The sequence below is a fragment of the Rhipicephalus microplus genome, chromosome 8 (genome assembly GCF_043290135.1).
Source record: "Rhipicephalus microplus isolate Deutch F79 chromosome 8, USDA_Rmic, whole genome shotgun sequence".
NCBI classification, from domain to species: Eukaryota; Metazoa; Arthropoda; class Arachnida; order Ixodida; family Ixodidae; genus Rhipicephalus; species Rhipicephalus microplus.
Window position 1 is genome coordinate 134,305,816 of NC_134707.1, and position 144,179 is coordinate 134,449,994.

Below are 144,179 nucleotides of genomic sequence, written 5' to 3' on the forward strand. Positions count from 1 at the left end.
ATACAGCGACTCGTTCAAACTGTTTGAGCCAGTCCTCGACATCTTCATACTGTTCCCCGCGAAAAACTTCAGAAACGCGAGGATGTTCAAGAGTCATGGGCGGGAGAAGAGTGGTCTGTGATGAAAGGATAACCGTGCATGTGGTAGAAGCTGCCATGCTGGTAAGAAGCGGAACAGGTGCGAACTCCGAACTTAGGCCTAGTAGGCGCTGACTAAATCAGTGCACCGGAGCAGTGACGATGGGCTGAGTCTCTGGACTAGGTGAATGGGTCCGAGCAAGACGGTGCTGCATCAGGTTGTAGGCTACAGGCTGCATCAGGTTGTAGGCACGACGTCAAAACAGCGGTCTTGTTGCAGAGATTGAGACACCAGAAGCAGGCCGGACTTTTAATAGAACGCGCAAGCGAGTTCTTCGTTTTTGTCCATCTCATAGTCCTTCATGGCACGTGGCCATCGTCTTTCTAGAGAGAGCACGTGACAAGATGTAATACGTATCAATGGCATGTTTACTGTTAATAATTCAAACTTCTACATGCTTAGGTATTTCTTGGAGGACAACAACATATACACCTACAATATGTTAGGCTTCAGATCCTCACTATCTACTCAGGATGCTTTGAAGCGGAATAAATACCACATTCTAGACGGGTACTCTAGACATATCAAAGCGATCCTCGGGCTAGACCTGAAGAAAGCCTTCTACAACATCAGGCACAAATACATCCTTCACACAATAGAGGAAATTGGACTTCAATCGAAAATGTATAATTACATAAAATCTTTCTTGGGAGCAGGTACAGCGAGGTTAAGGGTAGGAGACACCAACTCAGATGTGTTTCAATTCGGTGATCATGGAACACCTCAAGGCTCTGTGATCTCTCCCGTCCTAATCAACCTGTGCATGATCGGTTTGTCCGAAAACTGAGCAATATCAGCAACGTTCACCACACCATCAATGCTGAATACTTTACCATATGGCCTGCTAGTGGTAGTGAAGAACAGGTACGATATGCACTTACAGAATCGGAGCTGACAGTGGAGGAATACTTGGGGGCCCCCTGGTATCAGGTGCTCCCCACACAAATCGGAGTTATTACTTTACAGAAAAGAGAAAGGGGGAGACCTAAGGACTGGAAGCCACTATCCCAAAGTGACATACATATATTGACCGAAAACTGGGTTAATATACCCAGAGTCTACACGATGAGGGTACTCGGCTTTTTTATAAATGCAAATGGCACGAATCACATGGCACTCAAGAAAAGTATCCTCAAGACTGAGTACGCACACCGGATGATCAGAAGACTTGCAGGGAGACAAGAAAAGCGTGAAAGAGGACAATCTTATCAGGTGGATCAACTAGGCCGTGCTATATCATATTTCATGTACGGCTTTCATGTTTAACTGGACACAAACCCAACTAAAGAAGCTCGATGAAAAGATCAAAAAGGTCATCATGAGTGCACTGGGTCTCCCGCTTCGCACCAGCACTCAAAAAGTGCTCGAATGAGGGGTACAAAACATGACTAGAGAAATTGGTGAGGCTCAAGAAAGTCAACAAATAACAAGACTCTCTATAACTTGCCCGGGGAGATCGATCTTCGTTAGAACCTTGATCGACCCTGTCATCGACCAGGAGACGTACACCGAGATACCACTGGACTTTGTTGAGAGCATCATCGTTGCCCCATTGCCAAGAAATATGCACCAAACGTTCAACGTCGCCAGAAGGGTAGTCCGGGCTAAGGCTTTATTGAAGAAGTTGGATGAAGGAGGCACGTGGCTAATTACTTTGTCGACTCAGCCTCACATGAAGACTGAAATTAGTTCACCGCGGTATTAGTTGACCTCCAGGGCAGGTGTACCAAGTTCGCCATGGTTTACACTTCCAAACCAGAAAATCAGGTTGCCGCCGCGTTGGGCCTGACGGATGATCGATACACCTAGATATACAGTGACTAAATACCAGCCATCAGAGCATTCAGCAGGGGCAGGATCACAACAAGCAGTTCAAACGATTAACCTCTGGTGATCTGCTGTTTAAAACGAAAGTCAAGCGTAATCCGATTTTAGCGTGCGAAGTTTTTTAGAGTCGTGTTCAATCAGGTGCGTGGCGTGGCCACCCTTACTGCGCATGCGCGTCCTCTCCCAACCTCTCCTACGCTCCCCCTATCACCTCGTAACGCCGACGCAGAGAGCGTGCACTAACCTACGTTCACTCACCCCTCTTTCTGCTCTAGGCATTCCTCCTCGGGGCGTTTACACTCCCCTTACCCATGCGCATCCCCTCCCGCTCTCTCTGCTCTCATACACTGCCTCTCTTTCACCTCGCGTCACCATAGGGGGCAGCATCTGCCAGCGAGTTTTTTTTTATTACTGGAAAAATTGACTGCATACCCTGAAAAGCAGTTTGCTGGCCAACCCATTTATATAAACACCGGATCTAGACCTCCAGTTTAGTGCATGTGGGAGACTTTTCTTGTGCGTTGCTGAACAATAAACATTCGCAGTAAATGAAAACTGTGTGCCTCTTCATCTGATCGCAGTGGTCTGTCTCTCATTGCCCATTAGCAGTGATTGACATGCTCCAGTAGAAAACACGGGTCCGTCAATGCGTGCTTTGCATTTCCCCAGGTTTCTCTCCTGCGCAACGCCGTGATGAATGCCAGCGTCAATGTCGGCTCTGCTTCGCATCTATACATGGTTACCTTTATTAGAAGATGCTGTAGTCTTTGTATTTTATTGCGATAGCAATTATATGGACACCCTCGGCTTGATTTCACCACCGGCGTCGGTGTGGACGTCGGCTTCGATGTCACGACCATATATGTGTATGTATCTATATATGAGAGAACGAAGAAATAAAAAATCCAGAAAAAAATGGCAGCATATCCATGGAGTGAATGATGGAGAGTGGGTCGAAGAATTTGTCCGTCCATTCGTTTTTGCTTCCGTCCGTCCATGCGTCCGTCAGTGTGACCGTCCATGCGGCCATCAGCCCGTCCGTGCGTGCGTCTGTTCGTGCGTCCGTCCCTGCGTTCGTCCATGCAGCCGCCCCTGCGTCCGTTCATGCGTCCATCCATGCATCTGTCTATGTGTCCGTTCGTCCATCTATTCAATACTCCAAGTACCACCATCTTTCATCTTTTCATCATACATTCCCCATATAAAAGCACCGCCATCCAGCGGACATTCTAAGGACTAAACGAGAGGTGGCCCACGCACACTTTCTTACGGCTTGCGCTTCAGGTCCACTTCCCACCTTTAACCAGCTCGAGTTCATGATATTGCCGCATGTTGTTAGGCACCTACCGAAGTCTTGCCCCGCTTCCTGCTCTTATGAATTCTGCCACACCAACTGACAAGCCAAACGCGCCAAGCTAAACGCGCCAACGCGCCATGCAACGCTGGCTGCAGGTGTCTCCACATCACGCGCTGGACAAGGAACGCTGGTGGTTTTTCGAGGAGCTGCCACACCAACTGACAAGCCAAACGCGCCAAGCTAAACGCGCCAAGCTAAACGCGCCAACGCGCCATGCAACGCTGGCTGCAGGTGTCTCCACATCACGCGCTGGACAAGGAACGCTGGTGGTTTTTCGAGGAACAGCTCGAGGCGAGACGCAGGAGAAGTTGACGAGGTTTTGACCAGTGAGCTCACGACCTTTGTGTGTTTAGTTGACGGGCACAAGTTCGCCATTAATAAATAGTTGTTTTAGCTTCCGGCACTGTATTTGTTCGTTACAAACTGGTGGAGGTGCGGGGTAATGATTCCAAGCCCATCTCAGCATAGGGAACATAGCCCAGAACCCCGAAGGTTGGAGCCAGCGCTGTTGACTCCCGTACACCAACGAACGAGTCGTCGGCTACGAGGTGAGCAGCCCGAGTTTGGTGCCCTCTTCGATTCTTCGAGACCAGCGGAGGACGTAAGTTCCGGAGCCCCTGCAATGGCCACCCAAGCGAGTTCACTTCCATCGCATATCGTCATGGACCCACCTCACATACCAGAGGTATTTCATGGTGATATTTTCGAGGATTCCGAGGACTGGCTCGACGGTTTCGAACGCGTTGCCAGACTGAACGGTTGGAACGAAGACAGGAAACTTCGCTACGTCTACGTGGCACTGCAAGATTCTGCACGTACGTGGTTCGAAAACCACGAAGCGTCCTTATTATCGTGGGACGACTTTCGAAGAGAGTTTCTTGCTACGTACCCAAACACGGACCGCAAAGAAAAGGCAGAGGCCGCTCTTCAGACGCGAAACCAACGGAACAACGAGAGCGTCGCCATGTACATTGAAGACATGTCTCGGCTGTTCCGCCGGGCCGACCCGAACATGGCTGAGGAAAAGAAGTTGCGGCACCTGATGCGTGGAGTGAAGGAGGAGCTTTTTGCAGGCCTGGTGCGTAATCCACCGCGCTCTCTTGCTGAGTTCAGATCAGAGGCAACCATGATAGAAAAGACCCTGCAGCAGCGCGCGCGCCAATACAACCGGGACGTAAGCGTCTCATCTGTTAGCGCGGCGTCGACAACCCTCACGAGTAACATTGATCTCTTGCGTGAAATGGTGAGGGCTGTCGTAAGGGAAGAACTTCAGAAAATACAAATGACTCAAGCTCATCCAGCGATGTCCTCACTTGCCGACGTTGTGCGCGAAGAAGTGCGGCAAGTGTTTCTACAACCACAACCTCAGGTTCTACAGCGCGCACAACCGGAGCCTCCGCCTCAGTTGTCGTACGCGCAAGCTGTACGGCAGGACCTCGGACGCATGAATCGGACGGCTGCGACTGCTGTGATGCCTCCGACGTTTTCTCCGAGTACGCCGCTACCAACGCCGGAAGCAAGACCACGTAAGAGCGATGTATGGCGCACTGTAGACCGGCGGCCCCTTTGCTACCACTGCGGAGAAGCAGGTCACCTTTACCGGGCGTGCCAGTATCGTCGAGCGGGACTGCGTGGTTTTCCAGTCAATGCACCATGCCCACGGAACGGTGAACGGCCCTACGAAATCGAAGAATACTTGTCTTCACGCTATTCCCCTCAAGACACGCAACAACGGGAGTCGCGTTCGACAGCACCGATGCGCTATCGGTCGCCGAGTCCTCGTCCGTCATCAAATCTCCGAAGATCACGTTCACCTAGCCCGCGGCGGGAAAACTAGAGCCAGCGACCTCTGGAGGTGAGGCCGCTGATATACTGACAACTGAAGACCCTCCATTGTTAGCCCGACAGGACGGTGGCAGTTACGCAACGACGGTCAAGTGCAGTAGTAGCGACGTTACCTCCGAGATATTAGTCACAATCGACGACGTCGAGGCCGTTGCGCTAATAGACACTGGTGCAGAGTATTCCGTTGTCAGTAATGCTCTCGCAAAGAAGCTTAAGAAGGTGATGACTGAGTGGACCGGACCTCAGATACGTACCGCTGGAGGGCACTTAGTTAGCCCCGTGGGGTTATGCACCGCAAGGATAGGAATAAGAGGATTTGTGTATGTCGGCAGCTTTATTGTGCTTCCTGAGTGCTCCCGGGAACTGATTATAGGCATGGACTTTTTGCAAACAAACAATGCAGTCATTGACTTGCAAGAGTCCCAGGTTTCCTTTTCTACGGAGAATGCCATCGCCTTCTGTCATGCGGAGAAACCAATCGTTCTACCTCTCCGCATTGTGGACGAAGATGTAACCGTGCCGCCACGTTCCAGTGTGACCGTTCTTGTGAGGAGTGAAGTTCTTCGTGACTGTGACGGATTAGCTGACGGAAACATCGGACTGCTACTAGAAAAAGAACTATGCGTGGCAAGAGGCCTGGTGAGCCTTCGTGATGGATGTGCGTATGTCCTATTAACTAACTTTCGAAATGAGCTGCAGCATGTTGCGAAGGGAACATCCGTAGCATCGCTGCATGAGTACGTGCAAGTCTCAGATGTTTGCACTCTTGACAAAGCTTCAGAGACAGTAGATAACGTACTCCAGTCAGTAGACATTGACAGAGAGCTCTCGTCATCTCAGAAGCAACAGATTGCTGACCTCATCACAGAGTTCGCCGAGTGCTTCTCCACCTCGTCGAAAGTCGGACGTACTCCCGCCGCAAAGCACCGTATCGTGGTCGAAGAACACGTGAGACCTGTGCATCAGCGCCCATACCGAGTAGCGCCAAAAGAAAGGGAAGCCATCAAGAACCAAGTGCAGGAAATGCTCAACGATGATGTAATCCAGCCATCCAACAGTCCGTGGGCATCACCGGTAGTGCTAGTCAAAAAGAAGGACAACACTCTGCGGTTTTGCGTTGACTACAGAAAGCTGAACCAAGTCACAAAGCGCGATGTTTACCCCCTTCCACGGATCGATGATGCCTTGGATAAGTTACGCAATGCTCATTTCTTTTCATCATTGGACTTAAAAAGTGGATATTGGCAGATCGAGGTGGACGAACGAGATCGCGAGAAGACAGCGTTTGTGACCCCAGACGGACTATACGAGTTCAAAGTGCTCCCTTTCGGTTTGTGCTCTGCTCCCGCTACCTTCCAGAGGATGATGGACACTGTGCTCTCCGGACTCAAGTGGCAATCGTGTCTCGTCTACCTCGACGATGTAGTGGTTTTTTCTTCAACCTTCGAGCAGCACATCCACCGACTGAGAATGGTACTGGATGCCATTCGCGTGGCAGCACTGACCATCAAACCGCAAAAGTGTCACTTTGGATTTCGTCAGCTTCGGTTCCTCGGGCACATAGTTAGTGCGGAAGGCATCCGCCCAGACCCGGAAAAGATTGCAGCAGTTGAAAAATTTCCGAAACCGCAAGACAAAGAGGCCGTCAGACGATTCCTGGGACTATGTGCCTACTACAGACGCTTTGTTGAAAACTTTGCTAAAATCGCTGAGCCTTTGACACGGCTAACGAAAGAAAGTGTACCATTCTCTTGGCGGCAGGAACAAGAAGCGGCTTTCTCAGAGTTGCGACGCCGTTTGCAGTCTCCTCCAATACTTGCACATTTTGACGAAGAGGCCGATACAGACATACATACCGACGCGAGTAACGTTGGCCTCGGTGCCATCCTCGTTCAGTGGCAGAATGGAGAAGAAAAGGTCATTGCTTACGCGAGCCGCACTCTATCGAATGCTGAGTCTAATTACTCAGCGACAGAGAAAGAGTGTCTCGCAGTTATATGGGCCATCAGCAAGTTTCGCCCATACCTCTACGGCAGACCGTTTCGAGCAATCAGTGATCATCATTCATTGTGTTGGCTGGCAAACATCAAGGACCCTTCAGGAAGACTTGCTAGATGGAGCCTGCGTCTGCAGGAACACGACATCACTGTGGTCTACAAGTCCGGTCTCAAGCACAATGACGCGGATTGCCTGTCTCGCGCACCTGTTGAGTCTCCATCATCTGACCAAGAACAAGACATCCCATTTCTTGGAGTTCTGAATGTGTCGGACATGGCTCGTCTTCAGCGAGAGGACCCGGAACTACGCCCGCTTATCCAATACTTGGAGGGTCACGAAATTGAGGTACCACGAGTTTTCGTCCATGGTTTGACATCCTATGTCCTCCGGAACGACGTCCTATACAAGCGCAACTTCGTAAACACCGGTGAGACGTTTCTGCTTCTTGTACCATCATCACTGCGAGCAGAAATCTTAGAAGCGTGTCATGACGACCCATCGGCTGGCCATATGGGTAGTAGTCGCACTTTGGCCAGAATTCGCCGCAAGTATTATTGGCCGAAATTAAGGGATTCGGTGCACCATTATGTTAAGTCATGCCGCGATTGCCAGAGACGTAAAATACCACCATCGAAACCAGCGGGTCTGTTGCAACCAATAGAGCCACCAAAAGGGCCATTTCAGCAAGTGGGAATGGATTTGCTTGGTCCATTTCCTCTCTCTTCATCGGGAAAGCGCTGGATTGTGGTAGCAACAGACTACATGACTCGATATGCTGAGACATCACCTCTCGCGAAAGGAACGGCGAACGAAGTAGCCCAGTTTTTCGTCACTCAGATTGTACTTCGACATGGCGCACCACAGGTTGTCATTACAGACAAAGGAACAGCATTTACTGCCCGTTTGATGCAGTCTGTTATGAAGCTCACCCACACCGATCATAGAAGGACTACAGCATACCATCCGCAAACAAACGGATTAACCGAAAGGCTCAATAGAACTCTCGCCGACATGATCTCGATGTATGTGGATGTTGAGCACCAGACATGGGACAGTATTTTGCCTTATGCAACATTTGCGTATAATACCGCAGTACAAGAAACGACACACTTCACGCCATTTCAACTTGTTTATGGTCAGACAGTCACAACGACCTTAGACGCGATGTTACCTATCAACGATTCGAATGAGAGTGACCAACACATCAGTGACTACATAGAAAGGGCAGAAGAGGCACGGCAATTGGCAAGACATCGTATCATTTTGCAACAAGGCTCCGATGCAAGTCGCTATAATCTGAAGCGGAAAGACGTACAGTACAACCCCGGAGACAAAGTGTGGGTGTGGACACCTATACGCGCACCTGGCCTATCGGAAAAACTGATGCGGCGCTATTTCGGCCCTTACAAAGTACTTCGCCAGTTAGGCACGCTAAACTACGAAGTAATTCCTGAAGGGCAAGTGTGCTCAACCCGACGCAGGAATCGCCCAGAAGTCGTTCATGTAGTACGAATGAAACCGTACTACGAAAGGCACTGAACGAGACAACTGATATATGTGCTCAAACATCAGATAAATACTCCTTTACAAAACTGTTCGACGTCAGCGTACGCATCGGGACGATGCGTTTCGGGAGGGGGACTAATGCCGCATGTTGTTAGGCACCTACCGAAGTCTTGCCCCGCTTCCTGCTCTTATGAATTCTGCCACACCAACTGACAAGCCAAACGCGCCAAGCTAAACGCGCCATGCAACGCTGGCTGCAGGTGTCTCCACATCACGCGCTGGACAAGGAACGCTGGTGGTTTTTCGAGGAGCTGCCACACCAACTGACAAGCCAAACGCGCCAAGCTAAACGCGCCAAGCTAAACGCGCCAACGCGCCATGCAACGCTGGCTGCAGGTGTCTCCACATCACGCGCTGGACAAGGAACGCTGGTGGTTTTTCGAGGAACAGCTCGAGGCGAGACGCAAGAGAAGTTGACGAGGTTTTGACCAGTGAGCTCACGACCTTGTGTGTTTAGTTGACGGGCACAAGTTCGCCATTAATAAATAGCTGTTTTAGCTTCCGGCAGTGTATTTGTTCGTTACAATATATACTAGTTCACTGTATTCATGGCACTGCGGCCGAACGCTCGCTAATGCTTTCGAAAACCAAGGAGGTTACGCCCAGCGAGTATGACGTAGCAAACTTTTTCAGTCAGATAGTGCTCAATTTACATGCCAATGGCTGCTAATCATCGTCATCATCATCATTTATTTGACCCTTAAGGGCCCCTAAAGGGCATTACATAAGGGGGGGACATTTTTCTAAATACAAAAACGAAGAAAAAAATAGAAAGTTGTACAAACACACGAGCAATACCTTTGCAGTAACCGAGAACAGACGCACAGAAAATGTACTTATACAAGTACAAAAACATGCGCGCACAAACTTTACACATTCAAGAGCGCAAAATACAGTGACAGTGGTAGAGTTTTAATAGGCTTCCAAGTTTAGGTGAGCTGTTAGTAGTTGTTTGAATGCGCACGAGTCACGCTCTGAGACGATGATTTCCGGTAAGTTATTCCATTCCTCGATGGCGACAGGAAGAACTGACCTATTGAATGCAACGGTCATACCGAAAAGACGTTGGAGGCTTCTGGAAATAAATAGCCGGCGAGAATAGCGGGCGGGAGAAAGCAAGAGAGAACCATGCAAGGGATGAAAATAATAGTATCATTTGTGAAATAAACAAAGTCGAGAAAGTATACGTCTGTCAGCTAGATTCTGCAAGTCTAAAGACTCCTTTATAAAAGTGATGCTTGATGAGTGATTGTAATTGGACATAATGAACCGGGCAGCCCTATTCTGAATGGATTCCAACAGATTAATCAGATAGGTTTGGTGAGGGCTCCAAATGGACGACGCGTATTCGAGCTTCGTACGAACGAAGGTTACGTACGCCATTTTAACGATTGTAGGAGGTGATAGGCATAACGTTCTTCGGATGTAACCAAGCTTCTTACATGCGTCAGCAACTAAGTGTGTGATGTGATCCGACCACGTGAGAGTATTAGAAATAAGCACGCCAAGGTATCGGTAACTATAGACATACGCCAAAGTCATTGAGTTTAAATTGTAGACGTGTTCCGAGTTAGACTGTTTGCGAGATACGCGCATGATTTTGCATTTGGAAACATTGGTCTGCATCATCCAGAGTGAACACCAGTTTTCAATTAAGGATACGCCATTTTGTAAAATTTCGTGGTCGTCTGGAGTGGTTATTCGGCGATAAAGGACGCAATCGTCCGCAAATCTTCAAATGAATGATGAAATTCCTGATGGTAGATCGTTCACATATATGAGGAAGAGTAAGAGGCCGAGTACTGGCCGCTGAGGGACACCGGATGTAACGGGAGCAGCAGTGGAGTGAAGACCGGCAATGTCAGTGAACTGAGATTGGTGTGATAGGAAGCATCGGATTCATGACAGGGCTAAAGGGTCCAAGTTCAGACAGCAGAGTTTGTTTATTAGTCGTTGATGAGCGACACAATCGAAGGCTTTAGAGTAGTCTATGTATATGACGTCAGTTTGAAATAGAGAATCTAAATTTAGGTGGAGGTCGGCAGTGAATTCAAAGAACTGAGTTTCGCAGGACAAACCAGGTCGGAAGCCGTGCTGATTTTTTAAGAAAAACCCGTTGTTATCGAGGTGGTGGGCAACGTGCGAATAAATAATGTGCTCGACGTATTTGCAGGCAATGCATGTCAGTGAAATAGGACGATAATTAGATGGGTCAGAACGGTCACCTGATTTGAATACTGGGGTTACCTTGACTACCCTCCAGTCTGCAGGTATGATACCCTCGGAGAGGGACTGAGAGAATATGATTTGCAGAATGTTGCTTGAAATAGCTCCAGTGGATTTTAGTAGCTTTGCCGGTATGTTATCAGGACCAGGGGTACTCCATGTTTTTAGTTGGTTTATAATTTTTATGATACCTTCAGCATTTATGGTGATGCATGACATCTGGGGAAAGTTATACCTGGAGAAAAAGGGGATATTGCCTGAAGGCTCATTAGTAAAGACTGAGGAAAAGCAAGAATTTATCAAGTTAGAGCGCTGCTGAGCTGGAAGCTGTGAGCCATCAGGACTGCACCGTGAAATGTTATGCGCTAAATTGTTGGGGTTGATAATGTTCGGAAATTTTTTAGGTTTGTCGCGGATGATTTTTAGGAGATCTTCCTGGTAATACTTCTTTGTGCCTTTTTTCAGTGCGCTAGTATATTCCCGAAGGCAAGTGAAATATTCGTCCCATTTCGATGGAGAAATGCTACGTGTTGCCTCGCGGAAAAGGCGTTTCTTCTTTTGTGAGACTTTTTTCATAGAAGTTGTATACCAAGGACTGTCATCGTCACAGCGAACAGACACTAGTGGAACGTATTCTTCGATTAGCGTCAAGACCTTTTGTTTATACAGTAGCCAGTTTTGTTCTACGCTTCTGGAGATGCCAGTTTGAGAGAAGAAACTATAAAAGCTTTCCAATTGGGTAATGATTGCGTAAATGTTGGCCTTGTTGTAGTCGCGTATGAGCTTCTTCCGTGAATTATGCCTAGGTACTTGAATAGAGAGGTTGAATAATATGGTACAGTGATCACTCAGGCCTTCTATGCACGTAGGTGAGTGAATAAGGTCGGGGTGGGAAGCGAAGACAAGATCGAGTATGTTGACACCACGAGTCGGAGTATTAATTGTCAGCGTGAGGTTGAATAGGAGGGACAGTTGAATGAAGTCATTTGATAGCCGGGAAGGGGCCTGAAGGTTGGCACAGTCTATATCGGGAAGATTAAAGTCCCCGCACAGAAAGAATTTCGCACGAGGAAATTGGGAGCTCAAATCAACTAACACCGAGTGCAAGTCCTTAATAAAAGCATAGTCACAGTCTGGAGGTCGATAGCAGGTGACCAGTATGTGATTACCCGAGGCAACAAGCAGATGTATGTAGAGGATTTTATAGCTGCTGTTAACATCTTTCTTATAGGAGTGCAAGTGGGATTTGACTAGAACCGGAATTCCCCCTCCCCTTCTCTCAACCCTATCTCGTCTGTAAATTGTGAAGCACCGAAAATCACGTAGAATTTCGTTGCTCTGTACGTTTTCATTTAGCCACGATTTAGTAAAAATTGCTACTTCGGTGTTGTTGTCAAGTAGGATTCCCTCTATAGCTTCTTTTTTTGGCAGGTAACTGCGCACATTCACAAGTAGGACGGATAAAGTATGACGGGAACGGGGCGGAGAAGGCACAGGTGCCGCTTTATTAGATACTGAATTCGTGGCAGCTTGTAGCAATTGTTAATTTACTTCGACAACAGATGCTGTATCAGCAATGTACGTGCACTGTTTATTTTCCACGAAAAGCTTATCAAACCTAATTTTAAATGGGCGTTTCTTTTCTTGAGCAAACAAGTAAAGATTCTTACGGGCTAGACGAACACGAGAAGAATAGTCTTCACGAATTTGGAAATTAGAGCCTTTAAGTCTCGATCCAGCCGCAAGTATTCTAGTTTTATCTTTAAAATGTTCAAGTTTCACGATTATCAGACGGTTCTTAGTGCCTTGAAAATGGCCCAGCCGATGGGCCCTTTCGATTGCATCTCTGTCAAGCGTTACGCTGAGACTTTCCGAGCAAGAGCCATTACTCGCAATTCGGACTCAGCCCATGTTTCACCTTCCGCATCTGGCATTCCAAAGAAAATTAGATTACAGCGACGCTGGCGATTTTCCGAGTCGTCACACTTTGCAGCTAGTTCCCTTACTTCAGAAGCAAGTTCAGTGATTGTGGAGCTAGTGTCCAATACAGGCTCACTGGTCTGAGCCACTCTTTCCAGTGCATCAACTCGAGCGGCGAGGTTGCTAACCATACTTTTTATGTTTGAGTTATCAGCACGAATAAGGGTTAGCTCCGCCAGTACGGCATTTTGACCTTGTTCAAGGCGGTAAATAGCACTGGCTATAGTTCAAGGGACGTGGAGGAGTTTTTGCTAGTAGGACCAGGGTTGAGTTCGACGTCTCCTGACATCAGAAGCAAAAGACTAGCAAGGTGAAAATCGATACATAACAAGTACAACGACCGGCAGAACGATCCACATGGGTAACCACACAGGCCGATTGAAGGGCACGGCACCGCAAAAACATAACGATCATCAAAATGAACGCTCATGGCGTACGGTAAATAACAAACCTGCGCAAACAGGGGAAGTCTCATGACCGTGATCGTTGCGGTGGCGTGCCCCGGATGATTCCAGAGTGACAGAGGCTTTTGTAGGAGGGGCGTATCACCTGCACGCTTGGTAGCAGGATGTTGCCCGCCGAAATCGCAATCAGTCACCAAACATGGAGGGTAGCTTTTGGTTCCAGTATTCAGCTGTGATCCGAGGGTCGCTGCGTCGAAGGTTTCAGGCATTGGAGTCATCGCAGGAAACCCAAGATCGGGCCAGGGTAGATTCCGTGCAGAAGTAGGAACCGTGGTGACGACGAGTGGGCCAGCCATGATCGCAAGGGCAAAAAACGGAACTTCACAGCAGGCAGAAGAACGCTGTACCGAAACCCGCCAGTTTTTTTTCCTGCGCTGCCCTCCGCCATTTTGGAAAATGAGAGGCGGAGAATTCGGCCTTTACTTTCTTACGGCTTGCGCTTCGTATCTACTTCCCATTTTTAACCACCTCGAGTTCATTCATGGTATATACAAGTTCATTGTATTCATGGCACTGCGGCTCAACGCTCGCTAAACCTTTCTATAGCTAAGGAGGTTACACCTATCGAGTATAACGTAGCAACCTTTCTTGTCAGATAGTGCTCGATGTACATGCCAATGGCTGCTAATGGTGATCGCAGCATGCGCGTTAACTAAAAGCCGAATGCTCCTGTCTCTCATTTTCCATTAGCAGGCATTGACATGTACATTGAGCACTATTCTTTATTGTTCAACAACGCACAGAAGAAGTCTCTCACCGGCACAACCTTGGAGGTCAAAATTTTATACTTGTTACATACTACGGGGGACGAACGGGTGCCGCTGTAAGGAGTTTCGCCCCTAAAAACACTCCGGCATGCGGAATCGAACGTCGTGATTGCGGGGCGTTACCACTGAGCCACCATGGAGTACCTCCTTGAACGTTCAAGGGGCAAGCTATTTTTACATATTACTTACCGCTGGTGGCAAGCATCTCGTAAAGGGGAGAACTATGATGTTTTCAGCATTATCAGCAAGATGGTGCAGTGAGCGCGCGCCGGCTCTCATCTCTCACGCGTACTTCGGCCTGCGTAGAGAATATCAGGGTGTACACTCGATCGCGCACCCTTACCTTGCAGTGGGGTGTATCGTATGTCTTGTAAGTATTCTGTTTTAAATACCGGGCGCACAAACGTCACTGCAATCGTTGCACATCGCCCGTTTGCGAAAAGAGCGTGCTTTTCAGACAGGGTGAAGTAACAACTGAGAAGCGTGTTTGCGTTCTTTTATACTTGTGAGTAAGCTTTGTGCGCCATGTGTACGTGAGAAATGCGGGGCACGTTGGGTTTTGCTTGCCATTCGTTGCTATCGCGTTCATTCCTTCACCTTTGCGTCAAAACAGTGATTTGTTTATTGAGCAGGCAGTTGTCTGATTACTAACTGCGAAGCATTTCTTAGCAAATTTTGGCGAATTCGGGCGCATCTATCTATCTATCTATCTATCTATCTATCTATCTATCTATCTATCTATCTATCTATCTATCTATCTATCTATCTATCTATCTATCTATCTATCTAGCCGTCTACGACTTTTAGCTCTCCTGGCCATTTCAATAGTGGTATCCATACCAAACTTGGTATGGCATAACATGACTGTATGAAGAACATACTTTACTAGTCGCAACATGAAAATCATGACATGTATGTCATGAATGTCATGATTTACAATTCAGGATCCTCCAGCACTTGCACTGCTTTCGTTCACATGGCATTTTACAAAACTGTTAAGGTATGACGTGACTGCATGACGAACCCATGCACCATATCCTCACATGAAAATCATGGCAAGCGCGTCATGTAGCAATATTAACTACATGCCATGCTCATGATGCGCTTGCAGCCGTTTAGCTAGCTTCACCTATACTAATCTTTGTATTACGGGACGTGAATGAATGACGAAGGTATGATACTGGTGCAAACATGATAAACATGAGATCCGTGTAATGTAACAACACGACTACGTGCTACGCTCATGATGCCCTCGCGACCGTTTCACTAGCTTCACATATGCCAAATTTGGTATCACGGGATGCCAATGAATGACGAAGGTATGTGAATGGTTCAAACATGATAATTATGAGATGCGTGTCATGTGAGAACATGACTTATTGGTTATGTCAAGGCCCCAATACATGCAATTCTCATGATGTGCTCATGCAGGAGTGGCGCCTGGCATGACGCGGTGGCGTGACGCGGTGTTCCGACGTGACTTGGTGCACGTGCTCGCCGGGTCGACGCGACGAAATGAACGCCGGCGAGCACGCGCACCGCGTCACGCCACCACGTCACGCCAGGCGCGTGTCCTGCCATATACTCGCGGGTGCGCACCGCGCTACGTTCCTTTGACGCATTCACCTTTGAGCGCGTCCGGCGTCCCTCCATCACGGAAAGAGGAAGACGCAGTGTTGTCTGGGTAACGCATCGGTGCGAAATGCAGCATGTCGCATTTCGCGCCGGTTGCCGTCGAGTCGCGCCGACGGACGCTGGTCGCGCCTGGCGTCAGACTATAGAGTGCTCGCGTTTCGCTAACGTAGCGTCACTGTGCCCAGCGTGCGCGCGCGTCAACGCTACATTGGAGTATAATGGGCCCTTCATGATGCACTAGCGGCCGTTTTGCTAGCTGCACATATACCAAATTTGGTGTTACTTGACGTCAATTAATGACGAAATATATGACTGGTGCAAACATGATAATCCTGACACGCGTGTCATGTGAGAACATGACAACATATGATGCCCATAGCGTTCTAGCAGCCGTTTTGCTAGCTCAACATATACTGAATTTTGTATCACTCGACGTGAATAGATGTCGAAGGTAAACGACAAATCCAAACACGATATTCTAGACGCGGAAGTCATGTACACCATCATTTACCCCCACCTCGGAACGTTATGCTGAATTAAAAGAGACATATCCTCATTTCTTATTCTTAAGAGTAGAAGCTCGGGCTAGCTTGTGCGTAGTCATATTTGCGAGATTGTTTCAGCGCGCGAACAAAGGAAAAATATCAGCGTAGACAGCAAGAGAGCTTATTCGTGCTTCGCATATCACCAATTCACACTGTGCATCAGATCTGCCAATTTTTTAGGTTTCGGTGTTGTTTTCTGTACCTTGCTGAGTTTTTTAGCGTTTTGAATGATCTGAGAAAAACAAAGTCAGACACGACGTTTTCTGCTATCACTGTAATTCTTCCTGTATTAAAAATTTCTGCACTTCTGTAACCACCTATGCGTCCTGCTGAAAAATTCAAAGCATAAAACAAACCCATGCTGATTTTAGAAATGTCATTTATTGTGAAATGGCCAAAAAAAGCCATAAAATTTCTTTTTTTCATCACTCTCATGCTTTAATGTCGAAATTTTAAACATGCGCTTGGAAAGCCGCTTCTGCTTCCATCTCAGTGATAACCTTTGTTTTATACGACTTCAAGGGATTTATAATCAATAAAAATGAAGTGAACGGGTATTTGCCGGCAAGTTTCAATTGGAAAATAAAAGCTTTTTGAAGATTCAAAAGTTTGTACTTTATCTAGTGCCGTTCTCAACTTAAACACTAATCGTGCTTGTTTGTGCAAAGTACACTCACATGTTATTTCCCCGACAACCAGCTTTTTTTTAATTCAAGCAGCTTATTTTTCGTTCGTGGCCCATTAGCACTTCATCAATTTTTACCTTCTTGAAACAGCGCGAAATGTTAGGCGTACTATTAAGATACTAAGATTGTTCGGAGTAAATTAAACAGCAAAGACGCTGACGATCGTCGCTATTACTGATTTTTGCTTTCACTGATTTCATTTTTCTCTTAAATATACTTTTCCTATTTCAAGCACTTCCTCAAGATTTTTTCATGCCGCATTTATCTGCCTCCTGATGACGGAAGAGCCCCACGGAACTTCCTTTGTTGGACGACTCTTCAAGCCACTTGACCAGGGGCGACAAATACTCAGGAAGAAGCTGAACACCTTCAAATCACATCCAGCAGCTACAGAACCCAGTACTGCGACATCTTCTGGTAAGTAGAGGATTATTTCCAGAAAGCAAAATTTTGGACCCGTGAACAAACCAGAACAGTTCTTTATAGACTTTTAGCGACACTTCCACTGCCTGACACGCCTAAAATGTCCTACATATGCATCATAAAAAATGAAATGGGATGCGTCGTCTGGAGCTTTTGGAGGGATAACAAGAGCCGAGCGTTGAGTGAGGTAGTCATGGATGGTATTGAAGGAATCTGCTACACACGTGAATTGTAGGAACAGCGTGAAAAGACAAAAGATCGAAAGAAAAGGAGAATAGGGCTGATGCCTTATTGTGGGCACTCTCATGTTTATCACGTGAAGTTCTCCGTAACTGCTTCGCGAAAAAATGAATATTGATCACTCTACCAGAGTTTGCAGAAAAATGGTACACCGAAGAATTAAAATTTCAAAACAACACGACGGTTTTGTTTCCACACGGAAGCTTTGTTTCCAGTCAGCTAGAAGCGTGTCTTAAACACACCTACTCCATGTTTATAAACAGTGGTAGATGCCGTCGGCATACTGAAGCGTGTGTAGCAACCTGGTGGTGCATGAGCTCAGTTCAGCTCAAAGCTCACCATCAGCCTCCGTGATATTGGGACAACCAGCAGAACAACTGCAAAGCCACCTCCTAGCAAAGCGCGGCAGGGAGCTTTCCGTGCAATTACGCGCGATGCATCCCGACGCGCGTGCGCACGCAACATTTACCAGGTCAGTGTACTTTCATGTTTCCTATTGACAAGACAAGTTTGCGCTAAGATCTGTGCTTACGACGATTTCATCTGTCTTTAGCTGCTCCTAGACGACCGTTGTCTGCCGCATGTGGCTTGAAAGGGGGAAGTGTTTTACGAATGCCTGTGCGGTCGAGAGACGGACCACGCAGGTGATGATGTATTGTACTGTCGTATAATTAATTACACATAAAGCTGGTTACACATACGCTTTATACCCGGCACGTTCGTCCAATGGCTGAGGCCGCTGATACGCAGGCCATGGGATCGAATCCCAGCCGCCGCGGCTGCATTTTCGATGGAGGCGAATACGCTAGAGGCTCGTATGCTTAGATTTTGGGGTACGTTAAGGAAGGCCACGTGGTTGAAATTTTCGGAGCCCTCCACCACGGCATCTCTCCTAAACATATTGCGGTTTTGGGACGGCAAACCCCAACAATCAAGAAGCAGAAAATTTTTTCGTTCTTTAGTGCAGGCGTTCAGCTTCGGTCTGGGTTTTGTGGGGCGTGATGGATGCCAACTATACTCCACGACGACTTTTTGTGACAACAAAGCTGAAGGGACGTTGGTGCAGCTTCTGTACATGTGCTACTATGCCAATCAGTCCACTTTTGTGCGATTTCACTTTTGGTTTTGAAATTCTTCCAACTTGTACCTTTTCCCACGAGCACCATACATTAAATGTAACATTTTTTTCGAAAAGAAATTCAATAAAGTATTCAATTTTTGAAGGAAAAGAATAAAAAGCATAATTGACGCGTTCAGGTTTATTTTACAAGGCACGTCCAAGCAAGAACTGTCTGAATGGAAAACCAACGCAGCGCAAATAAACATTTCTTATATTTCAGTGCATACTGGGTCGGCATCATTGCTTTGCTTCTTTTGGAAAGAGAGAGAGAGAAAACAAATTGGCCCAAAATCTGCTTTTAATCTGCAAATGTCGTCGAAAGACGACAGTCTTGCATGTGGAGAGAGTGAACAAAACATTTATTTGATGTTCTGCGCAAACAAATCGGTTATTGGTATTTCAAAGGCACTCGTTGGAGTGACTCGAGCGTGCAGCGTAGGTGAACGAGCGCATCAAGTCACGTCACACGTGAAACATGAGCGCCATCTGGCAGTTTTATTTGAAAAACAAAGCGCGTGGCCCTGAGACGAGCATGCGTGCCGGTCCCAGAGGTGATAAGGTGTAGAACGCAAAGCGACGGGTAGGTGCCACCACCATGTCATCTTAGCAAAGCGTTGGAAACACTCGCTTCTTTGTGCGAGCTTTGCATGGTCAGTGCCACGTGATAAGCGCTACGGTCCTTAGAATTACTTATGTATGCATTTTACAGTAAAAGACGAACATGCAGAATTTATACGAGTTGTTATGGTGCCTCAGATATGCGCAATAATTGCTTTTTGACTGACGATCGCACACGTGTGAACGCTGATCCTTGAGAAACATTGGTAAGCGCTGCGGATGAGGTCGGCCGTACAGGGTATCAGTTGCTGCTGTTTAGAGTACCCGGTTCGCGGTAACGGTGGACAAACAGACAAATGTACTGGCAGGCAGGCAGACAGACAGACAGACAGACAGACAGACAGACAGACAGACAGACAGGCAGACAGACAGACAGACGGACGGACGGACGGACGGACGGACAGACAGACAGACAGACAGACAGACAGACAGACAGACAGACAGACAGACAGACAGACAGACAGACAGACCAAAGTTTTTGCGTCAAAGGTCCGCAAGAAAGACTACCGTCTTTGAAACTTTATTTGCGCATAACGCGGAGCATTCCAAATGGTCGGGCTCCTATTCCAGGGCTCCGCTGGCTTTATCCATCATCTCTACGCGTTGCACCAGCCAACGCTAGTAAGCCATGGCTGAGCTGGACAGCAAAGCCTCTCATCGTTCCTCTATGTTGTTCATGTTGTGGTGTTCTTCATTGCGATGTACATGTACACTCCCACGTAATACCAAACAGAGTTGGTTTGGCCCCGCACCACGGACATATACATCTGTATGCTGTGGGTTAGAGTGCATGTAGCTTGTGTAAGCTAATGTATGTGTTTGCTTGGATTCTGCGTTATGCCACAAATTCCATTGCTGTGAGGTACTTATGCGGGGCTGGATACAGTTTTTATTGTCCCTCTAATACTGAAGAATTGTATCAAAGTTAGGGTTTAGGGGCGTTGGATCCTCTATTGCAGTGTGCAAGGAAGCTCGGTAATTTGTGAAGCCTTGAGCCGCCTCATCCGCAAACTGGTTCCCGGTGACGCCGTCGTGCCCTGGTGCGCAGATAATGATTTGGGCGTCTTTCATTGGAAAGTCTTCTTAAGCTTTGGACAGAATTTAAAATACCTCCATGTATAATCTACCCTTATCGTAGTTCCAAAATGCAGCCTTTACATCCGTGATTATTGTCAGTGAGGCTTTTCACTCACTGCCCTCCTTTATTGCCAGTGCGATCGCTGTCTCATCCACTTCTGTGATGTAGGCTTGGGCTATGGAGGCACAACTTGTAACGTCTCCTTTTCGGTCTGTGACAACGGCCACCATTTTCTTTGAATTTGTACGATATGGTGCAGCGTCTGTGAATCTCGCCATATTAAAATATTTTGTCTTTGTATTTATGTGTGTGGCTTTTGCTTTATGTCTTCCAGCATGTAGAACTGGATCCATGTTCTTCGGTAGGGGACATATCTTGAACCAGGCTGTGACTGAGCACAACAATTCCTTAGCTCTTCTATGTGCCTGTACTCATTCACCGAGGCTGATTCTCTGAAAAAAATTCTTTACCATTGGGCGGCTGTGGGAGGTGGTTAATCTGGGTGGCTACTTGCGCTTTAGCCAACTCATCAAATGTATTGTGAAATACGAGTTCTATTAGCTTCGCAGTTGAACTGCTTTGTGGTAGTCGCAGAGCCGCTTTTTAAGTCACCCTTATTATTTTGTCTTATTTTTCTTTCTCCTCTTTATTCATGTTATGGCAGGGTAGCTAGTATGTTAGTCTCCTGATGATTAAGCTCTTTACCAAACGAAGCGCGTCTTGCTCTTACAGTGCAGCACGAGTGTTCGTTATTCAAACCATCATACGAACAATTTCTTGAGCTTTTCGTACAAGCAAATTCAGCGTGTGGAGACATCTCTGATTGGACTGCAGCCACATCTCTAGGATTAGAACGGCCGTTTTCTCTGAAATGATATTGCCGTTTAGCTAGATCTCAAAGCGGAGGCTCAGGTCTGTCTCTTATTTTTTTATTTTACTTTTGGAGAGCCGAATGAGTTCTGATTTGTCTGCTGAGCACTGAAGTCCCCTTTCTTTATTGTACACTTTGGTTGTTTTAGCTGCTAGTTGGCACCGCTCTTCTGGTCCTGCCAAGCTACCCTTGATTGTCTATACATTGATGTCATCCGCATTGAAGGAGTGTCGGATGTCTGGAATATCTTCTGAGTTTTTGGCTAGACTAATCATGGTTATGTTAAAAAGCGCAGGCGAGTTCACGGTGCCTTGTGGTGTGCCTTTGCTTGGTGAGTGGAAGACTTTGCATTCGTCTTCTCCTACTTAGATGAGAGCGGTTCTTTTAGGTTGTTTTAGTAAGGAAGCTTTGTACATAATGGTACGTCCTTCGACCGCAGTTTGTCGCTGCTAGGCCATCTAGTATGGCCTTATGGCTTACGTCGTCGGAAGCGCCTTTTATGTCGTTGGCCATAACGATGTTTTTTTCTACTTTCGGAACATTTTTTAGTACTTCTTCCTTTAAAAGCACACGGATGTCCTTATGAAGCGTGGAAACTTGGGAAAGTTTGTAGAAAATAATTGAATGTAGGAACAGCGCAACATAGAAGTAGTTACTTCGTAGTTATGTAAGCGAGAAAGCAAGAAAAAAAAGAGTTCTCTTTTCTGTCCTTGTTTGTTCGCTTTCGTAGTTACGAAGTAACTACTTCTAGATTGCGCTGTTGCTACATTCAGTCAAGTATGTCCTGTGTTGAGTGCTTTGAGCGGACACCAAACATGATGTTTGGCATTAAGTTATTTTATTCTATATGCCGTTGAAGTCTGGCATTCATTATTCTCTAAAACACCTTGCCTAAGCGCGAGGTAAGAGAAATCGCCCTGAGGTTTTCTATTCCCGATTTCTTTCCTTATTTGGATATCATAATTATCACTGCATGCTTCCATTGCTGAGGTATAATGCCATTTGCCCAGTGTTCGTTAATGAAGTTTATAAGCACTGTTATAGCTTCATCATTGATGTTGCGAATCACGGCATTGGTGATTTGATGCGCTTCCAGCCGCTGTGTTGCGTTTCATGTGGACACGTTTGCCACTTTGACCTCAGCATGCGTGAAAGGTGCATCGACCTCTGAGTTTGGGAGCCCAGTGTATTAAGCCTTTTCGGGGGCTGTGATGGTATGGGCGCGGAAACACTTGATATAGATGTCTTAAAGGAGGTCATCTCGTGTGCCTAGACATGTGTGCAATAATCTTCCTAATGATTTTTGTCCTTGGCGTTTAGTTTTCAGAGGGTCAATCATGGCTCTGAGAATATTTTAAGTTTTTGCTGCTCCTAGGGTTTCATTGGGGAAATCGCGGAACTGTTCGCAGTTGGCTGTCGCGAGTTGACTAGCATACTTTTCGGCTCGCTGCGTTATTTCTTTAATTTCGTTTTGAGTTTCTTATTTCGCTTTTGCCTTTTCCATCATTTAAGGAGGTTCCTTCTTGTAGTAAGACGGTAAGTTGGGCCAGTTGGTTAGGATTAATCATGAACTTAAAGCGTAACACCAGAAAAATACAGGACAGGGAAGGAGCAAAAGAGAAAGGAAAGACGGCGTTGACTCACAAACTGTTGTTTATTGAAAAAAAAATGGGGTGAAAAGTATTTATATAGGTACTGGCGGCCTACATCACAACATGCGCAGAATACGAGGTGCATCTAGGTAGCGTTACACACTCAAGGCAAAAAACTAGATTGGCCTAAATAACTGAATTCTTTTTCATGCAGTGTGACAGATGCTTCACTAACACACTTGCTACCTCTAATCTTTGTATGATATGCCTCAGCGATTTCTTTTGTTAGCTGGTTAGGATGCTTGGAGATGATGGTGGTTCTCTAAAAAATGGGATGACAACCACATGACCTGCAATATTCGGGCAGATGAAGTCGTTCGATTCCTTGAAGAGATAACTCATGCTCCCTTAAACCAACATTCACACATCGTTTCGTTTGTCCCACGTAGTCCCTACCACAAGATAATGGGGTTAAATACACAGCTTTTGTTTATGTATGCGATGTACTTGTTTTTTTTTTATTCACAGCGCATCTCTCTTTGGCTTGTTTGCTCCTCAGCGCATTATCAACCATCGGGCAAATGCGACCTACCTTATGTTTGGCGGAAAAAAGAACGTTCACACCATATCTTGAGCCTACGTTTTTCAGCCCATGCGCCAATTTGTGTACATTAGGAAAAACTGCTCTTTTTTTTCCATCAGAATTTTCTTGAGCTCCTCTGTTTCACGAGCTTAAGGCTCCGAACCATCGACTCACACGCAGAAGAAATCACCTTGTCAGGATACCCAGCATCTACTAAGCGTTTTACCTGGTTATGAAAAGCAGTATTCGACACTTGCACGCAGAATTCCTTGAGCGACGCATTTAAGATTGTCTAGCAATCACACTCTTCACAATCTTAGAATGGCCAGACTTGTAGTTTAAGATAGGCTTTCCTGATCTTGGGTCATATTTCCAACACAAATGATTTTTACCAAAGGTTAGCTTTAGGCCAAGAAACTGTAGCTCGTAATCTTTACAGACTTCGTGAGTGAAGGTGAGGTCTATACCATGCTGACTTAACAACATGAGAATGTGATCAATGTCCTTATGGTGAATGTCATTGTGGGAAAAAATTACAAAATCATCGACGTAACGAAAAACAGCACTGAAGCACTTACTAAGGTGACCTTCAAGCTGCCTGTCAATGTAGCCTAAACTTATGTCACTAATAATAGGGGCCACGCTCGACCCTATGCAGACACCAGACTTTTGTACATAAAGATCCCCCCGCCACGACACAAAGTTACTTTCAAGGTAAAATGACAAAAGTTCAAGTAATGATTCTAAAGAAATACTGCAACCATCGATGAAAGATTCTTCATTGTTGTCAAGCACAATGCAGGCTTTTACGCATTTCATAACCTGGCAATGCGGAAGGGAATAGTATAAATTTTCCACGTCGACACTGAAGGCGCTACGTAGGCTCATATAGTTATTTTTGAGGTACTCGCACACAGAATCTGAATTCGGTATGCGGAAAGGGTCAGCAATATTCAGGAGTGCTAGATTCGTTTGCAGAAAACGCGAAGCATCTAACTGCCAGCTGCCTTATTCCAAGACTATAGCCCGGAAAGGCAGCTGGCAGTTTGCGTTTTCTGCTGAAGAACTTAGCGCGCCTGTAACTATAATGGATCCCTTTCACCAGTTTTGCCTTCTCTTGAAAGAGCTTGTCGAACGTTGCTGTTTTTTGTCTCGGGGGGCTATAGATATTAAGTAGGAAGGCGCCCTTTTTCATTGGCTCCCTTTGTAGGTGAATTCTGTTATGAGATGTGGGACATCCATCTATGCTATGGGTTGATGACATATTGCTTTAATTGAGGTATCGACTAATGCAGCAACTTTGAATTCTGCGTCCCCGGTACTATAGGTTTCGTAGCCTGGTAGTTTTGGTTGTGTACGGGCTTCCTGCATCGCTATGATAGCAGGTGGCTGTGAGAAACGAAGAAGAGAACTCTAAGCCGGACATCTGGCTGCATTGAAGATCAAGGATTAAACTGAGTGAGCCAGCGCCCAAGGTTCGTGCTCGTGTTCGCCACCCCTTCTCCCTCATTTATTTGTAACACACTCCCACGGCCAGCAAACAAGCGTACGTTTTGCGAAAGCTTTGAGTGAGTCTGCCAGGAGGTGTTACACAGAGGTGATGAACAGCTTTCGCGATGGCAATGAAACTGTAGAGAAAAGGACGAGCCGCCATGCCCATAGCGAATCCCACCCGTCCACCTTTTCTTTACTTGCTTGCTTCTTCCTAATGATGATATCACCACTCCTTGTCTTATATGTAGGGCTGTGTTTTACTTATATGTGGGGCGGTGTTTCACTACCCGAGCATGTAGCTTTCGCGTGCCCGTAGCTTTGGATGTGCTGAACCACTGTGCGTGAAACAGAGTTTTTGTGAGTGGTGTCACTCCTCCGGCCACTTGCAACACACTTCTCTTTCGATTCACCCTCTCCACCACCGCAAAGCTCGACCGCACGTCAAGTGGAAACACTCTTTGGGCTAGTTTATCTGCGATGAAACTTAGACAGAACCCAACCTTCCTAGCATGCCTTTGCGTTTCAAAGAAAAGTTTACTCGAGAAAAGGTCACAACGAGTTTCGCCTCAAACCGATCTTCTAGCAACCACGTCGACGACCGTTTCAGCTTGGCCAATGGCGTATGCACCACTGCCGCTTCGTATTCCATCGTGGTTTCCCTTAGGAGATGGCCCATAATTTTTAGGGTCGAGCTCCTTAGGGTTGAGCCATGTCCCCGGTCGGCGTGACACGCTAGTACTAGAAGCACAGAGCAGAGGGCGGGGTGGTGCCAACGCTCGCTTGTTGGCGTTAGCCAGCACCTGATCTATAGGGTATAGTCATATCAATCCATTCATCCATCTCTCTTGGCGCGTGCTTGGGTTTGAAAGGAGACCGGTAGGGGAGCGGCTCACTCTCTCTCTTTCGACATCGGCGTTAGTGGAGAGCCCAGCGCGGCTGCACGGCAATGCACTTGATTGGGGCTCTTCAAAATTCTGACTCCTGGGTTGGTTCTGGAGACACGCGCGCTGCCCGCGGGCTCCCCGAAAGCTTCCGCGGCATCCTGTTCTGATAGAAAATGGCGTAGGCTGGCTACGTGCACGCCCAGCGACAACCCGAAGATCGCAAAATCCTACGCTGGGACAGCCAGCGTAAACGTAAACAAACTGTAGCGACATGGCAGCAAACAAAATAATGCGCCTCGTGTATGTTGCCTTTTTCTGCATTCTCCGCTTGGAAATACGTAGCTAAGCTCGCCAAAAAGCTGAAATAATATCCTCGAGCGTACACATTTGGGGTACGACTTCGTACACTCGCACGATCACTCGCCGCATCTGCGAACAAAAAAGCCAGCTGGCGCACGCTGTCTTCAGAACGAATTCAAGGTGAGCTGCCGCGACGGTGACGGCGCGACAAGGTCACGTCTCTTTAGTACATGTATCAGCCACTGCACAACATGAGGCGAAGCCCCATGAAAGTGATCGTGTCCCCAAAAGAGCTTGAAAATATATACTTGCTCAGCTATCGCGTATCATACGTCGCAAACACGCGTTGACCAACTTACGTTTTGGTCCAAAGTTTATATGCGCAGGTATCAGTACCACGAGTGCGCGTCGTATATCAAAACAACATTTGCATGAAATGTTCTCGACCTATTTTTTGAACTTGCCTTGGCCTGTTTTTTCAACCCTAAGTGGCACTTAACGAATGTCATGTATATCAGCTTCGATTCGACCTACTAGGCTATAGTACGTACTGCGTGGCATTATTACGCAGAGGTGAAAACACACAAAGCCAACGATGAAATGGGCCACGAAAGGATTATACATTTCTGATTTTATTCTCCCTTTTTTTTCTCGCGCCGTATCGTATAATATCATACCACATATGCTGGCTCATGGATAGAAATGGGTTCGCACGCTGTTCGCGACCAGCGAGCATCACCAACAGTCGCGATCAAGGGCCTTCTATCATCATCGAAGATCAATCGAGTAGTCAGGTCAAAGGTTCTACGAGGTTCACGTACGCAAACATACAACGGAGCGAGCTAGTTCAATCACAATCGTCTTCGCTAAGTGCACAGAAAGCAGGCACAGCTTCTCAAACGACTACTACGTAAAAAGAAATTAACTCCAAAAGTTGTCTCCATGCATGCGTACGAACGTGTACTACGTCAATAACTTTAAAGGCATGTGCACGAAGCAGTCAACAGCCAACAGTCACCACGTTGTTCACAGAAGGAAGCTTCACAGGAAACATAACAAATGCGATGAACATTAGCTTCAAACACTCGCCGCCACTCGTAATAGCCTAAACGCGCAAGGTGGAACAGGCTTTAGAAAATAACGTCACACGTAATGACAAGCGAAGACGCAGTCCTCAAGCGCCCACGTTACAATCATCGAGTCCTCACAAAGATGGCACCGAGCGCGCATCGTACCTTTTCGTCGACTGCTAGCCCGAAACCTGCCCAAAACCTTCCAGAAAGCTTCCACGACTAAATGGTCCTGGAAGCGTCTGGCGACCCTCGGGCTCCCCGCGGGTTGCCAGAACGTCCAACCCGAAAAGAACGAACGCCAACCAGAAGTGCGCCGCGGGGGGAACGGAGCAGCTCGAAAAAAAAAACGAGCGTGTTCTGGCTGACTCTAGCAGCCCGCGGGTAGCCAGAAGATGAAAATCGAAGAGCCCCAGTGTTTGTGGAGCCCAGAGCGGCTGCAGCACGGCAGCGCAGACAAGCAAATCCACACTTGCGGGCTCGCGAACCTGCGGCGAAACGGCAGCGCTGGCAAGCCGACCTGGAGCTGAGGGCTCGCGAAGTTGCAGCGGCATGGAAACGTCGACAAGCTGATCCAGAGGTGGCGAGGGCTTGCGCAGCTGCAGCGATACGGCAGTGCTGGCAATGCACGGGGCAAGTTACGGGTAATGATCCCCTGAAGTTTCATCCACTCGTCATTTATCAGTTCTTGGATATGCTGTTGTTTTTTTGTCCTACACGAGAGCCTTGAAAAGGTGGCACTCGCTTCAGTGATTACTTTTGGCTAGAAAATGATGTAGGCGTCCTTAGAGCCAATGACTTACGATGTACATGATTAGTGGTCTCTGCTTGGCCATCGGATGTTTACTGTGTTGAGGGCTCGCTTTGTCTGGTTCAAAGTGAGAGAGAAAGAACAGCTTCATAATTAAATAATAAATTGTCCTGCGTTGTCATAATTCACTTCGTGGATATGCTGCTATTTTTTTTCTACGCGAGAGCCGTCAAGAGGTGGCGCTCGCTTCAGTATATACTTTTGGCTTGAAAACGATGTAGGCGTCGTTAGAGCCATTGACTTAGAAGGTACATGGTTAGTGGTCTCTGCCTGCCCATCGAATGTGTAATGTGTTGGGGGCTCGCTTTGTGTGGTTCCAAATAAGGGAGAAAAAACAGCTTCATAAATAAATAATAAATTGTCCTGCGGTGTTTGCTGCGTGGTTGTTGCTAAAATACGGACAGCGACTGCCCAGAACACTCGCGCCACTCGGCACCGCTCTGCCGACTGCCTGCTGTGCATGGCTACTCACCCGCCATTCATCACCCCTTGGAATATTTTGGTAGCAAAATTGATTCAAAATGTCCAGCATGTGTGTGCCGTCTTCTCCACTAGCGAACGTGAGCTTGAGCTGGTTTCTTCGTTTATTTGAAATGTCTTGGCTCATTATATATTTTGCATCGACTTTCTGAACGGTGATGCTCTGCGTGTATTGCATAGACCTGCCTATTGATCTCTGAACTTCACATTAGCTTCAAGCCATGTTTCACAGTATACTCCAAGTAGTACGTTAAAACTGGTTCGTGTTCTTGCTAGCATTCAATGCCTCTGTAGCCATATCAACAAAGAGACACGAGGTTTTCCTGATTGTGCACTGCATTCTGTACTCGTGAGGTTAATTCGACGCTTTCTCTTTCAGCTTGCCTTCGAAAGTAAATGGAGATTTTCAAGCACGCTCAAGGAAAATGTCAAAGACCTAAGGGAATGTCTACTTACAGCGGTGACATTGGGATCCTGGGCAGACAAATCAAACATAAACGTCAACGTAAACCTGCGGCCATGGTTTGCAAAAGGACCCCGATTTCAGTGGTGAAGAAATTAATTTGTGAGAGGCAAAGTTTCCGAGACAATTTAGGCCATTCCTATTTCTCTAACAATGTTCAGTTTTTAGTCTGGTATGAGGAGATTCAACAGCACGATCGCATGCAAGCTTTCTCGACAAAATCGTTTTCATGAATTTATATTTCTGTACTTTGGGAATTTTTTAATGATATGTTTCATCGAGTACCACCTAATGTCTCATTTCTATCTTTCACACGTTAAACGCGTACACAGTGTTGGCTCGTGCGTTGCGCGTTGTGATGTGAAGAAGCTGGTATGCAGCTAAGAGACCAGCGAAATCTTGAAGCTGGAACCAGGCACGTCACTGAAAAAATTGATTGATTGATATGTGGGGTTTAACGTCCCAAAACCACTATATGATTATGAGAGACGCCGTAGTGAAGGGCTCCGGAAATTTCGACCACCTGCGGTTCTTTAACGTGCACCCAAATCTGAGCACATGGGCCTACAAGTCACTGAAAAAAGTACCGGTGCTTTGTTTATGTGTGTACTACGTGAAGTACCTCACGTATCCGTCTGCCTTTGGCAGTTGCCTGGCTTAGTTCAAGCAATTAGTAAGTGTGCCGGCATCAATAAAATTTCATAGGTGGAAAAAAGAGTGCACGATTTGTTCATGAAGCTACACATCATTTTGTGTTAAGTGCAGAGCAAAGTTCACGTGCTGCTCAGAGCAACAGCAAGAAGGTTATCTATGGCTCATATTTTTAGTTGCTGTTTGTTTTCATCGATTGCTTTTCTACAAAGAGTGATATTTTGCAAATTATATAAACTAAAATACTTCAGTCATATTTAAAATTCTTGCATTGTTTCTATTGAACTCTTCAAAAAATTCTCGATTTGATAGAAAGTGTAAAGGCTCACAGCACTCCACAATAGGTTCCTTACATAATATAGAATTGCTAATCAGAAATAACATTACAACTAGGTTTTCTTGTCCATGTGTGTTGGACAATGCGTTTACAGCTTCGTCATATGTGCGGTGTCACGTGAAATGAGCTATATAATGTGTTGTAACGGTACGCAATAAACAAGAGTTGGAAATTAGCACTCACAAGGTTGTCTGTTTTCCCCTTATTGACTCTATAGCATTTTTTGTTTCATCATGGTTAAGCTGAGCTGCACCAAAGCAATATCATTTTGTCATACACCAACTCAACAAATCAACAGTCCTTGTTCGCTTTTCGAGCATAGTTCAAACACTCAGTAACCATTCTGGGAACATTTTTTCGATGCGAAGCAGCTCTTTGACTAGCCTGCGTAACTCTGTCCGTCCGTGGCAGCGTGCCAACGCGCCGCACTGCACTCCCTTCGCCACTGCTTTTGGGGCGGTGCCAAGTAGATCACGCCTTCCCTTGCAGTGCGCTATGGCGTCACTCTCTCGCTCGCTTGCTACACGCTCAGCGTGTCACCTCTCTTTTGGTTCACTCTCTGCATCGCTCGCAACGTTCTACCACACACCGAGTGAATACTATTTGGGTCGTTTATCTGCGATGGAGAGGACGCCAGAAAGAGAAGCTCCTTCGTTTACCAAACATGCGCCAAAGTGGTATGACCTAACCCAGCCGTCACCGGCATTGCGATGGTTAGCAGCGCTGAACGCGTTCGCGAATGGCGACGCTGCGCCTGCAACACTGAAGCGTGAGCCAGGCAAGCCGAACTCAACCATTGGCAGTGGAAAGCCAATGACACCGAAGAGGTACAAGTCAAGAACACTGATCGCGTTCGAAAGTCAAGATGGCGCGTGGGTAAGGACTGGTCCACGAAGCCAGCAGCAAAGGCGCAGTGCCGTAGACCAGCGACAGGCACCGCCTGCTGGAGAGCTGCCCCAATCACACGGCAAGCTCCTCCGACAAACATGGCTGCCCTTCGGAATGCAGTTGTCGACCGCATCGAACCTATGAAGCGGCCGCCATGCGCTGTGTAGGTCGTATGCTCCGAACTGATGCTTTGTTATGCTTTAGATTGATGTCCTTTAGCTTAGACAACAACGTACTCGAATCAATTTGGCACCGTTTTTAGCAGCATGCTCAAAGAATTGATGTTCTAGGCTTGAACAAGCCTTCCCAAATCTCGGAGGGCATACAGTACACGTTTGCTTGTTATTCGTAGCGCTGGAAAAGCTGGCGCCACTTGTCCGAACGCCTGCTTTGGAGTTGTGATTTTGAATTGCTGTTCGCTTTTCTGAATACTGGACTCGCGTAAATGCTCTATCCACTGCTGGAACGTAGTCTGGGAACAACATGTACGAAATATCATGAAAACCGCTGTCACACCCGTCCCGTTTATTAGGGAGGCGATCGCCGGGCTAATTCCAAGAGCCGATGTATCGACCCACCGAACCGCACCACGAAAGCGTGGACAATTTAGAAGTGGTCCTTTTTGGCGCACCAGCGGACGCCGGCTGTGGTCCAAAGAACAAGTCAGAGCCGAGAGTTGATAAACAAACAAAATTATATTCTCATTAACGGCAGATCAAAACACAATACACACGTATGCACACTCCACAATAGTTACATACAATACGTCACCAATCAAACAACGTACTACACAGTACAATCAGCCACAATTGAAACAACGGACACAGACAACAATACGCACTACAATGCAGTCGCAAGCATTGAACAACCAAGACACTTAAAGACTAAAGAGATATAAAACCTATTCAGTCCAAAGTCCTTGGAACAAAAGTCTGAATGATACTCTTCCGAGAATCACTCACTCAAAGTCCAGCGTTGTTGTCGTTCCGCAGCTCTCGAAGTTTCTCTTCCAGGAAACCTCCCGTCTTCAATTGGCCACTCTTCAAACTTCAACTTCTTCGCCGGAACACGTCGGCTTCACACTCGCAGCGTTTGCCACGGGTCTTCGCTCGATAGCGGTAAACACACGCTCTTGCCTGTAGCTCGAGTCGTCACCCCTCAGGTGGAAATCCTCTTCACCTCCTGCTTCGTCTCTACGGACGAAACCTTCGCCGACTACACGGCGGTATACCCTACGCGCTCTGGCGTTAACTTCCGTCTCCTCCTGCTCTCTTGTCTCGGCGGCTCGATTAAATACCTTCCGCGCCACCTTCTAGAAAGTTCTCCTCATTTCGTCGGCGCGATGCGCAACGAAGGCTGGAGAAGGGCGCGAGACGGTTCGACTGCTCTCCGCGTCGGATGACTCATCTCGGCGTGGCCCCACCTCTTTCGTTCTAGAAAAATCGCGGGCTTGCTCGGCCGCCGTTGTGGGGTGAGGAGGTTCGTCGATGAAGCCACGCTTCTGCGGGGAGAGCGCGCGCCCGGGGAGCCTTGGCCGTTTGTTTTCTTTTTCTTTCCCTTTTTTTTCTTTTGACTTCGCGGCGTTTCTTCCGCGCGTTACCGCAAGAATTTGCGGCGCGCCTATTTTTAGCGCTCGTTCTGTGACACTGCCCCCCACTTTAAGAATATTATCTCATAATATTCAAAACCACACAAACGAGCGCGAACAGTCACCACACACTCTCACAGACTGTAACATAGTCCGTCGCTCTCGTCACGTCACATTCACAATAGATCACTTAATACAATTGTACATTGTAATTCAACTACACAACACGTGAAAACACAACCACAAGCACATGAGTCCAACACTCCACCACACATTCCCAATATACAATGTACAAAGTTCTCTCATTACAACAATGGTCCAATACTATACATCACATCACAGCACAACACTTCGACACTTGTGACACAGGATACCACAACATTAACACAACATAGGGCACTCAACACTGCCAAACACATTCTGCTTTGACCTCAGCACTTATCCTACGTACTTCGAGCAGCGCTTGCGCCCCTTTTTTCGGTGCTCGCTCGATCTCTTCTTGTGCTTCCACGTTGTTTTTCGGCGAGCCCTTTCCAACGACGATATCTGAGGCGTCGTCTCAGCCATCGTTGTCTCTTCCGACACCGTTAACGCGTCATTACATTTGACGGGTCCTGTCTGTTTATTTACCCGCTTGATCATGCCACTACATTTTGCCCGGCTGGCCAACTCCGTCTCCTTTACACTGTCGGTCGGTTGAGGTCGTGCCGACGTAAGACCGGTTGCTCGGCCCGTGAACTTATTCGACACGATCGTCTTCTCCTTCGCTGTCTCTTGCGCCGCGGCTTCGCCTCGGGCTCTATTGAGATCCGTCACGGGATGCTCCTCCACTGTATCTCGCGGCCGCTGTGTTGGCGAGGGCTCTAACTTCGGGTCTTCTCCTAAACATTCTGGATCACTTGGCCCTCGCGCCCCGTCGATGTTTCCGATGACAAGGTCATACAGGGGGGTCGTCCTGCATAACGCAGTAACCTTCCCGCTGAAGTACGGGGTTTCAACCTGAATTTCTGCTTCGGGAAGCATCCGGACCGTACGGTCAATTAGGCAAACCGGTTTCGTTCTGCCTGTCAACTCTCTTTCCCGTACCAAATTTCTCCGCACGATAACAGTGGAACTGCCGGTATCTCTTAACACCGTAATTTTTTTGCCCGCAACTTTTCCAGGCAGCGTTGGCATTCCTTTCGTAACACCGGTTGGCTGTTTTGACATTACAGCACCCACAATAGGAATTTTCTCCCCATTCTTCAAATCTACGAATCCATCAGTGACGGCATTATTATCAGATTTCGGTGCCGCTTGCACACAGGATACCTGGTGAGTTTGACTCACTCCGTTCCGACATGCGTCTGCTTTGTGCCCAGTCTGACCACACTTGAAACATTTTACAACCGTAGGGCTCGTAAAGATCGTTCGACAGTTTTTCGCGCGATGACCCACTCGGTTGCACAGAAAGCATCGCGGAATGCTCTCTGGTGCACGCTTCTTTTCTTCGGGAGCCAATTTCTTCGAATCGTCGGGGCACTCCTTCTTTACCTTGGCCAAATTAGTGCCACCTTGCGCTTCCAAGAATTGATCAGCCAATTCAAGCATGTCTTCAAGTGAGTCAGCCTTCCTCTCTTTTAAGTACAGTGACAGGCTTGGGTGGCAACTAGTAAGAAATTGTTCTCTAATTAGCAGCTCTCTAAGCTCATCGTACTCCTGCGCTGTCCCTGAAAGTTCAATCCATCTGTCGAAATAATGGCAAAGTCGGGCGGCATACTGCGTAGCCGTCTCACCATCAGCTGGCTTTCCTGTCCGAAATCTGTCCCGGAATCCTTCCACAGTGAATCTAAATCGCTTCAGCAAAGCAGCTTTCACCTTTGCATAGTTGGCTGCATCGGTCGGCGTCAGCCTACCGTACACACTGAGGGCTTCACCACTCAAGCAAGTACTCAAAGCAGTTGCCCATTGATGTTCCGGCCAATTCTGGCTCTTCGCAATCGTCTCAAATCGGTGAAGGTACGCGTCAAGGTCGTCCTTCCTTTCATCAACGCTACGAGCAGCTTGCTTGGGTTCAAGCGGAAGCCGGGATCTTCCCGTTCGCTGCTTTCAACTCTAGCTTAGACGGGAGTTTCGCTTCGCTGTTGCAAACGGAGCCGCTCGAGTTCTATCTCGTGTTGCCGCTGCCGCTCCCTTTCCTCTCTTTCTTCTTTCAGCTGTCGCTCCTTTGCCTCTCTTTCTTCCTTCAGCTGTCGCTCCCTCGCTTCTCTTTCTTCTCTCGCCCTTTCGGCTGCCAACTTCTCTCTCTCCAGCTCCAACTTCAATTGCTGCTCTCTTTCTTTCTTCAGATGTCGCTCCTTTGCCTCTCTTTCTTCTTTCACCCTTTCAGCTGCCAACCTCTCTCGTTCCAACTCAGCTGCTTTTTCTTCCTTGGCCCTCTCTGCTGCCAACCTCTCTCTCTCCAACTCAGCTTCTTTTTCCGCTTTGGCTCTTTCGACCGCCAGCTTTTCCCTTTCCAGCTCAGCTGCCTTTTCCTCTTTGACCCTCTCTTCTTCTTTTTCCCTCTGGGTGACCCACTTCCGTAGTTCGGCGCCGGAAAGACCCATCTTTTCACCAAGCGCAACTAACTTTTCGAGATCCATTGTGCCTCGCAAATAAAACCTTGCCACGTTTAAAAAGTATCTGCCTAAATCAGTCTATCGGAACACTTTCCTGCACTCCTCGTTAACGAGAACACTGAACAACACACCAAATCGTTCCGATAGCACTATCAACAACTCGAGGCTCTTTCTCACTACTTTGGACACACTGTGCACCAAAAGGTCCTGTTTCGCGGACGCCAGATTAATTGTCACACCCGTCCCGTTTATTAGGGAGGCGATCGCCGGACTAATTCCAAGAGCCGATGTATCGGCCCCCCGAACCGCACCACGGAAGCGTGGACAATTTAGAAGTGGTCCTTTTTGGCGCGCCAGCGGACGCCGGCTGTGGTCCAAAGAACAAGTCAGAGCCGAGAGTTGATAAACAAACAAAATTATATTCTCATTAACGGCAGATCAAAACACAATACACACGTATGCACACTCCACAATAGTTACATACAATACGTCACCAATCAAACAACGTACTACACAGTACAATCAGCCACAATTGAAACAACGGACACAGACAACAATACGCACTACAATGCAGTCGCATGCATTGAACAACCAAGACACTTAAAGACTAAAGAGATATAAAACCTATTCAGTCCAAAGTCCTTGGAACAAAAGTCTGAATGATACTCTTCCGAGAATCACTCACTCAAAGTCCAGCGTTGTTGTCGTTCCGCAGCTCTCGAAGTTTCTCTTCCAGGAAACCTCCCGTCTTCAATTGGCCACTCTTCAAACTTCAACTTCTTCGCCGGAACACGTCGGCTTCACACTCGCAGCGGTTGCCACGGGTCTTCGCTCGATAGCGGTAAACACATGCTCTTGCCCGTAGCTCGAGTCGTCACCCCTCAGGTGGAAATCCTCTTCACCTCCTGCTTCGTCTCTACGGACGAAACCTTCTCCGACTACACGGCGGTATACCCTACGCGCTCTGGCGTTAACTTCCGTCTCCTCCTGCTCTCTCGTCTCGGCGGCTCGATTAAATACCTTCCGCGCCACCTTCTAGAAAGTTCTCCTCATTTCGTCGGCGCGATGCGCAACGAAGGCTGGGGAGGGGCGCGAGACGGTTCGACTGCCCTCCGCGTCGGATGACTCATCTCGGCGTGGCCCCACCTCCTTCGTTCTAGAAAAATCGCGGGCTTGCTCGGCCGCCGTTGTGGGGTGAGGAGGTTCGTCGATGAAGCCACGCTTCTGCGGGGAGAGCGCACGCCCGGGGAGCCTTGGCCGTTTGTTTTCTTTTTCTTTCCCTTTTTTTTATTTTGACTTCGCGGCGTTTCTTCCGCGCGTTACCGCAAGAATTTGCGGCGCGCCTATTTTTAGCGCTCGTTCTGTGACAACCGCGGAGCAAGAAGCAAGCAGCTCGAAGTTTACCGTGGCCGACGCAGACAATGCGGAGAGGAGAAAGCAGACGACGCGCCTCAGCCATGTCACTCCTCCGTCTCTGATTGGCTAAACCACTCTGAGGCAAACGGCAAACGGCACAAAATGGATCTCAGACCCATTTTTTTAAACGGCTAAGAACGGCAGACATGCGCGAAGCAATTGGCCACGCACGGCTTCCCGAGAACGTCAAACGGTGATGCATGCTTGCCGCCAGCGTGAACCGGCCGTAACACGAACGAGACGTGAGCCAAGAAAGCCAAGCACAAACGTCTTCAAGGCGTTGGTAACACCGAAAAGATGCGAGTCAAGGAAGCCGAGTGGAGGTGCCGACAGCGGCAGGCCGAAGCGGGCGAATCCTCGACGTCAATGTCGTGAGCAACGTCTCGAAAGCATCGTGCGCCATGCTCCGAAGCGCCTACCCGCAAGCGCAGGGATCCATAGGACGATCCGGAACTGACCTGGAAGAACAATCCGGAGCTTCTCGAAAACGCTCCTGCTGCAAGTGCGTTGCCGTGCGCATCAGCGACGCCTCGAACCTCGCACTGTACCTCGCTCCCAGCCTGCCGAAGGAAAACGTTCAGCGCTGCCTGGAAGACACACTGACTGACTGTGGTGAGGCGTGTCGACGCTTGCTTCTTATAGTCGCAAAAGACTTCAATGCTGACTTCAGCGGAGGAGGGGGAGAATGGCTCGTCGATTACATACGTTACATGCACTCGGTGAAGTGCGTGTTGGTGGAACGGAAACTACCCACCACGATACGGGAAACGTGCATCGATCTGGCCTTTGACAACTTCGACGCCGAATGTCTCCAGGAACCTCTCAGCATGCACTTCAGCGATCACAAAGCTGTGGTAGTCAAGGCGAAACGGATGCCAGCTCTGGTCCAGAACCCATGTTCACTCTGAAGAAACGACAAGACCTATGCAAGCCATCACTTCAAATGAACCCCTGTTGCCACCCACGCGCAACGCTGCTGCTTCGCATCTCATCGGGATTCCCTTTAGGAAGATGTCAATTTCTTTAAGTCTATTAGCTTCCCTCTTACCAAACGGACTTCAAGTGTTCAGCACATGCGACAGTGGCTCCTGCAACACGTTGATAAATAAGATCTGAAATACGCCTAGTCCGTACGTTACCACTGGTGCACCTTCTTTGGTCACACGACTTATTCAGAAAAGGCCTGAGGTATGACATGCCTATGCCACATTTTGCAATGTTACAATGTTCGACTTAAACAGCGGTTGACAAATTAGAAAGTTTTGCTGACAATCAAGTACAGCGATGTCATTCTCGCTGGTTGCGTTGTCAGCGCAAAGAAAACGCGTGTATTTTCTTTTACATTAGGCTATTCGAATTACGATGACAACTTCCATGAGAGTTCTTATTGTTCGAAATCTTTGTCGCGCCTCCGTGCATAGCATTGAGGTAATGTACTACTTTACACACCGCTCTACCGGACATGGTGGAAGTTCTTTCCAGTGCACCGACACAGTAAAATATAAAGTTTTTGTTTATGAAACACGCAGAAAGACGGCAAGTGCAGCTGTGTAATAATATGCAATTTTTGAAATATTTAAGCGCGAAAAGAGCTGGAGTGAGTATAAAATCATATCTTGGGCAAAAAGTGGCCTCCCTACGACTCACATTAAGAAATCAACCACGTGGTAAAATGCAGACTTGCATGGTTTTTCGCGTGACTAAGCATAATAACAAAATACTCATTCGCATTGCGAAGATGAAGGAGCTTTGGGAACATATTAGTGAGCTGAAGCAACTTAAACAACAAAAAAGTGAATAAAGTTATTGTTGTGCCTGGGAAAGTGCACAGCGAAAACAGTACAAGTGCACAATGTTGGAGAAGTGTCTATTGTACGAAATATTTAAAGTAGACTTGTAGTGTTTTCGAAGCGCAGATAGAGCCTTTTTAGGGTGGTTTGCGAACTCCCTGTGTAGCATGTGCGTTACTTTTCGCTGTTCTCTACCCATTTTTCGCACCCCGCCGCGATGGTCTAGTGGCTAAGGTACTCGGCTGCTGACCCGCAGGGCGCGGGTTCAAATCCCGGCTTCAGCGGCTGCATTTCCGATGGAGGCGGAAATATTGTAGGCCCATGTGCTCAGATTTGGGTGCACGTTAAAGAACCCCAGAAGGTCTAAATTTTCGGAGTCCTCCACTACGGCGTCTCTCATAATCATATAGTGGTTTTGGGACGTTAAACTCCACATATCAATCAATCAACCCATTTTGCACTGGTTACGGCTGTTGATATTTGAGTCATCTGCAGCAAATTTCGTCAAGTTGTAGCAGCAACGCCAAGCTGAAGAAGCGTGAAGCATTCGCTCCTTGGACAATGCTGCGGTGCCCTCTCCTGGCGGCCCCGTGTTCTGCCCATTTTATGTGATATTACTAATTGTTCAGATTACTTGATTTTTTAGGGGCGAAGCTCCTTAGGGCGTGGGCTGTGCGTCCCCTGTAGCCTGTATGTAGCCACCTCTAGTTTAGTTCTTGCAGTGTTCACTAGATGGCGGTACCGTCTCCTGTATGCAGCCACCTCTAGTTTAGTTCTTGCAGTGTTCACTAGATAGCGGTACCGTCTCCTGTATGTAGCTACCTCTCGTTTAGTTCTTGTAGTGTTTACTAGATGGTGGTACTTGTAGCTGATGATGAAAAGATGCAAGATGTTATAAACTTGAAAGCGGTACTTGTAGTTGATGAAAGACGCGAGATCTTATAAAAGCGGAATGATGTCACATATAGCGCGTGTCATTGGTTGAAGGCAATCGTTCGATTTAGTGCGGCGACGTACGCTAGGGGGAGCGATGTAATAAAATCGAGTGGGCAAAATGTACAGAGGATTCATGGTTTACCAGGTTTACCTCCGGAGCTTCGCCCACTCATCATCATTCACTTCGTGGATATGGCGGAATTTTTTTATTTATTCTCAGATTTTAGACTTTGTTCGTTCAAGGTAATCGGTTTTGAGCAATGTCACTCTTGTTTCGACCTGTATCGCTTTACTGCGAGCGTGATCATACCACGAGTGATCTGCTATGAATGGACAAGTCATACCACTGAAGTGATCCGCGCTTAAACTGCGACGCAGTGCTGCCGTCTCCAAAAAAGTCCAAGCTTTGCCGCAAAGGCGAAGCAATGAACGTGATAGCAACAATTTCGAAGGTCACGCGCGGAATGTAAATCAGATCAAAACGTACTCCGCGTTTCTCGCGCACAAATTACGCACGAAACGTACTCACAGATACGTGTGGCAGCTTGGGCTAGTTGGTATGGCACGACGATAGTTATAGCGCGAAAACAAAACGACGACACAGAGACAAGAAGGACACGAAAGACACGAGCGCTCGTGTTTTTCGTGTCCTTCTTGTCTCTGTGTCGTCGTTTTGTTCTCGCGCTATAACTATCGTCATCACAGATACGGATGCACGTGAATAAGCATCTCATTTGTTACTTCGCTGAGTCTGAAAAGCGCGCTTTTCGCGAACGGAGACTGAAATTATTGCAATGGCTTTTGTGCGCCCGGTAACTACAGCAGAATCATTCCATATAAAGCCCGGGCCAGCCAAGGCGTACGATCCTCCCCTCCTCGCCACCGCCATATAAGGGTGCGCGAGGGAGCGTCGCTCCCCTTCTCTAAGCCGGGCAAATTACACGTAGAAGATTGGAGCGGGCGCCACTGCGCGATAAGGCGACGTGCGCTCATTGTGCCATCTTTCTGGTAAAGCTGAAAATACAGCATTGGTAAGTGTTAGAAATAAATGGCTTGCCGTTTGAACGGTGAAGAACTTTCTCCTGGGTGGCTCAGTGGTTAACGCCTCGATTTCACGACGCAGAGGTGCCACGTCTGATTACGAGTGCAGGAGTGCTTTTTCCCGCATTTCTTTTTTTTCTTACGTTTTCATATATATAGATACGTATACATATATGGTGCATGACACTGACGCTGACGTCGACGCCAACGCCTGCAGCAATATCCAGCTGAGAGAGTTTATATAATTTCTATCGCAGTAAAACAGCTATACAATACTGTGGGGTGGTGGCCAGGAATAGTGATGTCAGAGCACTTCCATTTCAGTTCTCCGGTCGGTCATTCAAAGTGGTTGCACGACTTTTAATAACATAATCGGGCTTTGCACGTGAACCTTAAAGGGGAGTTTTGTGCCAGCTTGTCGTCCTCCTGCATAAGCTCTCCTTCGTGACAGTGGCCATTGCTTGATTTTGAAGGTAGTTATGCCAGTCAGGGAATACTAAAAATTTATCCTTTGAATATAGTCTTTCGAACAGACTTGGTCGGAGATTCCTCATAATCCAGATAGGTCACATTGTTTTTTGTTAAAATTCGTATTATTAGGAAATTGCATCGGATATATAAGAATCAGGCGACTTCTGACGTGGTATATTAGGCCTAGCTCAACTCATTTTTTGTCACTCCAGAACTTATTTCATGTTATAGGTGAGAACAAGCAATTTCTTTTTCTTAAAACTCCCTGCTCAGGAGGAGGAGTGGACGTCTCGGCGGGTTCGAGGTGTCCGTTCAGCAGCGGAAGCCACTGCAACGCGTCCCTCACGAGCACGTTGCCCGACGAAAAAAGGCGACGGGAGCTGGTCGACTTCTTCGAAAGCACCACGCTAGACATTATCAAGAGGTGAGAAATAGGCCTTCGTAAGAAACGCCGACAATAGGCGAAAGGAAGCTGACTACGGTTGCTGCTAAGTAGGATGTATCATGACGTGAGATCTCGAACCTGAAACTTGCTGTCCACCTCACGATGGGATAGAATAATAACCGAAGAAAAAAATGATAGACTCTTTGTAAACTTTAAGGATTGATCAGCAAAACCGTGCGACCACTGAACTGACTATCCTCACATGACTAGTGGAACGAGACGTCAAGGCAATGATGCCGCGCGTGCCACTTTGCCATCACGTGATTGTTGAGAGAGTGTGAGGGGAAGAGGCAACAGCTGGCACTGTTCCAGGGCACGTACGGACGGACTAACGAGTGCCACGAGTATGATGGATTACCTACTTTCACTTTAAAATAGGACTGCGTGAATGGAGGTCTGACAAAAATACAAAACACTCCTAAACTCCCTGGCTTCCCGTCCTAGTTCACTAAGCGTACTTTTCTCTGACGTACGAGGGTGATTAGTACCGATCTCGGTACTAATCACACTGAACAAATAAATTTTCTGGATTTTGTTTTGTCAATATTGTATCGAGTGTTGTTACTTTTTAAAAAAGCCTTATCGTGTTGCACAACAGAGTGATGTGAAGAATCGCTGGACAGCAAGAACCTGAACAGTCAGCTTAGTCGAGTTGTCTGACGGGGCTCGCCGAGTGGCGGCATCAGCGCGGCTCTGATTCGAACTGTCCTCTGCACAACCTACGCAGCAACACATTAATACGAATAAATAACTTTCGCCGCCATTGCTAAATGCGCCTGCCACTACCGCATGGAGAAAATAAAGCAGTAGCTTCTTTTTGTCGTCCGTGGTGGGCATGCCAGCACCGTCGCCATGAGACGCACAAGCAGAATATCACATCGCACAGTGAATCGACTACATATAGCGGCAAGCTGCATTCCCATTATTACGGGCGAAATGGGCACCGCCATTCAGGTATGTGATTCACATTGAACGACGGAAATAAAACCAACACAGCTGAAACACACCGTATGGGAGTGTTGTCTGTTTGTTCTCGTTGAAAATGTGTTTACCAACAAGAAAAAAAAAGATTCGGTCCTTACGATTTCTAATTCTTACGGAGACAAGAGAAAATTCAAGGACAACACTACACACAGCTGTCGCCCAGTTATTTATACCTCATAGCTGCTAACCTGCCGCAGCTTGAAATTTGGTAGAATCGTAGAGCGAGAGGCGCGGACCGGGCGTTTCGAAAGTAAATTGACATGTGGTCTTATTGCTGAACTAGGCTAAAAATTTTCGCTGTGTCTCTAGATATTGATGACCAATATTGTTTTAGACTCCAGCAACCCCTAACACTTCTTTCATAATTTTAGTTTGCTTTTGTGCAGGATGACTGCGTAATGCAGCAAAGTTGCCCTGAAAAGCGTTCTGTAAGCGATACAAGAATCTAATAGTGTAGTACCACTACACCGATTTTTATTTTTGACGATGTTTTAGGGTTATTATCTGGAAGATATAGCGGGTATGCTCGCACAGCATGCTATGCCACCAAAGTAGAAGAAACGAATGAAGTGTCCCATGCATAGACACTCTTAAATTTTGAGAAATATTCCTAGTTCTGTGGGCATGGCTGCTATATCTCCCGACAAATAACCACAGTATTTCTGCGAAAGAAATAAATTGGGTACAGTGCTCTTTCGTTCATTTTGTTTTAGCTTGCTTTACGCTTCGTAGGGTATGCTTCCCGCAGTACGCGACTGTCATGCGGATGAGGAAACTAAGCTAGTGAAAGGGGCGTTAGAGATAGCGAAAATTAAAAAAAAAATAAGCGCCAGTATCATCGTCGAAGTTTAGAGACACAACGAACATCTTTAGTTTAAACAAAGAATGAGAGCCCATGCCAGTTTTTATTTGACACGCCCGCTCCCCGCTTCCCGCACCGCGTTTCTGCCAACATTCTAGCAGCGGCAGGTTAGCAGGTATGAGATGAATAACGGGGCGAGAGCTGTTTGTAGTGTTGTCAAAGCTTGAATTACCTCTTGTGCCCGTAAGAAGCGAAAATTTCATTGACCGGATTTCTTTGTTATACACAGTATAAATGAGAACAAACAGACCACACTTCCAAGTTTCCTCTGTAAGTTGTGTTGGTTATCATTTTGTCATTCGTGCGGAATCGCATACTTCAAAAGTAGTGGCCATTTAGGCTGCAACCCTGGAGACACAGCTTGGCGCTATATGCAGCCACTTCACTGTGCGATGTTCTACTTGTAAGTGTCATCATGATCACAGAGGCTGGCGCGTCCATCACCTACCATAAATGTAAGTACCGGCTATTTTTCTTCCAGGAGGCAGTGGCTAGACTGGTTTAATGACGGCGTTGAAACTTATTTATTTGTAGTAATGTATTGCTGGGTAGTTTGCGCAGGGGAAAGTTCGAATCCTGGCTGCCGCTCGGTGAATCCCACCAGTCAGCTCGACTGAGTTGATTGTCCAGGTTCTCGCTGTGCGGCGATTCCTCCTATCGGTCTGTTGTCGAAGGCGATTATACAATTAAAAAATGGCAGCATATCCACTGGGCGAATGATGGAGGGTGGGCGAAGCATCCGTCCGTCCATTAGTTCTTGCTTCCGTCCGTCCATGCATCCGTTTGTGCGTGCGTCTGTTCATGCGTCGGCACGTCCATCTCTGTGTTCATCCATGCATCCGCCCCTGCGTCCGTCAGTTACTCAGTTACTCAGTTTCAGCTTATTTCGGACATAGTTACATGACATGAAATTTGTCCACGAGGCAAAGCAAAAGGAGATTCGCATGTCCCCTGACGAGGCTTTCACCCCGGACTTACACGTCAGACAGCCAGGAGCAAAATCAGAGAAATTAAGTACAATGCTCACTGCACAACTTATATAAACAAAAAAACGAACAGTAAAGAACACATTAGGACAAAAATTGTACAAAGTTTACATTGTTCAGGTTTAACAGTTTATAAAGTTACATAAATATACAAAATTACATATTTTCTTGTTCAAAGCAAAATAATTGTAATTTCAAGGAGGCAGAGAGTAGCTTTACTTGTTTTTTTAAAACGAGAAATACTTGAGTTCTGATTAGCCAATTCGATTAGGGATGGGTATGCATTCAGCAATGAAACAATCTGATAATCTATAGCTTTAGTACCATAATTAGTTCTTGGTCTTGATCCCGTGAATGAAATAGTGCCAAGGTCATATGCCACTTGTCTGTTTAGATATTTGCTTGAGAACATGGTGCGATCACGTTTGAATTCGCGGAAAATCATTGCTATCAAAGAAAGCTGATATATCTCTGAGAATGGTGGTACGTTCAGACTTCTATACAGAGAGTCAGTTGATGGGAGAGGATGGGAAGAAATCATTTTTAGGCTCCTTTTTTGTATAGAGGAAACACGTTCAGCATCTGTCTTGTTGCACGTACCCCAGCCTAGGTGACAATATGTTAGGTGGGAATGAATAAAAGGGAAGTACAATTGTTTTATAACACGCAACGGCAATAAATATTTTAGCCTGTACAACATAGCAAGAGATCTAGATAGCTTAGCAGAAACATAATATATGTGCTCAGCCCAGCTGAGGTCAAACCTGAAAACGACTCCCAAGAAGCGGCAAGAGCTGACGGGCGTTATTATATTGTTATTTATACTCAATTCTTCATTATGAAGAAGTGGTTTATTTTTTGGACGAAATATTACGTACTGCGTTTTCTCTACGTTTAAGTTTATTTCGTTCACATTAAGCCAGTTATGAAGTTCTTTTTTGCCAGATATTAGCACGGTGCTCTATTAAATGTAGATCTGGACCAGAAAAGAAAAGGTCAGTGTCGTCGGCCTACATAGCTACGGCGGAAGTAAAATAGATGTTAGCGATATGATTAATATATAAAAAAAGAGCAAAGGACCCAAAATAGATCCCTGTGGTACCCCAAAGTTTATCTTACCTAAGTCTGACTTAAATTCCTGAAGCTGTGTATATTGCATTCTGCCTTCGAGGTAACTCTTGATTAATATAAGGGCCAGTCCACGGATACCACATGTTATTAGCTTATGAAACAAGAGTTCGTGTTCAATCGAATCAAACACTTTTCGAAGGTGAAGCAAAATTCTAACCGTAAAATATCGCTGTTCGAAATTACAAAATATCCTTTCTATTACCTGCAGTAGAGTAGATTACACTGATTTTCCACATTGAAAGCCGTACTGGTGTTTCGAGATAATATTTTTAATTGAATAAAATGATACAATCATTTATATATAATACGCTCTGCGATTTTTAAAAAAAGAGGCAGTACTAAAATTGGTCGATAGTTATTCAGGTCAATTTTACTGCCACCTTTATGAACGACAGTAACGCGCGCAACCTTAATTTTCTCAAGGAAAATGTCAGTCTCCAACGTTCTGTTGCAGATTAAAGTTAGTGGGGCAGAAATGTCACAGATCACAGCTTTAATCGGCGAAACGCTGATTTCATCGTAACCGGGCGAGCACGTGTCTTTCAGTGCGAACACCGCAGATGCTATCTCTACATCTGAGGTAGGTCTTAAAAACACAGAATCCTTGTAGGCTGTAGGAATGTAGGAAATAGCAGATTTCGAAGATTATGCTACCTTTTGGCCAAGAAAAGCACCTGACGTCAAAAAAATGCATACTAAACTGATTTGCAAGCGTCGTGCCAGAGATGGCTGTTCCATTTATGTGTAGATCAGTAGGTATACGTGGTCGTTCAATTCCTATGATTTTGCCCCGCCGCAGTGGTCTAGTGGCTAAGGTACTCGGCTGCTGACCCGCAGGTCGCGGGTTGGAATCCCGGCTGCGGCGGCTGCATTTCCGATGGAGGCGGAAATGTTGTAGGCCCGTGTGCTCAGATTTGGGCACACGTTAAAGAACCCCAGATGGTCGAAATTTCCGGAGCCCTCCACTACGGCGTATCTCATAATCATATGGTGGTTTTGGGACGTTCAACCCCACATATCAATCATCAATTCCTATGATTTTGTTAACAGCACCCCAAAGTCGCTCAGCGTTAATAATTAGTGGCGAAATCTTATTTTGATAATATGAATTTTTTTGCCTTCTTTAGGTCCAAGCTTAACTTATTCTTATATTTTTTAAACTAGACTAAATCTGCCTTATTCTTTGTTTTCAGGAAACGAGCAAACATGAAGTCTTTTTCTTTAATGCGTTTAAATATTGACGGTGTCCACTCCTTTCCACTCTTTTCTACTTTTTTGTGCTTCTTAACCATAACGCGTGGAAAAGCGTAATTGTAGTTCTCACTGATTTTTTGAATGAAGATATCATAAGCTTTTGATGTATCAGATTCGCGGTACAATTCATTTCAGCTAGTTTCACTCATTAAAGAACAGAAGTTCGTAATGCTAGTGGGGTTTATTATCCGACACGTGTAATTAGATTTTGATACTTGTTTTTTTAGGGCGAACAGAGCCAAATTGGCAAATGGTCACTCACTCCCGACGAAAACACACCAGACACTGTTTTCCTGATGAAAACGCCTGCGTCCATTCGTCCGTGTAGCCATCCGTGCGTCCGTCCATGCATCTGTCTGTGTGTCGGTTCGTCTATCTCGTGAACACTCCAAGTACCACCATCTCGCATGTTTTCATCTTATATTCCCCATATAGAAGCTCCGACATCCAGCGGACATTCCAAGGAATAAACGAGAGGTGGCACACGCACACTTGCTGACGGCTTGCGCTTTGCGTCTACTTCCCACCTTTAACCACCTCAAGTCCATCGTATATACTAGTTCACTGTATTCATGGCACTGTGGCCCAACGCTCGCAAAACCTTTCTAAAGCTTAGGAGGTTACGCCAAGTGAGTATACCAAAGCAACCCTTTCTTATCAGATTGTGCTCAATGTACATGCCAATGGCTGCTAATGGGGAATGAAAGACACGACAATTCGGCTTTTAGTTAACGCGCACGCTGCGATTTTTTTATTGTTAACAACGCACAGGAGAAATCTCCCACCGGCGCCACTTTGCAGGTTAAAGCGTAAGACATGTCACGTACTACTATGAGGGACAAACAGGTGCTGCTTTAAGGAGCTTCGCCCCTAAAAGTAACATTTCACGCAACCATACTGAAAAAGAAACACCGTAAAGATTACTTGTTGAGCGCGCCTAGAATCGAGATCGCAGAGCAACAATTATCGCATCATGCATTGCCCACTGCGGCAGGAAATTCGAGTGGTAGGGCTTTCGCACAGCCGCCATAGAGGGCGACATGACTGTTGAAAAAAAAAACACAAAAATCACCAGAAATCCACGGAGTGAATGATGAGTGGTGTGAAGCGTGCATTCGTTCATTATACCATCCGCGCATGCGTTCCTCTGTCCATCCATGCATGCGTCCATCTGTCCGTCCGTTTGTGCGTACGTAGGTACGTCTGCTCATCCGTCCGTGCATGCGCCTGTCCGCTGGTAGGTCCGTTCGTTCGTCTATTCGTGTGTATGTGCCTGCGTCTGCCCGTCTGCCCATGCATACGTCCTTCTTCCCGCCCGTTCATGCATGCGTCCAGCCGTCCTCGCCTGTGTCCATCTTTCCGTGCTTGCATCTGTTCGTCTGACCGTCCGGGGATGTGTCCGTCTATCTGTCCTTTCAACCATTTCTCCGTCTGTGCATGCGTTCACCCCTCGGACCGTGCATGCTGATGAATGATGGATTATTATTTTTTATTCAAAATACTTTACAGGCCCACTGAAGGGCAATGAGTAAGAAGGGCATTAGTATACAAACGAAATAACAATAAAGGAGAAAAGCAGACGAGAAAATATATACATATATAAAAGATTACAAAAATCAAGGTGTAACAGCGTTATACAATACTAGAGTGCAACGAAATCAGGTTGTCACAAAAAATTGCACGGTTACAAATAGATACAACATAATCCGGAAGGCCATTCCAATATGCAATGGCTCGAAACAGTGATGATAAGTTCAATGCCTGCGTGTGACCATGAATGCGCATAAAACTACGCACATTGTGAATGCGCTGGGAAGTGCGCGCAGGAGAATAAAGTGGCAAACAGTGAATTTCGTTACTATAAATGTACCTATGAAACAGACATAAAAGAGCAATGTTGCGGCGTATTTCTAGTGACTGAAATGCAGGGTCTTGTTTTATTAGGGTAACACTTGAATGATAGTCGTAGTTTCCGGAGATGAATCTCGCTGCCCTATTCATGACAGCTTCCAACATACGTACCAAGTAATCTTGATATGGTGACCATGTGGGTGATGCATACTCTATATGTAGGGTTTAACGTCCCAAAACCACTAAATGATTATGATAGACGCTGTAGTGAAGGGCTCCGGAAATTTCGACCACCTGGGTTTCTTTACCGTGCGCCCAAATCTGAGCACACGGGCCTACAACATGCATGCTGATGATGATATGATGATAATATGTGGGGTTTAACGTCCGAAAACCAACATATTGTCACGGAAGTGAGAATAGCCGAAATAAAGAAAGAAGCAAAGAAATCTACGGTGTGTACGCGGAGTCATTCAGCCTAGGTGGTGGCACACGAACAACAACAACGCGAGAGCTATTACAGTCTTCATCTTCGTCGCCTCAATGGAGCATTCCCTCTTGTTCGTCAGAGCTTTAAACATATAGCCTCCGCCGCGGGGAGCACCTTCGCGGCGCTTATGAAAGAGAACGATTGTGGCTGGTGAAGTACGGCTTTAGACGCGACACGTGCAAAATGTCTCTCGAGGGGGCTGACGATGAAGATGCAGTGTCCCATGCGGCAATTTCAGACGTACCCTCCGTGAGCTGGCGCAAGACTTTATAGGGCCCGGGATATCGAAGAAGCAGCTCGAATGACAGGCCAACTTGGCGGCAAGGTGTCCAGAGCAGGACCAATAATCCTGGGGAGTATAAGACAGTCAGGTGATGGCTGTCGTATCGTGACATCTGAGAGAGCTGTGATGCACAAAGACGATCCCGGTCTATCTTGCGAGCTGCTGAAACTCGAGCAGTTGCATCGTGGGCGTACTCTGTAGGAGTGTAGATATCTGACAATAGAAGAGTTTCAAAAGGTAAGCTGGGGTTGTGGCCTTAAAAAGATAGAAGGGGAAAAACCTGCGTTGTCGTTGCGGGAAAATTTGTAGGCGAACGTCACATAAGGAAGAGTGTGATCCCAATCCAGGTGGTCCACGGCAACATAAAGTGGTCGACGTGTGATTGAGGCGCTCAGTGGTGGGTGTTACGCAGTAGTGAGCTTATGATGCGTAGAACACGAGCGATGCGTGATGCGTAGAACACCATCATTGGTTAGCAGTTGACGCGGAGCTCCATGGTGAATATGACGTCGTTCAGCAGAAAGTCTGCGACGCCAGTAGCGCAACTTATCGGTAGTGCTCGCGTGATAGCATATCGTGTGGCGTAATCAGTAATGCCTGTAATCCACTCATTTCCCCTTAAAGACGCAGGAAATGATCCGATGAGATCGAGGCCTACGCGGTAAAAAGGGTCGACAGGATTGTATATAAGTTGCAGTGGACCGGGAGGTGACAACGAAAAATGCTCATGGCGTTGGCAGAGTTTGCAAGGTGCAACATATTGGCGCATGACTTTTAGAGCCCTGGCCAGAAGAATCGACGCCGTACACGATCATACGCGTTAGTTGCTCCGAGGTGTCCGGTGGTTGGGACGCCGTGAAGCTGTTCAAGAATAGTGGAGTGAGGCGCTGAGGAAACAACTAGTCTAGGAGCTCTTGGCCTTCGGAGCTCGTGTTACGCCGGTAGAGAATGCTGTCACAACGAACAAACAAGTGGAAGGACAGGTTGGGGTCGTGTGGACATAGACCATGGATAATGGACTGCAGTTTGGCCTTCTTGAGCTGTTCACTGCGTTTGTCGGTGATGTCAGATATGGCAAAAACGCAGCCGTCAGGATCATACGCTGAGCGCTCAGGGGGATCTAAAGGGGGCGAGATAAACACTCAGCATCCTGGTGCATTTGGCCAGATGTGTATGTTGCGTCAAACGTGTGCCCCGCCATGGTGGTCTAGTGGTTAAGGTACTCGGCTGCTGACCCGCAGGTGGCGGGTTCCGATGCCGCCTGCAGCGGCTACATTTCCGATGCAAACGGAAATGTTGTAGGCCCGTGCGCTCAGATTTGGGTGCACGGTAAAGAACCCCAGGTGGTCGAAATTTCCGGAGCCCTTCACTATGGCGTCTCTCATAGTCATATGGTAGTTTTGGGACGTTAGACACTACAAATCATTACGTCAAACGTGTATTCTTGAAGCTTCACAGCCCAACGACCAAGTTTTCCAATAGCTTTTTTGAGGAATGATAACGAGCAGAGAGCGCTGTGATCTGTGATTACTGAAAATGAGTGGCTAAATAAGTATGGTCAGAAAGTTCCGACTGACCAAACAAGTTCGAGGCACTCGTGCTCAGTGATCGAAAACTTGCATTCGGACTGGGAAAGGAGTCCACAGGAGCAGGCATTGGTGCGATTTTGTCCTTGTTGCCAGTGAGCGAGAACTGCACCAATGGCACATTCGCTGGCATCGGTGTGAACTTCAGGGGGGGGGGGGGGCTGACAGGTCTAAATGAGCTAAAATGGGAGGGCAGGTGAGCAAAGCAGTATTTTTGCGAAATGCATCAGCTTGCTGGGGACCCTTAGAAAACGGCATATCCTTCCTCAGATCTTCTGTCTATGGTCGGGCAAAAGTTCCTGACAAAACGTCGAAAGTAAGAACATAGGCCGACAAAGCTGCGTACATCTTTCGTGGAACGTGGTACGAGAAAATCTTTGACAACCAGAATTTCGTCAGGATCAGGTTGGATGCCTAGAGCACTGACAAAGTGGCCGAGCACAGTTATTGCTCGGTGACGAAAATGGCACTTGGAAGAGTTGAGCTGGAGGTTTACGTTTCTGCAAGAACCGCTGACAGGCGGCTAAAATGGTTTTCCAACGTCGTTGAGAGTACAATGACGTCATCGACGCAACAAAGGCATGTGAACCGTTTGTATTCACAATGGAGAGAGGCCATCACCCTTTAAAACGTATCTAAAACGTTGCATAAACGAAATGACATTACTTTAAACTGAAAAAGTTTGTGCGGCGTCCCAAAAGCTGTTTGTTCTTGGTCTTGGTCATCGATAGAGGAGAAGCATGCAGACCCGTGTAAGTAGTCGAGAGCATCTTCAATCCTTGACCAAGGGTAGACGTTCTTTCGCATGTCCTTGTTCAGGTGACGGGAGTATACGCAGAAGCGCCAGCTGCCGTCCTTTTTTTATGAACATGCCTGACGACGCCCATGGACTACAGGTCGGCTCGATGACGTTTTTCATGAGCCTTTTGTAAACTTCATGCTGTATTACCAGCATCACAGCGAGAGACACGTGATAAGGGTGGAGGGGGATCTGATTTTAAAAGAAAAGAAGAGAAAAGTGTAACTGTCTCTCAGGGGGAAGACACCTCAACTTTAGCTCACGAGGGATGGGGGTAGAGAAGGGAATAAAAGGATAGAATTAAAGGTAGCGAGATAGAGAGAGAGAAAGAAAGGAGAGAGTGAGGCGGTGGGTAAGGGAGCGACGGAAGCAGGGAGAAGACAGGAAAGAAGGACACGATTGCAGGAGTCTGAGGACGGGGCACCACTGGCGAGAGCTCTTTTCGGCGACAGGAGATGGCGTAAGGCTAACCCAGTCGGCCAGAGCTACGCTAACGTCGTCGAAGGGGACTGGCGGCAGGAGTTGGCGTAAGACCCACCCAGACGGCCAGAGCTGCACTGTAGTCGGAGATCGCGAGGGCACAACTGGTCGGCACGGAATCCAGCGAGCGTGGGCGTCATCGTATAGGTATGGCGTCACCGGTGTTCATCTTGTGAGTGACAGCTGACGCCTGACCTAAAGAGTGGTCATTAAAGTCGTAGATGTCGTGGACAGATTCCAAAATATGATGTATATCGGCTCTATGTGCTGGAAGGACGTCAGGAGCAATCATCTTGTTAGTGTCGTCATCAGCTGAGGTTTTTGAAGAAGATGGCACTGAGCAAAATGAAGCGTCTGCAGCGAACGCAGAAACAGAATGTTTGGCGAGAGATGAAACGTCGGCTAGAGCCATACAATTGGGGAGAGCTTGCGCACAGCAGCTCGAGTTCAAAATAGGTAGAGAAATTCGATTATTCGTGACCATTAGAACCATTTGAGGAACAGCAACATTTCAGCCCAACAAAACGTCAATGCTATGAGCAAGCACGTAGTCGTCGTCGGGAATAGGAGGGCAAGAGCCAAAGGCCACATAAGCAACGGCTTGAGGCACTAGGCGAATGTACTGAACCGACCACAAATGTGGTTGAAGTGCTATTGAAGCGTCATAGTAACATGGCAGGTCGAGCTGAAGTAATCCGCTTGTACAGTCAGTAAGAGCAGAGTGCGTCAATAAAAATGTCAGCATATCCACGGAGTGAATGATGGAGAGTGGGGCGAAGCATTCGTCCGTCCAAGCGTCCGTCTGTGTGGCCGTCCATGCGTCTGTTCGTTCACCCGTCCCTGCGTTTGTTCACGCATCCGCCCCTGCGTCCATTCATGCGTCCATCCATGCATCTGTCTGTGTGTCCGTTCGTCCATCTATTCAACACTCCAAGTCCCACCATCTCGCATCTTTTTATCATATATTCCCCATATAGAAGCACCGCCATTCAGTGGACATTCCAAGGACTAAACGAGAGGTGGCACACGCACACTTTCTTACGGCTTGCGCTTCGGGTCTACTTCCCACCTTCAACCACCTTGAGTTCATGGTATGTACTAGTTCACAGTATTCATGGCACTGCGGCCCAATGCTCGCTGAACCTTTCTAAAACCAAGGAGGTTACGCCCAGCGAGTATAACGTAGCAACCTTTTCCTGTCAGATAGTGCTCAATGTACATGCCAGTGGCTACTAATGTGAAATGAGAGACAAGAGGATTTAACTTTTAATTTGTTACGGCTTGCGCTTCGTATCTGCTTCCCCCCTTTAACCACATCGAATTCATTCATGGTATTTACTAGTTCATTGTATTCATGGCCCTGCGGCTTAACGCTCGCTAAACCTTTCTAAAACTAAGGAGGTTACACCAAGCGAGTATAATGTAGCAACCCTTTCTTGTCCGATAGTGCTCAATGTACATGTCAATGGTTGATAATGTGGATCGCAGCATGCGCGTTGACTAAAAGCCGAATGCTCCTGGCTCTCATTCTCCATTAGCAGCCATTGGGATGTACATTGAGCACTATGTTTATTGTTAAACAACGCACAGAAGAAATCTCTCACCGGCACCACCTTGGAGGTCAAATGTTATACCTATTTCGGGTATGTGCTACTGGTGGTTACGTAATACGAGGGACGCACAAGCCACCAAGCCACCCCATAAGGAGCTTCGCCACTAAAAGTCGATGCTTAGAGGTTTGCGTCGCGTTCCTCGACAAGTTGCTGATTCTCTGCACGTTCCTCCATCAGTTGAAGAGGTAAAGGCAGCACTACAATCTATGAAACGGGGGACAGCTCTGGGCCAGACGGTTTTCCAGTTGAATTTTACTTATCATTTTGGAATGAGCTTGGTACTGCATTAACCGCGGTTATCCGGCGATGTTTTGAGGATGGTCTTTCCATCAAGTTTTCGAGATGGACGCATTGTGCTTATTCCAAAAGGTGATGCTTCTTCTGTTAATCCTGAAGATTGGAGACCTATCACGCTTCTTAACGTTGACTATAAGATATTTGCGACGGTGATCGTTCAACGTTTGAAGGCTCTGTTGAAAACCCTGGTGGGTCATCACCAGGATTCATCTATGCCAGGACGGGAAATACACAGTTTGTCCTTTACCGCCAGCGATAGCATAGCCTATACTCTGTCGCGATCTGCGCGTGGTCTCCTTGTGTCTTTAGACCAAGAAAAAGCATTTGACCGACTAGAGCACACGTATATCTTTAAAGTGCTCACAGCTCTTGGTTTTCCCGGTACTTTTGTTGAATTAATTAGACATGCCTACACTGGTATAAAAAGCACACTAGTTCCAGATGGTTGGGAAAGTGCTGCCTTTTCTATTACACGTGGGGTCCGTCAAGGATGCCCATTGTCTCCTGTTCTATTTGTCCTCAACCTTGAGCCATTTTTGTGCGCTCTAGAAGCAGATTCGCATGTCCGGGGTCTTGCACTTCCCGGCAGCAGTACCGTAAAAGTCGCAGCTTTCGCTGACGACATAACCCTGTACCTTTCAGATGAAGATGGTCTTTCTCATAGCCGGCGTTTATTCTCTCAGTATGGGGACTTTTCAGGTGCCGCGCTAAACCTCTCTAAATCCCGGTAGTTGTTCATCGGCAATCCCAACTCCACACTTAGGTCCACATCTCTTCTTCAGCCGGCTGCGTCTCTTCGCATTTTAGGAATTCTATACAACCAATACGGCATTTGTAACTCCGTTTGGTCAAACGCCCTCGATGAAGTAAAATAAGAAATTGAGAACGCCCGAGAATTTGACTTCCCGCTTCTTGAGCGGAGGTATCTTGCGCAGACTGTGTTCTGCAGTCGCATTTGGTACCTTTCTCACGGTGAGCAGCCGCCTTTACGCATCGTGAGGTCATTGCAGTCTGCCTTGTGTTCCTTCTTTTGGTCTGGCGGCGCTGAGTTGGTTTCTCGTGCGGCGTTAGGACAGCAGCGTTCCCAGGGAGGTTTTGCTTTCCCTTCGGTATCAATACGCTGCCGGCTATTTGCCCTGCGCTTCCTGTTGCGCCTCGTACAAGGAGAGGAATCCCCCGCGCGAACTCTGGCATATTATTTTCTAGGCACTCACCTTCGGTATTTATTGCCTAATGTGCGCCTTAATCAGGGCCCACAATCATTAGTACTTCCTTCGTTTTATGCAATAGCTGTCGCGTTTTTTCGTCATATCCAGTCAACTTGCCCTGATTTAGATGTGTTAGACAATTCTATCGTTGACACAACAGCCACGTTGTTGCTCCCGTTAGTTCCTCCAGCACGCCGCACCCGCTCTAGTCGTGTGTATTGGAGCACGCTGACGGCATCATTCCTACCTGGCCACCTCTGGGACTTCATGTGGCGGCTTGGGTGGGGCATTCTTCCTACCCTTGACCGCCTAGAAAGGTGGAGAATGGTCCAGTCATCAACATGTCCGAACTGCTCCCTACGGGAAACAAATCAGCATGTGTTAAGGCAATGTGTCATTGCTCGTGTTTTCTGAAGGGCTGTGCATGCAGGATTTCATAGCCTCGGAGTAAACCGCTTTGTTTCTTCTGGACGTTGTTCTCGAGGCTGCTTTGCCTGCCTTCTTATTGTTGCTGGTGCCTACTGTCTTTAGCGTAACCGTTGTGAAGCTGTTGCAGCAGGTCGTCGCCGCCGTGCTCTCTTCCCGATTTTGGAGCGACTGTACAAAGAAATAATATCTGTGTTGTCGGAGGAACTCTTCTTTCTGGGTGAGGAGGAATTCCGTCGACACTGGTCCTGCCGTTTTGTGTTCATCTGCGAGAGACGTGTAAGGCTTGTTTTCAGGCATGCCTGGTATTGGTAGGTTAATCTTTGTTTAGTACTCATACAAATACCTTGTAAATACTATGTAAATATCTGACATATTGATCTCTACATTTCATTTGTGTGTTCTTCGTTTACCATGTATTGTGCAAATGTAGACATTGTTTTTGTAACAATTCTTGTTTAGTTGGGTAAGTTGTGTATGTTGTGTTCCGTTTACATATGTACACATATCTTTTTGTAACAACTTTTGGTGTGTCTGTGAATGTTGTGTTCTGTCGCAATGTTCTGTTGGATTGTAATTGATGTTCACTGTCTGTGAGAATAAATTTCTCTAAACAAAAGTCGATGCTGAGGATGAGCTCATGACAGCACTTTGGAACACAGCAAATAGTACAGTAACAGGTCAGAAACATTAACACGCGCAGAGCACATTCCAAACACGGGAGACATTTCACCGTTGGCGACCTGGATTGGTGGCACTACGGGCGGCGCTAAAAGTTTCTCTAGGTGGCGACGAAGCTTCGATTTCATCATTGATATGTGGGCCCCTGTGTCCACAAGAGCAACAACAAGAGTGTCATCCACTTTATTGTCGATAAGTTTGCGTCGAGGTTGCAGTGTGGTCTGAGAATTTATCGGGCTGATCGTCGACGCAACATCGCCTCCGGGGGCTGCATCGTCAATTTTTTACGAGGATGGCGAGAAGTGGGCGATGCAGAACGGCGGAGCTGAGGCGAGCGAGATGATGCGTGACGAGATAGGTGCGAGCGCGGCTGGTGACCATACGGTGATGGTGACTGACGATAAGGCGTGGGAGAAGCGTCATTAGTGATGGTCTTAGGCGACTCACTGCGAGGTAGGAATTGACTATTCCTTGTCTATGGGCGACGGTTGAACTCAGTAGATGTCTGACGTAAATAACATGTGCTATTGCAATATCGGGCCACGTGACTGATACGACGATAGTTGAAACAAATGGGCCCTTCATCAGCAGCCTTCCACTCAGCAGGAATGGCAGAAAACGACAGGAACCTCTGGCCTTGGGTGGACGAAAGTGGCGGCCCATTGTCCATTGATCTTGAGGGAACAGGGGTGCAGACAGAGTCTACACTTAAAAAAAAAACCAAAAACAAAGCATAGGGCTCCGTTTCTTTTTCAGCGCAGTACTTTCTGCTTTTCGGGCTCTATTTCCGTCGCGCCCTCTCGCGACAGGCGCCAGAGGAGTAAAAATTCTCCTTCATTTTTCCAGTTTCTCCTGAATCTGTGGTCATGCGCATGCCGAGACACACTGCGTCCGCGCTGTAGAGACCTCCCTCTGAACTATGGCTACCCTATTTATAATCGGAATAGTGCAGAGGGCCATTCTTACTTGATCTCTTATCGCCCCATCACGCTTACCAGCTGTTTCGGGAAAGTGATGGAGAGGATGATTTTGACTCGCCTAGAGTGGTACCTGGAGCACCACGAGGTATACCCTCATGCTATGACGGGCTTTCGGCATGGGCGGTCCGCAATTGATAACGTTATAGATCTGGTCTCATCTGTTCAGCCTCAAAAAAGACTGAAACGTTTATCTGCGGCGTTGTTCTTGGACGTGAAAGGTGCATGCGATAACGTATCACATGAAGCCTTTCTGAATTTCATAAGGATTAGGGGGTCGGGTTTACCAATGGATCCACAGCTATCTGAAAGGCAGAACTTTCTTTGTACAAACGGAGAATGACACATCAACGCACCATTGCAACCGTCGAGGTGTGCCTCAAGGCGGCGTTCTTAGCCCCACACTTTTCAATCTAGCGCTACTCGGCCTGGTTGATGCACTTCCAGAATCTGTCCATCTATCAATATATGCAGATGACATCTGCATCTGGGCGTCAGGCGTAACAGGCCTTCATTTGCGTGCCCGGCTTCAGAGAGCGGCTAAAATAGCGACAAAATACCTGGAAGAACGGGGACTAGAGCTGTCATCAGAGAAATGCTCGCTTATAGCATTCACGCATAAGGCTATGAGCCCATATGTTATTAAAATCAACAGACACACGATCAACTACGTGAAGACCTACCGATTCCTCGGAGTCATAGTTGATCGCGACCTCTCCTGGAGCCCTCACATCGCCCACATGAAAACTAAACTCACCATGATCACCCACGTACTGAGGTTTCTTGCAGGAAAAACGTGGCGTGCATCGGTACAAGCAAAGCTCCAACTCTACACTGTTTTGTTCCTCGGTTATATGCGATACAGCTTACCCGTGCTTTGCGGGATCCGAAGAACAAACTTGCGCGTCCTCCAGTCGTTCCAAGCCCAAGCCCTGAGAATATGCCTTCGTCTCCCGAGATGCGTGTCTACAGCAGCGACAGTCATGATTGCGCGTGATTATCCAGTCAATCATACATCCGAGTACATGCTTTGAGAATGCACATAAGACATTTCGCTCAGCGTCCATCTCATCACCTAGCCTCACTTCGAAATTCCAGGCCCCACTCAGCGTTCAGCGCAACTGAAGCTCAGCATTGCGCAGTGCTTCCTTTGCACTTCACGCATGCAGCACAGCCGCCGATACCATTATGGTGCCTACACCCACTCAAACCCTTCTCACAATTTCTGGCATCCAAAATAAGAAAAAATCGTTGAATCTAGCCCTTAAACAGGCCACATTACTTTTCCTGCAAGAGACGCACAACGGACGCCTTCACATTTACACGGATGGCTCGGTGTCTTCAGTAAGCTCTGCAGGGGCGGTGGTTATTCCTGCGAGACGTATCACAATTAAATTCATGCCATCGCATAAGACGTCGTCGACAGCTGCAGAACTTGCAGCCATTCGTGCAGCTCTGGAGTATATAGTGAAAGAACCTTCGGGAATTTGGTCGATCTTCTCGGACTCGAAGGCATCTCTTCAATGTCTTATATCACCCTTTCGCCATGGACCTAATGAACAGTTAGTAGCTGAAATAAGGCTTCTTCATCACCAAGCAACCGAAAAATAGCACAGCATAAAGTATCAGTGGATACCAAGTCATAGCGGTATATATGGCAATGACCGCGCAGATGAGGCCGCTAGATCTGCACACGATGGTACCCAATACACAGCCATCCCGTTTTCAAGAAGCGACGCCGCTACAAGACTTCCTTCGCTGCACGTGACCTCACACTGGTACAGTGGAACTCGACAGACTTCACAAACGCGCGCCTGCATGACTTGGATCCCGATCTGCAGCTTCGTCTTCCCCCAAGGATATCTCGAGCTGAGGAGACTCTTCTATGCCGCCTGTGGCTTGGAGTGGCCTTCACGAACGCACACTCTTCTCTCATCGGGACGGCCAGCTCTCCTACATGCACTTACTGCAGTTGCGATGAAACCGTCGCGCACCTTCTGTGTGAGTGCACCTATTTCAACGTGCAAAGACAAGAACTCACTGCAGCTCTGGATAGACTAGACAATCGGCCTTTGTCGGAACAAAGGATTCTGGGTCATTGGCTGAGCCCATCCTCAGCTCAGAAGTTTTTGAAAGCTTTGCTGCGCTTTTTGCGGACAACTGGCCTCAGAGACAGACTTTAGTGTCTTATACTCTTTGATGTTGCCTTTCCTCTGTCACAGCTTTTTTTGTAATTTCTCCCTCTCTTCGCAACATTTCTTTTTAACATCTTTCATTCCCCTCACCCCTGTCCCCAGCACAGGGTAGCCAGCCGATCGAAGAACTGGCTGACCTCCCTGTCTTTCCACTTTAACTTTCTTCCTCCTCCTCCTATTTATAATCACTTGGCAGTCATCCGGCAGTCTCAGGCTATCATTCCAGCTTTACCAAGCTAGTCGCGTGCGATCACTTGTATATACGATTGATGCAAGGAATGCAGGAGTGACACTTATTCTTTTATTTTATCGGTATAGAGTTACATCAGTGGTGATATTTTTCTTTTATATTTCAAGGCACTCGCACGATGAGCTGTACACTTCCGTGTGGCTTCTGTTGTTTGTAAACTACGAGTTTCACACGAATACAACAAGTTGTGCTTTCCTGACAGACTTGCTTTATTGATTACTTTACTCTGAACCCAAATAAAGATTTTTTTAGCATTGACGTACTGGGTAAACATACGCGCTTTTGGTTTCGCACAGCACTAACAGCACTCATTAATTAAACAAGGCATATATTCCCCTCACCCCTGTCCCCAGCACAGAGTAGCCAGCCGATCGAAGAACTGGCTGACCTCCCTGTCTTTCCACTTTAACTTTCTTCCTCCTCCTCCTATCCTGCCTGACAGACTGCAGTTACTTTTTTGAACAATCTAGGAAACGTGGTACCCACTGCACAATGTATATGCGTGAAAGCACGATAATATATACTTGCTCAAGTTTCACGTGCTGCAATCAACATGTAATTATCGGACACGCAATAGTGAGGGTCTGACAATAAATTTCGACATACTGAAGTTGTTTACCGTGAATCCAAACTTGAGAACTCGGATGCTTTTTGCATTTTCCTGCCATTTAAATGCTGTCATCATGGCCCGAAGTCGAACCCACGCTCTTGAGCATAGTCACGCGACACCCAATGGCGAAGTTACCACGGCAAGTGAAAGTAAAAAAGGAAATGGGAGACAAAGTGTCACCGACCGTTTATTTGCGATATTGGCCTGCAATCACCAGAGACGTTACACTGCATCATAATTGCGCATTTCTGAAAAATGAACCGATGACTTATGTCAAATAGGCCCAAATTTTCAATTGCATGCATTTTGAGGTATGCGCATACCAGCACTGAGAGATAGGACGGAATTATGCACGCCCGCAGTATCTCTGTCTTGTCCACATGATTCTGATTTGCCGTGCGAAACTCAACACAATACGTATTTGTAGTGATGGCTGAGCACCGCAGCTGAGTACCATTACCCGCACTTTTCTTTGTGAAAACAGCATTACAAATTCAAATTATTAGTAACCACTACCGCCACAGTGCCAACCACACAATTGTGGCTGAATAATCGCATCTTGACACGCCAGATAAATAGCAAGACATATCCGTAGCAGAGATGTATGTCGGCACACCATGCTAAAATATGGTAGCACTTGTAGTATGAGTAGCATACATTTCCATAATTCGTTCAAAAAAGATTCGCTGATGTCGGTCACGAAAGAACGCCGTCTGGCACAAGGCCATCTTTGATGTCTTCGTGCAATGACTGCGCTGTTAGCTATTACGTATACGCAACTAAGACGGCCGTTACCACATCAAAAACATTGTCATTTAAAGGCTGGCATTGTACTGCATTCATTGCTCATCGTCATACTTGTGGTTAGCCCGTAATAGAATGTCAACAACCGTTAACTCCAAACAACTTCATCGTAACGCCAAACAACCATCTGGCCCGCATGCTGCCAGAGCAAGAATAAAAAATGGAATCGAAGTATGGCCGTCGAGATGGCAAACTCACAAGCAAACATTGAAGAGAATTTTTTTCTGTGGCAGCGGTCGAGAAATGTGGCAACCTCCAAAAAGTTAGAGATGTATACTAGGTGTGAGGTCATCGTTTTGTGCGGAACCTAGTAATCTCTAGTACTTATCCTAATCGTTATTCTGAAGCTGTTCATTAACTTCTGTTTGTCTAAGGAGTAGACACAACATAATTTTGGATACGTATCTTGTGATGTCGCCACAAAACAAAGTTGATTAAAGAATAATTTTCTCTTGTGCAACTGTCATCATCATCATCATCATCACCACCACCACCACAAGCACCACCACCACCACCACCATCATCATCATCATCATCAGCCTGACCACACCCACTGCAGGGCAAATGCCTCTCTCAGAATCCGCCAATCAACCCGGTCTTGCGCTTTCCATTGCCACGTTATACCCGCAATGTTTTTATCCTAATCGGCAACCTAACTCTCTGTCTGCCCTTCGTGTGGTTGCCTTCTCTGGGAACCCAGTCAGTTACCCTTAACGACCACCAGCTATTTTACCTACTTCCTACGTTTCCGGCCTATGCCCATTTATTTTTCTTGATTTCGACTATGATGTCCTTAACCGCGGTTTCTTCCCTGACCCACTCTGCTCTCTTCTTGTCCCTGAAGGTTACACCTATGATTTTCCTTTCCATCGTTCGCTGCATCGCCCTCAATTCAAGCTTAACCCTCTTTGCAAGCCGCCAGTTTTCTGCTTTGTAGCTAAGTACTGGCAAGATGCAGCTGTTATCTACCATTCTCTTGAGAGATAGAGGCAATCTACAAGTCCTAAAAGTGCTCCGCCCCCTTCTTATTCTTCTAGTTTAATCTTGTGGTTCGGGTCCGCGATTGGAACCTGTTCTAAGTAGACATATTCCTAGACAACTTCCAGCGCCTCTCCACGCATGACAGAGTGTCGTTTTCTGCCGGGATTGGTGAACATTACTTTAGTTTTGTGCATATCAATTTTCAGACTTACGTTTATGGTTTCCGTGTCTATTTCAGTACTCATGAATTGTAATTCGTCCCCGAGTTACTCATCAAGGCAATGTCATCAGTGAATCGCAAGTTACAAAGGCACTTTCCTTAAATCTAATTCCTAACTCTTCCCAGTGTATGGTCCTGAATACCTCCTGTAAACACGTGGTGAATAGCGTGGGAGAGATCATGTCTCCCTGCCTTCCACCCCTCAATATTGGTATTCTTTAGCTTGCTTTATGGAGAACCATGGTGACCGTGGATCTTCTGTAGATTTCTTCCATTATGTTCATGTTGGGTTCTGCGATGCCCTGATTCCGTAGTGCCTGCATTACTGCTTATGTTTAGACTGAGTCAAAGGCCTTCTCATAATAATTAAAAGCTATGTATATGAGTTGGTTACATTCAGCGCTTTTCTCCATTACCTGTTTGATACTTATGAATCTTGACTATTGTGGAGTAGACAGTATGAAGTCCTGCTTGATCATTTGGCTTGTTGAACTATATTATCATCTTAATTCAATTAGCTATTATTTTTAATGGTTTGTGAAAAATGGAGAGTAAGCTGATCGGCCTCTAATTTTTCAAGTCCTTGATGTCTCCTTTCCTAAGAATTAAGATGATGTTGGCATTCTTCCGAGATTCAGGTACCCTTCCCCTCAAGAGACACTTTGTAAATAATTCTTCTTGGTAGAAAGCGCAGCAACTTTTACACGGAACACACAGCACAAGCGCTTAAATTTAACTTCAACACAAGAGCTTAAATTCAATAGTTGCTGCACTTCCTATAAAGATGGATTCGTACCAACTGGCCCGATACAATTGTTTTTGTATATATGGTGGCTAATTTTCTAACACAATTTCTCCGCCATCTTTCAGGTGGTTCGTTGTTACTTCTTTCTCACCAGCGGCTTTGCCTCTTTGCATCATTTCTTCTAGGGTTTTACTTATTTTTCCTGTCATTACTGGTAGGATGCCCAATTCTCTCGGACGATTGTACGTTCTCCCAATACCAGCCTGGTTGTTCTGACTTCTGTACAGCTCTCTGTAGAACTCCTCCGCCATCTCGACTATATATCCTCTTCACATTGGTTATGGCATTGCTTTCCTTGTTTCTCAATGTATACATCCAATTTATGCCTACGCACAAGCCTGCCTTCGAACCTTTAGGCTTTTGCCACTTTTTACAGCCTGCTCCATTCTTTCCATGTTATACCTCCTGATGTCAGCTACTTTACGCCTCTTTATTAACTTCAAAAACTCTATGCCCTATTTTGTCGGTTGCATTTGACACTTTCCTTGATTGTCGTCTTTTAATTAAATTTTCTGTTTCCTGACATAGTTTGCCAGCTTCCCGTCTAGTGACTGAACCTGCAACTTCAATTGCACACTTTTTGAAGGTACTAGTAATATTATCGGTCATTGTGTCAACGGTAAAATCGGTTATCTCATTTAGTGCCTCGAATCAATTCTGAAGCAAAACTCCGAATTTCTGTATTTTGCCTCTCACCGCCAGTTCATCATTTTGCTTCTTGCGTATCAGTTTTTGTAGTTGCTTTTTTAAAATCTAGGTGTATATCAGCTCTTACCATGCTATGGTCACTACATCTAACTTTGCCAACTACATCTACATCCTGTACAATATCTGAGTGCGCATACAGAATGAAGTGAATCTCCTTTTTAGTTTTGCCATCAAGACTTCGCCACGTTCACTTACGGTTCGCCCGTTTCCTCAAGAGGGAATTCATAATCTGTAAATTATTTCGTTCTGCGAACCTACTAATAACTCACCTCCGGCATTTCGAAACCCGATGCCATATTCCCCCACTGCATGGTCTCCGGCCTGTTTCTTGCCCACTTTGACAATAAAGTCGCTTATAGGAATAGTTTACTATGTCTTTTAAAATGGCTCATTCTATGTCTTCATAAAAGCGTTCAACAAAATGATCCTCATGGCTCGATATAGGTGTGTAGGCCTGTGCCACCTTCATCTTGTGCTTTTGTGCAACTTAATTGTAATATTGCCACTCTCTCACTGATGCTATAGTATTCTTCTATGTTGCCAGCAATATTCTTGTGTATGAGAAACTTCACTCCAAGTTCTTTTCTGTCAGCTGATTTACGATAGCATAGAACGTGTTCATTCTTCAGCACAGTATAAACCTCACGCGTCCTCCTAACTTCGCTGAGCCCGATCACATCTCATTTAACACCATCCAATTTTTCAAATATCAAAGCTAGACTAGCCTCACTAGATGGCGTTCTAGTGTTGGAAGTAGCCATATTCAGATTCCAATGGCGGGCTCTGCATACCCAGGGATTTTTAGCACCCTCTCTCGCGTCACAGGTTTGATCGCCGTCTTGAACAGTTGCTTCGCAGCTGCTGGCGACTGAGGGCCAAGAGTTAATCGCTTTGTTAATAGGAGGTTGTGGCCAGGTATTGCACTAGATTGGCCAATCTTGCTCTGTGCCACTGTGGTCCTCTACAATTCCTTGTTGTATAAACTTCCGCGTCCTTTCTTGAGGTGTGAGTAAACAGATCCTTTGTTACCTTTGTGTGCACTGTTTTTTGATTATAGCCAACATTGTTAATCTGTCACCAGACAGTGTGACAGTGTCACCAGACAACGTCACCAGACAGTGTGAATTTGCAAGAAATAGGCACAGCAAACGTAGCATGCAGCCTCCAGTTGAGCGCGTCACAGTATCCGTCTCTTTCAAAGTGAGCGCCGTCTCGCTGGCCGAGCGAAACCTAGGGTTTTCGTCATTCTGTTTTGCGAGGTTTGTTTCACCACTGGTATGTCTGCTTGACTTTATTGTCATTTCATTGAATATTAGGCTCACCAGGACTCTTTTGTGTGATTATCAGACCCGTGTACCCCTTATCAGTCGAGAATCGGTGCACTTGTTATGCCTAGTCGCTTCGCTAACCTGCGGTCAGCCATCTTGATTCTGATGGAGAGAAACCGTTTTCCCGTGGCAAAATGGAGGAAATTTGTTTCATTTATAAGTGAACACTGACACATGACTCTCTATGGACAGAGGGTCACTACGTTTTCTTAAGATTATATGCCGATATACTTAAGGTATTGAATGGCGTGCACTAGCGGTACAATTTGCGAGCCGGCGTCACAGAAATGATAGCAGGAGAGATAGCTTCGAGTTCACGTCACACTATCTTCGTCACGTGCTCCTCTGTCAACGGTGCCGCTAACAGAGGGGCCTCTTCGCAGGCCCGCGTTGCTATCGTGTTCGAAAGTCAGGAAAATTGAGGGACAATGCGTCGGCTTTTGGCGGTCTCAAAACGCTGGCACTCACGGACAATGGCATCCACCGGGTCACAGACCTTGTAAATAAAAAGGTAAAATGCATCGTACGCTATCCCGTTAAAGATGTGCGCCAATTTTTTGGACTCCTCCATGATGTCATCTGGTTTGCGATAAAGGGCGAAGACGCCTTGCATGTAAGACAGGTAGAATTAAATAGACGCTTGCGCACGAGAGGCCACCTCCTTATTGGCCACTTTCTTTTGACCAGTCGATTGGCCGAAAAACACACGCATCTTTTCTTTGCACTAATCTCAGTTGAAAATTTCTGACTCGCGATTTTGTAACCACACTTTAGCTGTCTTTTTCAGGTAAAACCAGATGTTCACTAACATGAGCGTCTCGTGTCAGAGGTAATTCTTACTGATGCGTTCATATATTGGCAACCACTATTCAATGTCGGCATTTTCTTTCCCACACAACGTGTCTTGGGTCTTTCAGTTGTGGTAGGACTACTTCGTCGTGGCGGTTGCGGCTGCAGGGGCCGAACGTTCTACCATCGTGGGTTGCGCCAAGCGTAGGCTGCTACGGAGCTCTATTATAGTGTGTCGCTACCCAGCACCTTCCACCAAAATGTCATGGGATCGAGAATAGCCGAAATAAATCAAGAAAAAAGAAATATATTCACATTGTCCACGGGGAATCACCCTTGTTTAGCACTGGTACAATTCTCGCCATCTTCCAGTCATTAGGAATGATAGCTCTCATCAATGACTTGTTAAATATTACCCTATTGAAAAAACGTCCACCATAGGAATGGTGGAATCCACCATCCACCATTTTAGTGGATTATGGCGGTGGAAATGGTGACACATGGTGTATGGTGGCGTATGGTGAAGCGGATGGTGGATGGCGTGCTCCAGCAGGTAATGCTGGAGCGCGAAGCAGCGTCAGAATCACCGTGATGAGCTGCCGCTAAAGAAATAATAAAAACAATTGTACAAGAAAAAATGTATCAAGTGCCCGCAAAAGAAAGATGGGCCAGCATGGAATTGAACCCAGCACCTCCGAATTTCGAACTGAGTGCACAAACCACTGCGCCACGCCGACAGATGCGATGCGGGTGGTAAAAATGTAGTCAACTCACAAAATCGCTGTTCAAATTCAACTCTGTTTGTCGTTTACTTGGGAGGGACGGAATCTGCACCCGCTACTACAATTAGCACATTTTATAAACATGAACAACTGCTGCCTGTAACGATTGCCACTGCGAAAATGGCAACAGCGCTATGTTTTTGTCACAATTTACAACCGCAAGAAAAAAAACACAACTCAATGGACTGAGGAGCATGTAGAGTTTATCGGTGGTTACTGCCAAGTTCATTATCCATTTCTCGCTCCTTCCAAAGGGCGACATTAATTCAGGATTTATGGCGCTTCTATGCTCATTCGATAGATACGCCCACACCATTGATTTTGATGTTTTTCGCGCAACGCACACCACAGTCGTGCTAGCACACCACTGTAGCTCTGTCACTAGGAACAGCTTACTCAACGGCTTGTTCAAAACAAATGCAGTGCGCCAGAAACATTATACTATTATATTGGTTCAGTAAGCATACGAATTGACGTGTCTATGTTCTCGCATAAGAGCCAGCGAAGTACCGGCGAGTGTGGCTGGCGGCTGCCGTTGAGGCGAGGCGTACCTTTGGTTGAAGTGCTGCAAGCGCGTCGCATCGATGTTTGTCGCTTCTTGCGCGGACGCCGTACAGAATAAAAAGGCTTCATTTAGGGTAAATGATGCCGCAGCTGTGCTGTATTGTCATTTTTACTCGTCAAAATTGTGTATTCTGAAACCCAGAAGCACCGATAACACTTGTACGGGCTCGGTCGGTATGAGTAACCTTTGGTGGAAATCATGGTGGAAGAACAGAAAGGTAAAAGTCAAGTTCGCTGGAGCTCATCTTGACGCATGTCGAAAGCGAAGGTTTATGCATATTCGCACGAACTTTGTTAGCCTAAAGGCAGGCTCAAACAATACAGTGTGCAAAAATTACCATAGTTGCGTTTCTAACGTTGCGACATCAAGTGATCGCTGAGTTCTGCTCTAATATTGAAAGGGCAATCGCGAACTGGAGCCCATTCATTTGTCGACAACTGCTCGCCGATGTAAAACATTCATTGTCCCGTTCGCAATGGCAACTCTAGTTTTCTAAACATCACAACAAAAAACACATCGCGGATGTCAAACTGATGTAAGTACGTGCGCGAAATGTTAACATATCATCGGCCGCATATTCTATGCTCCACAAAAATTGAAGCGTTGTTGACACCACAGGATTAAAACAAAACGTTCTAGAAAGCATAATCAGCAGCGTTGGTTTCCTTTGACCGTAAACATGTATCTCTGCGCATTCAAGAATGAAACACTAAAAATAAGTCATTTCACATACTGTCGTGCGCTTTTCATCATGCCACCGTCATCCACCAAGCTTCAATCATGCCATCGTCATCCACCTTGCTCACCAAGCCTTCCACCAAACAGGTTTTACCTCACCACCATGAGCTGGCATTTTCCACCGTCACCACCGTTGCCTCACCACCTCCACCACCATCTGCCACCATTTTTTGCACTCTAGCCGTCATTGCCGGCATTTTCCACCGTCACCACCATTGGCTCACCACCAGCACTACCATCTGCCACCATTTATTCCACTCTCGCCGCCATCAGACATTATGCCCACTACAGTTTCCACCATATCCACTAATATTTCCACCATATCCACTATTCTTTCCACCATATCCACTAACGATTCCAGCATCCACCAACCCAAGATTTTCAATAGGGAACTACTAAATATAGAGCGAGCATCTCAGCATATCGGTGAAGGAAAAGACTAGGTATAATGTCCGCGCCTGGCGATCCTTTTGTCTTAAGGTTCAGTAACATTGATATAACACCGGAGAAAGAAGATTTGTTTTGGCATTACTGACATGAATCTGGTGTAAGGGTTCAGTAGGGTTGGAAAAGACACCGTAAAAATAGGCATTGAACTTTTCAGCAATGTCTTGTTTATCAACGATTACAACTCAATTCTGTACAATGCGGTCGATCGACTTCTTACTTTTCAAATGAAATTGCCAGAATTTTTGTGGTGAACCAAAAATGAAACTAAGCAGCGTGTGATTAAAGTAGTGCTGCTTCGTGCTACTGATAGCTTGGTTTAGGATTTGTCGACTATGTTGTACTGTGCTCTTGCTGGCGCATTGTATTTTAAGTCTTTTAATTTTTCTTTTTAGCTGTAGTATACGTATTGTAAAAAAGGGTTTTTTACGGTGTGTTTTCTTAATTTAGTTTGAAGCAAAGTTGTTAAGACAGTATCTGCACAAACGTTTAAACTGTTCCCAAAGATGAGTAGCATCTGTGCCTTGAAAGCTACCAATGCGCAAGTCAAGAAAGTCATGGACACTTTCGTCTTTTGCCCGTGAAAAGTCTTTCGTCATTATTGAAACAATAGGCTGGGTTTTGCACGCCCCAAGAAAAAAACAACAAAACAAACATCACTTCATGATTGCATAGACTAGGCTGCGCAGACACAGAATAAATTTTAATACAACGGTTGATAAAAATAAGGTCCAGCGTCGAAGCACAGTTGCCTTGTGTGCGGGTAGGCTGATCAACTACTTGGTGGACGTCAGCCATAAGCATTATAACAATCAGGTATGTGACATGTGAGCTCAATTCATGGTTAAGAAACGGCTGATTTCAGTCCAGAAGTAAACTATAAAATTAATAACCACGAATGTAAATATATATTGCAATAATACGCAAAATATTCAATGTAACTACAAGCAATATGCTTTTGAGCTTGTATTCCAGACTGCCATATTAACCTCAGGTGAACAAATTTGAATTTTAGAAGTTAGCCTATGAAATTTTATTTACCAGATTAAAATTGTACCAGAATAAAATGGTATTACTACAGACTTCTTTTTCATCGCCTAAATGAAGCATTCCTCTTGTTCGTCACAGTTCGTAAAAATATGATTATGAGAGACGCTGTAGTGGAGGACTGTGGAAATTTCGACTACCTAATGTGCTTTAACCCGCATCGTAAATCTGAGCGCATGGGTCTACACAATTTTCGCCTCCTTCTGAAATACCGCCGCAAGAGCCGGGTTTTGATCCAGTGACCTGCGGGTCAGCAGCCGAGTACCTTACCCACTAGACCACCGCGGCGGTGCGCCGCCCCTGCATGCATCCGCTCGTGCGTCTGTGCATGCGTCCATCTCTCCGCCCATCCATAGTGGTGCCCATTCATAGGTCGGCCTGTCTCTGCGCCCGCCTGCTTGTGTGTTTGTCCATCTGTCTGTCCATCCGCTTCTATCACACTAGAGCACGCATCAGATGGAAGACCGCCTCGCCCCACTCATCATCATTCAGTCCGTGGATATGCTGGCTACGTAGGATGGAAGGAGGACCCACCAGGTGATGCTATTCTTGACGAGATCGGCCTATAGGTGGCATCGCCGTCCTCGTTCAAGTGTGCATAGGTGGTCAGCGGCGTGTACACGTACACACGCAGCAGCGCTTTTCTACGAGTGGCTTGAGCAGATTCTCGGTGAATGAAATGCGTTGACTGCAGTTTACTAAAAATATTTACGCTCTTTTCTGCCTAATCTTCGCATGAAGCCCATGCAACGTTAGTACTACTAGTGAGTCGGGCTCGCTTTGGCTGGCTTACGGCGCGCTTTCGCACTAAATAACGCTTTTGCGGAGATGTTTGTACACATTTCACTCATGTTCCGCCTACTGCCTACTCCTTTTGCACGACGGCACTACTTAATAACATCATGCTCATCTGAATACTATAAAAGAAAGAGAAAGAAAGACATAACACTCATACCGATGCGACGAGTTCTGTGCTACTGTTCAAATGGAATATGCATGCGCATTCTTGCCTTCATTTGTTTCCCATGAAATGTGGGGTAGTCAATATTTATAGCAAGGTAAGCGTCGTGGCTGACAGGGTTTTGCTTTACATTGACGTTTACCACGTACGCACATGTTCGTGTACCAGTAAAACTTTCAAAATCCTATAAAAGTTCTGAAAAAGGCTTTCATCGAAGAATTACGTGCAAAAGGAAATGATAAAACGAAGGTCTAGTTTTTTCATGGGAAGAACATGTTTTTTTTTCTTTATCGAAAAGTGACCACTGTCTTCCGTCAGTCAATAACAAGGCCACAGAAATGCTCAAGGCAGTGTATAAAAAATGTCATTTTTAGTGAATAAATACAACAGTATTGTAAGGCATGCCGTCTGAGTTAATTTACAACGTCTGGGTTCGTTGAAGTATTTTTGAATCTAAGCACACGGGTGCTTCGGCGTGAATTTTGCTACGTCAATGTCGCTCTAAATTAATAAAATGGCACTCTGCAACTCCGTTTTAGAAAAAATTTAAGTACTGCACCGTAACACTGTACTTGAAGAATTACCTCTCTAAAGCAGCACCATGGACACATAAACATAACAAGAGCATAGTCGATGAACTATATACAGTGCCGTAGTTATACATCGAGCCACAAAGTGCAAGTACATCGCGAACAGCTTCGTTTTTTGAGGGGCAAAAAATAAATGTTATTGTGCAACAAGTCACACACCAATTCGGTTCCGCAAACACATACAACTTCGGTTACACATACACATACAAATTCAATTTCACAAAATTATGGCACTGGGCGTTTGTGTTCACAATCAATGTATCACATCTTTGCACTCAATTGTTCTGGCACCCAAGACTACAAAAGTTGGGTTTTTTTAGGTAGTTCTCAGGCCTTGAATCGGCGAACACGCCAAGACAACCCGGTTGTTGACAATTTTAACGAAAGCACAGGACCATCGTTTCAGGAACTCATCGTCTCCCAGTGAAAAGAATTCCGATTCCAAATGGTCCATTACAATATTATACAACCGCACCAGCAGAGGTGATTGCTTTTTTACGGGCCTTTGCTTGATGCACAGCCAAACCCCTGTTTTTCTAGAACACGTACATACCAGCGGTCAGCACCATATACCAGCACTAGATATGCCAGCACGCTGTTTGTACATCTCTTCCGTTTGACAAACCTTTCTACACCCAACGGGTGGTACGCCCTGTCTACGAGGGACCAAAAGGTCTTGGCCACTCGACAGGTTAACAAAGTGTGTTCGTTGTCCTCGTAGACGCCGCAGTGCATGCGCTGCTCGGACTGAACGTAGTGCCACTTGTACATTCGGTCCGCCGTGGGCAGAACGGACCACCCGTAACGCCACACCACATCCTGGATGCTCCCCGGCAGCCAACTGGGCGTCAGCAATGCCCACGGAAACCCTCGGTTTTTAGCCTCGCCGCCCGAATTTACAAGTAGCTCTTGAGTGAGCTTCGTGTTACGCACATCCAAGATGGAGTCGTCCTGATTTAGCGCGGCTATGCGCTTATAAATCCCTACTACATGCCTGTAGAATGGCGTCTGGTTCGTCCCCTTCCGCCCCACAGGTTGTGTCGGCAGGAACAAACGACCCTGCACTCCCAAGAAATACGTTGCCAGATTCCTGGCGGTGTGTTCCTCCTGAAGTTGCAGCACCTTGAAGGTCATCTTCAAAGCATACGTGTCTGCGAGGGCGACTACCGAAGGGATGTTCTATCCGCCTTTCTCGCGAGGCAATCCAAACTGCTCGTAATTAACGAGGGCCGTTTTGGCATTCCAGAAAAAACAAATTATTTGGGACTTGACTTTACGCGAAGTTTGGTACGGCATGACTACCGAGTTTAACAAAAACCACAGGCACCCAGTAAAAACGCCCATGAGTAGATATCGACGTACGTAGTACGGAAGGTTAAATTCAAGTGCCCTGGTTACTTCCTCTTTCAGTGTCTTCACCTCATCCTCCCAACTCTGGCTGGTTACGCCAGTGGCCCTGTAATTAATTCCTAGGATAGTTACAGTGTCTAAGACGGACATACCGTGTAGACGAGTTACCGGAGATTCATGGATACATAAAGACTTGCATTTATGCAAATTAGGTTTCGCTCCAGAGAGCTCTGCGTAGGTTTTGAAAACTTGAAGGACGGCGGCGAGGCTGTCCTGATCACTGTGATGAATCGTGATGTCGTCGGCACAGGCAGCTACCTTAAATGAACCACTACCTGGGGTCTGCAACCCGAGGACACACGGGTGTCTTTCTACCTGGACAAGAAAAGGTTCAACTGTCAGTGCAAACAACAGGGGGGAAAGAAGACAGCCCTGTCGCTCGCCTAACGTTACCGGAAAAGAAGCTACTACTTCCTTATTTATTGTTAAGTCACTATGAATGTCATAGAGTTTCACGATAAAGTACACGAACTGTTTAGGAAAACCAAATGCCAATAACGTGGCGAAAATATATTTACGTTCTACCCTATGGAATGCTTGAGCCTGGTCTAGGGATGCGAGCCATTCCTTCGCTTGCCGCTGCCTCGTGTAATATATTATATCTCTGTTCAGCATGTTCAGGGTTTTGACATTACATCCCACAACTGAACAGGACTGCCAGGACTTGATGAGGGACGGCATCACTTCCTGTAGACACAGGGTTAAGACAGTGGTTAACATTTTATAATCGGTGCCTAACAATTTGATTGGACGCCAGTTGCGTGGGTCCTCGAAGTTTTCTTACGCTTTCGGAAGCAGAATAATTTTGCCGTTCCTAAATGACGGGGGCAGCGGGTGCCTGCTCGTGAAGACATTCAAGACCTCATCCAAGGCGGGTCTAATTACGTCCCAAAGTGCATTATAAAATTTAATAGTGAAACCGTGACTTCTCGGCGCCGAACCTTGGTGGAGGCGGCGCATTGCCAATGTAAGTTCCTCTAAGCTTATGGGTGCAACAAGACTATAATATTCCTCTGAGGAGAGTTGCTGGAGGTAACCTAAAAAAGGGACGATTCATAAGCGAGTCTAAGTCAAGTTGCAGCTGATGAGTGCTCATGTTCTCAAAGCGTGTACAAAACCTAACTATGTCTTGCCTATTTCAATTTTCGCGATTTTCACACTGACCGAGTCTGGTACTGTTAATGGAATTAAAAACTTCTGGCTGGGAACTCGGTAAATGTCTTGCCTGGTAGAAGCACGCTGTGCTGCACGTCAGCGTTCTCAGCCGTGCCAACCTTAGTTTCAAGTCGTTAGCATAGGTATTCATAATTAGAGAGGTGGGTTTCCCTCTTTCCACTATTCCGATGCGCTGCAGCGTTGCTCGCACCGGACCAGAGTACCGATGTTTCAACTTTTTCCCTTCGTCCATGCAAATTTCCCGCCACTCCTGCTTAAGACCATCCCAGCTGCAGTTTCCTATACAAGCTGTCAGACGGTTACGTAGGCTGGCTCTTGCTGTCTCGTCCCTAAGAAGTCGATTATCCACTCGCCACGGTTGGCGATAAGGCGATCTGTCCTTAAGCTTCAGGTACACGACCACCGGCCTGTGGTCGAAACACCGAGGGCGTACAAAGGCAGGTCTACCGCCTGGCACTCTACGACCGCTGCCTGTAAGGACGAGGTTACATATACGCGGTCTAATCAGGCCTGCCAGTTGCTTCGCGACCAGGTGTGCCGGAAAGTCTGTCCTTGACGGAGTACATAAGCATCAAATAAATTAAACTGTTCTACAATTTTTCCTAATTCTGAGTTTTATATGTCTTTTTTTTTCTCTACCCGGCCCTGTCATATCAGTTAAAATATTTGAAACACAATTTAAGTCCCCTGTTACGATTAAGTGCTTCCTTTCCAGAAGCAACGAATTGAGTTGTCTCTAAAAGCTTGCCATGGCTTGGATTTTAACAGGAGCGTACACGCTAATGAATCTAAATTGTTCCTTTTGAAACTCAAAGTCAGATATGACCACACGGCCGTCCGGGTCGAAAATGAAACGGCCCCCGTTAAGGATGGACCAATCAAACACTTTTATGGCGGTACCACACGCTTGGTGTGAGGGGAATGAGAAAAAAACTGTAGGCAGAGAACTGCCGTTGTAGGTCTCTGGCCTTAAACAATCTATATTTGTCTCCTGTAAGCACAAAATGTCACGGTGAAGTTTCCTAGCTGCTTTAACTACTAACTTTTGTTTCTGTGGGGTGCTCAGTCTCCGAAGTTCTATGTGACTATTTTTAAAGATAATTATGTTTGTTGATCAACAAAAAATGGCATGGCGATTTTTTCCCACACCTTAATGCAAGTGCCTAAACTATTCTAGGAACAATATGAACTGAAGATTTTGGAGTGGCATAATATTCACTAAGTGGTACGAAACACAACGGCTGAACTGTATGGACAACCCCTTGAAACGAAAGGCTGTAAGATGGCAAGTGTTACACTCACAGTTTACAGTAGGCCCTCATCAACACCCGGTAGGGCGGGACCAGATGCGCACTCTTAAAAAATGGAGTGACGTACTCTCCATTTAAAAAAGAACGGTGATGTCCCCAATGTTCGTCTTCAAACAGAGAAACGTTGCTCCCTCATCCACGGAGAAACACGTTCCTCCTTATGAAAATCAACATGGTTGCCCCCCGGCGAAGCAAGTAGGCTTAGCAAATGCAACGATTCTCGACTGATAAGGAGTACACGGCACTGAAAGTTACAAAAAACGGTCCCGCTGAGCTTGATATTGAACGAAATGATTATAAATACAAGCAGACGAACCTGTGGCGGTGAACACATCGCGAAAGAGAACGATGGAGCAAGCCCGTTTCGTTCGGTCAGCGAAGCTACGTTCACTCCGAAAGACACGGTTTCTGCAGAGCCCTCACCTGAAGAGTGCATGCTAAGCTTGCTGTATTTATTTCTCGCAGATTCACATAGTGTAGCGACGTTATCCATGTGCTTACGGGTCTGCAGGTCACGAGATGTGCCTCCAAACCGTACACTCGATCTCAGCGAAACCATTCCGAATCCGTAGTGCAGCTTCGATAGATAGACGTTCAACGATATATAAATGGCTGGAGGTGTGAGAGCGTCATAGCAATGACGTAGGTGGTAGGTGGCGCCATCTCGAGGAATTGAACAAAATTAAAAAAAAGAAGTTGATCGCGACGTTTGTTTTTATTACCCACTATCACGGCTCCCTTGCGGATTGTTTACGCATCAACCAATTCAAGACCACTTACGGACAACGAAAGCCTATTATGTGCTGATGCAATCCATATAGCTACACATGCACACATGGTCACAAAGTACACAAATAGTACGCAACAAGCACACAACAAGAGCACAATCCACCATTCAAACCAACGGCTCACACCTCGACGTGTTTACTCCCACTCTACTATGAAAGCGCGCCAGCTTATATAGCGATGAGTTTCAACTGACCTGAGTGGAACAAGTTACAAGTAGGTTTTCTTACACTTTTTTATGTTTTTTATCAATACCACAACATGCGCACACGTGAATATATTGTATCTGATGCTTAGGCAAACCTTACTCAATCAATAGTTGCACAATAATTAACGGAATAATTACTAGAGCTTATCAGGTTTTCACGAAGGCGGATGCCCCAAGCCGTGCTTAGAATGCCCACGGCATTTCGAATGCTGCGCCATCTGTCGACCACTGCCGTAGTTACTTTTTTTTTTCTTGAAGCCTCTGAGAGTGCAAACACTTGCCTCGCGTTAGCCATTTCGGGGGTCATGCTTTTTTTTTCTTCTTGTTACTTGGAGAGGGCGCAGCATGCAGACCAAAGTTTGTCTCCGTCGTGGTAGGTGTTCTGTGGTCACCTCGGCCTCGTTTAGTTGTTTCGTCTTAACGTTTGCTTATATTCTTTTTATGTGCGTACCACAAGTGTGACCGTTAGCCATAGATATAGTACACCACTAGCCTTCAAAGACAATGTTTTTGATCCGGTAACGACCGTCCTAGCAGTGTATACGTACGTTACAACGCGGGTCTTTCGAGATAAATAAGCGATGACCTCGCATTCGATGGTATTTTTTCGTGAGCCATGACAGTGGCTGTTGGCGTCGCGGCAGCTCTCATACTTGAGTGGAGGAACTATCGCTGCAGTGCGCAAGTTTACTATAACTTTATAGAATGTTGTGCCTGCATACTTTTCTGCTTCAGATGCCTCTCGCGATTCGCCTCGCGTGTCAACTTGCAATCATAGTGCGTGCCACAATTTTGTTGTTAGCGCTGTGGCTGTGGTGGTTATTACTCTGGATTCGGAATACTCTTTTCACAAAGGTGAGTGAGCGTTAGTACTTACTTGCTGTGCACAGCTGCTACTAGAAGTGCATTTTGTGTTGAGTTTCTCACGACAAAGGAGAATCATGGACGAGAAAGACATACTGCTCGCGTGCATAATTCCTTCCTACTTCTCAGTGCTGGCATGGGCAATTCAAAACGAATGCGATTGAGAATTTGGTTTAACCTACAGAAGTCATTGGTTCACTTTTCACAAAAGTTTAGTTATGATGATGTTTAAAAAGTTTCTGATGGTTGTAATCTAGTCTGGCGAATAAACGCTCGGTGAAACTTCACAGCCTGTTTCCCTTTGTGCTTTCACCTGCCGTGGTAGCATAGGCTTATTGGGTGTCGTGTGACTATGCTGATGGACGCAGGTTCGACTTCCGGCCACGGCGGCCGTATTAGAAGGGGGGTAAACTGCAAAGAACATCCATATGGTGGTAGTGGCACGTATAACTCTATCATTTGTATATGATCGTACTTTCACGCATGGACTGTAGAGTGGTATCAGGTTTCCTACACTATTGAAAAAATAAGTGTGATGCTTTTTTACGCCTCTCGTTGAATTCATGAGTGCTGTTGGTGCCGTGCGAAACTAAAAATGCGTGGGCTTACCAAGTATGTCGACACGGAAAAAAATCATTATTTTTTTACACTTTGAGACAATCAATAAAGCAAGACTGTTTGGGAAGCAGAGCTCCTTGTATTCGTGACAAATTGGTAGTATGAAACAACACGAGACACACATGGAAGTGTGCGGAGCATCGTGCGAGTGCCTGACGATAAAAAAAGAGAGGCTTTTACTCTATACTAACAAAACAAAAGAAAACGTCATTCCTGCATTGCTTACAACAATCATAGGTAAAAGCGATCGCTCGCCACTGGCCGCGGCCGGCTATAGGCTTGGCGTGCGCATGCACGCGAGCAGGACCCCCGTGATTGAGGAGAAACTTGAACGCTGAAGGAGGAACGTTGCTCCTTTGGTCCTTGCCGTGAGAGGGCGCGACGGGTAAAGCACCCGAAAGGGAGGAAGTCGCTGCGTCGAAGGAGGAACGGAGCCCGTTTCTCCATTCTCGCTCCCCTTTTTTTAGAGTGCGCTCCTTGCGGGGCCATCGTACATGAGGTACCGGTATGCTGGGGAGGATACCCTATCCTCAAAATAAAGCAAGACATAACACATAAGACACTCAAATGTTTGGGCAATATGCCACTTCGCTATATGGCTACCCGACTGTGGACAGAAAGAAATTGCACTCACACATCACTATCATACGTCTCTCTCGAGACAAAACAAAAAAGAGAGGGAAGAAACGAAAGAAAAACCACAACCACATCCCGAGCCAAAACTCGCCCACTCCATCACTGTCACCGTGACGCTAACCTTGAAATGCGCTCAAATGATCAAAAATGTTAATACCACTGGAAAATGCACACTACACTTCCGCGCCATGGAATCGGCCAACTGCCTATCATCACCAACTGAAAGGCAGGTGACCGCTCCGGCACAAAGGACATGGAATGCACGATATATTCACACTCATTCGACACAAGAAATCGTTCAATAAATTAACCTAAGTGCACGACCTAACAAATTGCTATGCGTGACCCCATGTCACAAAGGGAAAAAGAAAGAAAAAAAAACACCGCCCATATGGCGTGGACCAGAATTTATGCAAACAGCCGCACCACTCCTAGTAGCAACATTGCCCGGTCGTGCGCCTACAGCGCACATTTTCAGACGGGCGGGTGGGTAAGGCCGTCGTGCGGACATGGAAGAATGCCCAAAGGCATTGAATACCAAAATGCAAGAAATACCTTGCACGCCTTAACAGGACAGGTGCAGACACACCAGGCGCAGAGTGAGCCGATAGGAACTTTGGCGGCGACAAACCGACCGGAAAGCGGAACTTTCGCGACACGGACAATGAGGTACAATTTTTGGGCATCTAAACTGCCACAGACCAGCAAAAAAAAGGGGGGGGGGCGGAGCTCGGCACATGTTCACAGACAGCTCTTGGTGAGAAGATGGGTCTTTCTGGCGTAGAACTACGGAAGTGGGTAAACCAGAAGGAGAAAGAGGCGGTGGAGAGAAATAGGTTGGCAGCTGAGAGAGCCAAGGAAGAAAAAGCAGCTGAGTTGGAACGAGAGAGGTTGGCAGCTGAGAGAGCCAAGGAAGAAAAAGCAGCTGAGTTGGAACGAGAGAGGTTGGCAGCTGAAATGGCGAAAGAAGAAAGAGAGGCATGGGAGCGACAGTTGAGAGAAGAAAGAGAGCAGCAATTGAAGTTGGAGTTGGAGAGAGAAAAGTTGGCAGCCGAAAGGGCGAGAGAAGAAAGAGAGCAGCAATTGAAGTTGGAGCTGGAAAGAGAAAGACTGGCAGCTGAGAGGGCGAAAGAAGAAAGAGAGGAAAGAGAACGGCAGCGACAGCAGGAGATAGAACTCGAGCGGCTCCGTTTGCAACAGCGAAGTGAAACTGCGGTCCAAGCTAGAGTTAAAAGCAGCGAACGGGAGGACCACGGCTTCCGCTTGAACCCAAGCAAGCTGCTCGTGGCGTTTGATGAAAGGAAGGACGACCTTGACGCGTACCTTCACCGATTTGAAACGATTGCGAGGAGCCAGAATTGGCCGGAACGTCAATGGGAAACTGCTTTGAGTACTTGCTTGCGTGGTGAAGCGCTCAGTGTGTACGGTAGGCTGACGCCGACCGATGCAGCCAACTATGCAAAGGTGAAAACTACTTTACTGAAGCGATTTAGATTTACTGTGGAAGAATTCCGGGCCAGATTTCGGACAGGAAAGCCAGCTGATGGTGAGACGGCTACGCAGTATGCCGCCCGACTTTGCCATTATTTCGACAGATGGATTGAACTTTCAGGGACAGCGCAGGAGTACAATAAACTTAGAGAGCTCCTAATTAGAGAACAATTTCTTACTAGTTGCCACCCAAGCCTGTCGCTGTACCTGAAAGAGAGGAATGCTGACTCACTTGAAGACATGCTTGAATTGGCTGATCAGTTCCTGGAAGCGCAAGGTGGAACTAATTTGGCCGAGGTCAAGAAGGAGTGTCCCGAAGACTCGAAAAATTCAGCACCCGAACCAAAGAAGCGTGCACCAGAGAGTGTTCTGCGATGTTTCCTGTGTAACCGAGTGGGTCATCGCGCGAGCCACTGTCGTACTAACTTTACGAGCCCTACGGTAGTAAAATGTTTTAAGTGTGGACAGATTGGGCACAAAGCAGACGCATGTCGAAACGGAGCGAGTCAAACTCACCAGGTATCCTGTGTGCAAACGGCACCGAAATCCGGTAATAATGCCGTCACCGACGGATTCGTAGAGTTGAAAATGGGGAGAAAATTCCTATTGTGGGTGCTGTAATGGCAAAACAGCCGACCGGTGTTACGAAGGGAATGCCTACGCTGCCTGGAAAAGTTGCGGACAGAAAGATTACGGTGTTAAGAGATACCGGCAGCTCCACTGTTATCGTGCGGAGAAATTTGGTACGGGAAAGTGAGTTAACAGGCAAAACGAAACCGGTTTGCTTATTGACCGTACGGTTCGGATGCTTTCCGAAGTAGAAATTGAGGTTGAAACCCCGTACTTCAGCGTGAAGGTTACTGCTTTATGCATGGCGACCCCCCTGTACGACCTTGTCATCGGAAACATCGACGGGGTGCGAGACCAAATGATCTGGAATGTTTGGGAGAAGACCCTAAGATAGAGTCTTCGCCAACCCAGCGACCGTGAGATACAAGGGAGGAGCCGCCCGTGACGGATCTCGCTAGAGCCCAAGGTGAAGCCGCGGTACAAGAGACCGTGAATGAGAAGATGATCGTGTTGAATGAGTTCACGGGCCGAGCAACTGGACTTACGTCGGCAAGACCTCAACCGACCGACAGTGTAAAGGAGACGGAGTTGGGCAGCCGGGCAAAATGTAGAGACATGATCAAGCTGGTAAATAAACAGACAGGACCCGTCGAGCGTTATCACCCGTTAACAGTGTCAGAAGTGACAACGATGGCTGAGACGCCGCCTCAGACCCCGTCGTTGGAAAAGGCTCACCGAAAAAGAACAAGGAAAAATAAGAAGAGATCGAGAGAGCACCGCAAGAAAGGGCGCAAGCGCCGCTTGAAATACACAGGATATGTGCTGAGGTAGAATCGGATTGTGTTTGGCAGGGCTGAGTGCCATATGTTGTGTTAATGTTCTTGTTGTCCTGTGTCGCAACTGTATGTTGAGTGAGTCAAAATGTTTGTTTCGGTGATGTGATGTATAGTAATGATGTGAGTATAGTATTTGTTGTAATGAGAGAACTTTATACAATTGTATTGTTTGTAGTGTGTGATGAAGTGTTGTAGTCATGTACCTGTGGCTATATTTCATGTGTCATGGAATTGAATTACAATGTACAGTTGTATTGAGGATCTACTCCGAATGTGAAGTGTCATGAGCGACGGTTTGTGTTACAGTCTTTCAGAGTGTGTGGTGACTGTTCGCGCTCGTTTGTGTGGTTTTGAATATTATGAGATAATATTCTGAAAGTGGGAGCAGTGTCACAGAACGAGCGCTAAAAATGGGCGCACCACCAAATTCTTGCGATAACGCGCGAGAGAGACGCCGGGAGGTCAAAAGAAAAAAAAAGAAAACAAACATCCAAGGCTCTCCGGGCGCGCATTCTCCCCTCGGAAGCGTGGCTTCGCCGACGAACCTCCTCACCCCACATCGGCGGCCGAGCAAGCCCTGGAAATTTCTAGAAGGAAATGGGCGTGTTATGCCGGTTGAGTCATCTGTCGGGGAGGGCCCTCGCACAGTTTCGCGCCTTCCCCCAGCCTTCGCTGCGTATCGCGCCGACGAAACGACGAGAACTTTCTGGAATGTCGCGCGGAAGGTATTTAACCGAGCAGCCGAGATAAGAGTGGAGGAGAAGACGGAAGTTAGCGCCAGAGCGCGTAGGGATTCCGCCGTGTAGTCGGCGAAGGTTTTGTCCGCAGAGACAAAGCAGGAGAAGAAGAAGAGGATTTCCACCTGAGGTGTGAAGGCTCGAGCTACAGGCAAGAGCGTAAGTCTACCGCTATCGAGCGAGGACGCGTGGCAACAGCTGCGTGTGTGAAGCCGACGTGTTTCCGGCGAAGAAGTTTGAAGCTTGGAGAGAGGCCAACTGAAGACGCGAGGTTTTCTGGAAGAGAAACTTCAGGCGCAGCGGAACGACAACAACGCTGGACTTTGAGTGAGTGATTCTCGGAAGAGTATCATCCAGACTTTCGTTCCAAGAACTTTGGACTGAATAGGTTTTTTATCTCTTTAGTCTTTAAGTGTCTTGGCTGTTCAATGCATGCGACTGCATTGTAGTGCGTATTGTTGTCTGTGTCCGTTGTTTCGAGTGTGGCTGATTGTACTGTGTAGTACGTTGTTTGATTGGTGACATATTGTATGCAACTATTGTGGAGTGTGCATTCTTGTGTAAAGTTTTTGATCTGCCATAATTGAGAATATAATTTTGTTTGTTTATCAACTCTCGGCTTTGACTTGTTCTTTGGGCCACAGCCGGCGTCCGCTTGCACGCCAAGAAGGACCACTTCTAAATTGTCCACGCTTTCGTGGTGCGGTTTGGGGGGCCAATACGTTGGCCCTTGGAATTAGCCCGGCGATAGCCTCCCTAATTAACGAGACTGTGTGACACCGGCAAGGCTACTAAAATACACTGGAGCTATTTCTAGCCACATTCTGCAAATCTTATTCTCTCAGTCCCTCTCCGAAGGTATCATACCTGCGGACTGGAGGGTAGTCAAGGTAACCCCAGTATTCAAATCAGGTGACCGTTCTAACCCATCTAATTACCGTCCTATTTCGCTGACATGCATTGCCTGCAAATGCCTTGAGCACATTATTTATTCGCACGTTGGCCACCACCTCGATAACAACGGATTTTTCTTCAAAAATCAGCACGGCTTTCGACCTGGTTTGTCCTGCGAAACTCAGCTCTTTGAAATCACTGCCGACCTCCACCTGAATTTAGATTCTATATTTCAAACTGACGTCATATACATAGACTTCTCTAAAGCCTTTGATCGTGTCGCTCATCAATGACTAATAAACAAACTCTGCTGTCTGAACTTGGACCCTTTAGCCCTGTCATGGATCCGATGCTTCCTATCACACCGATCTCAGTTCACTGACATTGCCGGTCTTCACTCCACTGCTGCTCCCGTTATATCCGGTGTCCCTCAGGGGTCAGTACCCGGCCCCTTACTCTTCCTCATATATGTGAACGATCTACCATCAGGAATTTCATCATCCATTCGATTATTTGCGGACGATTGCGTCCTTTGTCGCCGAATAACCACCCCTGACGACCACGAAATTCTACAAAATGGCCTATCCTTAATTGAAAACTGGTTTTCTCTCTGGATGATGCAAACCAATGTTTCCAAATGCAAAGTCATGCGCGTATCTCGCAAACAGTCTAACTCGGAACACGTCTACAATTTGAACTCAACGACCTTGGCGTAAGTTGATAGTTACCGATACCTTGGCGTGCTTATTTCTAACACTCTCACGTGGTCGGATCACATCACACACTTAGTTGCTGACGCATGTAAGAAGCTTGGTTACATCCGAAGAACGTTATGCCTATCACCTCCTACAATCGTTAAAATGGCGTACGTAACCTTCGTTCGTACGAAGCTCGAATACGCGTCGTCCATTTGGAGCCCTCACCAAACCTATCTGATTAATCTGTTGGAATCCATTCAGAATAGGGCTGCCCGGTTCATTATGTCCAATTACAATCATTCATCAAGCATCACTTTTATAAAGGAGTCTTTAGACTTGCAGAATCTAGCTGACAGACGTATACTTTCTCGACTTTGTTTATTTCACAAATGATACTATTATTTTCATCCCTTGCATGGTTCTCTCTTGCTTTCTCCCGCCCGCTATTCTCGCCGGCTATTTATTTCCAGAAGCCTCCAACGTCTTTTCGGTATGACCGTTGCATTCAATAGGTCATTTCTTTCTGTCGGCATCGAGGAATGGAATAACTTACCGGAAGTCATCGTCTCAGAGCGTGACTCGTGCGCATTCAAACAACTACTAACAGCTCACTTAAACTTGGAAGCCCATTAAAACTCTACCACTGTCACTGTATTTTGCGCTCTTGTATGTGTAAAATTTGTGCGCGCATGTTTTTATACTTGTATAAGTACATTTTCTGTGCGTCTGTTCTCAGATCCTGCAAAAGTATTTCTCGTGTGTTTGTACAACTTTCTATTTTTTCTTTGTTTTTGTATTTAGAAAAATGCCCCCCCACCCTTGTGTAATGCCCTTAAGGGGCCCTTAAGGGTCAAATAAATGATGATGATGATGATGATGATGATTAGCAGCCATCGGCATGTAAATTGAGCACTATCTGACTGAAAAAGTTTGCTACGTCATACTCGCTGGGCGTAACATCCTTGGTTTTCGAAAGATTTAGCGAGCGTTCGGCCGCAGTGCCATGAATACAGTGAACTAGTATATACCATGAACTGGAGGTGGTTAAAGATGGGAAGTGCACCTTAAGCGCAAGCCGCAAGAAAGTGTGCGTGGGCAACCTCTCGTTCAGTCCTTGGAATGTCCGCTGGATGGCGGTGCTTCTATATGGGGAATGTATGATGAAAAGATGCGAGATGGTGGTACTTGGAGTGTTGAATAGATGGACGAACGGACACATAGACAGATGCATGGATGGACGCATGAACGGACGCAGGGGCGGCTGCATGGGAGAACGCAGGGACGGACGCACGAACAGACGCACGCACGGACGGGCTGATGGACGCATGGATGGTCACACTGACGGACGCATGGACGGACGGAAGCAAGAACGAATGGACGGACGAATTCTTCGCCCCACTCTCAATCATTCACTCCGTGGATATGCTGCCAGTTTTTTAACACCAAGTTGCTCAAACGCTGCATTCCCTCACCATTTCATAATCTTCATGTTTGGGAGGATGCTTAGTGCATTTTAAGATGTGCTTGAAGCAGAAAGCGTCTTCCTCACTGAAATGATTTCATTGTATAGAGGGTACCACGACAATACACAGCACTCTAGAAAGTTGCTCATCGCGGTTCTTATTGCAGTGCATACCAGCCGAGCAAGACCAAATACTTTCATACGTCATTTCAGGCATACGTACAAACAGTTAAAGGGCCATGCGACACTATTTGAGCATGTATTTTTCATCGGTTCTTTTGATTCTGCGGAATGCAGGCATATAGCTGTGCACATAGCAGCGCCGAAATTGACCCAATCATAATTTTGTTACACGGGAAAACCTACCTCGATTTTCGACTATGGCGACACACACATTGGCTATTTTCGCTATAAGAAGTGAGTGATGTTACGTGACGTAACGGCGAACACAATTCAATTTTGAGTGGCCTGACGCTAGAAAAAGCGCGCAATACTCATATGGTAGTATATAGGCCATACGAGTGATTGCTAAAACAGGAGAAACTTCTTTTATACTTTCTCAAAAAGAAATTATTCCTGTTTATAAATGATGTATTTTCAAAACAACGAACACAGCACTTAGCCTGCGAAAAGGGCTATGGTACGCCAGCAATTAAAAGTGGAAACGCATGCCGCGTCTTTAGCGAGCCAAAAATGTTGCAGGTGGTGGGCGCCGGCGTTGCCGTACAACGCGTCTTGCATGCAAGCCGAAAAGTGAGCCCGCCCATAGAGTTTCAAAATATACACTAGAGGGTACTCTGGCGCTAGTGTCAATGGGAGCTGCAACGCACGGTGCTTCAGCGAGCATGACAATGATGGATAGTACACACATTTGTCTAATATTTGTACATATGGCCTCCTTTTGGCTCCGTAGGTGTGTGTGTGGCTTGGAGCTGTTTTCTCACGAAACAAAAATCAGCAAATGTTCAGCGGTCCCACTTCACCACCATATTCTTTTAGACTTACCTCTCCAAATCGGGTCACAAAGTTTAAAAAAGTTGAATCTTTCTTTTACAACAAATGCTACAGTAGTAAACGAAGTCACTTGTACGATTCGCCGCCCGCAAGTACGAATACTAGGCAAATGTGCGTACTACCCATCATTTCCATGGTCGCTGAATAGATGGGATTGATAGAATGATATGGCTGTACCCTTTAGATCGGTTGGTGGCTAATACCACCAAGCCGTAATACTTGGTGAACAGAAAACTGGATTTATTTTTTTTCTTTAAATAGCGAGGTTGGCGACTCGTATTTTGCAGTGAAGTGTTTATTTCCACTCGCGCCTTGACTTCAGCCACTAATAAGATAACCTCCTTTTGTTAATTCGACCCGCTCAAAGGCTATTTTGCCCTCCCTTTTAGTGAACCCCAGTGCTTCGAAAAACCCTGCGCCATCATCCTGGGCTATAGGGTGGAGCCCTTCACAGAACATTATCAAGTGTTCGGCAGTTTCCTCTTCCTCTTCACACACTCTGCATACCGTGTCTACCCCTTCGTATTTGGCCCGATATGTCTCGGCTTACAATACTCCAGTCCTGGCCTCAAACAGTAGAGAACTATCCCGAATATTATCATAGATTCTTTCTTTGGCAATTTTTGATTAAAAGTTGGATAGATATCTACTGCAGAATTATGCCATATCTCAACATATTGGTCTCAGCTTCCTTCACTTTCTTTTTAACCGGTAATTCTTTTTGGTTTTGCTTCCTGCTATTTTCTAAGTATTTACCAGTCAATTTTCTGGTTCGCTTCCTCTATTTCTTATCGACCTCCTTCATGTACAAGTAGCTGAATACCTTCCTAGCCCGACGCTCCTCCCGCATTTTTCTCTATCGTTTCTCAAATTTTATCTTGCTGCTGTCTTTTTTGCCCTCAAATGATGTCCATCCCATGTCACCTTGTACTCCCTCATTTAGTGTATTCCCGTGAGCTCCTAAGGCAAGCCTACTTATTCCACGTTGCTTAATTTCTAATCTTGCTTGAACTTCTGATCTCATGCACAAGACCGCATTGCCGAACGTCAGACCAGGAACCATGAACCCTTTACATATTCCTCTCACGACATCTTACCTATTGTAATTCCACAGCGCCCTGTTTTTCATCTTCGCTGCATTCCTGTTACCTTTAGTCGTCACGCATATTTTGTGTTTCTTAGGTACTCGGTCCTATTGCTTATCCATACGCCCAGATATATGTATTTATCTGTTATCTCTAGTGTGACCTGCTGTTTTCTAAGCGCACTACCTTCATTATCAATAAAAATCATGACTTCTGATTTTTTCCTCACTGAATCTGATATCAAACCTCTTTCTCATTACCGCAGATGTCCATCAATTTCTGAAAAACTTTCTTGTCGTCAGCCATTATTACTATATCATCTGCGTACACCAATGCTGGTAGTGCCTGTTCAATGAGTTTGCTTCTTTGACGAAAGAGAGGTTGAAGCCCAGTTTAGTGCCCTCTAATTTGGACTCTAATTCTTGTAGGTACATCATGAATAACAAAGATGACAGAGGACACCCCTGCCTAAGCCCCCGTTTTAAATCTGCGGGCTTGGATAGCTGTTTTTCTCTTTTTATAAGTGCCTTGCTACCTTTACAGATATCCTTTAAAAGATTAGTGACTCCATCTTTAACACCTAGTGTGTCCAGTATTCCCCTGAAGCCCCCTTGAACCACGCTATCGTACGCTCCCTTGATATCCAAGTATGCTAGCCACAGGGGCCTGTGTTCCTTTTCTGCTATTTCGATGCACTTCGTCAGTATAACAGATTGTCTTCCAACCTCCTGTGTTTCTGAAACCCATTGTGCAGTTACCTCGGCACCCCCTAATTCTATATTCATGTCTGCAGTCTTTCCTTTATAATCTGCGTCGCCAACCTGTAGGCCACTGATATCACTGCCAAAGGACGGTAGTTGTTTATATCAGCTTTGTCCCCCTTTTCTTTATAGATTATGTTCATCCGGCTAAGTTTCCATCCATGGGGGACTTCACTATTGATTATTATTTTGCTCACTGCCTCTCTCAACGCCTGGCTAAACTTCAGACCTAATGTCTTTATCAGCTTAATTGGAATGCCATCTGTGCCTGTTAATGTACTCTTAAGAACCCTCTTCTAAGCCCTTTTCCACTCTCGGTCTGAATATGGAGCCATCGCACCACTTAATTACTTCTTGTCTATTGTGGTGCATAAAGCACTTTTTAGTTGAAATTTTTTGTCACCCTTTTTTCTATATATTCATTAGCTTCGCCCTCTTCTACCCTAGCACCTTGAGCTGTTGGTATAAACCTCTGATTTAGGCTCTTCTCATTTCTAAGGGAGTTCAAATGATTCCAAAATTTCGCAGCTGCCTATTTATATTTTTATATACTTCTGCCAGCCACTGAGCTCCCTTTCTTCTAATCTTTTTCATTGATCAGAGCGGATGCCTTCCATCAATAGTTTAGAACAATCGCAGTGACAGAGGCCCCTGTGGTTAATTTTAGGACACTCTGTAACACCGTCCAAAGCGAGTGTGTGTATCTTAGACAGTGTAACCCTAGGAGCGTCTGCTACTCAACGCACGTGCTTTGTAGTAACCACGCCAACGACACCGTCAAAAAGAGTGAAAGTGAGGTATTGTGTGAAGGCCACAATGAGGAGACATTTCCAGAATGTCTGTATAAGGCACGCGCTGTGATTGAAAGTGGTCTTTGACGTCAGTAGGCGAGAGAAATGAGAAAAAGAACGTTTCTCGTCCTCTTCTGCTCGATTTTTGAACTTTGAAGACTCAGAGCTTCTCTTTCCATGCACCAATTCCAACCATGCTTGTTAAATTCGTTTCAATCACCACTACACACGTTCCGGTGCTAAATAGGGCTGTCCCAAAAGTGTCGCAGGGCCCCTTTGCTGTCGCACTGACATATCCGCACAAACCACCTTTTCAGAATGTGTACGATTAACTATACCACCATGCAAACCACGACGTGGCAGTGCATGTTTTGGGAATAAACGAGAGGTGGTCACCAACTACTAGTACATACATCGAGGATGCACAACCCACGGCTTAAGGAGCTTTGCCCCTAAAAAACGGCTTGGCCCCTAAATAGGGCTGACCAGAATTTGGTTCGACGTAAACCTGGAAAGCTACACATTTTCAATCAATGCGCTAACACATTACGTCACCGTTGTTTCGCGATGATTCGATTTAAAATGACTACAAATTTAGAGTAACAGCTCCTCCATTTTAAAAATTACCCAAAAGTGACGGGCCCTCTCTTTTTAACAATTTTGCTGTGCTAACTCTTCTTTTCACTCATACGTTATAAATACGCTGATGAGCCTCATCATTGTATTTAAAGTTATCCATATCATGGTACTTCAAAAGCCCTAGTAGAAGAGGGATTGGTGACTGCTGTCAATACAATCGCTACACCATCAGACAGGACGGCAGCCGAGCTACCAAACCTCACGATGTAGTATTTCTCTTGGGATGTGTATAAATGCACGAAGTTCTGGTAGCAATTTGACCAGATTGTCCACAACAATGCCACCCTGCCCCCAACAGCGAAATCCCATAACTTGCGGCAGTTTATGAAAAGACACGCTGCTTCAGCAGTCACGGGTCTTTAAACGATGAAAACATGCTATATATATGCTGTATACATGCTAAAGGAATGCTCCGGTGATAAGACTCACCAGGAACAGGAATACTTCGCAAGATGGGATAAGCTGACTCGTGTTCTAGCATCCGCTGGCAAAAGAGCCTTCCGAAAAATTTATGACTGATTGCTCGTAAACATACGAGGGCTGGAGTTACTGGTGTACACAGGTCTTGATTTACGTCGATGAAATGTGACGTTGTACTGAGCACACTACCCTAAAACATCGTAGTTCCCTTCCACCGTATGTGTTCCGCACAAGGGGAGCATGCTGCTCATCTTTCATGGCTACACCATCTACTGAAGCTCCTTTCAAATGAAATACAGAGCTTGGAGAATACAAGGATAACAACGGAGGAGACAGTCGTTACCGACATGCGTCGAACCAGCCAAGGCGGAGCCACAGAGGTACCAGTCGACTTCAACTCTTCTGCTGACCAATCCTCGAGAGCTTTTTAAGGTGTTGTAGAGATTTGTGTGTTCTGCGCATAAAAAAATCATTCCACAGAAGCCTGTCCTAAGGACTTGTTTTTGACACACAAGAAGAAAGTGTTGTTCCTGCACCGTAGAACAACGAATATTTGATGGCGTAACAAGGCTTGTCCATTACTTCTAAAGCTTGAACTGTGCAACTACTTCACTCTGCGGCCGGGAATTTCGATTCTATTGTGAGCGCTGGCGCGCCACCTGATGTGAAAGAAGAAGCACCAGCCTGCAGGATAGGAGAAACAGGGACGACGGAGTAGACGCAAGTTATTATTGGCTAAATTCATTCTCAATCGAAACCTCATTTAGCTACCTCGACAGATGCGAGTGTTTTCACTGCTGCTCCACACCATATTACAGACAGTGTACACCATCCCTCATTCTCAGGACTCGAAAGGCAAGTGATATTCAGCTTGAAGTTCGTCCCATGGCCCGCCGTGATGGTAGTAGCTAAGGTACTCAGGTGCTCAGCTGCAGGTCGCGGGATCGAATTTCGGCTGCGGCGGTCGCATTTCCGATGGAGGCTTAAATATTCTAGGCCCATGTGCTCAGATTTGGGGGCACGTTAAAGAACCCCGAATTGTCGAATTTCCCGGATCAATCCAATACGGCGTCTCATAATCATATCGAGGTTTTTGGACGTTAAAACCCACAAATCAATCCAATCAATCCAATTGAAATTTAACCCATTTAAGCGGCGCGTGGCGTCACGGTTTCTGCAGACGTATTCATGAATGCTCAGTGTATGTATTGCGCTCTTCAGCTCAGTATTGTCAAAGCTGGTGAGGGTCCTCTTACATTTGTTTCTATACTCAAAAATAATCCTTACGTTTGTCAAAATAATGAAATGAAAGGGGTTACCAAAATATGTTTGGACGGCTCATGGATTGCAGTGTGGGTCAAGAAGAAGCCACCGAAGTGCTGGAGAGCCTCAATCGCAGGGTGATAGAGGCGACACACATATCCAGCCTTTGCCCTAGAAGAAAGCTGATGTGCCACCCAGACCTGCCGTTCCGGCAGCCTGACGGGATTTGCAACAACCTCGAAAACCCGGAATGGGGCAGTGCCGGTGTATGTGAACGGAGGATACTCCGTCCTGATTACGGTGATGGTGAGTGGTGCAAGTGCAAAAAGATGAGCTGTATGAGAAAAGCTACTGTATTGATTGCAAGTTGGACAGTGGCCTTTTCAAGTGAAAAAGAACGATAAATTGAATACTAAGTTTTCTGCTTCACTTCGCAATGTAATGAGATAGTCACTGTATAATTTAGGTATGGTGACACATTATGACTGCTTAGAAAGAAAATAGGTTACCAGATCAGAAAAGTATGGTAATTATCTAGCAAATATTGCTACAAGATATATAAATGTGCAAGCATCAGTATGCTGCGGCTTTAGCAGGGAGTGTGCATAACTTATAATATTTATGCGGGTAGCCTTGCATATCAGCTATCCCAAGAAAAAAATGGTCTACAAACGGGTTACTAAAATTCGAAATGATGGTTATAAGAGCCAAGAAAGGTTATCTTGGACAGGGCATGTGCGATAATACTTACTGCGAGAAGATTCAGTGATACAGTCCCCACCATGAAGGAAACAGAAATGGAAGACGTTAAAGTTGATAGCTTGCGGTAAGAAAGTTGTACACAGGGTGTGAGTGCTGGAGCCAACATTTGAAGAAGTGGACTTGTATTTTGTAAGGCTGCAAAGAATTTCCCTTAACACGGTAGTGTGCATGCTTTGTACCATCTCTTCCAATCCAATCAAAGAGGAGTGGGCAAATCTCTTTCTTTATTTAGATTGGAGGAGAGGATACGAAGCATACACACTAGAGTGCTAAGGGAAATGAATCAATTGCATCCTTACAAAACACAAGTACACTTCTGGAAACATAGGCTTCAGCACCTACCCAAATTTTACGAATTTATCACTACCATGAAAGCAGTAATAGCAAAGGGGCTGTTGATCCTTGCAGGAGTGTCATCACCCCGAACAGCTCGCAGTGGGCGCCCTCTGCCGAGTTCAAGGCTCATTTCATTGTTGGTCCACGATGGCAGTGGCCTCTTCCGGGAGCCCGATGAACGAGTCTCTCAGCTGTCCATTGGTTTTGGGCAGTTCCTCGGTCACGACCTTGGATTCACGCCCTTTCTACGTCTGTCCCCGCTTGAGTTAAAGATGGGTAAGTGCCTACAGGGAAATGCGTGGTGTCATGAATTAACAGACCTCACGATAGTAGACGAAGAATGTCCAAGAAAAAAACACGTTTGCTGTCATTAGTAAATTATTTTCTAACAGTTCCAAAATCTCTGCGCTTGTGACAACAAGGCGTCTGGTAGGCGAGAAAACGCGCAAAAGAAACTAAAAGCGGGGACGTCACCTTGAAATTTCTTACCCAAACACCCTGAAGTCATATTTTGACGGCTTTTACTAAGGCTGACGTACCTGCTATCAAGCGACCACGAAGCTTATTTTCTGATGATGGGGCCTCTTCTGTTTTACTGACCATGAGAATGTCGTATAGCTATACAACACTTGGACAAGTCGAGCTAGAATTGTGTTTATGGTCCCTCGAAACCTACCAGGTGCCACAAATACTCCTTTCAGCCGTCAACGACTCGGTAGAGTCTTTGTACTGTGTTTATTGTGCGAAGTTCAGTGCTCTTTTCATCCACTAGCAGTTGTTTATGCGCCTAAGCTAAGTCTAGTTCTGAAAACGAAAATGTACTCTTCGCTAGGGGGTAGTTCTGCTCTTAAAAGCAAGGTTCACGGTGCTTCAATAATTCCCGCAGATTCTGAGTGAGCCACTTGTCCTTCACAAAACCACAAGGGGGCTAGCTCAATCTGAATATCGACTCATCTTCGAAACTCCAAAAACAACGAGTCGGTTTATTTAGTGCGCAACAGCTTCCTTCGAAACAAATGACACGCTTCGACCATTAAGGAACGTCGGTGATGCATCGTCCGTCAGCTCGACGTTAATAGGCGGCAACGCCGAGCCAAGCAGCGAGTCGCTGAAAACATCAGAGAACACGGCAGCGAAAACATCATGCTTTTTATTACTGATGTGATGGCCTGTTACTTCTATTTGCAGTACCCTGAGCCTGTCACGACCAAGCATGTGTTCCCTTCGTTCTTGAAGACCAGTAACAGCAACTTGCTTTTCAGCCCTTAACTTTACCCATACCATAATTTTCCCTAACACAACGAGACCCTGCTTTGTCCAGGTGACGAGCTGCGTGTCTAGTTTTATCAGCTTCCCTTGCTTTGCCACTGTAAAGACTGGCGCACACCAGCGACTAGCAGCGGTCGCGCGACCATTTGTGACTAATCGCACGCAGTCGCGAACTGTCGCAAACGGTCGCAAAGCGACTGCTTGGGCTAGTCGCTGCCTGACCTTTTTCGCAGTCGCGTGACTGCAGTCGCAAAGCTGCTGGAACCAATCAGCGATGCTCAATTTTTTTTACTGCGCTGCTGTCTTGCTGCCAGATAAAAACGAGTGCGTTCCTCTGGGTGGGTAGCACAATGGCCACCACCAAATACTTGGCTTGGAGATGGTAGGGTGAAGCAGCTCGAGAAAAGTGTCGAATTTACGTGGTGGCATTCGTAAGAAGCATAACACCGTCAATGTAAAGAGAAAAGAATTGTGCGCTATCTTTTCTCCGTATTCAGAAACGTTTTTTGTCTTGAACTTGACTTGCCAACGCCTTCAATGCAGCGCGTTTGGAACGCGTTTGTGCTGTATTGTAGGCTGTGGCAAGTCAAGTTAAATTCAAGGACCGTTTATGAATACTTACGACTCTCGGAAATACTCTTCGTCGTCTCAGCGCAGCTCGGGAGGCAGGTGGCTTGCATGACCGGCCAACTCCCGCGATCGAAAGGACGGTCACACCCACTACCGGCTTTTTTTCTTTGAAGGCATCTGTGATGCCAGCGCTGACACCATGGGACAGCGCACCAGGACCACGACAATGTCTTGTTCTTCGCTTGAATCAAACTTGACGCTGTTGGTAACGCTGTGCGAGAACGGACGAAAACAAAAAATGCGGTGCGCCCGGTTTGCTCCGCCAACGCTGGCTCCACTCACTCAGCTGGCGACGACCAGCTGATCGGCGCCGGTCTTCAGAGTGCTCGCTGATAACAACATCCGGACATGACTTTCCGCTTTTTCGACTCTCAGTTGCTCGCATGCAGCGTCTGCCAGTGTGAACATCAGTCGCTTTTTGGTCGCCAGTCGCGCGACCGCTCCTAGTCGCCGTTGTGCACCAGCCTTTAGCCTTTCAAATTATTTTTGGATCATAATCGACTGCGCTGCTCCCGAATCCACTTCCACTTTTAACTGATCACCAGCAATGTCAACATTGACAACGTACTACATCGAAACGCCGTTTATTACTTCGCTAATCCGAAACAATTCTCAGTATTCCATTTTCGCCGGACAGCAGCTTCATCCAGCTGGCTTTGTTCGTGCACCTGACGGTCCGGACAGGCTTTCGCTATGTGTGCGTTCTTTGAGCAGATCAACCATGCAGGCTTCAGTGTTCTTGAACTGGCAACACATCACCCTGTAGTTTCCAAGACATCTAAACAGCATTACTCAAACTGCTGACACGCAACCAGGACACGTTCGCCTCACCTTTGTTTCGCGCTTTCCCTCATGACTAGCGTGCCCAATTTTGCGCTCAATTTATGCTCTATATCTCTCTCATGTCGGGTTGCCCTTACAGTGTTTCGCTGCTTAGGCGCAGTTTCCACCGTCACTGCGAGCTCGTATATGGCTTCAAACGTCAGCTCTTGTTCTGCTACGAAGTGTTGCCGAGCCGCCCCATAAGCGATTCCGAAAACCGATCGGTCGTAGAGCATTTCGTCAAGCGGCAACTTCTCCTCGCCGAACCAACAGTTCCCGACTAAACTGCACAAAACCACTACGTAGTCACCAAGATATAGGCACTTCGCTGTGCTCACGAACCAGCTGCAGAAATTCATTGCCTTTCTTCTCTTCTAACCACTACCACCACCATATTTGTTGATTTCGTGGTCCCGTTTGAATAGATACCTTGAACAGAGTACTGATGGCCTTGAATTGGTGTTTCTTGATGGTGTCGACCTTCTAGTTGAAATTCTGGGCCCCAAAGTCTTGACGAGCATCGCTATGAATGAGTAGGGTCGAGATCTTCATTACAGTGAACACATTAGTGCGTGGCTTTCGGTACAACTAGCGCCGTTGAACGACACGTCACAGTATGCACAAAAGGGGCAGCTTCACTTCACGCACATCACGTCCCCGCAGCGATCATGTATCGTCTTCTAGCTGATTTACGGCTTCCCTGGTGATGCCATTATGATCGGAACAAAAACTTGGGTGCATTCAATTCAAATTGCTTGTCTTTTATGCCTGACGTATCACTTCGTTTTCCCCTTTTTTTACCCCGCGTTTCTGTAGCCATACAACAAACAGGCGAAGGATTGCAAAGAAGCAAACTGTTATTTGGTACAAGTTTATCGAAGAACTGGTAGGTTTAATGAAGTTCTATCAGTAATATGCAACAGTTTCACTTAAAGTTACAGAGGCATTTTGCCATGTCATCTTTTGAAAGACTAAAGCAGTGCAGCCATTCTGGAAGGTATAAAAAAAGTGACCCAAAGTTACGATGCCCTTGAAAATTCTGCTACTTCTTGAGAACCTTGAATTTGTGCACCATCGTCGCGTAAACAAGATTAAGCACCATAGCTATTTTCATGTATATGCCCACTTGCCTTCCCAAATTCTCATGCTTGCTATAGGAGCACCACGACGCGGCAGTTTTCTGTGCACTCGTTCATTACTTCTACAGTAACACAAAATATACGTCAGAAAAAGCGCCCACTGAATGACCCAGAAAATGCCAGCAAAACATGAAATATATTCAAGTTTCTTTGTACATTTGGTGCAATGCAATGGTAAGTTATATATTGTTGCCACTTTGAAGCAGACGGCTTTCCTACTGCTGTGCGCTACTCTGGACACGCGCTAGAGTTCGCCTGACGCCGTGCGCGCGCCGGCAGCATTTTCGCAGCTTGCCCGCACTGAGCAAGAGAAATAGTTCTCGCTGCCGTTGCCTATAAGCGCTGGAAGCTCCAAAAGCCGTGGGCTGCCGTGTTTCCACTCAAAAATATTGCCACTGTACATTCCTGGTCCGCAACAGCTCAGCAACAACGACCTTTTCTCTGCATCCAGGGTCTGGTTGTTGACGGCAGAGTATAGTTCGATGTGCTCGACGTATTCTTCTCATGTGGCACCACCGTTGACATCAAACCATGAAATGCGGCCTTTTCACGCCATTTTGTTTATTTCGATGGCCCACACGGGCGTGGCCACGCTACGTCTCCACAGTAATAACTGGCGTCCAGACAGCCGATATGCCAGCAAGTACAAAAACCTTTATTTCAAATGTAAACGTGCTTAAGTAAATGAACCGGTGCTGTCACCTGCACTCATGGTGGCTAATACAAGTGGCACACACCGTGTTGCTCCGTCGGTACCTCAAAGCATGATGTATCATACCAAACTTCGGCAAATTTTTTTCGAGTCAATGTCAGTGAAATACGGTACATATCGAAATTCGTGACGTCACGCGTGCCCTGAATTTACAAATGATACTTTGGCCTTGATTTTCTCCTGTAGTAATGCACGGTTAACGACATCAAAAATCTCAAGAAACACTTCATTTATAAACCACTGCACTGTTTCTCGTAAGTGTCCCTTCAACGATTAAGCGTCAGATTGGTATACCGTAAAGCTTGTGTCCGATTTTTTCAAGCTCTAAATATATATAGCCTTCAAAGAAGCATACCTTGGTCTCCGGTAGAAACAAGCGAGGCGAGTGAGCTGAATTATCTAGGGCATGTAATGACACCGTGACCACGGTAAGTGAATACTCATGAAGCGCAATCTGGGAGTAGAGCGCGTGGTTCCAAAGAGAAAATGAATGCGGTGGTTTTCCTGTCGCAGTTTTTCGCTGTCACAATGACCCGCAAAATGTTTGTTTTCTACAATAAAAAGGATAATATACTAGGCAGTGACCGACCATAAGAAATAATTAAGAAATGCATCGCATAGAAATCTTCTACAGACAAGAGAAAGAGCTTTTTTTCTTTCGCAGTGCAGTAGACAGAACGCCCACACAGCTATCACTCCATAGATTATTTCTCGTGTAAATCTGTGATTAGATTACCATAGTCATCAACATTAAAATAAATGTGAAATTCATGCTGGAAAATTGCGCCTATTTTTTTCCTTTTTATATGAAGTGAGATTTCCCTTTGAGTAAACAATGGCAGGCATGATGGAATCTGTCTTCGCAGTGATCAACCCTATTTGTTAGAAGGGCGGGTAACCTGTTGATGCTTTTACTACAGCAGAACTCATACCGTGGCAGATTTATACTACTTTCTCTTTAAGCAGGGAGCGGGGTTACTACTACCAATGCTAGCAGCGCATACATCTATAGCAGGAGTCCCAAACATGCGGCCCACGAGCCTCTCCCTTGCAGCCCGTGCCATGCAGATGCCTGTATTCATCCTCACATCCATTTCTTTTCATAATAACAAGTATATTCCTTAGCTACACCAGCATTATTCATCTAAAGCAGGGGTCAGTAACCAGCGGTCCACGGCCGCAGGTGACATGCGCGGCTGTATTATCCGGCATCAGACCCCCGCCCCTCTTTGCTTGGCACTGCGTATCTGAAGACTTACATGGCTTTTCTGTTCACTTAAAAGGGTATTCTCATTCAAAATAAACCTGATTTTAATCCACTGTCACATATTAGAATCCATTCCCAGAGTTTGTACGCCTTGACCGCGAATTCTCGCACCCCCCCCCCCCCTTCAGTAAATTTATTTGTGGCGCCCGGTTGCGTTGACTTCATGCAACTTCACCATACACATCAGATTGTTGTCGATTACTGATATAAAGCAATTTTTTTCTGAGACACCACGTGTAAATACTATGTGGCGAAGAATAACTGTTAAACTAAAACTATACGCGAGAATCGGCATCCAAATACATTCATTTTAGAGATTGGTATCGACAAGCTGTTAGATTCCTAGTGCCAATTGTCCTTCAAGAATGATCACTGCAGCATATGAGCATATGAGTTAATTTCCTCCTCCTCGACCAGCTTCTACACTGGCTAAGAAAGATGATTGAGGTTCGGAGTGGGTCCCCTCGATGACTCGAGTGCACGGTGGCAGCGCGAAGGAAGAGCCATAGTCCGGTGATGAGACGCTTTATTGCAGTCTCAGGCGTCTGCCCGAGTCCAAGCCCAAACCTCCGCTCTCCCCTATTTGAGATTTAAAAGTCCTCTTTCCTCGGTTGAACAAAGGGTCTTCACACAAACCAATCACACGTTGGGACTCGCATCGTCAGAACCAATCGCAGAAACACTTTCATAACAGCCACTACAGTGGTGAAAATTACGTTATGAAATATACCACAAGAATTGATAGGTTCTCAGCCTGTCACACTCTCTCCTAAGTCAGGCCGTGCTGCCTCCGCCAGTCGTCGTTCTCACGCTCGGGCTTCATCAAATTTCCTCATTAACATCACTTCGTAGAAGCCGCCATAAGCACGGAGATTACACCATGTGGCCCTGAGCGTTGACCAGGTGTGCATGCGACAGCGAGACGCCCCACCTAACAACACTCGCTAATCACGTATAGTGGGAGAGGATAAGCTCGTGTCCATGCCGCCACTATGTCTTGGTCAGCCCTGTGGTCGCGTCCCCGCGTCATTCTCAATGACACGCGTGGAGGCCAACAATGGCTTAAACTCAGCCGGCGGTGCCGGCCTGCTTCTTGCCAGACGCTTTTCCGAGTAAGCCTTCTCCTTCTAGTCCCAAACGGGGGCGACCTTTACGGCTCCACTCATGAACCCTGTGAACGAAGGCGTCTCCTTTATTTTCCACGCGCAGGTCTCCCACGTTCGCCTTCGTGGAACCGATCAGCTTAGTTAGTTGACGGGTCGGGAACTGGCTCCGCGCTCTGCATTAGCCACATTGATTGCGCTACACACTACACGTCGCTAAAAGTTACCTGATACTAACTATATGGGACATGGGAAAAGTTTTTTTTTTCCAAGTAGCACCGTTAAACAACAATTTCAACACCCCCTTCCCTTCTGGTTTTAAGTTCTACACAATTTTAGCTGTGTGCCTGTACGTGGCCCACTGACCGAAGTGAGTTTGAGACTCCAGGTCTGTAGGCAATCGCACTCTCCTTACACTGGTAAGAATTCATCAAATTCTGTCACGTGTGATTGTACACGAGTCGCCCTTGTTTTTTTTGCTGTTTTTTTTCTTTTCAGGAAGGCAACCGGGCGAGGTAAATCCTGATGACGCTTTGCCCATCAAAGTACCCGACAAAGACCCGTTGTCTGCTCGCTTCCACCAAAGCACATTGCCCTTTTTTCGCTCCAGGGCATGCCTACGATGTAGACTGGGTAAGCGCTGCTGTGAATGGCAGAATGATAACGTTTTGTTGCCTGCCCAAATTCAGCCGGCGGTATGTAGCAGAGTTTATTGAAAGGACCTGTTTCGGTTTATTGCTTCAGGGTAAAGTACCCGCAGGTACCCGCAATACATGATCGGAGGGCCATCGAGCGGGGAATGCGACGGTGAGGACGAGAGAGTTCGTGGCATATAGTGATAGCATCAGGTGGGCCGTGTTCAATCAGTGGTTCGCGGCGCCGCCGCGGCAGCGATGAATACCATGGTTGCAGAATACAGCGATTATTCGCTGCGCGCTGCGAAGCGGCTTGGAATGGATGGCACGAGTTAAGAAAGAACGCAGCATGAAACAGAAGTGATCCTAGAAAAATAGAAAATGAAATGATATTCTTCTGCCACTGAACAACAATTCAACGGATGGCGTCAGCTTGTTTAACGAACACTCTTGCCTTCACCATCACAATCACTGCCACAGTTTCCACCAACAGCCACGTGATCCAAGTATCCCGCTTCATTCATATGGGTGCACACAAGGGCGGCAGCAAGGGGAAAAAGGAGGGGTGGGGGGGCATTCTCTGCTACATAAAATGACATAATATAAGAAGGTGGGGGCACTACGACGAACTTTACCCCACCGCCTTGCAGTAAAACCCCGAACACACCATAGCTTCAGTTGGGAAGCACCGTGCATGGGATATTTTTGTACATCAAAAGAAGTTGACAGAGAATAATAATAATATTATTCAGAAACACCTGAGAGATTGAAGCACGCTAACGAAAGGTCCAGAATATAAAGAAATGCAAAAAGTTCTCGTGAGCTTTCCCACCATTATGACACTTAATCTGAAAAGTTGCCTTTGTACAGGTTCTCTCTACACCGAAGGTCGAAGAATTTTGGTGGACTGAATTCAGGCGACAAATTATTGTTACCACAAATTAGGTCCACAAAATGCACTGAGCTATTTTTCACTTTTTGTGACTAAAATATATAGCAGGTGTTTAAAGAAACGCCTTCCTCATAAAATTACGTAAATGTGATATTTATACAATGTCGTCGCCATTCTTCTGTAGCCCTTGGCATTCTAAAGGTCCCTCTAACACTTTTCACTACTTTATTGTTGTACAAGTTTTTCAAACTGGTTGCGTACACTGACGACTCAAAAGAGAAGTGCCACAAGAATGGCAGCAGTAGAGCCACGCAGCGCAAAGTTATTCAGCGTAGAGATATCAAAATACAAAGAAATGCGCGCTTACCCTAAACTCTAGTTTCGCAGGCTCATTTTACCGTGTATTCCTCAGCCTAAGACAGCGGAAGCCTGCCGAATGAAATCAACTGAAAGCCCTACCGTACAGGAAGCTCGCATGACATATTGCCTGTTATGTCCAGCGCATTAAGGACGCTGTTGAGATGGTAACAAACAACGTGGTACTTGAAGAGGGAACGACACGTGCGAAACGAGCTAACTCGAGAATGCTTCTATGTTTTGCAGCTTTGCTGATCTTTCTTTTTGCAATCATGTATATATATCAACCACGTTCCGTCCTCCTACTATAAACTTTTGACGTGCTCATGCCACTGTTCCCCATGCGCTAGATTTGCTTCTGCTTGTTTAGTTCATTTTAGTTCTCGAAAGTGCCACAGAACACCATGATGCCGCAACTAACCTTCATCACTGCAGCTGCCAAAGTGCTTTTCTGCGTGGTGCGTGCGTGCGTTGACTAGTTTTTGTGTCATTTCAAGGTTACCGCAATATTTTTTCAAGACTCGGGCCCGTATTCGCAAACGCTCCTCCACTCGACCCTTCACTCGAAACGCTCCTTAAGTGGCGTTTTCCCATTCACAAACTGCCCTTCACTTGAAACGCTTTCTCCACTTGAAAAAATCTTGAGCGTTTCCTCGAGATTGTCAAGGAAGCGGTCGAACTACCTTGAATCGTCCCTCGAGTGAAATATTTGAGCCAGCATCGCGTCCATGGCGGAGCCCGTCTCACTTTGACGGCGTTTCTCGATCAAGTAGGCTGCCACCGCCGCGTTCTTTCGACAATGACGGTGCGCGTTTACTACGGAGCTGTCTTCGAACGATTCAGCAACGGCTACTGTGGCGCCGGGACAAGCGGGCGTGGTGTCAAAAGGAGCACTCACCAGTGCCGTGATGTGTTGCGTTCCGTGCATGAGCCAGTGGATTACCTGCCTTCGGCTGTGTGTATACTCTTCGTGCGAGTGCTCCATGACTTACTGCGGATTCCAGTGCTTTGAAGTGTTTTGATGAAGCTCGCACACCGCATCAGTTCAAGCGTGGTGCGAAAGCTTGACAAGCAAGCGGCATAGCAAACTTTTGATGCGCTGGGTTCACCGTACTTTAGAGTGGCTTCCTCTCCAGTGAACCTTTGCTGCCCTAGCCGAAATTTACGACGAAGCACACCTCCGTTAGACGACCATCTGTACCAATGAGAAGGTTAGTTCTCCTGTGTTCTTTTGATTTTTTTCCTGCTTCGGTCAGATTACTAATAAAGACAGTTTAAGAAAAGCACAACACAATACATTGGGCACAATGGGTGTGCTGCTGTAGCTACTACGCGTGAAACATAGCTTCTTTATACAGTGTCTATGCAGCTCACAATACCAATGAACAACCAAGTACACATTTAGGGGATCAAGCAGATGATCATGCTCTGTGAAACCTGCATGTACGCAAAAGTGCGTCGAGTGTCGTATGAAAACGCAAACATATGAAATATAAATGCAGCAGATACATAATGAGATTGTTTTTATTTAATTTAACCCCATTCCTACCCCCCGAAGAAGAATTGCTGGCTATGGCACTGATTCGTGCAATTAGATAATGAAATTATATACCCATATGCCTGGTCAGCTGCCCAAGTGCCTGAACCAAACATGTGTCAAAATAGTCAAAGCTCAATACTTCACCATGTCTGTTCTTGAACGCGAGACATACTAGTGAATGTGTGCACAGCTAGAATTAAAGAAAAATGCGGCTTTTGTATCCAAGCTATTACGTTTTTCTAATATTATTTCTTGCCTCTTTTGTGCAGGGGACCAGCTGCCGACAGAAAACACAGAGAAAAGGCCTCCTAGAAACTGCCGTATTATCAATGCATTGCAGAGTTTGCACGACTGTATACAAAAGCACAAAAACAGCAGTGAATGCGTGCAGCTACACTGCCTTAGGCGTGCTATGGTGTCTACTTCCTTAATCTTATTTATGATGTCCTCCGAGCTCGTACTTTATCTTTACAGTGTGAGGTTGCATAAGTTTGATTGATGAACACTTTTCATTTGCATTCTTATGTTTGCCACGTTGCTCCTCATCAGCCACATGTAATAAAGGTCCATTTGCTATTCACAACTTCTGTTTTGTTCATTTATCAATACATAATTATCGTCGTGTTTGTCTTTTCATGATGAGACAGGACTGCGAAAACCACTTCTCCGATTCTACAGGAAAGCAGTTCTAGAAAAATTAAACTTGTTTTATATAAAGCAGCACAACTCCTCTTCCACGAAACTGAGATGGCGTGGTTTTACCTGGTAGACTTGCTAATGATGCAGCAATAGCGGATATTATATTTACAGGGTTCTGACCAGATGTATCCGCGATGACTGCAATACTCTTGAGCATTTTTCACCGCTTTGTTGCACTGGTCTTCAATAAATCAGCAGAATAATATACTCTGCTCTTGACAACACTTTCTCGAAGTTTGAGAGAACCCACAAGATAGTTTTTCAAACAGAACAGCGCCAAAAGTCAGACGCGGCTTCAATTTTATGATTTCCAAAAAAATAAAGCATCCCCTCTAATTTATGTTGTGCCGAGGCTTTGGAATGTAGCACAGACACCACGATCCTTTTCAACAGGTATTTCCAGTAGTTATATTGCAAAAAAATCCAAAACATTACTGCGAAGAACATTATTGCACTAACGATTGTGCTTCTGAGCATGCAGATGAAGGAGACGGGAAAAAAATTTAAGACGTTGCCGCTGTGTGAACTTGGAGATGGAAGCTACACAAATTTAAAGGTTACTTCTATGTGAATCTGTCGAATTAGATGCATCCACAAATGCAGGGCAAATAGAAAAACAATGCAAAAACAATAACTTTTATTCCTTGGAAGTTTAAAATGTTAAAGTTGACACACACACACACACACACACACACACCAGTCCCTGTTAACCGACTATATATGTTACTAAACAAAGAAAACAACATTAAAATGTATTTTTCGCCAATAGTGAAAGAACGGCACACGATCGCTTTTCTTAACTTGCGTAGCAGTCTAATTCGAACGCTCAGCCACGAGTATAACATGCCTAGTTTTTAACGCTACCCTGGTATAATCTTGAATATCAGTTGCGAGCAATGTCTTTCAAATTTCCTATTATACGCAGAGGAACAACTACGAAAGCGCCACGGTGAAATTCGCAGTAAATGAGAAGAATAAACATTGCACAGGCCCCTGAAATTGGGAACTGTGCACGTACTCCCGTAGCGAGAACGAATTTACGTACAAGTAGTCCTTATACATAATGCGGTGGTGAATGCTAAAAGCACGCCAACATACTGTGATATATAGTAAAAAATAGTCATTCCACCGCGTTATACATTCGGTGGCTACATTAGTGAACAGAAGGCTCCCAGTAAAGCGAAAGTAAACAAAGCAACAAACCATCTATTGCGCTTCCTGTCATCACTCACGTAGTTCGTTAGTCACCCCGGCGAAAATAGGCTCTCAAACGACACACACGCAAACACTACCATAAATATAAACTGCAATTAATAGACGCATACAAGACAAAATAAACTAAGCAGGTAGACACGTTCAGCAGCAGACGAAATGCCATCAGCTGTTCGTTCAGCTGCCTGGGTTCGACTGTTGCCAGACCTAAAGGAGGGTTTCGCTAACTCTATCAGCACAACGCTTAGGGAAACAACACTACCACTTTAAGTGCAGGTATTTTGCTGTAATGTCAATTTAGAAAGGAGAATAACTAGAAAAGGCGTTCTCTTAATGTACATAGATAGGCTATTCTTACCCACAATTGCGAATACTCTCGTTATCAGGCACTTTTCTCGGCGCATGCAGTTCACTCAAGTGAAGGGAGCATTTCCAAGGCCTCTCTTGGCGAAGGAAGTGTGGAGGAGCGTTCATGAAACGCAGCGGCCCCTTGAGTGGAGGAGCACGCTCCACCTTGACTTCGTCAAGTCGAGGGGAGTCCTTGAGTGAAGGAGCGTTTGTGAATACGGGCCTCGGGAGCGTTAGGGAACGCCAGGTAAAGCACCTTTCACACAATGGTGTTCTGCTGCATACTCTTCTGAAAGTCGAGTGGCTGGCGGTCAACTGGTATATTGTTTCACGAGTTTCCCGTCACTCAGATTTGACTGGATTGGTTGAAGATACTGCTACTGGGATAACAGATATATTTACAGGTAGGTGAGACACACCAGGGCTGCCGGCATCTCGCCCGGTGAGTCGGCTTCTCCTTTATCGATTCGTTTACGACTGTGGAGCCATGCCCACTGCCTCGTAACATTACCCAGGCAGACGAAGTGCCATCACGCCGCCGCTAAGTTAATCAGGACTGACACTACAGTAGTATTTTAGTCGAGACACTTGAACAAAATCAGTAGGTGGTGGAGCAGGAGATGAGCGTGGTTGAACAGGAGTGATGAGGTAGTCGACGATGGTGACCTTGCGGAGAACTTTGTAGGGTCCTGGGTATCGTGGGAGGAGCTTCTGGCACAAGCCTTCACGTCGACACGGCGTCAAAAGTAGGACGAGAGAGTCATCAGGGTAGTCAACGTCAAGGTGCCAGTCATTGTAGCGAACTTTATGTGATGCCTGAGAAATATTTAGCCTAGTGTGCGCGATTTGCCGAGCGACGCGGGTTAGAAAAGCAACGTCCTGAGCATACACCATTGGTTTGGTAGTATCAGAAGGAAGGAGTGTGTCGATTGGCAACGCAGGATTGCGGCCATACAGAAGAAAGAACAGAGAAAAGCCGGTGGTATCATGCCTTAACGAGTTGTTTGCAAACGTAACACAGGGGAGCGTTGCGTCCCAGTTAAGGTGGTCATAAGAGGCGTATATGAACAACATGTCTGTAAGAGTTCGGTTGAGACGCTTCGTGAGATCGTTGGTCTGCACGTGGTAGGAAGTAGTAGGGTGATGTTCGGCAGAGCAGCTACGGAGGATTTCGTCGATAACTTTTGCGAAGAAGCAGCGGCCACGATCCGTAAGAAGCTGGCGCGGAGCTGCAGGCCGCAGAATGACATCATTCAGTAGAGAGTCTGCGACGTCTGTAGCGCAGCTACTTGGCAAGGAACGAGTTATAGCGTATCTGGTAGCATAGTCAGTTGCGACAGTGATCCATTTGTTGCTTGACACGAACGTCGGAAAAGATCCGAGCAAGTCGAGGCCAACGCGGAAGAATGGTTCCAGGAACATGTCGATAGGTTGGAGCAGGCCAGCCGTACGGAGAGCAGGGCGTTTGCGACGCTGGCAGCGCTCGCAAGCAGCGCCATCATCATCATCATCAGCCTGACTACGTCCACTGCAGGACAAAGGCCTCTCCCATGTTCCGCCAGTTAACCCGGTCCTGTGCTTGCTGCTGCCAATTTACACCCGCAAACTTCTTAATCTCATCTGCCCACCTAACCTTCTGTCTCCCCCTAACCCGCTTCCCTTCTCTGGGAATCCAGTCAGTTACCCTTAATGACCAGCGGTTATCCTGTCTACGCGCTACATGCCCTGCCCATGTCCATTTCTTCTTCTTGATTTCAGCTATGATATCCTTAACCCCCGTTTGTTCCCTAATCCACTCTGCTCTCTTCTTGTCTCTTAAGGTTACACCTACCATTTTTCTTTCCATTGCTCGCTGCGTCGTCCTCAATTTAAGCTGAACCCTCTTTGTAAGTCTCCAGTTTTCTGCTCCGTAGCTAAGTACCGGCAAGATACAGCTGTTATATACCTTCCTCTTGAGAGATAGTGGCAAACTACCTGTCATAATTTGAGAGTGCTTGCCAAATGTGCTCCACCCCATTCTTATTCTTCTAGTTACTTCAGTCTCGTGGTTCGGCTCTGCGGTTATTACCTGCCCTAAGTAGACATAGTCTTTTACAACTTCAAGTGCACTATTACCTATCTCGAAGCGCTGCTCCTTGCCGAGGTTGTTGTACATTACTTTCGTTTTCTGCAGATTAATTTTAAGACCCACCTTTCTGCTCTCCTTGTCTAGCTCCGTAATCATGAGTTGCAATTCGTCCCCCGAGTTACTCAGCAATGCAATGTCATCGGCGAAGCGCAGGTTACTAAGGTATTCTCCATTGACTCTTATCCCTAACTGTTCCCATTCTAGGCTTCTGAAAACCTCCTGTAAGCACGCGGTAAATAGCATTGGGGAATTGTGTCCCCCTGCCTTACACCCTTCTTGATTGGTATTCTGTTGCTTTCTTTATGAAGCACTATGGTAGCAGTTGATCCCCTGTAGATTTCTTCCAGAATGTTTATATATACTTCATCTACGCCCTGATTCCGCAGTGTTGCATGACGGCTAATATTTCTACTGAATCAAACGCTTTCTCGTAAACTATGAAGGCTATGTATAGGGGTTGGTTATACTCTGAGCATTTCTCTATTACCTGATTGATAGTATGAATGTGGTCAATTGTTGAGTAGCCTGTTCGAAATCCTGCTTGTTCCTTTGGTTGATTGAATTCTAATGTTTTCTTTACTCTGTTAGCAATTACCTTTGTAAATAGCTTGTATACTACAGAGAGCAAGCTGATCGGCCTGTAATTCTTCAAGTCCTTGTCATCTCCTTTCTTATGTATTAAGATGATGTTAGCGTTCTTCCAAGACTCTGGTACTCTTCCCGTCAGGAGACACCTCGTAAACAGGGTGGCTAGTTTTTCTAACACAATCTGTCCTCCATCTTTCAGCAGATCTGATGTTACCTGATCCTCACCAGCAGCTTTGCCCCTTTGCATGCTCTCCAAAGCTTTCCTGACTTCTTCTATCATTACTGGTGGGGTGTAATCTGGGTTACTGCTAGTTCTTATAGTATTAAGGCCGTGGTTGTCACGGCTACTGTACAGATCTCTGTAAAACTCCTCTGCTATTTTAACTATCCTATCCATATTGGTAGTTATTTTGCCTTCTTTGTCCCTTAGTGCATACATCCGACTTTTGCCTATCCCAAGTTTCCTCTTCAATGCTTTGACACTTCCTCCGTTTTTCAGAGCGTGTTCAATTCTCTCCATGTTATACCTTCTTACATCGCATACCGTACGTCTATTAATCAACTTCGAAAGCTCTGCCAGTTCTATTTTGTCTGTTGTACTTGACACTTTCATAATTTGACGCTTCTTAATTAGGTTCTTCGTTTCCTGGGAAAGCTTGCCAGTGTCCTGTCTAACTACCCTGCCTCCAACTTCCACTGCACACTCCGTAATGATACTCGTTAGATTATCATTCATTGTATCTACGCTAAGGTTCGTTTCCTCACTAAGAGCCGAGTACCTGTTCTGCAGCGACACTCTGAATTCCTGTACTTTCCCTCTTAGTGCTAGCTGATTGATTGGCTTCTTGCGTATCAGTTTCTGTCGTCCTTTCTTCAAGTCTAGGCGAATTCGAGACCGTACCATTCTATGGTCACTGCATCGTACCTTGCCAATCACTTCCACATCCTTAACGATTCCAGGGTGTGCACTCATTATAAAGTCTATTTCGTTCTTATTTTCGCCATTAGGGCTCCTCCATGTCCACTTGCGGTTTTCTCGTTTTCGGTAGAAGGTATTCAAAATCCGTAAATTATTGCGTTCTGCGAATTCTACTAGTAGCTCTCCTCTGGCGTTTCTAGTACCGATGCCATAATCTCCTACTGCCTGGTCTCCAGCCTGCTTCTTCCCTACCTTTGCATTAAAGTCGCCAATCACCATAGTATACTGTGTATTTACCTTACTCATTGCCGATTCCACGTCTTCATAGAAGCTTTCAACTGAAGCGTCATCATGGCTGGATGTAGGCGCGTAAGCCTGTACTACCTTCATTTTGTATCTTTTATTCAGTTTAATTACGATACCTGCCACCCTTTCATTAATGCTATAGTATTCCTCTATGTTGCCAGCTATGTTTCTGTGAATTAGGAACCCCACTCCCAGTTCTCTTCTGTCTGCCAAGCCCCTGTAGCAAAGGACGTGCCCATTCTGTAGCACCGTATAGGCCTCATCTGTCCTCCTAACCTCACTGAGCCCTATTATATCCCATTTAACACCCTCTAGCTCCTCGAATAGTACAGCTAGACTTCCCTCACTAGATAAGGTTCTAGCGTTAAACGTTGCCAAGTTCAGGTTCCAATGGCGGCCTGTCCGGATCCAGAGATTCTTAGCACCCTCTGCTGCGTTGCAGATCTGACCGCCGCCGTGGTCAGTTGCTTCGCAGCTGCTGGGGACTGAGGGCCGTGAGTTATTTGACGTAAGCATGTGGGAGGTAGTGGCCAGATACTGCACCAGGGTGGCCAATCCTTCTCTGGTGAGGGAGTGCGTTCTCGGCGGTGTTTGCCGGTGAGGCCGCACCCCAGGCCTCTTAACGCAGTTCCATCAACACGCGGATTTTTTTTTAATCCGGTTGGGAACTGCGCGGTACCGGGATTTGAACCACAGACCTCTTGCATGCGAGGCGGATGCTCTAACCACTACGCCATCGCCGCGCAGCAGCGCCATAGCGGCGCACAAATTTATACAGACTAGGCCAAAAGAATTGTTGCCGCACGCCGTGATAGGTGCGTGAACAACCCAGGTGGCCTGCCGTTGGAGCGTCGTGCAGATGTTGAAGAATGGTGGCACGCAGGTGTCGGGGAATAACTATCAAGAATTCCGGGCCATCAGGCTTCATATTTAGGCTATACAGAATTTCGTTATGGAGGAGATATTGACGGAGCGAAGGGTTGAAATGTCCTGAAGACACTCGCTCAATGACTGTCTTGAGGGTTGCTTCTCGGTGCTGCTCTGTGCCGATGTTGCGGAAATCAGATATGGCGAGTACACAAGAATCACTCTCATGAACAGCGAGGCTAGCAGGGTCCCCCGGATAACGCGAGAGAGAATCGGCATCTTGGTGCAATCTTCCAGACTTACAAATTTAGACGAAGGAATACTCTTGGAGACGTAGAGCTTAGCGACAGAGGCGACCAGTTGTGTCGTTGAGCAACCACAACCAACACAGAGCGTGGTGGTCTGTAATAACTGAAAACTCCCGGCCTTACAAGTAGGGGCGCACTTTCGCTACAGCCCATACCAATGCTAGACACTCGCGCTCCGTTATCGAATAGTTTCACTCAGATGTGGAGAGGAGGCGGCTGGCGTATGCAATAACACGCGCTTGGCCTCTCTGGTGTTGAGCGAAGACGGCGCCGATGCTTTGAGCACTGGCGTCTGTGCGAACTTCAGTCGTCGAGGACGGGTTGAAGTGAGCCAATTTTGAAGTGAGCAAGTCGATCAGCGTGAAAAACGCAGCTGCTTGTTCTTGGCCCCACGAGAAGGGCGCGTTTTCTTTGAGAAGGTCAATTAGTGGTCCTGCAATTGTAGCGAAATTGCATACAAAACGTTGGAAATACGAACATAAGCCCACTGAACAACGAACATCTTTGGTAGTAGAAGGCAAAGGAAAGTTCTTGATAGCGCTAATCTTATTAGGGTTCGGTTGGAGGTCAGCAGCACTTCCACGATGACCAAGGACTCCGATGTCTCGTCAGCGAAAATTGCACTTTTTGGAGTTCATCTGGAGTCCCGCTCAATGAAATACGGCTAGAATGGTCTACAAACAAGTTGGGTGGCTTTCAAATGTTGCGGAAGAACAATCACATCGTCGAGGTAGCTAAGGCAGTTGGACTATTTAAAACTACGGAGGAGAGAGTCCATCATGCGTTCGAACGCTGCCGAGGAGTTTCACAGCCCAAAAGGCACACCTTGAACTGATAAAGGCCATCCGGTGTGGCAAGCGCGTTTTTCTGCGGTCTAAGGCATCGAAAAAAATTTGCCAATAGCAAAAACACAGATCTAATGATGAGAAGTATCACGTGCCATGAAGGCAGTAAAGGTGTTGACGATTCGTGGCAGCGGATATACGTCATTGCGGGATATCTTCTTCAAGGCACGGTAGTGAACGCAAAATCTCCAACTGCCATCCTTCTTTTAAACTAAAACAACAGATGACGCCCACGGACTTCAAGAGGCCTCAAGGCCTTTTTGGAGAACATATTCTCGACTTCTCGTTGTATGACCTGCCGTTCAGACTGGGAAATACGATATTGTCGCCGTCTACAAGGAGTAGCATCACTGGTATGTATTTGATGACGCACAACAGACGTTTGACCCAAAAGGCGGTCATCTATGTCGAAAATATCTCCGTAGGTGGTAAGAACGTGGTGGAGTTGCGCAACCTGATAGGGCAGAAGATCAGGGCAATGATCATCGTGAATTCGCCGGTAGGTGCGTTGGATCAGCTGGCTGCAGTAGGGGACGAGCAGTCCCACTGCCTCGTAACAATAATTACAGGTAGGTGAGACACCCCAGGGCTGCCAGCATCTCGCGTGGCGAGTCGGCTTCTTCTTCATCGATTTGTCTATGGCGACGGGGCCATGTCCATTGCCTCGTAACAATGTGTCGACAGGTTTGAATAAGGAATAATGTATTATTGGCGTGGGTCAATGCTAAAAGATTGTGGAATGGAACAGAGACAGTTCAAAGTGATTTAGCCAGTTAGAACGCATTGTTTAGAGTGATACTCGCGTTTATAGATAACTTTTTCCTTTACAGAAATGGAGTGGGAGAAGAGTCTTGTCTCGTAATGCGCTATATTTTGCTGCTTTAGTGATAAAAAGCTTACTGAAATTGCCAGTGAGACACACATGGAAATGCTATTGGCACTTGAACAGTGGCATTAACTGCTTCAAACTGCTGCAAATGCGAGAAATCGCTGTAACCACATTGCGGTAATACACCGGTGTTATCGGGCGCTTCCATCAACCTTCAGACGTTCGCCAGACGACAGCACAACCACTCCCTTCTGTTGTTATCAGCGAACAGTATCATTGAGGAAGAATATGCAGGACGATAGATCGATATGTTGGGTTTAACGTCCCTAAATCACTATATGATTATGAGAGACGCCGTAGTGGAGGGCTCCGGAAATGTTGATCACCTGGGGTCCTTTACCTTGCCCCCAAATCTGGGTACACAGGCCTAGAACATTTCCGCTTCCATCAAACATGCAGCTGCCGCAGCCGGGATTCGATCCCTTGATTGCGGCTCAGCAGCCGAGTACCTTGTCCACAAGATCACCACGGCGGGGGGAATATGCAGGAAAAGAAAACTTACACGGGTCTTCGCATGCGTTCTTAGTACCGTATGCGTCTTGATTCGCGTCGCAGAAACTTCGATTTCAGATCTCAAATCGTTACAAGATTGCAGTCTTGCCCACAGTATAATTATTTCTTCACCTTCTAGACAGCGGTTAAGAGGAGCGCACTGCGCAAAACAAACGAGTGGTCTGTAGCGTATTGGTCGCGTTGGCCTTCGCTTAGACGGGAACACAAAGGGCTCAAGAAGACCGAGTTCCTGTAATAAACATCCCGGAGCCAACGACTACGGTGCTTCTCACAGCTAGAATGTTGCTTCGATTCATTAAAATTGTGGATTGCTCAAGCGGCACGTTGAAAATTGAAAAAAATAGTAATAACGCGCGCACACGAGTGGCCCACAACTGCATTGCGTCATCTACAATGAGGGTAAATTGGGTTGGCACCTGGTGGTATCTCCTGTCCCTACACGCCAATTTTTGGGCCCACACGCCTCCATAGGGTGACGCCAGTGAGCAGGTCGTAGGGTCATAGGCGGAGGTCGTGATGTCAACGTTCTTACAATTTTCTTATATTCTTCAAATAAATGCACCCGGAGCGTCGCAGGCATGTTCCCTCCAGAACATGATGTTCAGCGCATTCTTTTACCAGATTTGCAGTTTTCAAGCTTGAAACGTCGTAGAGCTTTATCCTCTGTTTGTTTGAGTAAAAAATTGTGGTACTGAAAAAATAACTTCAATGGCGATCCCTGCTTGGTTGAACTGCCGCGATCACATTTCACCTTACTTTTATAAAGTCATATGGCTGGAGCGGTCCAGCGTCATTCCCGCTCGCAGTAGTTCTGGCGAGCACCACTACGAGTTATGCATTTGCTTGCTTGCTTGTTCCTTTCTTTTGTGGCTCTCACCCACTAAGGGAGATTGGCCAAGAAGCCGGTGGTTATGCAAGTCAATACTCTAGATATTCTAGAATATACTGTGTTTTGACTGTGAAATTAATTTGGTGCAGTGTCAAAAAAAGAAAAAAAGGGGGGGGGGAGAAATAATGGAATTTGTTGAATATCTGAGGTGGAATCGTTATATGAAATTCTCCTGAAAGTTGAATCATTTCATTGTATCAGCTAAATAATAAGTGGTAGTGTGCCTAGTAAAATTCGAGAGCAGATCGCTGACTCGCAGTAGGCAACCTGCCTGTATTTCCGCTGGATTCTTCCTCCTCTTCTTCCTATGATGTTTTAAAGTTTTAGAAGGCCCCTTTAAGATGGTAAAGACATAATTTATAAATGCTCTAATTCATTTTTGTTTAGTTGTGTTTGGTGATTACGTCGGATACCGGCATTTAAATGCTTTATGCGAATAGCCTTTCTCGAACCACCCAGGGAAATTACAACTTTAAAATACTTCCATTCAAAACATTCATTGATTGTTTTAGCTTTTGTTTGGCTCATACCATTGACTCTTGAACTGGCCTCAAAGACTCTTAGCGTGGGTAGTCTTATGATGAATTAGTGGAACAACTGCTAAATTTTGTTCCCTTATAACCTGAGAATATCTTTCTTTCATTGTTTTCTTTTATATATGTAATAACGCTCCTTCATCTTGTAATATTAGCGTATGTACGTACTTTCTGCGGTAGTACGTTGCTATATACAGTGTGAATAAGCTCCAGCGCAGCCTAATAAAGCTTTTTCTAATAATGAGTGCACAATGCTTTTTGATTGATTGATTAATATTTGGGGTTTAACGTCCCAAAACCAGCATATAATTATGAGAGACGCCGTAGTGAAGGGCTCCGGAAATTTCGACCACCTGGAGTTCTTTAACGTGCACCGAAATCTGAGCACACGGGCCTACAACATTTCCGCCTCATTCGGAAGTGCAGCCGCCGCAGCCAGGATTTGAACCCGCGACCTGCGGGTCAGCAGCCGAGTACTTTAGCCACTAGACCACCGCGGCGGGGCTGCACAGTGCTTTTTGATGGCCTAATCTTTTCGCTCTCGAACTGTGATCTTCGCGTAACACAAAAATTCATGTCTATCGAAGGAGATCCTCACTCCTTCAACACTGACGGCGCACTGCAATTTCCGCCATCTGCCCTGCGCATGAAAAACCGTCTGGGCATTCCTACAGAGTTCTGTGGTCTTCGAGAGAGTGGTGTAAAAGAGGGGATCAAAGAATACGACATCGTCGGCGACTTCCACAGGCGGGGCAACCCAGTGACGTTCTGGAGCATCCTCTTTGATATGTGATGTGACTGAAACATGACTCTGAAGAGATAAATCATATCTTTCTGACTGGAACTCGTTCGCCCAGCAGCTTCATCTAATTCTCGGAACTCATACAGTTTGCTATCAGGCCCTAAGAAGTTCACTGAATGAAGATGTTTACCCGAGAACACTATATAGGATGTCTTTGCATTGTAAAGGCGCGTTAACTCCATCATATCTCCGACCGACCAAATCTGCCACATTATTGGGACACCAGTACCGTGGCCTTCAACGCCCTCACCACGCAAGATCTTCTCACCACTCAGGTTGTAATCACCATTTGCTCGCGTCTAGAAAAATTGCGCTCTCTTTTTCTATGCTATAATGCGGCCAACAATCGGGTGCCTGAGCCCCTCGACTTGTCCCCGCCGATTCGCGACATCGTTAATCATCAACTTGTTCCTGCGCATCGAGAACACTCTCTTTTGCAGAAACCAGCTTTCGAGACGTCACGTGGTAAAATATCGCATTACCATCATGGCTGACATGTTTTGATGGCCACTGCGCATGCCAGACGCTAACGTGTGGCGAAGTTGAGATTCTTTTTGCGTTGAGCAGCTTCTCTTTACCTACACCGTGAGACCATAAAGTGTCACGGCAGTTGTGTGCAGAGCCACCATACTACACCGCTCAGTGCCCTCCTCGGCCCGTGTGTTTCAACTGTGGCTGTTCAAGACCCATCTCCTGGTTGTGCCGAATACGCCATCAGGACAAGCACCTAGGAATACACGGCTACGCTCCATAGAAATGCCCTGGCGTTCGTCCGACTATGAGCCACGAGTGAGGGCTCTAGCGCTATTGCTATAGACATTCACTCTCTCCTCCCTACCGTTTTATTGTGCTGTGAATAAGCGCGAGTATCGCGGCAGCTCACCTACACTCTGCATTGCCGTAAAGTGACGTCTCTACGACCCGCCTGTCATGTGACGAACACCCCCTAAGAAAAGTCCCCGAATCTGTTTCAGGAGAGAAAGCTGCATCAACCGTACAGACAAAATTCTTCCAAGGCAGCCATCGCCTTATATAGTCGGATGATCGCTATATATTGTTTGTCGAAGGTGTACGCGTATAGAGGCTCCTGTGGACACTGGCGTTGCCATTTCGTTTATCCTTGCTGATGTTGGTTCCCTCTTTCAAAAATTGGCCACATCTAACTTCCACCCACCTCTTCTTGAAGCGAGTGACATAACCTTCGTCGGTTGGCCCAGTGTACGTTTCGTGTCTCCTTAATTGGCATTCATCATCAAATTGTGTCGGCGTAAACTTCCTGTGTCCTGCGTATTTTCGTACCTTGTCATTTCGTACCTCATACATCTGAATGCCACTGAGTGTTGGCCACCTGAACACGAAGGGCGCATTCGCCTATGAGAGTTCAATACAGACTACGACAATCTAAGTTATTGCGAAAGGCAATTACCTTTCATTTCCTGGTGACGCTCTTTCATTTCCCTATGAGTAGACAGATACGTATCATTTGTCAAGTTGACAGTTTGTCAATGTAATGCCAACAGCTGTTTTAAAAGGCTTTGTTAAAGGAGTATAGTAAAAGCTCCTTTTATAATTCCTTCTTATATTTGCAGGCTTCAGGGAGCAAATGAATTCACGTACTTCATACGCCGACTTGTCCGCTGTGTACGGGGTCAGCAAGGAAATTTTGGAGACGCTACGGGAATTCCGCGGAGGTAAGGTTCAGGTGCTTTTTACATGTACACTTGCAGTCAAAATCGGTGATAGATCAGATATGCATTCAGCATGCATATCGAAAACCCTCTTTGCGTAGTGAAACCAAAAGATTTTCAGGCGGGGAGGGGGGCGGATTATATTAGATTTTAATTTTATTACGCACGTGATCAGTAGTTTTTTCCAACTGCACACTCCTAGGGCAATACTTCTCTACATTTATTATGCGTTACTCAGAACTCTGTCCCTATAATAACCTGATAAGGTGTGAAGAATGTTGACCAAATTTATTATACTTCCATGTGCGAAGCTATATTGATGAAATAAAGCACGTGTGCAATGGAGGCACGGGCCTGTCTTAAAATCCTCAGTTCACAAATATCTTTACGACATTTAAACTCAATGTCTTTGCGAAACGCTTCTTCTTCGGCCAAACTTTACGTTTTGTTGCTTCGGTGAGTTCATTGCCAAATCTCTGAACTGTTTATGAAAAAAAAATCACAACGACGTGCGAGAAACACTAAGGGGTGTCACATGGCAGAGCACCCAATTTTGTGTATGCTGAGCTCAGCCACGCGAATTCAGTATATAGGCTCTTTCACTAATATCGATACCGACTTCAACAAAAATCGCTTATAAGAATGTGAGTCATGGTGCAGCATCAACTGTAATAGGTCTTGTGGGGAAATAACCTGCTTACAGCAGTGCTCGCATGCCGCATTATTTATTATAGCAGTGATTTCTCGCTTTTTTGGTGTTTGTTCTGAATGGTAAGGGGCAGTTAAATTCTTGAGAAGAAAGAAAGCGAGCAATTCGAGCTGCTGAAACACCACAACCAAAACGTAACCCAGTGCCCCTTCAGATTTGAGTTTCGTTTCACCGTACACAGACACGAAATTGCGGCGAAACTCACTTGCCAAACATTGACATGTAGGGATTACCGTCCACAAACCACCATATGATTGTGAGGAACGGCGTACTGAAGGGCTCCGGAAATTTTGACCACCTGGGTTTCTTTAACGTGCACGCAAATGTGAGCACATAGGCCTACAGCGTTTTCACCTCTACCGAAAATACAGCCGCCGCAGCCGAAACTCGATCCCGTGACCTGCGGGTCAGCAGCCTAGTGCCTGCACCACTAGACTACCACGGCTGGGCGGCAATACTCCCTTCTGAAATTCACTGCGGCTTGTGGGTGATGGTGGCGTTTGTGCTACAACTTGGACTTTGACTACAACGTGAGCTTCCAAAGGTTTCAACATCGAAAACTATACAAGCGTTGTTAAAAATCGCCTCTATGAGGCTTCCAGTAGCCCTATAAAGGCATACAAGTTATGAAAAAAATTGACAGTTTTGTCATCCTAGCTTATTGCGAAAACCCGCATCCCCAGCGTGATGCCAATACGTTTTCGGCACTGGTACACGCTGGAATTTACTGGCACTCAAGTGAGCGTACTAGGGAGCAGCCTGGTCGCACTAGTAGGGGCGCTGGCATGATTAATGTGATGCTGGCGCTTACTGGGAAGTGCTGGAAGCACTGAAAGTTTCACAAGAGTGTACTGGCGCATACTGAAACATGCGCTAGTTCTCTCAGTGCTGCGTGCACGCTTATGCAGGATGTGCAGGAATATTTTTTGGTATCGTGGATATGCAACACGTGATTCGATGGTATGGATAGATGCCACCCAAGCAAGTCCCAAGCATTCCTCAAGATTTGTTGCTTGGAAGAGATAAAGGATAGCGCAAGACATTCATGACGTTTGATTTGCGAAATCACTTTCCTTTTGATGTTCCTTTGGAATGAGGTAAAAAATGTGTCATTACCATAAAGCATTCTACACGGATTATTTTGTTTCTAGCAGCTATTATATTTATTGTGCACGCAAGGTCAATTCTGCATTAGTTGTGGCGGTGAATGTGCGTGTTGAAGCAATTATTGCACGTTTTTTGCATGTCTCCCGCATATACGAATTTTTTATCAGTGACGTATTCTTGTAATGATTCTACGCAGCAGTGTTTAAAGCCATGAGCTAGGCACCACTCCAAACAGAAACAGCGAATCATTTGCGCCACAATGTTGACGAGATGCAAATGTGCTTTGTAAATTGCTTCATAAGCGTTCCCAGTGGAGCCGAAAAAACAGCTGTTGAAACGGCCACACCACACCACACCGGGAGTGCATGTCTGCTAATGTTTGTCCTTCTACTCGCTTCAGGTACAGTTTAAGTAACAGGTAGAAATCTTCCGAAGCTAAAACGCAGAACTTTCAAGCATCGCAACTCAGACACTTAAAGAGCGGTCTTACCCAGTGCCCCGGTGGAGCGAGCATTAGGCCTATCGTGCCGAAAGCATCGGTATGCAAGTTACCGGTGCTTGTTGCTTTGGGCACACACAATTTGAACGTTTATAATTGTCTACAAAGTAATGTTTACACATCTGTCAAACTAAATAAACCATTTTTTCTTGTGTGTGCTGCACCTACAAGGAGCGATGACGATCGATGCGTCGCGCTCTCAGTAAAGCAGGTCACGAAAGCTGCCTGCCGTACTAGCCGATACTTCTCTGACTCGTTTGTAAGAACACGCAATTTCCAGTTGGCAATTTGGTATGCCTTACTGATCTAACACAGTGGTATAATCTTGCAACAGATGTCAATACTATTTCTTTGTATGGTATTTAGTTGTAGGAATAGATATAACGGAAAATCTGTACACTGGCACGCCCGCTGTACAGCCAGTGGAGATAAAATACTGTTCACGCGAGATGTGGTGCGGGCTTGTTCGTAGCTCATATTCAGCAAGTTTTCTTGTAGCGCTTGTGAAATAGAAGAAAAGAAGACTCATAAAGAGAGGCAGAACGCTAACTTCCAGCATAATATATTCTCGAAATACACAAAACATTTATGCACTTGCCCGACAAGTCACAATTATTTGAGCACGAGAATAAAGGAACAACATAAATATAAGTACATACGTGAATATAGATACACATACACAGATAATATGAAGGCTTGCGCTATCATTGGCTGGCTGACGCACATATCTCCAAGTGCAGGAATCTTTCCAGCTTCTATTATAAGACGAGTCATTGCACGTTTGCTTTCAGCTATTATTCTGGTCTTTTTGAAGATAGGGGATCAGTGATGCTGTTTACAATGTTTCGCGAGAAAACCATCACTGCCAATTTCCTAACTTTATTTTTATATTTGTAAACAGCCCATTGTAAACCACATTGTAAACAGCATTGTTGTGAAGCGTGTACGTGCGGGAAAAGCAGTCATGACTGCGCGGCGTCAATTCCAAACATCAACTGGTATCATTCGATTTCTCTCGAGTTTCCGGAGAGCAATGGAGAGTGGCGCGGCAGCTTTCCTTGGCTGCTGCCACAGGACTTCCCGCCTAGCAAGTTGTCAAACAAAGTTACAGGTCCAGGCGAGTGCGTGCTCTTGATAGCCGCCTGCTGTGAGTCCACCGGGAGGACACCGCGTTCACTTCGGCTGGCATTAGAGCTGGGGGCCCAGGCGATTATTCCTTCAGCGGAGGCAACACGACGTCGTCAAAGTCCTTGTGTGCTGACTTGACGCGTTCGAAGGACACAACCTGCTCACGGCTGCTTCTCTTGATTGTGAATTGTTTGTTGCCTCGGCGGAGGACTTGAAGCGGTTCATGATAAGGTGGCTGAAGAGGCCACCGGACTGAGGCGGCTGCATTTCCGATGAAGGCGGAACTGTTGCAGGCCCGTGTGCTCAGATTCGGGGGCACGATAAAGAAGCCCAGGTGGTCGAAATCTGCGAAGTCCTCCACTATAGCGTTTCTCATATACATATAGTGGTTTTGGGACGTTAAACCCCACATATCAATCAAGAGGTCACCGGACCTAGCCGTGTCGTACAAACAGATATGGTCAAGATGCAAGCTGTGACCTGACGTGCACTACACACGACTCTGGGTGCCGGGGGCGTACCACACACAGTTTACTCATGACGTTGCGTAGACGAAGTGCATAGTTGCTGCAAGCTATGGAGGCCTCCTCTGAGCCACGTGCAAAGTGCTCTCCTAGCAGCCTGGGTGTCGTGCCGAAGACAAGCTCATCGGCACTGCAGCCATTTTCCTCTTTCAAGATTTAACTTGAATGCCTCGCCTTCGCTTAGGGAGGTCAGTTAGCACAAAATTTGCAGTGCACGAGCCAGCAACGCAGGTAACAAGAACCATCTTTATAGCATGACTCAAAATAATTACCAACAGCCTTCCAAACCGGCTCAACACAACCCTGACGCACCCAGAACTACCAAAAACGTGGAACAAACAATCCCCGCAAACTGGCGTTAAATGGGACTTATGCTGCGGAACAGCAACAGGAAAGTCGGCTCGAAACATAACAGCAAAAAATAACACTCACACGCAACTCGCCGTAGAATACGGGCCACCGGCTCGCCTTATAGCCGACCCCTGCAAAACCGGCGAGGCCACGCCTGTGTAGCACGCACAGAGGCAGCATATAAGCTTTTCGTGGCAGGGGGCAATGGGCCGACCATGGCCAGGTGCACATGTTCAATGTGAGAATCCATAGTGGGGAGTGTTTTTACTGCTGTCAAGATATGGTGTTGCATCTTAGAGCCCTGGCAAGCTACACATTTACGTGTCCGTCGTCTGACGTCCCACTACACGCCCAGCCAGACAATTCTTGCCGTCACCAGTTTTTTTTCGCGGCGCTAATCACCGTATGAGACAGCCTGTGCAAGGACTTGAACACCTGGCGATGAAGGCTGGCGGGCACGAACGGGCGAGTTCTGCTGACGTTTGTGTCACAGCGAACCCTTCCCTCGAACCCGCGAAGTGGAAAGCTCCCAAGATTCAGGGCAATGGTCACGGTCAACAAGTGTTTCAGTTCATCATCTGCAAGTTGAGTGGCTGCCAAAGCGGAAAAATCAACGTATAGTGTGGGCAGAATGGCGTTCACAGGATTACGTGAAAGGCCATCCGCTACCCAAGGAGGAATAAAACAAATTGCTGGAGTGGAAGTCATAGCCTAAGAGGGAAGCCTTGCTTCTGACAGGATGGCGGCTGCGGTGGAAATCTTACTAGGGGCATAACAAAGTATCACCATTCAGGGATTAAGAACGAAGCGTTTCCTTCACACGCCCAACGAGTGTAATGTGGAAACTTTTTCAGGCAACATAGTGCTCCAAGTTTATCTTACTGTTACTATTTTTCCTATAGTGAGCCTCTTATTGCAGGCAAAGTTCTTGGGAAGTTCAGTCACCCATACTCGTATCTGTGTACTATTTCGTCAGGAACAACTATCTTTTATTATAGAACTAACGTAGCATTTACCCAACATATCAAAGCCACTTGATCTACAAGTGGGCACTAGCAGAAAAGAGAATGTTTCCGCCATCTTGGCAGTGGCAAATGCTGGCTTCACTTCTGCTGGCAAGACATTGCGGGAGTTTCCACTCCACTTCTGCTGGCAAGGCATTGCGGGAGTTTCCAGTCCAGTAATTTTTTTTAACCCTCCTTGCCGCTACCTCATTGTCACCGCCTTTGACGTGGCAGATATCAGTCGCGAACTGTGATATAGAGGACATTTGGCGCCATTCACAGGCTGTGTGCGTTCCACTGTCGGAGCTTAGCGAGCGCAACGCATAAGTAAGCGGCTTGTGGTCGGTGAAGAAAAAAAAACTGAGGCAGCTGTTTCTCGGCATGGATGCGAAAACATAAACTGGTTTTATTCGGCTTCGTTCTAGGTTTCGAAGAGCAGTGGATAGTGGCGGTGCCTGGCGGCTTGACTTGATTGGGCTGCTACCCCAGCATCAAGCTACCCTATTTTTAAAAACACCAGAATATTAGCTAGAAGCAAATGTTAAATGACTCATCTTGTAATAGAAGCTGAGCAGAGTGCTGCACTTGGATATATGTGTGTCAGCTGGCCATCGATAGCATATTCAGAAAAATAATTACGGTATCTGCGCAAGCTTTTAGATTATCAGTGTATGTGTATATACCATGTGAGGCACGGCTTTGTTCGAGTCGAGCTAGACTTACACACGTTAAAGATGATATATACAAATGAGTAAGTTGTGCAGATGATGATCTGTCTAAATGACAGAAGGTCAGCAACTGCGCTCACACTAATTACATCTCGCGGTGGAAGCAACTGCCTGGCCGCCACAATAACAATAAGAATTGCGTTGTGTACAGAACTTTAACCGTGAAACATGCGCGATTTCTGTCCCACGGCTGCGGTGATGGGAAGAAGACCGCAGGGGTGAAACACGGTAATTTACAGGGGATGTTTGCTGTATGACTATGTAGTGGTCAATAAAGCGACTCATGAAATTTTCACATAGGCCGGCAACACGCACAGGAGCCCAATGAAGGTTGTGTTCTGGGAGAGGAAAGGTGGCGGCACAATGAGTCGATTCATAGCGCGACTTCCGAGCTTCTTGGGGGTATTGTTTATTTGGCCAAGGTAACGGCAGCGTGCGAGGCAAAACAAAAATTGTTTGCATAAAGGACCAGCTGAGGTCTCTGGAGCCGAAAGAAACGAGGCACCCAGAACGAAACCCGGTGAGTGGTCATTTACAAAAAATTGGCAGATCCCACGTACAGTGGGAATCAATGATATGCGAAGCACGAATGAGAAATGTTGATATGTCACTTCAAAATGAGCACATGGTTACGAGGTGGAAGTAAGTCATGCCGTACATGACTTCCGTGATATGATTATGTTGTTCGGATGTGTCATTTAACTTCATCATCTATTCATGTTAGGTGATACCAAATTTACCATATGTGGAGCTAGCGAAACAGCCACGAGCACGCTATGAGCGTGGTATGTTGTCATCTTCTTACAAGACACGCGTGTCTCAATTATCATGTTTGCACCAGTCATATATTTCGTAATTCTTTGATGTCACGTAACACCAAAGTTGGTATATGCGGAGCTAGCAAAACGGCCGCGAGCGAATCTTGAAGGGCCCAACATACTCTAATGTAGCGTTATTTAGAAAATACTGCGGTCACTGAAGACCAAGCAGGTGGGGAACATTACAATAAACAAATATGCAAACACCGAGAAAAAAATTAAAGGAATAATCAAATTTGCAAGAATACACAATGGATGATACAATGAATTTAAGAAAAAATATAACAGACCATATAAAAATAAATAATGAATAATGGCGAAAATGGAGTGATGTCTTAAAGCACACAAAAAAAGAATATACACATACGTACAGACAAATTTATACACATGGAAACGCGTCAACTATTACAAGTACTGAGCACCAACAATCCGAAAAAGTGATATTGCATGAATACAGAGTATAAACATTATATTAAGCACTAGCAGTACAGAGAAGATGCGCTTATGTCACAGATGCTCCGAGCAACGCTTTCTCGAAGTCACCAGATGAAATGACATCAGGTGGTAGGCTATTCCACTGAATAATTGTTCGGGGAAAGAAAGAATTTTTAAAGGTGTTAGTCCGCGTGGTGTATGGGAGCAGGTTATGCATATGACGATGCCTAGATGCGCGAGGAGAGAATGGTTGTATGTATATATGGGCAGAAATATTCAGCTTACCATTATAAATGGAATGCAAGAATTTCAGGCGTGCGATTCTGCGGCGATCTTCAAGCACAGGAATATCGTTGTCTTTCATTAATTTTGTCGGAGAATCAGATGATCGAAACTTAGAAAAAATAAAACGTACAGCGCGTCTTTGAACCATTTCAAGTTTTTGAATGTCTTTTTTGTAGAAAGGGTCCCAAACCACTGATGCATATTCAAGTTTAGGCAAAATATACGCTTTGTACGCGAGCATTTTTAATTTCGGAGGGGCTTTTTTCAGTTTGTGGCTCAGAAAACCAAGCTTACGAGAAGCTGATGCGGAGACATTTGTTATATGTGCGGACCAAGAAAGTGTGTTTGTAATGGTTACTCCCAGGTATTTATATTCATTTACTTCACGTACTGGTGTTCCTTGGACGTTGTAGGTAAACGTGAATGGCTGTTTTTTTCTTGTCACACGTAGGAGTACCGTTTTGTCAGAGTTTAATGTCATTGACGACCGAGTACACCACTCACTAACTTGTGTTAATGCAAGACTTAGATCAACCTGATCTTGTTGGCATGTCACTTTTTTATATACTACGCAGTCGTCAGCGAACAATCGGATACTAATGTTAGACTCAACCATGTCAGCTATATCATTTATGTATATAAGAAAAAGAATCGGCCCTAAAACACTTCCCTGTGGGACACCTGATAATACCGGTAACGTGTTAGAAATATGTCCCCCCACGTCAACGTACTGAGCGCGGTTTGAAAGATAAGCCTCTATCCAACTTATGATGAAAGATGGAACATTCAGGTTTCGGAGCTTTATGAGAAGTTTGCCATGAGGAACGCGGTCAAATGCCTTGCTAAAGTCTAAAAAAATTAAATCAACCTGGCTTGAAAAATCAAGTATTTGTGCGATATCATGAACTGTTGCAACTAGCTGCGTGCACGTTGATAATTTTTTCCGAAAGCCATGCTGGGCTGGAGACAACAGGTTATTATTTTCAAGAAAATCAGTAATAAAGTGAGCAATAATGTGTTCAAGTACCTTGCAACATGTAGACGTTAGGGAAATTGGGCGGTAGTTTTCCTTCAGCAGGCGATCACCTTTCTTATGCACAGCTACAACCCTGGCGAGACGCCAGTCAACTGGTAACGTTGCCGTTTTGAGTGATTCAGAGAAAACAGTGGTTAAAATATGCGATATTGGTTCAGCGTATCAACGCAAGAAAGAATTCGGTATGCCGTCAGGGCCACCAGAGGATTTATCTTTTACGCCAAGTAACAGTAACAACACACCCTCAAAGCTGATAAAATCCGAATCAGGCAAGGATGGAACAAGTTCGAGAGTTGTAGTATCTTTTGAAGAAAACACGGAATGAGGATAATCATTCATAATGTTGGAAATTTCTGTTAAGTCAGTAACTACTAAGTCATTCTCCCTTAATTTTTCTAAAGTTGGAGCCTTATTTCCCAAGTATTGCCAAAATTTTTCCGGATTATTCTTTAACAAACTCGGTAAGGCCGATGAAAAATATTTATCTCGGGATGCTGTTAGTGCGCAAGAAAGTTCAGCTTGAATTTGTTGAATACCATCGGGATTTCTGTTTGATTTCTTTTTGGCGCGCTTTAGTTTTCGCTTAATGTGTACAATGTCGCGGGTTACCCAGGGATTAGCCCTCCTTTTTTTAACGTGGAGGTCAGGAACAAAAGATTCTAAACAGTGCAGTACAGCATGCTTAAAGGATAGCCACAAAGAAATGACATCACTGCGGGGTTCCTGGTCTACAAGCTGCCATAATACATCAAGAATAGACTGATCATCAGCCTTCGCCATATCTTTTACGGTTTTTGTAACTGTTTTGGGGTGTTGCGTACTATCAGCAAGTTTACAAGTCACCAGTACTAGCTTGTGGTCTGATATACCCTCTTCAATGGCTACGTCGTACGACGGAATATCTCTGTTAAGAAATACAAGATCTAATATCGAACCATGATTACCAATTACGCGCGTGTTTTCAAGTACCACTTGTTGCAAGTCGCAAGAAAGCATAATGTCATACAGAGGGCTATCAATTACATTGGCAGTCAGCTTTCGCGACCACTTAATGAAGGGCAAGTTGAAATCCCCAGCCATTAAAATACGAGGACACTTTAACGACGACATGTGATCGCGTAGCAGTGATAAGAATTCGGGAGGAGAAGACGGGGGCCGATAGACAGCACATAGAACAAACACGTGGCCCCAGCAGTTTACTTTTAGAAAAAGGCTTTCGGGGTTATCTATTTGCGCAAGTGCACTGGCGGCAAAACTGTTTTTCAATATTATGGCCACGCCTCCACCCCTACTTGTGCGATCGCGTCGAAAGATCTGATACGACGGAGGAATTACATCCACATCACTGATATCACTATGTAACCATGTTTCAGACACCATCGTTATATGCGGATCATATCTGAAAATAAGTTGTTCAAGCTGTTCAGTCTTATTCGCTAAACTTCGAGCATTGAAACTAAGCAGTCTAAGTTCCTTTGAACGAGTGTGCGTGTGAGGTCATTGATTATCGCGTGGCCTACGAGCTTCTCGGAAAATGACACGCTGGTTTCTAGTCTCGTCCCATACGTAAAGGCTACCATCAATGCTTAGCTTCTCGTTAGCAAGGAAAACACGTTTTCCTCGAGATTTTTCATCCTGGGCGGTTTCCCAGAGAAGGCGCCTTTTACGTAGGGTGTATTGACTGTAGTCGTTCTACAAATAAATTTTAGTGCCTTTGAGCATTTTAGCTTTCCGCATGACTGCTTCTTTTTCTAGGAAGTCCTGGAAGTAAACGATTACAGGCCTTTTGCCAGATTTTTGCCCAAGACGGTGAATTCTGGCAACAGAACGGACGGTTTCCCTTAGCTTCTGTGAGAAGAGCTCGTCGACCACTTCACGTCGCAGCGATTTTTCATTTTCGCCTTCCTGTTCACTAATTCCATGAATAATGATGTTGCAACGCCGACTGCGATCCTCAAGATCCGCCAGCTTAGTGTTTTGTTGTTGAATGACTTCTTTTAGGCTTTGAACTTCAGTCTGAAGTGGTTTAATTTCTGAAGTTTTTTCACGAATTTCTATTAACCGTTCATTAACTTCTACCCATTTTGCATTCAGGGATGACACGGTTTTTTCTGTTGTTAAAAGACGTTCTCGAATGTCGGCTAGTTCAGACAAGATTATGGCCTGGCCAGATGGAAGTGACGCGAACATTTCATCGACAGACGGACCGGGGTTAAGTTCAATGTCACCACAAACAAGCAGTTCACAGACACGAATACAGTCGTACGCTATTAACAAGCATGTCCGTGGGCACGGCACAACTAACAAAATCAGGTCAACACTTTTAAATGATGAGTAACTAACCTGTGTTGCAAACAGGAAACGGTTCATGAGTGACATGATGCCTCCGGTCTCGCCGTGCCCACTGGTGAAGAAACGTTGGGGCAAGTCTTTTAAAGCCGGGTTGAGTGACGTCGTGCCATGCATCTGCTCACGTGATGACACCACTTGCGCAGTGAAGCCAAGAATCGGCTGCCAGTCAGACGATGACGAAATACAAGGCCAGAGGACGGGATCAGATTTGGCATCATCCATGTAGTAGCTTCGACACTTGCTTGCCGAGCATGATCCAACGGCGGCGGCCGCAGCCAGCAAAACCTGTGTTGCAAACAGGAAACGGTTCATGAGTGACGTGATGCCTCCGGTCTCGCCGTGCCCACTGGTGAAGAAACGTTGGGGCAAGTCTTTTAAAGCTGGGTTGAGTGACGTCGTGCCAAGCATCTGCTCACGTGATGACACCACTTGCGCAGTGAAGCCAAGAACCGGCTGCCAGTCAGACGATGACGAAATACAGGGCCAGAGGACGGGATCAGATTTGGCATCATCCATGTAGTAGCTTCGACACTTGCTTGCCGGGCATGATCCAACGGCGGCGGCCGCAGCCAGCAAAACCTGTGTTGCAAACAGGAAACGGATCATGAGTGACATGATGCCTCCGGTCTCGCCGTGCCCACTGGTGAAGAAACGTTGGGGCAAGTCTTTTAAAGCTGGGTTGAGTGACGTCGTGCCATGCATCTGCTCACGTGATGACACCACTTGCGCAGTGAAGCCAAGAACCGGCTGCCAGTCAGACGATGACGAAATACAGGGCCAGAGGACGGGATCAGATTTGGCATCATCCATGTAGTAGCTTCGACACTTGCTTGCCGAGCATGATCCAACGGCGGCGGCCGCAGCCAGCAAAACCTGTGTTGCAAACAGGAAACGGTTCATGAGTGACATGATGCCTCCGGTCTCGCCGTGCCCACTGGTGAAGAAACGTTGGGGCAAGCCTTTAAAGCTGGGTTGAGTGACGTCGTGCCATGCATCTGCTCACGTGATGACACCACTTGCGCAGTGAAGCCAAGAACCGGCTGCCAGTCAGACGATGACGAAATACAGGGCCAGAGGACGGGATCAGATTTGGCATCATCCATGTAGTAGCTTCGACACTTGCTTGCCGGGCATGATCCAACGGCGGCGGCCGCAGCCAGCAAAACCTGTGTTGCAAACAGGAAACGGATCATGAGTGACATGATGCCTCCGGTCTCGCCGTGCCCACTCTTTGCCCAGCGTTGACGCACGCAACGCTGGGCAAAGAGACGCTGCATTAGCAAAACGCTAGCACTCCATTCTCTGACGCCAGGCGCGACCAGCGTCCATCTGCCTGGCCCGACGGCCACCGGCGCCAAATGTGACATGCTGCGTTTCGGCATTTAGCGCGAATACCCAGCACTGCGCCTCTCTCTTTTGTGCTGGAAGGATTCCGGACGCGCTGAAACGCGCATGTGCCAAAGCAACGCAGCGCGGCGTGCGCCTGTGACTATATGGCAGGACCGGCGCCTGGCGTGGCAACGCGGGCGTGATGCGACGAAATGAATGCCGGCTAATGTATTGGCGCCTTGACTGTGGCATTTATTCATGTTCTCACATTACACACATCTCATAATTATCATGTTTGCACCACTCCCATACTATCATGTTCCATTGGCGTCAGGTAATACCAAATTTAGCATATGTGTAGCTAGCGAACCGGCCAGGAGTGTATCATCAGTGTGGCATGTAGTTAGTTGTTACATGACACGCATGTCGTGATTATAATGTTGGGATGTGTCATTTACCTATGTCGTGCGTTGTCGTCAAGTAATGCCAAGTTTGGTACATGTGAAGCTAGCGAAACAGCCAACAGCGCATCATGATTGTGGCATGTAGTCATGCTGTTACATGACACGCATGTCGAGATTATCATGTTTGGATGTGTCATCTACCTATGTCGTCCGTTCACGCCATGTAATATCAAAATTGGTACTTGTTAGGCTAGCTAAACGGCTACGAGCGCATCATGAGTGTGGCATGTAGTTATGTTCTTACGTGACAGGCATCTCATGATTATCGTGTTTGCACCCGTCACATACCTTCGTCATCCATTCACGTACTGCAATGCCAAGTTTTGTATATGTGAAACTAGGGAAACGGCTGCGAGCGCGTAATGAGCGTGGCATGTAGTCATGTGGTTACAAGACACGCATGTCAGGACTTTCATGTTAATGTCTGTCACTTGTGTTCGCCATGCAATCATGCCATACTATACCTGATTTGCAACATGCCATGTGAACAAATATACCGCAAGAGCTGCAGGGCGCTGAAGTGTAAATCATGACACTCATGGCATCAATGTCATGATTTTCATGTTATGACTATTCAAATATGTTCTTCATACAGTCATGTTATGTCATACCAAGTTTGCTATTGATACCATTATCTAAACGGCCTGGAGAGCTAAATGTCGTAGGCCGATAGATAGATAGATAGATAGATAGATAGAATATAGATAGATAGAAGGATAGATAGATAGATAGATAGGTAGATAGATAGATAGATAGATAGATAGATAGATAGATAGATAGATAGATAGATAGATACGCTCAAAGACGCCGAAGTTCACCAAGGAATGCTTCGCAATTTAAAAAAAAGGGTGAGAAGCCGGTGGTGCATTGTGTAGATGTAATGTGGGCGAACGCTACGAACGGCAGAATTGCATCCAAGTTTGCGCGGTCGAGGTTTATTTACATTGAAATTATTTCAAAGAGCGTGCGATGAAAGCGTTCTGTCAAGCCATTTGTCGGCGGAAGTTAAGTAGAAGTTGTCTGGATAATGGTACTAGTGTTGCGCCAAACCTCCGCAACAACAGAAGAAATAAATACTTGGCCGTGGTCACTTAGCATAACTCATTGAGCTCCGCGGTGTAAATATATTGTTACGGAGATAAGGTAAAGAAAGAGGAAGTACACAACTTGCTGACAGGCGGTCGAGTGTGCCATTCAGCCATTTTTACCCTTGCTGGCGGTTTTTCTTTTGTAATTGCATTTTGTGCAGAAGTCACTGACCCCGTAACATAATGATGAGATGTGCTGGATAACCTTCAGGCAACGGAGCTCCGCAGTGGACGTCGCATCAGTTTTCCAGCCATGGCCAAGCGACATGACAGAAGGTGACAAGGTCGGGCATGTTCTGAAAGGGATTGCTGACGACGCGTTCAATCTCATGATGTGCAAGGGCTGTTCCACCGTGGACGCGATCATCAGAACGTCGTCAATTTGAGCAAGTGAAAAGTCACCGCATTCTGCAAACATTCTCCCGACCTCCAATCAACGCTGCAAAATTGACTTGCGAAGACCAGTCCGCACCACAACGTCCGTCACCGCCTGGAGACCTGACACGCATTGTTCGTGGCAAACGGGAAGAAATGGCGTCCTTGGCGTTCTATTCGCACGGTACCGATTCCCCTCCTGTTACTGTTCCTCTTGTTCAAGCCATCGTGCGCCAGGAGCTTGAAACATCGGAGTGCATTCCGTGTGCCATGTCACCGCTTCCATAGACAGCGAACGCCCTTTCGCGATGCCCTCCTCTAACCGACGGTTTTCTCCACGTAGGCGCAACCCCGCTGAGTGGTGAACGGCAGATGACCACCCTATATGTTTCAACTGCCACCGCTTTGGACATATTGCTCGTTACTGCCGCAACACATGGTCCTCGGCACCTCGTGCAACTACCAAGATGACCTGTTTCGACGGGACCACCCGCGCCTTTTCACCTGCCGAAGAGTCCAATGCCGTAGACCATTCTAGGAACACTTGAAACAGCCGCTCGTCTCCACCACGTGGACACCGGTCTCGTTCGCCGGAAATACGTCGCCCATCGTCGCGTTCGCCGCAGCCACGCCACTTCTCGTTTCCCGTGGCTTCCGCTCGCATCGTCTCGGAAAACAGAAAAATGCTGCCTCCAGAGGTGGTGCTAAATTCATGACTTTAGCAGCAAATCCTCTCTCCGTTCCCACCAGACAAAGTGTAATAGACGTTGAAGTAGACAACGTATCTGTACAAGCACTTGTAGACCCCAGCGCAAGTTTTTCGGTCTCGAGTCCAAGCCTACGCACACGTTTAAGGAAAGTCCTGACACCAGCGGCTGCACAAATGCTCTGTGTGGCCGTTAGCAGCACGCCGATGGTTGTCTGTTTGTGACCTACCAGCTTAGGTACAAAGGACCACGCTACCTCAGTCATTTCAGCCGTGATTTACCACTGCCCTTATGACTTCATCCTTGGCCTGGACTTCTTGTCAAATCAATCTGCTCTTATCAATTGCGCTACCAGCGTCCTTAAGCTAGCGATGGCTCAGATATTCGATGAACCCCACACTACCACGCCACGCCTGTGCCCTCTTCAGGATGTGCGACTGTCACCTCAGGCAGCCACTTACGTAGCTTCGACCGCCCAGCCCCAGGTTTCCGATGGTCAATATGTCCTCCTTCTTCTCGCCGACGTCCTTTTGAGCCGCAACATCGCCGTTCTCTATACGCTTGTGACTATCACTGACAACTGTACCTCGCTCCCATTTCTCAATTTCAGCTTGTGCCCTCAAGTGCTTCCTCGTGGCATGTTCTTGGCCAGCGTGACTAATGCTGACGAATTCGAAATAGCGGCTCTCACCACCGAGATTGATTTACTTCAGTTTCCTGTAGCTAACAGCACCTGTGTTTTGCCAAATCGTCTCTCGAAGATTATTCCACCCGACCTCAATCATGCGCCAGCCAATGACATCCATGGCCTTCTTGTGTCCTCTACCGGCATTTTTATTGCGACGACAGACCTCTAGGTCAAACATACACCATTCAGCACCGTATAAACACTGAGGGCGCCAGTCCTATTCGCCGACGCCCCTATCGTGTTTCCCACACTGAGTGCAAAGTTATCCAAGCGGAAGTTTACAAAGTGCTCAACAAAGGTGTCATAGAACCATCAAGTAGTCCTTGGGCCTCCCCTGTCGTTCTTGTGAAGAAAAAGGACGGTACCTGGCGCTTCTCCCTTGACAATCGTAACCTCAACAAGATCTTGCGAAAAGGCGTATATCCGCTACCACGCATCAATGACGCGTTTGACTGCCTGCACGGCGCTACATAACTCTCGTCTATTGATCTTCGGTCCGACTACTGGCAGATTTCTGTCGATGAGACGGAGCGCGAGAAGACGGCCTTCATTACACTGGATGGTTTATACCAGTTTATGGTCATGCCTTTTGGACTATGTAACGCCCCTGCCACATTCGCATGAATAATGGAATTTGTTCTGTGTGGTTATAGGTGTTCTACTTGTCTCTGTTATCTAGGTGATGTAATAGTCTTTTCATTTAATTTCAAACGCAACTTGACCCGTCTCGCTGCAATTGTCGCAGTCTTCAGAACAGCTGGGCTACATTTCAACTCTAAGAAATGCACATTTCTTCGAGTTGAGTCAGATTACCGCCGTCAGATTACCGTTCTGGGAAATCTTGTAAACGCTGATGGCGTCCAACCAGATCCCGAAAAGATCCGTGCCGTCCGTAGCTTTGCGGTTCTCCGTTCAACATCTGACATCCTGAGCTTCAGCGCCTTATGTTCGTACCTTGGTCGTTTTGTGAAAAACTTCGCCGACGTTGCCAAGCCACTCACAGATTTGCTAAAGAAAGTACCACAATCTCATGGGGCTCTGAGCAGGCTAAAGCGTTCAACGCTATAATCGGCTAGTTAACAACGCCCCCCCCCCATACTTGTCCAATTTAATCCTTCTGCTGCCACAGAAGTTCGCACCGATGCCAGTAGCCACGGTATTGTCGCTGTTCTCGCTCAGCGGCGCCATGGCTGAGAGTGCGTAATAGCTTACGGAAGTCGCTTGCTTTCTCCCTCTGAGAGGAATTATTCTATCACCGAGAGAGAGTTTTCAGCTTTATTTTGGGCCATCACCAAGGTCAGGCCATATTTATATGGCGGCATATTCTCCGTCGTTACGGACCACCACAAACTCAGCTGGCTGGCTTCTCTGAAGGACCCGACTGGACGTCTCAGTCGCTGGGCTCTGAGGCTCCAGGAATTTTGTTTAGTGTCAGCTACAAGTCTGGTTCTTTGCACATGAACGCAGACTGTCTTTCTCGTCATCCGGTGTATCCTCCTGATCACGTTGCGACTGATCTGGAGAGCGGCGTAATGGCGCTTACTGACATCAGCGATATGCGCATTGAAAAACGACGGGATGAGTTAGTGCGCACTATCATCGACACCGTTCAACCTGACAGTCATGACGCTGAGTCCCGTATGTTCGTGCTGCAGGACGGCATCCTCTATCACCCACCGCAATGTCTGCACTGAAGGCCCTGAGCTTGTGCTTGTCGTTCCTCGTCATCTACGGCCTGACATACTAGAACAACTTCACGACGCGCCAACAGTGGGACACCTCGGTGTTTCCCAAACATACGACCACGTGCGACGTCGATTCTTCTGGCCAAGACTTTACGGCAGCGTGCGCCAGTATGTCGCCACTTGCGACCTCTTTCACAGCCGGAAAAGACTTTCTTTGCGTCCAGCTGGATATCTTCACCCATTTGAAGTCCCCTCTGAGCCATTTCATCACGTGGGACTCGATCTTTTTGGTCCTTTTTCGACGATGACACTGGGAAATGAATGGATCATCATCTCCACAGTTTATGCGACCCGTTACGCGATAACAAAGGCCATGCCGACCAGTTGCGCCACTGACGTCGCGAATTTCGTTCTTCATGACGTCATCTTACACCACGGTGCACCCCGACAGCTGCTTACGGACCACAGCCACTCTTTTTTGTCCAAAGTTGTCGACGACCTCCATCGATCATGAGCTACAGCGCATAAGCTATCTACCGCCTTCCACCCACAAAATAATGGCCTAACTGAACGTCTCAACCGCACGCTCACAGAGATAATTTCGATGTACATTTCCGAAAGTCATCGTGCCTGGTACACCACGTTGGCCTATGTGACTTTCGCGTATAGTTCCTCTCGACATGACACCAGGGGATTATCACCTTTTTATGTTTTGTATGGTCGCGACCCCATATTGCCATTTGAAGCCACCTTACCTCTCAAGCCATCTGCTTCCGAGTACGCTCACGAAGCCATTGATCGGGCTCACTTAGCTTGTCAGATTGCCCAGTCTCGTCTCACCAGTTCACAAGATATGGAAAAATCGCGCTACGAGCACCGCCATCATAATATAACGTTTGCACCTGGTTACCGCGTGCTCCTCTGGTCACCGTTTTGCCATGTAAGTCTCTCCGAAACACTTTCGTCACGATACGCAGGACCCTACCTAGTCTTACGTCAAATTAGCGACGTCAACTACGAGAGAGTGCCATTGCACTCCAACACGTCATCAAGTTCGTCACTTGTTGACATTGTCCATGTTTCGCGCATGAAACCCCACTTCTGCCACACGTCTTTGGACTCGCGCCGAGACGGTGCTCCAGCACCCGGGTATCCTGTTATGGAGATAAAGTAAAGGAAGAGGAAGGACACAATCAGCTGACAGGAGCGCGAGCGTGCCGATCAGCAATTGTGACTCTTGCCTGTGGTTTTTTCATCTGTAAATATATCTTGTACACAAGTCCCCGACCACGTAACAATATGTTGCACAGAAAAAAATCAGTGACTTTTGTGGCAGTGTCAGCTCTTAGCGAGGCTGTTTCTACTGTTGCGTCTCGCACCGCCACCGACACTGTGGCGTAGTGTATCACCAAGATCACGTGGCGCTGTCACCACGGTTGGGTAGCGGGAGTTCCTCAGCTCATGCCTGCTTCTGTGCAGAGCTGATGGACGTAGCAGACAAGGCAACTGTGAGTTAAAGCAAGCTTTTATGTACAGGATAAATATAGGCGTTACATATTCAACACTTGGGCCGATAACTAATGAAGCTCGAAGAGCCGGGATGTCTTCGGACGCTCTGACGCTGTCGTCTGCTGCCTGAAGTCGCGACACTTGGCGTTTTTGAAGGAACCTTTTCGCCAGCAGCCTCCTATTCGGAATGCTGCTGTACCTTGCATCAGCAGCCACGGATCAGGAACCAGAATGGCGATTTGGGCTAGTTGGTTGATTTGGGCTAGTTGGTTGAACACGAGCGCTGAACACAACGCTCGTGTTGTCCTCTTTTGCCTTCCGTACCTCGACTTTGTCTGTTTCTTCTAGCACATTCGTGCTCGCACTGCAGCCCTTATTACTATGGATCAGGAACCACCGACGAATTCTGGTGTCAGTAGCTTCCAATCGGAAACCACCACTCTTCACGGGTGGGGTCGCACCCTAGGCCGAGTGGTATTGCGACGCGTTGCGTAAGGCGTGCCAGACTAGATGGCGTCAATTGCATCATCAGGTAGGAATTGGACCCATGCTAGGAGGGAGCTTGCGACATGTTGCATCAGCTGCCGCTGACCGTGATAGTGTCAGCTTGGCTCGATCACTGGTTGTGACGCACACACGTTCGGTTTTGACTCCAAAACAAAACAGTACCCTCGCCGCCAGACAATGCACCGGAAAGAGGGGCTGCTCCCACGTGCCTCAGATTTCGACGTACTCATTCGCCCGGTTCCTCAAGGCTCGCCTCCAGGGCCACTGTAAGGATGTTGTGGTGACATTTAGCAGGTTTTGTGGTAAGACCAGCTTCTTTCAAGCTGTTCAGCGTGACTCGTAAATGGTGTGCATATTCTTCCCAGCGGCTCGAGAAAAGGGCCACATTGTCAAAATACGGCAGAGATACTTGAATAGGCCATTAGGAACGTGGTCTATTTAGCCTGAAAAACAAAGTGGTGCATTTCGCAACCAAAAGCTCAGCTTAAGTGGACGATACATTCTGAAAGGAGAAACGATTGTGGCATAGCGGCTAGCACGCTCCGTAAGGGGTGCTTGCCAGTACCCTTGCACGAGATCTAACGTGGAATTGTAATTAGACTGACAACAGTTTGTACCCTCTCCTCTCGATTGGGTATCAGGTAAGTTTGGTGTCGAGTTAGTGCGTTAAGGCGCTGGTATGGATGCATGACCTAGGATTTTTTCCCGGCACTTAGACCAATATTAGAGGGGACGTATAGTCATTCTGGCCCGGTAATATCACTCCCAACTCCAGCATTTTACTGATCTTCTCTTTCATGATTTATTCCTGCACACTGTAACATCAATACGGCTTGCTACTGATAGGCTCCTTACAGGTGAGCTTTATATCCTGTTCAATCAGCGCCTTGTTCCGGCACGCTCCCGAAACACGTCTTTAAACTCGGAAACAATCCTGCTCATGCCCTTCGTCTGAACTGCTCTTGACCTTAAATTCAGGTTAAACTGCTTCAAGAACACTTCTTGGAGCAGTTGAACTCCAGCCATACACAAGCTCAACAGGGCTAAAGCTAGTGCTCTAATAGGGAGCTGGTCTCAAAGTGAACATAGCGGGACAATTACACGCTATCCAGTCGCAGTTTTGCTCGTAGTAGAGCGCTTTCAGTATCAGTTTTAAAAGGGAATGCATACGCTCAGACGGATTATATTGCGGATGATAGATCGAGCTATGCCCTATACTTTGTGTTCACATTTATCGAAAAGGGTAGAGGTATTGCAGCTGGTGAAGACACAATCATTTTCGCATGAAATTTCAGCAGAAAATCCGATACGTGCGAATATAGAGAGCAGAGCATCCACGAAATTAACAGAATTGAGCTGTTTAAGTGGTATCGCTTCTGGAAGTTTTGTGGCTACACTGAGGACCATCAGTTTGTATCGGCAACCTTGCCTTGACTCTAACACTGTCTCGTCAATATCAATGACTATACGCCGAGAAGGTTTTGCGGTAATTGCCAAAAGATCCAAGGGTTCTTTTGATTTTTCTGTGAACTTCCCACCCTCTAAGAAGCGTCGCATAAGTAGATCAAGTCTTCTGTATCTTTCCAGCATTTCAGCCAATAAACTCAAGGAAAATTGCAGCCTTGGTCTTCATTAGCCTAGATGGCCTGCCCACGCGTTTTCAGGTGCCAGTTCTAATAGCTGGCAACGATACTTTTGTGGTACCCAGAGCTGTTCATACCTACGACCTTGCACAACTGTGTATACAGAAGCCATGCTTTTCCATAAAAAGACACTATATTTTGCTTTGTTCTCAATTTTATGCTTATCATCAGTGGTTTAATTGCCAAGTTCTCACGCTGCTCTTGAATAAAAATTTTTTGATCAACCTTTGACAGCTCACCCCGACTTTCCGCTACAGGCGAGAGCGTAGTGCCCCTCTCGCCGATCAGACCATTTCGCCCACTCCGCCGACGTAGTCGATGCCACTCAATTTTGTTACAGGCGGCTCTAGTGACTCATCCGGAAAGCTTTCCGTCCGAGGCTCGTTCGACTCGCTGCCAAGGTGACGCGAACCAGACGCTTTAGCAGCTGGTGCTTTACTACATTGAACGAGATCAAGTTCCTGCGAAGGCTTCCGCGTTTGCGATTTCGTGAGGGCCGTGTACGATAAGTTGGAAAAGAACGATTTACCTTGTTCTTTAAAACGCTGCTCAGAGTTATTCAAAAAAATAAGAAAAACTAACGGGAAGCGAGGCAGACACGTGCATTTCGGTGTGTATCTTACCGAATGAGCCTTCAATGACAACCATAGCATTTGGTAAGCAAGCACTCTGACCCTCGGTGACTTACCTGGTCAACGTGCATTCTCCTGTAACGTCATCTGGAGACACAAACGAAGGATCAACAATGCCCATGGTTGCGACTGAGTCCCGAGTTGTTCGACACATTTTTGAATTGAGACTTACTTCCTTAAAATACGGATGTAACAACCGCATGTTCTTTTGAGATTCTCGGATTGTTGCGAAAGCAAACTTTTGTTTACAGTTTACTGCGAAGTGCCCTTCCTTTTTGCAGTTATGGCAGATTAGCGGCTTCCATGACTCAAATGCCCGTGTGGTATCATTGCGCTGATTTGGAACCTCACTTGCATTCTGCGTTTCAGTATGCCCTTCCTTTACACACTCTTTCCTAAGAGATGAGTGCTCTCTAAAATTTCCGAAACGGGTGCTCTCTGAGTGGGTTTCCATTCTTCAGGTTTCTTTGAAGAGTCCTCTTTTCTTTCACACTTTTCGATTCGCACTGCCCTACTATGCAAGTTTCGGCGAGTATAGTACTCCTCAGCTAACGCTGCCTTGTTTAGCTGTACTTCGCCAAGCTTGTCCTGGACCCAAAGCTTGAAGTCATAGCGATGCAGCGGTGGAATTGCTCCAACGTAATGCATTCTACCACCTTATTGCGATCGTCACGAACCTCTTCACCCTAGAACCATTCGATTGAACTGGCTCTAAAACTAAACGCGTAATCTCATTGCCATATTTTGCATACAGGAACTTTTGCCGGAAAGCCTCAGGTGACAACTTCTAACTTCTTAAGTAAACGTACTTCCTTAACCTCGCCATAGCTCCCAAACGCCTCCCTCGACAACACGTTATCACGCCACATACTTCGTGGGGAAGTAGAGTCAACAGGTTCTGGGCCGAAAGAGACCACTTCAAGTCGTTTCGCTCACATAAATGTTCGAACTTGAGATACTTCGCCTTGTCCTCGCCAACTGTACTGTGGCCGTTGGTCCCGAATTCTCTGACCACTAACCTGAACCATTGAAGAAGCTAGACTAGGCACCTGAAAACACTGTAGGGCATCAAATGTTATATACTTTTTTTCAACTTGAGGTGCTCCTATCTCTAGGCCTTCTCACGGCGTTCCCACCCTTCTGCTTCCTCGCGAAGTTCTTGCCTTTCGGCCTCTTCGCGTTCGCAAAGTTCACTTCTTGCAGACTCCTCTCGGCGTCCATTGATATCCGACCAGGCCTCATCGACTTCTTCAGGAGTGACGCCTTCATCCATCATGATCTCAAGGATTGATTGCATTCGTTTCACCTAATTTAAGGTAATGCAAAGTTCCACAGAAATATTGAAGAGTTCGTTAGCTTTAAGCTTCTCCATCGTTCACACTAGCCTCTTGCTGTTTGCCCTTGTAAAGAATCTACTTGCCATAGCCACTATAAGCCTACTTGGAAGACGTGCAAGCAATTTCTAACACTACAAGGTTTACCCCTTGCGCATCAATTTTCGTTTCAATGCGCTCTGACTTTGCTCAAAATGATAAAAGGTCACTGCAATGCTTCACACAGACCTCCTTTCTATAAAACACTATAACCTGTGCTAGAGTAATCTGATGAACTGAGGGGAAAACATAAGGCTCTCAACGCATCAATTTAGCAGACGCTGTCTGATTCCGCAGCTGCCATCCACTCTTGCGTGGTGCGCCCACATCAGGGTTACGAAGGGCACCTGTTACGAAACTCGTCGCTGCCAAGGTGACCAGCCGGCCCGACAGCATAAGAAGGTGAAAGAGCTGGAATGTCTTCGGACGCTTTGACGCTGCCGTCTGCTCTGACGTATCGTTTGCTGCCTAAAGCTGCGCCACTTGGTTATTTTATAGGCCAATCTTACGGCAGCAGCCTACAATCCGGAATGCCGCTGGACCTTGCGGCAGCAGCCCCCAATCAAGAATTGCTGATGAATCCTGGCATCAGAAGCTTCCCACCAAAAACCGTTGCTCTTCACTGGCTGGATTGCACCCGTGGGCGAGTGGTATTGCCACATGTTGACTCGCCAGAGTGGATGGCGTTGATTGCATCAGCGGGCTAGAATCGGACCCATGCGTGGAGGGAGCTTGCCACGTGTGGTGTCAGATGCCGTCAATTGTGATGGCGTCAGCTGGACTCACTCGCTGGTTTTGGCGCTGGTTGCAGAACGAGGACGTTTGGTTTATACTCCGGGATTAACAACGCGTTGCGAGTTACATGGCAACACAGATAGGCACAGCCGTCACAATTCAACGATTCCCGTTGGAGGCTATAGGAAAAGGGCTCTACAAGTCTTTCCCGACAACTTTTAAAATCAAAGCGGTACAAGCAAGAGGTTGTAGAAGGCCAGAAGAAGTTGTGGTGGGTCGCTTAGGCTCTGACATTAGGCACATATGAGGCAACATACTGTGCTACAGCTGAAGAAAGACCAGACCAGCTGCAGCGACTTCAATTCTTTTTGTCGAATTTGTGGTAGCCTAGATGACCGGCAGTGGGATTATTGCGAAATGTTTGTAGAACCTCACGTTGCAGTGATATCGGTATAACTGGCACCCATTTGTTTCCGTCGACGTGATAAACGTCGCGATGTAAGGCACCACTGGGAACCTTGAATTGGTCAAGTTGTCGACGAAGTAGAACATTCAGAGCAGGAGATGTGCCTACTAAGCGTTGTATACTAGAGCGGCAGTGAGGGTCAAGGCATTGATGCGACGCAAAGACCAATGGGCTGCCGAACCTTAAACGACTAACCACTGAGATGGGTAAAACAGTTTCAGGTAGAAGTGGCAATTGTGAGTTATCATGGTTGGGCAATGGGCAATAAAACAGAGCGTTAGCGTCTTGATGCTTCTTTCAGGGCCTGTAGGCAGTATCGAAATAGTACTCCTGTCAGCGACAAAAGCGACCCGCTGAGTTCTTTAGCGACGAAACGCAGCACAGTGCGTTATGGCCGATGACGACTGTAAAGTAACGGCCATGAACATATGAGCGAAACTTCTGTACGGCCCAAAGAACGGCAAGGCACTCCTGCTCTGTTATTGTGTAGTTCGTTTCTGCAGCAGACAGTGTACGACTGGTGTAGGCGACGACTCGTTCACGGGCATTGGGGTCCCTTTCCAGAAAAATAACATGAAGCCTATCGCTGCTAGCATCGGTGTGATGAAGGGTGGATGCACTGGGATCAAAGTGACGCAGCAGCGGGTCAAATGTTAGGGCTTGATTTAACACCTCGAAAACATTATCGCAGGCTTCACCCCAGACAAATGGCGCGTTATTTGCAAGCAATTTATGTAGAAAAGACACAAGCGCAGCGAAGAGACGTACGAAGCGCCAGAAATAGGAAGCTAAGCTGAGAAGACTGCGCAGGTGTTTCTGACGCAGTGAACGAGGGAATTCAAAGACGGTGGGAAGCTCCTCAGGGTCCGGTCTAATTCTTTCTTTGCTGACTAAGCGCCCCAGAACTTTCATCGTCTTGTTGGCGAAGGCACATACTTTGTATTTAGCTGTACACTAGATTTGCAAGACAGGCGAGGACTTTTTAGTGACGCTGCAGATGTTCAGAGAACGTGGTGTAAAATGCTACCTAATCGTCCAGATAGCATAAGCATGATTTGCCCTTAAGACCACGCAGTACGCTGTCTATAACGAGTTCGAAGGTAGCGGGCGCATTACAAAGCTTGAAAGGCATAACATTAAATCCATACAGCTCATCCGTGATGGAAAAATGGTCTTCCATTTGTCAGATTCGAATATCGGTGTTTGCCAGTGCTTAGATCGCAGATCGAAGCTTGAACAATGCCCTGCATCATATGACAAATTCAGTGAATCGTCAATCCATTGCAAGAGGTAAACTTCCTTGCGCGTTTACTTATTGAGCGCAAGGTAGTCGATGCAAAAACGTACTGTGCTATGTTTCCTTAGCGCCAAAACAACTGGAAAGAAGGAGGAACTTGTGGATGGTCGTATGATATTTCGTCACAACATGTCAGGGAGTTTTTACTCAATGATCTTACGCTTGAACAATAACGCACGATAAGAGCGTCGTTGGATAATACGGAAGCCGTCAGTACTAATGTGGTGATCAGCGGCAGTGGTCAAACCAAAAACGAGCGAATGGACGTTGAACAAAGTACGATGTCGATTCAATGAGGCGGGCAAATCTTGTCTCTGGGCTTCTGTTAGATAACGACTGGGCTTCTGTTAGATAACAACTTATGATTGACACCGATGATGGGTTTATTGGCGGTGAAGCTGGCTCTGGTAGATGCTTATTCGAAAAGACTACGACAGCAACAGAATCATGGTCAACCATGCAACTGATTGTCCATTCATCTGGCAGCAATAAAGGTTTGCGGGTTTGGTTTAGGGCAGTGAAGAAAGCAGACCGCTAGCGAAGCAAGTAAGGCCTGGAATAATCAGAATGCTAGGATGCATGGTATGACCGTAAGGTAACATGAGTACGTCATCATCCGGAATACTACAAGAACTAACACTTCGGATTATTTCTTTAGATGGCCACAGAACATGATCTTAGGTAGTGGCAAGGTGAATGTTCATGCCAACGAGAGTCAGTGACACGGAGATGCATGGGGCGCTGCTGACAGCGTGTAAAAGCGGATGCGGAAGGCGAGAAGTCCCATTCCAGAATGAGTTCGTGGGTGAAATCACACAGAACTGCGAAGACATATGAAGACGAATACCATCGGTGCAAACACGAACCGCATACTGTTCGAGTGAGTAAATAATGGTGTGAGTCGCTGCTCGGAGCGATAGACAACAGTAACGCGTTGTCACTCTTCGGAGTCAGGCACAAAAGTCAGTGTGAATAGTCAAAGTGGCAGGCACAGTATCCACAAGTGCTTCGACGCGTACACATTATACTAATACTACTAAAAAAATCATGGTCACTCCGGAGGAATGGTCAGCTGTCCCATGGATGCAGTTTCCCCTCCAAATCTGCATTGGGGAGCATTCCGAGTGGGTGTTTCAGACAGGGAAGGCGAGTAAGAGGGGCGACACGGAACGGTGACCTGGAGGTGGTACCAGCGGCGATATTGACGTGAATTCACAGTAATAATGGCACTGTAAGGAGGAGAGGACGAATAGTGAGGGCAAGCGTGGTAGAGTTATTGTGAGTGAGTCGGAGTCGGACGGAGGTCTGCACGTTCTTTAGAAGCGTAGCCACATTGCTCATCTTGTGGACGCCGTCTGCAAAATCTAGAAATATGTCCGTGGTAGCCACAGCAGCAGATAGGTCGAGAAGGTCACTGCGGGCTATATTTATTAAGGCTGTGGGCGCACATAGGGTGCCAACAAGCGAGAGGTGAATAGTCTCCTGGTGCTGGTGAAGAGACGCGAATGCTGCAGAGAGCGCAGCAACGGCAGTGTACGTTGGCGCCTTATGAGCTCCGGGACCAACGGAGCACGTGAGACGCGGCGCGGAAGCTATGTCTTGGTTAATCATGTCCTGCAAGTTACTCGGAGCAGCTGGTGGAAGCGGCTACGAAGCACAGGAAGTGCAATGGCCAGAAGTTCTTCACGAATGATGCCGCCATTCTGCGTACATAAGTCGAGGGCTGCAAGAAGGTTATTGTCGTGTGTATCGAAGCAAAGCCGAAAAGTCTGGAGCTCCTCAAGATGCTGGCAGATGGTGATGACTTCTTGAGTGGGGACAGGATGTTGCGTAGCATGGGCGTTAAAAGCGACTCTATTTATGCCTTTCTAAAAATATGGCTTATGCGGTTGGCCTGTGACATGGCAGAGTCAACCCGCTTTCACAATGCAAGAATGTCCTCAATTTATGAGGTGTAAAATTCACCGGGCCGTTCAATGCGCCCAACCAACTTCTACTTCACCGCCACAGCACGAAGTGTGGGGGAACCGAAACTCTGGCAAACCTGCTGTGTAAGCGTGTTCCAGTCGCGAATATCAAGGTGATGATTCTAAAACGAGGTTTTCGCGACAGCAGACAGGTTTACAAGAACGTTACGCAACTGCTGGGATTCATCCTACTTGCTCAGGTTGTGGACAAGGTTGAAATTTCAGAGGCACTCGTTGACGTCGTCCCCTAGTAGACAAGAGAAAACTGCTAGATCCGGCTGGCGGTTGTGGCAGAGCGATCTGGACGGCAGAGGCTGCAGGGCACTGGCGGCGGTGGACGATCCAGCGCTGTCTAGAGCGGCCAATACAGGGGGTAGTAAGTGACGACTCGAGCGTAGCGCCCGGGAAAGTGTTCGAGAGGTACCAGGGGATCGAAGAGCACCATCCCCCCATTATAAAGCACGGCTTTACTCGAGTCGGGCTAATGTTCATGCACGTTTATGATGGTATACAAAGATAAGGAAGTTATACAAAAGATGATCACATGTCTCAACGACAAGGAAGAGTTAACAATGATGCTCAGAATATCGTTACAGTGGGTTCATTAGATTGAACCAACAGCACCGACAACAACGACAGAAATGGAGAAGAGAAGAACGACGCCCAGTTCCTGCACGCGCTTGCCGTCCGCTCCCTATGCATAAACCTCTGTTTATTCTTGTTTACATGTCGCGTAACAGAGTGGTGGAGGGGCTGGGTACCCCAAGTCCCTAACAAAAGAATTGCCATTCCTTCGCGCTCGTTGGTGTCGTCGCCTTTCAGTACTACCACCAACCTCAGCAGAAGACACACCTCTGCTATCTGATTTCCAGGGGGCGGTGGCTTGTTCTCATCTTGACAAGGAGCAGCCGACATTTGGCGGGACTGGCGAGAAGGAAGTGGACGTATGGTTGAAGCAGTACAAGCGGGTGAGCAAACTTAAATGCCGGGACACCACCAATCAGCTATCGTATGTCATGCTCTCACTCACCAACACTGCCCTTCTGTGGTACCGCAACCACGAGGATACGGTCACCACTTCGAAAACGCTTGTAGAGGAATTGAAGGAGTGCTTCGGAG

General features: G+C 46.6%; 1 protein-coding gene across 1 annotated transcript; it reads left to right on the top strand.

Moving 5' to 3' along the window:
• The first annotated feature begins 17,309 nt into the window (after positions 1 to 17,309).
• Positions 17,310 to 121,413, top strand: LOC142768378 (peroxidasin homolog). The gene is made up of 6 exons (XM_075870349.1): positions 17,310 to 17,451; positions 41,050 to 41,200; positions 90,707 to 90,924; positions 91,789 to 91,992; positions 115,521 to 115,622; positions 121,367 to 121,413. The coding sequence occupies exons 1-6, from the start codon at positions 17,310 to 17,312 to the stop codon at positions 121,411 to 121,413; spliced, it is 864 nt and encodes a 287-aa protein (XP_075726464.1).
• The last annotated feature ends 22,766 nt before the right edge of the window (positions 121,414 to 144,179 follow it).

What these genes read in the sequence shown, in the direction of transcription:
- LOC142768378 (XM_075870349.1), top strand. Translation starts at nt 17,310, where the DNA reads ATGACGGAAGAGCCCCACGGAACTTCCTTTGTTGGACGACTCTTCAAG. An exon ending in CCGTCCTGATTACGGTGATG is followed by an intron (nt 90,925 to 91,788) that starts GTGAGTGGTGCA and finishes TGATCCTTGCAG; the next exon opens with GAGTGTCATCACCCCGAACA. An exon ending in GCTACGGGAATTCCGCGGAG is followed by an intron (nt 115,623 to 121,366) that starts GTAAGGTTCAGG and finishes GCTTCGTTCTAG; the next exon opens with GTTTCGAAGAGCAGTGGATA.